The 137,885-nt window shown below is 38.9% G+C and overlaps 8 protein-coding genes and 1 non-coding gene across 13 annotated transcripts; 7 read left to right on the top strand and 2 right to left on the bottom strand.

The window, feature by feature from the left end:
- Positions 1 to 7,273: 7,273 nt before the first annotated feature.
- On the top strand, positions 7,274 to 12,396 carry LOC132839868 (interferon-induced GTP-binding protein Mx3-like). The gene is made up of 14 exons (XM_060861083.1): positions 7,274 to 7,362; positions 7,471 to 7,526; positions 7,608 to 7,804; positions 8,024 to 8,161; positions 8,341 to 8,495; positions 8,586 to 8,724; positions 8,833 to 9,031; positions 9,113 to 9,191; positions 9,709 to 9,831; positions 9,908 to 10,040; positions 10,454 to 10,612; positions 11,049 to 11,125; positions 11,245 to 11,463; positions 12,027 to 12,396. Exons 2-14 carry the CDS (start codon positions 7,471 to 7,473, stop codon positions 12,249 to 12,251), a joined length of 1,899 nt encoding a protein of 632 aa, XP_060717066.1. The 5' UTR covers positions 7,274 to 7,362; the 3' UTR covers positions 12,252 to 12,396.
- A 3,929-nt stretch (positions 12,397 to 16,325) lies between these two features.
- On the top strand, positions 16,326 to 22,520 carry LOC132839870 (interferon-induced GTP-binding protein Mx3-like). The gene is made up of 14 exons (XM_060861084.1): positions 16,326 to 16,395; positions 16,507 to 16,562; positions 16,642 to 16,838; positions 17,055 to 17,192; positions 17,499 to 17,653; positions 17,745 to 17,883; positions 17,993 to 18,191; positions 18,273 to 18,351; positions 19,219 to 19,341; positions 19,421 to 19,553; positions 19,988 to 20,146; positions 21,351 to 21,427; positions 21,547 to 21,765; positions 22,040 to 22,520. Exons 2-14 carry the CDS (start codon positions 16,510 to 16,512, stop codon positions 22,262 to 22,264), a joined length of 1,896 nt encoding a protein of 631 aa, XP_060717067.1. The 5' UTR covers positions 16,326 to 16,395; positions 16,507 to 16,509; the 3' UTR covers positions 22,265 to 22,520.
- Positions 22,521 to 23,552: 1,032 nt separating this feature from the next.
- rpl24 (ribosomal protein L24) lies at positions 23,553 to 28,759 on the bottom strand. The gene is made up of 6 exons (XM_060859970.1): positions 28,681 to 28,759; positions 28,479 to 28,554; positions 27,124 to 27,234; positions 26,727 to 26,863; positions 24,061 to 24,124; positions 23,553 to 23,677 (listed from the first exon to the last, which is right to left on the bottom strand). Exons 1-6 carry the CDS (start codon positions 28,683 to 28,685, stop codon positions 23,597 to 23,599), a joined length of 474 nt encoding a protein of 157 aa, XP_060715953.1. The 5' UTR covers positions 28,686 to 28,759; the 3' UTR covers positions 23,553 to 23,596.
- Positions 23,826 to 23,958, bottom strand: LOC132839896 (small nucleolar RNA SNORA17). Its single transcript, XR_009647774.1, has one exon. It is a non-coding gene; the product is annotated as a small nucleolar RNA SNORA17 (small nucleolar RNA).
- Positions 28,760 to 28,823: 64 nt separating the features above from the next.
- cep97 (centrosomal protein 97) lies at positions 28,824 to 45,866 on the top strand. Of its 2 annotated transcripts, XM_060859968.1 has the most exons (11): positions 28,824 to 28,971; positions 30,626 to 30,768; positions 31,924 to 32,082; positions 32,168 to 32,269; positions 32,364 to 32,477; positions 32,581 to 32,747; positions 33,645 to 33,809; positions 38,951 to 39,096; positions 39,809 to 40,391; positions 41,565 to 41,640; positions 44,369 to 45,866. In XM_060859968.1, exons 1-11 carry the CDS (start codon positions 28,911 to 28,913, stop codon positions 44,789 to 44,791), a joined length of 2,139 nt encoding a protein of 712 aa, XP_060715951.1. In that variant the 5' UTR covers positions 28,824 to 28,910; the 3' UTR covers positions 44,792 to 45,866. The 2 variants fall into 2 exon arrangements, with proteins under 2 accessions (XP_060715951.1, XP_060715952.1); XM_060859969.1 differs by lacking the exon at positions 33,645 to 33,809.
- Positions 45,867 to 47,704: 1,838 nt separating this feature from the next.
- nfkbiz (nuclear factor of kappa light polypeptide gene enhancer in B-cells inhibitor, zeta) lies at positions 47,705 to 53,541 on the top strand. The gene is made up of 12 exons (XM_060860150.1): positions 47,705 to 47,961; positions 48,384 to 48,490; positions 48,646 to 48,679; positions 48,763 to 48,857; positions 48,989 to 49,371; positions 49,618 to 49,723; positions 49,938 to 50,084; positions 51,488 to 51,551; positions 51,681 to 51,850; positions 51,954 to 52,064; positions 52,441 to 52,608; positions 52,731 to 53,541. The coding sequence occupies exons 1-12, from the start codon at positions 47,751 to 47,753 to the stop codon at positions 52,782 to 52,784; spliced, it is 1,650 nt and encodes a 549-aa protein (XP_060716133.1). The 5' UTR covers positions 47,705 to 47,750; the 3' UTR covers positions 52,785 to 53,541.
- Positions 53,542 to 67,915: 14,374 nt separating this feature from the next.
- eed (embryonic ectoderm development) lies at positions 67,916 to 77,995 on the top strand. Of its 2 annotated transcripts, none has more exons than XM_060860637.1 (12): positions 67,916 to 68,082; positions 69,715 to 69,867; positions 70,272 to 70,364; positions 71,116 to 71,181; positions 71,748 to 71,873; positions 72,241 to 72,322; positions 72,397 to 72,488; positions 75,242 to 75,375; positions 75,992 to 76,097; positions 76,263 to 76,512; positions 77,462 to 77,535; positions 77,658 to 77,797. In XM_060860637.1, the coding sequence occupies exons 1-11, from the start codon at positions 67,966 to 67,968 to the stop codon at positions 77,527 to 77,529; spliced, it is 1,287 nt and encodes a 428-aa protein (XP_060716620.1). In that variant the 5' UTR covers positions 67,916 to 67,965; the 3' UTR covers positions 77,530 to 77,535; positions 77,658 to 77,797. The 2 variants fall into 2 exon arrangements, with proteins under 2 accessions (XP_060716620.1, XP_060716619.1); XM_060860636.1 differs by having other exon boundaries at positions 67,918 to 68,082; positions 76,263 to 76,421; positions 77,658 to 77,995.
- A 1,211-nt stretch (positions 77,996 to 79,206) lies between these two features.
- On the top strand, positions 79,207 to 84,522 carry hikeshi (heat shock protein nuclear import factor hikeshi). The gene is made up of 5 exons (XM_060860692.1): positions 79,207 to 79,386; positions 81,319 to 81,556; positions 82,285 to 82,436; positions 82,541 to 82,659; positions 84,044 to 84,522. Exons 1-5 carry the CDS (start codon positions 79,357 to 79,359, stop codon positions 84,096 to 84,098), a joined length of 594 nt encoding a protein of 197 aa, XP_060716675.1. The 5' UTR covers positions 79,207 to 79,356; the 3' UTR covers positions 84,099 to 84,522.
- Positions 84,523 to 84,647: 125 nt separating this feature from the next.
- On the top strand, positions 84,648 to 107,435 carry LOC132839619 (coiled-coil domain-containing protein 81-like). 3 transcript variants are annotated; one of them, XM_060860690.1, is made up of 17 exons: positions 84,648 to 84,956; positions 85,038 to 85,080; positions 85,484 to 85,514; positions 85,923 to 86,003; positions 88,277 to 88,338; positions 88,992 to 89,145; positions 90,304 to 90,563; positions 96,598 to 96,775; positions 97,015 to 97,123; positions 98,741 to 98,849; positions 99,301 to 99,447; positions 99,573 to 99,680; positions 99,774 to 99,943; positions 101,996 to 102,074; positions 102,352 to 102,578; positions 105,984 to 106,109; positions 107,075 to 107,435. In XM_060860690.1, exons 4-17 carry the CDS (start codon positions 85,925 to 85,927, stop codon positions 107,211 to 107,213), a joined length of 1,947 nt encoding a protein of 648 aa, XP_060716673.1. In that variant the 5' UTR covers positions 84,648 to 84,956; positions 85,038 to 85,080; positions 85,484 to 85,514; positions 85,923 to 85,924; the 3' UTR covers positions 107,214 to 107,435. The 3 variants fall into 3 exon arrangements, with proteins under 3 accessions (XP_060716673.1, XP_060716674.1, XP_060716672.1); XM_060860691.1 differs by lacking the exons at positions 84,648 to 84,956; positions 85,038 to 85,080 and having other exon boundaries at positions 85,503 to 86,003; positions 90,307 to 90,563; XM_060860689.1 differs by lacking the exons at positions 84,648 to 84,956; positions 85,038 to 85,080 and having other exon boundaries at positions 85,503 to 86,003.
- Positions 107,436 to 137,885: the final 30,450 nt, after the last annotated feature.

Genomic DNA, 137,885 nt, shown 5'->3' with positions numbered 1-137,885 from the left:
CAGTTAGAGTAATCTGTGCATATCATAATACACTGAATGGAAGCTGCTTTTAAATGAACATTTATATATTAATTTCTTAATGAAACAAAAGGTTCTTCTAACACTGGCTTTACTCCCTTTCAGACTTTAGCTGGAATGTCACTTTTTCCGTCTTTCCTGAACAGGCAAACACACATGAACGCAAACTAATAAATTTGCTCAATCTGAGCAATGAATGGATATTGTCATGAACGCGGGACAGAGCAGACCAATTGCAGGATAACTAAAACAAAAGGGATTTATTAACAAGTACACAAAACAGGAACACGGACTCGAGACAGGACTAAACAAAACTAAGACCACAGTAGATTCCGCGCTGCACAAGGCAACGCGGCACAGTTAAATAGACAAAGGGTAATCACGATGGGAAACAGGTGTGTGGACAGGGAGGAGCAAGACGAAGGCAGGGCAGACACGTGACGTAAAACGTAAACACATGCAAGTGGCCAAAGTCCGGGCTAAGTCCTGACAGATATCAGCTATTAACCCCATCTTTTAAACAATTCAATTTTGAATATTGTACTGCAAATTTCCAAAAATACATAAAGTAACAATTAAGAACGTTTTTTTTCGCAATAGCATGTTGCTTATAAACTACAGAGCACACCATATATTTACAGCCCTATATAACAAAAATGGTTTCACTTAAAGGAATCCTTTAGCAGAGACAACATCTTCTTCTTCTACTACTTTTCCTGTTAGTGGCCACCACAGCAAATCATCAGTTTCCAAGAAGCTCTATCCTCTGCATCCTATACTGTCACACCAATTACCATCATGTCCTCTTTTAACATATCCATATATCTCCTCTTTGGCTTTCCTCTTGACCTCTTACCTGGCAGCTTCATCTCCAATATCCTTCTACCAATATAACTACTCTTCCTGCTCTGTACATGTCCAAACCATCTCTATCTATCCTCTCTGACCTTGTCCCCAAAACAGCCAACCAGAGCTGTCCCTCTGATGTGCTTGTTCCTAATCCTGTCCATCCTTGCCACTCCTAAAGAGAACCTCATCATCTATATCTCATCTATTCCACTCTTGATTCGCCTCAGAGCCTCTCTCACCTCATTCTTTCTAATCTTTAGCATTTCTTGCTTTACAATATTCACCTCTTTCCCCCTACGTTTTCCTCGTTCATTAGCTCCTCAAAATATTCCTTTCATCCTCTCTGCACACTCTCTATGTCTACATCTCTATCTTTAATCACCCTTATCTGTTGTACATCCTTCCCATCTCTGTCTCTCTGTCTCGCTAATCTGTACAAGTCCTTCTCACTTCCCTTGTGTATAACCTGGCATACAACTCATCGTAAGCTTTCAGTTTGGCCTTTGTCACATCCCTCTTCACTCTGTGCTGCGATTCCTTGTAGTCCTGACTACTTTATTCAGTCCTTTCTACATCCCACTTCTTTTAGCTAGCCTCTGTCTCTGAATTCTGTCCTGTAGTTCCTCGTTCCACCACCATGTTTCCTTATCTTCTTTTCTCCTTCCAGATGACATACCTAGCACCCTCTTACCAGTCTCCTTGATCAATTCTGCTGTAATTTTCCAGTCATCTGGAAGCGCTTCCTGACCACTCAAAGCCTGTCTCAGCTTCTGACTGAATTCCTAATGACATTTTTCCTTTTTCAACTTCCACCACTCTTCTTTTCTGTCTATCTTCTTCACTTCTTCCTGACCACCAGAGACATCCTACACATCACCATCCAATGCTGTCTGGCTACACTCTGTCCTACCACCACTTTGCACTCATTAATCTCTCTCAGATGGAATGCACACCTTTTACATAGAATGTAGTCTACCTGCTTACTCCTACCTCCACTATTATATGTAACTCTATGTTTCTCTCTAATCTGGAAATAATTGTTGACTTCAGCCATTTCCTTCCGCCACCATCTGTCAACCACTATCTGTCCTTATAAGATCCTTTCCTTAACACCAAACATGCCCATCACCTCCTCATCATGTGTGTGGTAGCGTAGTGGTTAAGGTGTTGGGCTACCAATTGGAAGGTTGTGTGTCCGGCCCTTAACCCTCAATTGCTCAGTTGTATAAAAATGAGATAATATAAGTCGCTCTAGATAAGGGAGTCTGCCATATGCTGGAAATGTAAATGTCATCACCCCCGTTCCACTCACCAACATGCAGTGTTGGGCAGTAACGCGTTACTAGTAACACGTTACTGTAACGCAGTTACTTTTGACAGTAACTAATACTGTAACGCATTACTTTTTAAATAAATTAACTCGGTTAGCATTACCATATGGTGCGGTTGTCCGTTACTTTTTTAAATTAATTCATTTTGGCTGAATTGTAGCCTACAGCCTAACCTGTTTACAGCAGCAATGCATTGTAGGATTGGTGGATGCCAACTACTGTAAACACGAAGACGCCGCACTGTGGGCGTGTTTCCGTTTATTAATTTATGTGCGGCAGTAATGGCGACTCAAAGCGAGAGCAAGACGAGTTTCTCAAAGTGGAAATATGCTCATTATTTCACTTTAGTTGAGCATAAAGACAAAAACCTTTTAGTCAAATGTAAGCTGTGTTCGAAGGTCCTATCTACTGTGATAAACAGCAACTCCAATCTGTCAAAGCACCTCCAGAAACTACATGCCTCGACGAAGCTAGAATCTAACCCGGTGTCGGTGGACACACTCAAAGTGAGTCAAGCCCCTCCAGCCAAACAACAGCGACTAGATTTTAACCGGGCAGATGAACAAAGCTATTGCATGGTGTGTTGTTGAAAACATGCAGCCTGTCTCTACTGTGGATTCACCGACTTTCAGGCAGCTCATTAGCATGATAACATGTTTAGGCGGCACACAGCAAATGGGACGAAAACTTTTTCCAACTACTTGGATAAAGAATATTAAAAAATTGAAAGTTAGCTGAAGACAAGGGGTTAGACTACATCGCAACTAGAGATGAGCTGGATACTCGGCTGAAACGAGTATCCGGTACGGATAAAGCACTTCTGGCGAGTACGAGTATTATACGAGTCAATATCTGTGCTCGGATTGAATGAAAATCATCATTGGGTAGCTGATTGTGTCAGCGTTCTGTGATAGGCTAGTCACAGCGCCCCTCCCCTACACACATACAGATGTATTGTGTTGCTGTGTCTCGCTCTGCTCACTCACAGTCACACACAGAACAGCTCTCTGTCTCTCCCTCAGTCACTCGGGTTCGCGGGTCTTTTCCGTTAACGTTTAGGGTTTCTTCAGCTTTTTACTTCGGGTTGTAACGTTAATAATACGTACTTACTAACCAGTAGAGTTCTGGTAAATGTGGGTTCATTCAGACGTGGTGCTTGCTTGGTCGAATGCGACTCGCATTGCGTCTCTGCCTGTCGGAGATTTTTTTTCTTTTTTAAACCTTCAGCTGTCTCTAACCAGTAACGAGACACTGAGTGTCTGACACGTTTTTGCTGTATTTCATAAAAACATAAAGGTAGTAAGCTAGTGTTATAAATATTACAAATTAATTATTACCGGTTAAACCCCCGCCCATTTCAAGACAAGCTCCACCCACTTCCAGGTTAGGCACCACCCACTCCGAGTACGGATACAGATACAGATAATTCATATGGTTAACAGATACGGATACAGATACAGATAATGGTGTACTCGCTCATCCCTAATCGCAACCACTGCAGACATTTGGTCTGTCCACAACAAAATATATTATTCAGCTTGTTTTGTTATTTATTTCAGAAATCCTTGTGATATATTCAGTTTGTCTGGTCTGACTTAAATAAAATAGTGTTTAAAAACTACTTTGTGTTTAAGTCAGTTTTGTGTTTGTATAGACCATAACGCATTAAAAGGGCATTAGTGGGAACATTAAAGAACGTTCTTTAAAAAAGTAACTAAAAAGTTACTTTTAACAGTAATGCGTTACCTTTTGGTTTAAGTAATCAACAATTGAGTTACTTTTTGAATGAAGTAACTAGTAACTGTAACTAGTTACTATTTCTTAGTAACTAGCACAACACTGCCAACATGCCAGTTGAAGTCCTCTCCAATCACTAGTCTCTCCCATCTGGGAATACTCTCTATCACCCCATCTAACTCACTGCAGAATCTCTCCATCTATTCTAACTCACAGCCTACTTGTTTAGCATAACCACTGACCACATTCAACATTACCCTTTCAGTTTCTAACTTTAAACTGATTACCCTGTCTGACTCTCTTTTCACATCTAAAACATTCCCAGCAATCTCATCCTTCTTGATGCAAACCTCTCTATTTATCTGTGCTTGGGACCAGCACAGAAATCACAGGCTTGCAACAGGAGTGCATATCTAGGCAGGTTCACACATGCATCCACTTGGATTTAACTTCTAGTGGTAATTTATTTTGCTGTCCCTACAGACATAATTAGAGGTGAAAAAAGGTGTTTGTCTGACTTGTCTCACCATTTGGTTTAGCACACACATGATGTACCATGTTTGAGGTACCAGTCTTGTGGATGTCACTTACATAGATCGCTTCACAGCCGTTGCAAATTACATACCCTGCACTTGATTCATCCTCGTTAAACACTTTGCTTCCCTCCCACACAAATACATTTATTTTTGTTTTGTTTTTTTAAGTATGCCTTTTTAATTTTCTTTCAAATTTAATCAATTAATTTTCTCTTGCTTTAAAAAAAGGACTCCCATCACAGAGTATATATTTATGTCAGCTCACATACAACAGACATTAAAACATCTACAATCTCCCTGTTAAAATGCAAGATGCCAAGTTTTTGTGATATAAAATAATGAAAGTAAGTTCATGTCTTTTTTTACACCCTCATTGTGAAATACCACCATATAGTTTTTTAAGGAAAAAAGGAAAAACAGCATAGTGCACATCCCTAAAATTATACTTTCTGATTCCACTGATTTAATTACACTACTCCCATTTCAGGTCACACCAGAGCACCCATTCTGAGACACCATGCTACCCTTTTAGGTCTAGGTAGATGCTTCCAGTAGTGGGATCCAGGGGCTATGTCATTGTTAAGTGTCAATGACCCAGGGAAGCTACTCACAAGCTTAACAATTCTCCAGGAGACCGACACCGGCTGAGTGCAACTATGATGTGGGAAACAGAGAACTCCTGTCCATCAAGGAGGCGCTGGAAGAATGGAGACACTGGTTGGCCCAGCACCCATTTTAATCACAGATCATCAAAACCTGGAATTAAGAATGTCAAAAGACTGAACCCATGGCAAGCCACATGGGCCTTGTTTTTCAAATACTTATACTTTGCACTGATCTATTGTCCAGAAACCAAAAACTGCAAGGCCTATGTCCTGTCTTACCACAATGACACGATTGGGAATGCCCAACCCTAAGCCCATCATCCCAGCATCCATCATTGTTGCCCCATCCGATGGGAACTAATAGAGTAAATATGGCAGGCACGAGATTGAACCCACCATGCTCAAATGCCCCCCTCCAAGCAGTACATCCCCAGGGTCATCCAGGGTTGAGACCCAGGGTCATCCAGTGGGTGCACACAGCTGAGAGTTCCTGCACCCGGGCATCCAACATATGACAGCACTTGTCCAAAATGCCTTCTCAAGGCCATCTCTACCCTTGGACATACAAGATTATGTTCAATCCTGCTTAGTTTGCACAAAAGAGTGTACATCAATCCAACTACTGGCAGGGCTGCTGGAACTGCTCCCATTGTCCCACATTGCAGTGTACTTTATCAACAACCTCCACAGTTCCCAATGTTTCACCACTATCATGGTGAGAGCAGACAAGCTCATGCTGAAAGGTTTTCCCTCCTCCATGGCTCTAGTGGACTAGGGTACAATTACGGTGTACCCAAAGACATTGTCTCTGATCTGGGTCCCGGTTCATATTGAGAGTGTGGTGAGCCTTCTTCGAATGCCTGGCGGTCAATTTGAGCTTAACTTCAAGGTATAATACCCAATCCAATGGCAAGCAAAACTCCTAAACCAGGAACTAAGATGTTACTTGAGATCATACTGTAGCAGAGAACAGCAGAACCCTAACCCTAACCCTAGAGTGAGTTCCTCATATGGGTGGAATACGCACAAAACTCCCTGACCCACACATCAACAAGCTTCAACCCATTCCACTGTATGCTGTGGTGTTGTGGTGTGTTATGGTGCTACCAGAGTCCGATTAAATAGTCAGGTTAAACCACAGACATACCCGTGGTAGATGAATGGTTTCAACGAAGCAGGGTAGTATAGGAAAGTGCACATGTGAAACTACGAAGAGCCGTTCACCACCAAAGGTTTCAAGCAGACTGCCAAAGATGCCCCATCCATAATACCAGCCGGCCAACTGGTATGACTCTCCATGCCCATCCTCCAACTTCCTTCTGACTGTCAAATAACACTGTATTAGGCCCTGCTTTAATCAAAGAATTCCACCGAACCCATCCCGATCACTCAGCACCCCACTCTCCAGCCCAAAGGAGATGAAAACCAGGAGGTGTTCCTAGAAGGGGGAGCTCTGTAACAGTACACATGGCGATTTCCACCCCTGGTCACCAGATGGAGCCTTCTCCAAAGTTTTGAGCACTTCACTTCTTGGTATTAGGATTTAAATTCTGCATGGAGGTTACCATGCATACAGATTATTGCTATATACTGAGCCATGCTACTGCCTTGTTCCTTGTTTTGCCTGTGTATGACCTTTGTATCTGTGTTTCACTGTATTTCGTGTTTTGACTTTCGTTTTGGATTGTTTGCCTCATGGACTGTTTCTTCTGACCACACTGTTGTTCCCTGTTTTGGATTTTGCTCTGTGTTCTCATTAAAATTCGCAAATGGATTTCAAACTTCTCCTGAATCTTCATTACAGTTGGAAAAATATCTGACAAACAGTCTGGCAAATCTGAATCATTTTCTTTCTTTGGTATAATTGAAGTCAATTATTAAGTACTATGTGATTAATACTTTGAGGGACTGGGGGAGAGCTGATAACATTTAGTGAAACTGCAGACTACCAGCTGTAGAGGTTCTGAAGACTGTTGGATTCATCAGTTCTTATACTAACACAAACAATGCCAGTTACAACCTCAAACCTTTGAGATTTACATGATACTGCGAGAAGCCTAATAAAAATATGTAAAATTCGAAACAATGGAACACAGGAAAACCCAGACAATCAGATGATTCATTGTTGGTTTCTTAAATTATTGCACAAATGTGGACATTTATTTCAGTTTTCCTTTCACTTCTATATTAGAGGTGTGGCATATACAGAGTGTATGTGTGTGCATCCATAAAGCACTATCAGTTTATTCACATCCCTTGTGAAATTAAGTTGCTGTTCCCAGCCAGGTAAGTAAGATACCTTCATTTCTATGTGAGAGTACTAAAAATAAATTTTATACCAAAAAGCATTAAAGGAACGCTACAATGACGTATCTTTTGAAATGTGTTTGTTAGATGATGGAGAGTGAACAAGGTAGTTATGAAGATATTGCTTATGATGGTCAGAACAGGTCAGTATAAATTGAATGATCAGAGAGTCATCAGTTGTGTGAGTGTCATATGTAAAATTCAATGCCTGTTTTTATTCACAGACAGCCAATGGAAGGGGTTTTCCACGGCCATTTAGAGGAGAGAGTTCGTCCTTATATTGATCTGATTGACTCTTTGAGGCTGATTGGTATTGAAGAAGATTTGGCTTTGCCAACTATTGCTGTAATTGGAGATCAGAGTTCTGGAAAAAGCTCTGTGTTGGAAGCACTATCTGGGGTGGCATTGCCCAGAGGGAGTGGTGAGTGTTTTCCTATTTCTATTACCAAGTAATAAATATATTACCACATTACATTTTTACATTTGAATTGTTAGAATTTTTGAGATTTTTATAGCTCAGAATTCAAGCCACAACATCTCACTTCTTCTTTTACACACACAGTCAGTACAATTTCCCTGTTTAAGATTTGGCGAAGTAGGGAAGCAAAAGCTGATGTATAATGTGCTTCTTTAACTTTAGGTATTGTGACAAGATGTCCACTGGAGCTAAAGCTGAGGAAGATAAAATGTGGTGTTCAATGGCATGCTGTAATGTCTTACAAAGAACAGTTCATTGAGTTTGATGACCCTTCACTAGTTGAGAACTATGTTAAGGAAGGTTGGTAAAATTTGTGAGTAAAAACAGCTATACAGATAAAGACAAACAGATAATATCCCTTTCTTATGATTCTAAAAAGGGGAACGTCTATCCAGTGGTAATGTGTTTTAACAAAAACTTGTAATGCTTAAAAGACATATGTTTAATTTTTTATAATACTTTCTCCATCACTGTAACAGCCCAGAATGAACTGGCTGGAGATGGAGTTGGAATTTGTGATGAACTCATCACTTTGGAGATCATGGCTCCTGATGTATGTGACCTCACACTGATCGATCTCCCTGGGATTGCCCGAGTTCCTGTAAAAGGTCAACCAGAAGACATTGGACATCAGGTGAGTGTAAACTGTAGCTTGATCCTTTTTGCTAACCAGACTACAGCCGTTTATTGAAATTGTAACACTGTTTGTCTTATTTTTGTCTAGATCAAAAATCTCATATGGAAATATATAGAGAAGGATCAAACAATAAATTTGGTCGTGGTCCCATGTAACGTTGACATAGCAACAACAGAAGCCCTGAAAATGGCACAGGAAGTGGATCCTGAAGGAAAAAGGACTCTGGGTAAAGAATCAAGTTCATTAACAAAAACAATAACGTTATTATTATTATTATTATTATTATTATTATTATTATTATTATTATTATTATTATACTGTTTTATTCTAACAGCGATTCTTACAAAGCCAGACCTTATAGACAAGGGAACAGAAAAGAACATCATGGATATAATCCGAAATCAGGTCATTCCCTTAAGCAAAGGCTATGTCATTGTTAAATGTCGTGGCCAAAAGCAAATTGATGATAAGATCTCTCTGACTGAGGCCACTCGAGTAGAGAGGGAATTCTTCAGACGTCATGAATACTTCAGGTATTATTTCTAACATATGAACCTCTATTTATGATCCATTAATGGTAACTGGGAACTTACTGTAATTGTCTTAATTGTCAGTTGCCTGTTGCGTGACGAGAAAGCAACTATTCAGTGTCTTGCCAACAAACTGACTCAAGACCTGGTTGATCACATCAAAGTATGTTTCCAGTCTTTTACTCTTTTTATATATTATTTATTTATATTTATATATTTATTATATTATTTATTTGAACCTACGTAAAAACAGTGTGGTATTATAATCAGAAAATGATAAAAAGGAGCCATGAAATTGATTCAGAAAGTTTGAGACTACAGAGTGTTGCAATTGACTCATGTGACACTTTTCTTAGTGTGGAATGAGGAGATGGAGCAGGCTTGGGAAAACAAACTGATCCTTTATTTTCCTTTTTCTTTACTATTTCAGCAACTTTCTTTTCTATACTTCAACACAAACATATCTATGCCTCTCTCTCTCTCTCTCTCTCTCTCTCTCTCTCTTTCTCATCACTGTAAAAGAAAGATTGTATTGTAAAATGCAGTCTTGGAAAAAATTAAATCTTCATTGTAATTGTAATTTACATATTTGTCAAAGGCTGTGAAATTAAATATCAGTTCATTAATTCTGTAGGTTTTATGATCTAATTTAGCTCCATTACTTTTTTTTATATATATAGAAATCATTACCCCTTATCTCAGAGGAGATCAAGAAGCAGCTGTGGAGCTTTAGAAAAGATCTGAGTCAGTGTGAAGCTGGACCACCACTGGATCCACAGAAGAGGAAGACCTTCTTTATTAATGTTTGTAACTTTCTTTTTATTATTTTAATCCAGCATAATAGCACCCTCCCTAAATCGTGTTAAATCTTTCTTTCAGACCTTGACGAAATTTAATGATAATATCAACCGCTTGGCATCTGGGGAAGTGATCAACAATGATAACTTGTTTGTGATGCTTCGGTCTGAATTCAGAAAGTGGAAAGAGCATCTTGACAACACAAAGGCATCATGTAAGTACACAGTCCATATGCAGATGCCATTTTCAATGGCCAAAATACATTTTGTCTCCATGCACATAGCACTGATACAGAGCAGGGCTGTCTAATGTTACTCCCAAAGGGCTGGTGTAGATGCAGATTTTCATACAAATCAAGCAAGAGCCACATATGATTTCACCTGTTTAATTAGTTGATCTTTACTTTCAATAGACTCTGGTGTGGCTTCTGCTTTGTTGGAATGAAAACCTGCATCCACACCGGCCAATTACGGGTAGGGTTGGACACCCTAGGTGTTCAGAAAGATCTTTTAATAAAATTTAGCTAGTATTAGTCCTGAGTAGCTAAGATTTGCCTTGTCGAAAATCCAGTTAAAGATGCCTGTTGGTGGAAATTTATGGGGAAACTGACTTTTACACCCAATATAGTTCACATAACTGTCGAGGAAGTGGTGAGAGAATATGACTTGAAGCACAGAGGACGAGAGTTGCCTGGATTCAGTGACTACAAGGTGTTTGAGATGGTGGTGCAGAAGCTTGTGATTCAGCTAACAGAACCAGCCATTAACACACTCAGGTTCATCCGAGGTAGGATTTCACCGTTTAACCAGCACTACCTCAATTTAACAACTTTCAGTAAGTTAGTAGAAAAATAATGTAAACAGCTCAATTTAAATGTGTTTATTACTGTATGGAGTAAAAGAAATTTGTTTTCACAATCTTTTAATTGATTTCGGATTACAACATGGATTCATTTGGTTTACTGGATTGCAACATTTATCAGTCCAGATATAGCCCACAGCCCATTATGTTTTTTCTGACTAATGTACAGTCATTCATTCATTATTCCACAGCATTATATCATAATGTATTTAAAACCATCATACCACAAGAAGAAAAAAATGCAAGCCACGAGAAACAAGAAAACAAGGCATTTGTGCCAACAGAAAACCTGTCATCCATGAATTTGTAATTTTGTGATTGTATATATTATATTATCAGGTTTATTATATTAATGTTTCAGACACCATTCAGCAACAGTTTTCAGATGTCTCCAAAACCTGCTTTCTCAGCTACCCTTACCTCCACTGTGTTGCAATGGTAAATACTGTTTTTAAGTTTTAAAGCATTCATATCCTTGGAATGTAAAATAATTCTGAAATTGTTCAATCACATCATTGTGATGCTCTGTAATCATACACTTCAAATCAACATCCCAGAACAAGATAGACAACATTCAGTCAAAGCAGGAAGCCAAGGTGGAGGAGAGGATCATGGAGCAGTTTGAGATGGAGCAACTGGTCTACACTCAAGATGGCATCTACTTCAAAACCTTGAATGAGATTCACTGTACTGATGGGCAGAAAGCTTCAGAAGATAATTTTGCTGGATTTGACAACAGAAGCAAATATCCTGAAATGCTACAGGCTTATTATGAGGTAGGGTTTAGTAATTATGTGGTCAATGAACTATACTGTATACTCCAATCCAACAGTACAATGTATTTTGGCTTTATTCATTCATTCATTCATTCTTCTTCTTCTTCTTCTTCTTCTTCTTCTTCTTCTTATTATTATTATTATTATTATTATTATCATATATATATATATATATATATATATATATATATATATATATATACATATATACATATGTATATATATATATATATATATATATATATATATATATATATATATATATATATATATATATATATATTTAAACAGTACAGTGTGGATTATATGCAAATCATATATGTTGTCTAAAGCATACTGGTATAAAGATAAATCTTAATTTAAGAAAAGTTCTTACAAACACTTATTGTATTAATATTACAATGCTTTCTATCTCCAAATGTAGACTTTTGCCTATCTAATTTGATGTTGTACATAATTTGAGAAAAATCGATGTACTAAATGTAAAATATAGAAAAATACACATTCATTCACCTTGAAACCTGGAAATTGTATGAGTTAGAGATTTCTCCGTCTCCTGACAGATTGTGGTGCAGCGCTTGGCTGATCAGGTGCCCATGTTGATCAGATACTTCATGCTGAAGGAATCTGCTCAGCTGCTGTGCAGCGAGATGTTGGGTTTAATGGACGGTGCCAACGTGGCTGATGTCTTGCGTGAAGAGTCGGATATCAGCAGACATCGCATTGACATGCAGAACCGCGTGGACCGTCTTACTGTTGCTCAAGAGAAACTCAGCAACTTTGTTTGAAGCTACAGGGCTGCTGTAGATCAGGATTTTACATCTTTTTTGAAGTTTAGAACATGATTAACTTATCAGGGAAAATTCTAAATTCCAAACCTTTTGGCCCTTTGAACTTTTTTGGACTGAAACCAGTGATCTACAGAAACAGCTTTTATCTGAAGATCCATAGTAGTTGTTTATTTAGATATTCCCTATTCTGTATTTACATATATCTAAACGTCTTAATACATTTTATTTGAAAGGTGTCATTTTGGCTAAATTATTATTCTGACATTTCAGACCAAATCTTAACGTTAGTTTATTAGTTTTTACAACAGACATTTGTACTAATAACAAATTATACTAATGCAATTATTGTATTAATGTAATAATTGTATTAATGAAATTTGTACTAATAACATTGTTTTTATATATTAAAAAGGCATATACTTTTGTCCTTATGCTTTTAAGGAATCCTAGTATTATGGCTGTTCTGCTAATAACCAGAAAGAATTAGAGAAAATAATTACATGTTCATAAATGTTTTGGCTTCTTCTCTTACCCTTTATGATGTATTAATATGTAATAAAAGATTACACTTAGACAACATCCGCAGTGTGGCAATTTGTTGAACTCTAACAGAAATCACTACAGCGGAGCTCTCACACAAAACATTATTTCTCAATGCATATTCAGCATATTCAGAGTGATGGCAAGCAGAGTGATGGCAAGCAGAGTGATGGCAAGCAGAGTGATGGCAATAACTCTGAATGAATATATGCAATTTTAAATTAACAGGTCAAAATGTTTTCAGTCTGTTCTTTGGGATAAGAATACATGTTTCATCGTGTCCATGTCAGGCCTATTAGAATGATGTACCTAGCATCAGACTTCAGTAAGTATGTAATGCATGACTTATTAAAAAAAAGGGTAGGTTAAGTAGTGGATACTTTCACATTTAGGCATATCTTTGCCAAATTCAACAGTCAAGAGAAAACTTCATCACAGTAAATACAAACACAATATTGCATGTAAATCCTTAAGATGCAAAAGATGTAAATCCTTAGCAAGCTTCATACACAGAAAGGGCCAAAAAACACCAACATCTATAAATCCCATACAGTTCTGGAACAAACTCTTATGAAGAGATTAGATTAGACGAAACCAAACGTGCACCAGAATAATAAAAACAGTATGGAGAAAGGAAGAACCCGCTCTTGGTTAGAAGTAGGGCTGAAACGATTAGTCGACATTGTCGACAACGTCGACAATAAAAAATTGTCGACAAATATCTTTGTTGTCGAGTAGTCGTTTGTTCTCACGTGTCCTAATGTAAGGGCCTGCAATATCGCGATTTGACCGCTACGGCGCTGTAGCGCTAGAGTGTAATGCAGCCCTAACAAATGCGGTAGAAGAGAACTTTTAAAAGAAGCGCAAATTATGACGGAGTGCAAGCGAATGCGAACAAGCAAGGTGTGGGAAAGTTTTACAAAACATCCAACCAAAAATGCAGTTGTTTGCAATACATGCAAGGCAGAACTTGCGTTTCATGGAAGCACAACGTGCATGCTCGAGCACTTGAAAAGGAAACATCCTGGCACAAGAGGAGGCTGGAATTTCTTCATTTTAATTCAGCACTTATTTGAAAATCCAAAAAAGGCCAGTGCAGAAAGGACACTGTTACATACTGCTTTTCATTAAACTGAACACTTGTTTTACATATGAAGCTCTTAATACTGCTGCCAAGAGATGTTTACATTCAAGCATATATATATATATTTTTGTCTGTAATGCAGCTGATTCATTTGTGTAAAAATTTTTTTTTTTAATTAAAAGATAACAGAATATTTAAACAGTGCTTAAAAAGAGAATGACCTGTTTAGTTGGCTCAAAGTTCATTAAAACAACCATTTCAAAAGCTGAAGTGATTTTCTTTTTTTATATTATAGTTAGAATATGAATAACTCAATGTTTTAACTAATTGAAAAAGCTGAATAATCGTTCAAAACTTACTGATTAGTCGTCAATGGCCTTGACAATAATCGATGATTAGTCGATTAATCGTTCTAATAATCGTTAGATTAATCGATTATCAAAATAATCGTTTGTTGCAGCCCTAGTTAGAAGCATACCTCAATCTGGTACCCTTGCATTTATTAACTAGATTTGTAAAGTTTGTCACGACAAACTTTGATGTTGCCTTTGACAAAGCAAGTATTCGCAAAGGCCGGTGTTTATTGCAGGCGAGTGGACATAAGGATCAGTGTTACGTTTGGAGGCAAGTAGACAGAAAGCTAGGGTGCCAAAACATTTGGAGGCAATTGGAGACGAACATGTGACGTCATCCGAATACTCTTCAGGAAGTTTCCCACACTGAGCTGAGTGTTTTGATATATTTTCATGCGACGTCATCAGAATACCCGCGAGGAAGTTCCCCTTAGTGTTCTGAGTGTTTTGATATGTCACATGTCCATGTTGTAAAAAGTTTTTTGATTTTGCATATATTGGGGGCGGGGCTGTGGGACAACCGAAAGGCCAGTCGGTACACCAATTTAAAACTTTGTTCAGAGTATCACCCTAAAGGAGCTGGCCGAGTTTGGTGTAGATAGTTCGAAAGCTTGCCGAGTTATAAACCTCCAAAGTTTATAATGGGAGTCTATGGGAAAAAAGGTACCGGATTGCTTGGAAAAGTAATAGCAGCAAACTTCAGACCAGGATCTACAACATATCCGAATTTGGTGCATGTGGCTTGAAAGCCCTAGGAGGAGTTACTATTTATAAATTTTTGTCTAAGCTTATATAGGAAAACAGAATGTTGGCTTCTACAAAGCCAACATAATTATGTATAACACAACATTTTCGTCACTCCCCTCTCAGACTTTGCTATGTTCGTATGGCCTCACTGTGTTCCCCACTCCACCCACGTTTTCATGCCATGTTAAGTTTGGACACTTCACACCTTAAGTGGGGAGCTATGTCAAGGCAACCCCAGACAAATCCTCCCCAGACCACCAGAGGACACCCTTGAACAGTGTTTGAACATCTTTTGTTGTTGGTTCTATAGTCACCTTATTTAAGTTCATGTTTTTGTTTTGTCTGGCGTCTGTTGGTATCACTTTGTGTTTGTTGGATCAGCAGCCATAGCCATTATGGATTGTTTGTTCCTTTTGTAGGTGATTACACTTAGTAAACAGCTGCATACTGCCAGGTGTAGACACATTACCAGGTGTAGACATATATACACATCATGAATGATCAGTTTTTCATAATATTTTGTAATTAAATTTTCATAATATAATGTTTGGTTTGCATCCAGACCAACAAATGTTTGGTGTAGGTTCGCTTTTGTAGTGTCCCCAGGCTCTAGATCCACTGCAACCCTCACCAGCTTAACACAGCTGGCAATAACATTGAAGGTTTAATCACTATAAAGTGACTGGAAATTCTTATAAAACATAGAAAATAAGATACAAGGCATTCTTATGATACATATTTCTGCTTTTAACACATTGTTATTTTCATCACAGCCAAATCAATGTTAAATGGTAAAGTAAGCATCTTGTTACATTGTCATACAAAACATTGTCTTCCAGAATTTTATTTTATTTTTTATTTTATTTCATTTTTTATGAGAAATTAAGCTAATCACACAACACAAGTTCCATTTTTAAAAAATATTTGACAAATATTTTGAGACATGTTGTGTCTTTGGCCTAAATGAAGCCAGAGATAAAGTACCAGCATGGTGGAACTACTGTGAGGGGCTCCTGGGTAGAGAGCTGACAACATTTAGTGATTATAAATAGCAGACCACCAGGCTCAGAAGGCTGTTTGGATGTAACAGTTCTTCTGTAAACACACACAATGCCTTCCAAAAATACTTTTCCCCATTTTGTACTGGAAAATAAGAACATGGAAATTCCAAATATGGAACATTGGAAAACCCAGACATTTAGTTGTTTCACTTTTGATTTTGAAGTTATTGTGTAAATGTGGACATTTGTGTGTGTGTGTGTGTGTGTGTGTGTGTGTGTGTGTGTGTGTGTGTGTGTGTGTGTGTGTGTGTGTGTGTGTGTGTGTGTGTGTGTGTGTGTGTGCATAAATAGAGCCACGTGAATCACTTTCAGTTCAATCACATCCCTTGTGAAATTCAGTTGCTGTTCCCAGCCAGGTAAGTAAAATGCCTTTATTTCTATGATGTTGGAGTAAATTAAATATTTCTTCTTGTAGAAAGCATTAAAGCAAAGGTAAAATACCTTGACTTTTGGAATTTGTTTCCTAGATCATGGAGAGTGAACAAGGTAGTTATGAAGATATTGCTTATGATGGTCAGAACAGGTCAGTATGAATTGAATGATCAAACAGTCCTCTGTTGTGTGAGTGTAATGTAAAACTCAATGCCTGTTTTTATTCACAGACAGCCAATGGAAGGGGTTTTCCACGGCCATTTAGAGGAGAGAGTTCGTCCTTATATTGATCTGATTGACTCTTTGAGGCTGATTGGCATTGAAGAAGATTTGGCTTTGCCAACTATTGCTGTAATTGGAGATCAGAGTTCTGGAAAAAGCTCTGTGTTGGAAGCACTATCTGGGGTGGCATTGCCCAGAGGGAGTGGTGAGTGTTTTCCTATTTCTATTACCAAGTAATAAATATATTACCACATTACATTTTTACATTTGTGGTGTTAGAATTTTTGAGGTTTTGACAGTTCAAACCACGACATCGCACTTCTTCTTTTACACACACGCACAATGGATACAATTTCCCTGTTTGAGATTAAGTGCTATAGGGAAGCAAAAACTGATGTATAATGTGCTTTTTCAACTTTAGGTATTGTGACAAGATGTCCACTGGAGCTAAAGCTGAGGAAGATAAAATGTGGTGTTCAATGGCGAGCCGTAATTTCTTACAAAGAACAGTTCATTGAGTTTAATGACCCTTCACTGGTTGGGGGCTACGTTGAGGAAGGTTTGTAACATTTGTGAGAAAAATTATACAGATAAAGACAAACAGTTCAATTTTCTTTCTTATGGTTATGAAAGGGGAACCTTGCTATCAGGTTCTTGCTTTCATGTTCTGCTTTAGAATTTCAGGTTTAACAAACAAATTTTTTTTTTAATTCAATCATCTAAAAAGATTTTACACTAAATTTACTATGTGAATAATTCTTTATAATCTTGTAGCAAAAAAATAAATAAACAGTCCTAATAATGACTTGTAACGCTTAAAGAAGATATTTTAATTTTAATAATACTTACTCCATCACTGTAACAGCCCAGAATGAACTGGCCGGAAAAGGAGTTGGAATTTGTGATGAACTCATCACTCTGCAGATCATGGCTCCTGATGTATGTGACCTCACACTGATCGATCTCCCTGGGATTGCGCGAGTTCCTGTAAAAGGTCAACCTGAAGACATTGGACATCAGGTGAGTGTAAACTATAACTTGATCCTTTTTTGCTAACCAGATTATGACCTTTTATTTGAATTGTAACATTGCTTGTCTTATTATTGTCTAGATCAAAAATCTCATTCTGAACTATATAGAGAAGGATCAAACTATAAATTTGGTCGTAGTCCCATGTAACGTTGACATAGCAACAACAGAAGCCCTGAAAATGGCACAGGAAGTGGATCCTGAAGGAAAAAGGACTCTGGGTAAAGAATCAACTAAGTTCATTAGCAAAAACATTATTATTATTATTATTATTATTATTATTATTATTATTATTATTATTATTATTATTATACTTTTCTATTCTAACAGCGATTCTTACAAAGCCAGACCTTATAGACAAGGGAACAGAAAAGAACATCATGGATATAATCCGAAATCAGGTCATTCCCTTAAGCAAAGGCTATGTCATTGTTAAATGTCGTGGCCAAAAGCAAATTGATGATAAGATCTCTCTGACTGAGGCCACTCGAGTAGAAAGGGAATTCTTCAGACGTCACGAATTCTTCAGGTATGAAGAACATATTTGTTATTAATGACAAAGAACCCACTAAGGACAACTGGTAACTTACTGTAATTGTCTTATCGCCAGTTGCCTGTTGTATGAAGAGAAAGCAACTATTCAGTGCCTTGCCACCAAACTGACTCAAGACCTGGTTGATCACATCAAAGTATGTTTCCAGTCTTTTTACTCTTTATACTATTATTTATTATTGTATTTCAATGTAAAAAAAAGGATCTTTTTTTTTACATTTTTACATTTTTACTTTCTTTTCTATGCACCAATACACATGGCTCTATGCTGCTCAGCTATCCCTGTCTCTGTCTCTCTCTCTCTCTCTTGTCTATCACTGGGGCCTGAAGACACACAGAAACACATATTAGAACACTCGGTCAACTAACTGTTCCCTCCACTTTACACATTTTTTGATTTTACTGCTGACTGGCACCAGAGTATATTCATCCCAATGTAAATACAGTACCATCACCAGTCGTGTACTTTCCTGAGGGAAACTCTGATACTGAAAGCGTCTAACTTCTAAACGTGTCTGGGTTATGCTCCAGTCCTGGTGAGTGCTGAAGGTTCTACCTCTGTAGAAAGAGAACATGGAGAATAGATGTTGAAAAGAAGGAGGGGGAGGGAATAGAATACACAGAAGTATTTGCCCCATATCAAAAGGCAGGGACAAGACAACAACAAGACAGTGAGGGATAAAAGATGGGAATGTCTGACCCTGGATATGCCAATTGGTCCTCTGCCAGCTGGATCGCCTTTTTTAGTGATGCCAGGTGGTGGCACTGAACCCACTTGGCAATTCCCATGGGTAACCACTTGATTAACAACATCATCTGCACCATGCTATTCTGCCAGCAGCCAATTGTTCTGGAGCTGTTAGGCAAAGCAAAAGGGCAGCTGGGCTCACTAGGCATCAAAGTGCAGATGTAAATGCTGTTCAGGGTTTATTGATCATTAATTGTTTCTCATCTAATTTGATCTAAAAATGTTTTTATTGTTTTCTGTTTGGGTTTATTTTTAGAAATCATTACCACTGATCTCAGAAGAGATCAAGAAGCAGTTGTGGAGCTTAAGAAAGGAGCTGAGTCAGTGTGAAGCTGGACCACCACTGGACCCACAGAAGAGGAAGACCTTCTTTATTGATGTTTGTAACATTATTTTTTTTTATTTTAATCCACAGCCCAATAGCAGCCTCCCTAAATCATGTTCAATTTTTCTTTCAGACCTTGACGAAATTTAATGATAAGATCAACCGCTTGACAACTGGGGAAGTGATCAACAATGATAACTTGTTTGTGATGCTTCGGTCTGAATTCAGAAAGTGGAAAGAGCATCTTGACAACACAAAGGCATCATGTGAGTACACAGTCCATATGTAGAAGCCATGTCAAATTATTGCAGCCATTTTCAATGGCCAAAATACATTTTCTTTAAAAGCACACTGTCTCCATGCACATAACATTGGTGTAGATCAGGGGTGGTTAATCTTACTGACAAAGGGCTGGTGTATGTGCAGATTTTCATACCAATCAAGCAGGAGCCACACATGATTCCACCTGTATAATCGGTTGATCTTGACTTTCAATAGACTCTGGTGTGGCTTCTGCTTTGTGGGAATAAAACCATGCATCCACAACGGCCATTTCTGGAGAATACTGGATACCTCAATATTCAGCTAGTATTAGTCCAGAGCAGCTCAAATTTGCCTTGTGGAAAATCCATTTAAAGATACGTATTTGTGGGAAATCATGGGGAAACTGATTTTTCGTCACATTTTACACCCAATACAGTCCACAAAACGGTCCAGGAAGTGGTGAGTGAATATGACCTGAAGCACAGAGGACGAGAGCTGCCCGGCTTCAGTGACTACAAGGTGTTTGAGATGGTGGTGCAAAAGCTTGTGATTCAGCTAACAGGACCGGCCATTGACACACTCAGGTTCATACGAGGTAGGATTTCACTATTTAACCTTCACAACATCCATTTGAGAGTGACGAGACATACAGCCAAGTATGGTGACCCATACTCAGAATTTGTTCTCTGCATTTGAACACACTCAGCAGTGAACACACACACACCGTGAACACACACCCGGAGCAGTGGGCAACCATTTATGCTGCGGCGCCCGGGGAGGAGTTGGGGAGGTTCGGTGCCTTGCTCAACGGCACCTCAGTTGTGGCCGGACCGAGACTCGAACCCACAACCTTAGGGTTAGGAGTCAGACTCTCTAACCATTAGGCAGAAATTTAACAACTTTCAGTAGGTTTAGTAGTAAAATAACATAAACAACTAAAGTTCAAGTTCAACTTTATTTCATTTCCCGAAGGCAATTTTGTTGCAGCATACAGGCATATCACAAAAAACAAAAACAAAAAACAAACAGAACATAAAGAAAACAACACATTCACACAATTCACAAAGAATTAAAAAAAACTTTTTAACAGCTGATGGAACAAATGAATGTTTGAACCTATTTGTTTTACTAATAATGATCCTGTACCTAATACCCGAGGGTAGAAGGTCAAACTCATTATACATAGGGTGGGAATCATCTGATAATATAACTGGGCCATAGACATTTGCTTCCTCCCTGTTATTTTACTTTTACTATTTTACCCAGATTTACAATTCTCTCTAAACCTCTCTAACTCTAGTTAACTCTGTTTATTAATCAGCATTTATCTGAAAGGTACATGGAACATATATCAATATTTACATGAGCCAGAAAATTAGCACTTGACTGATGTACAATATCCTGGAACAACAGCTGTCATGAACATGTTTGAGAATAGGGATATCTGATTTAGTCCAAAATAACAAATAATATCATCTGTACCATCCCACACTGGAACAAATAGATATCTATGGCATGTACACCGAGGTTCAATAATTACATATGCAATGTACTTCTGAAGAATGTATTTTGCTTAAGGGATAAAAGACTGGGAAGTGTAATTATAGGAAAATAGTCCACACTGGAATGGTGATATACAAAGATACAAGATGATATCAATGATAATACAAAGCAGAACTACTCAATCAACTATCAAACCACACGCAGCTCTTTTTTTTCTCTGTTAATGAATAAAAAAATGCATTCATAAATGTAGTAATTCTGTGATCGTATATAATGTATAATCTTGTGTGTTTCAGACACCATTCAGGAACAGTTTTCAGAAGTCTCCAAATCCTGCTTTCTCCTCTACCCTTACCTCCAATCTGTTGCAATGGTAAATATTTTGTAGTTATTTCTACATTTTTAAGAATTTATATCCTAAAAGTGTGAAAGGTTTCAGAAATAATTCAATCCAGTCGTGGTGTAATAACATACTTCAAATCAACATCCCAGAACAAGATAGACAACATTCAGTCAAAGCAGGAAGCCAAGGTGGAGGAGAGGATCATGGAGCAGTTTGAGATGGAGCAACTGGTCTACACTCAAGATGGCATCTACTTCAAAACCTTGAATGAGATTCACAGTACTGATGGGCAGAAAGCTTCAGAAGACAACTTTGCTGGTTTCGACAGCAGAAACAAATATCCTGAAATGTTGCGGGCTTATTACGAGGTAGGGTTTACTTGTTAACTGGTTAATGAACTAAATGTACATTTTATTTTGGCTTCATTCGAAATGATGATGATGATGTTTATTCTTCTTCTTCTTCTTATTATTATTATTATTATTATTACATTTAAATGGTGCAGTACCCATAACATGCAAGTTTTTAAAAATATTTATTGTATTAATAATGTGTTCATATAATTATTTAATTTGATGCTGGACATAATTGTGGGCCAACCTGGAAATTGTATGAGTTAGAGATTTTTCCATCTCCTGACAGATTGTGGTGCAGCGCTTGGCTGATCAGGTGCCCATGTTGATCAGATACTTCATGCTGAAGGAATCTGCTCAGCTGTTGTGCAGCGAGATGTTGGGTTTAATGGACGGTGCCAATGTGGCTGATGCATTGCGTGAAGAGTCGGATATCAGCAGACGGCGCATTGACATGCAGAACCGTGTGGACCGTCTTTCCCTCGCTCAAGAGAAACTCAGCAACTTTGTTTGAAGCTACAGGGCTGCTGTAGATCAGGATTTTACATCTTTAGGTTTAGCACTGGATTAACTGACCAAGGAAAATTCTCAATTCCAAACTTTGTGAAACTAGTGATCTACAGAAACAGTAGATTTGTTTCACAGAAAATCCGTTCATTGCAAAGTACATTTTGTTCTGTAGTTGTTTATTTAGAAACGCTGTCTCATTTAGATTCTATGCATGACTTCTTTAATTAAAAAATGCCATTTCAGCTAAACTTTTATTGATATTTTAGACCCAGCAACAAATCTTTATATAAAGTTTGTACTGAATAATTTTATAAAATAAGTGGATATAGTTTGTGGGTTTTGGGATTTTTATTTTTACATGTCTGTATTTATCCAAATAAAGTTTTATCTTACAAAGAATTCACTTTTTTTTTTAAGAATCCAAATATTATGGCTGTGCTGATTATCAGAAAGAAAAAATAGTCAAGTTCTCAAATGCTCTGGGTTCTTACCTTTTATCATGTATTTGTGTAATTATGTATTTTACTTGCTAAAGGCAAAACTCCCCATGAACAAGTAGAAAGGAAAATATTTAAATCACAATCTTTAGTCTCACCCTGATGAGGACCAGGACAGAATCTAGTCACTCAAGTATTCTCTCTAATATTTCAAGGAGTTTTTCCTTATCACCGTTACATAAATATCACTTTTAAAATCACTTTTTACTCAGAAAGTATACATTACTGTAAAGCTGCTTTGAGGCAATATCCATTTTTAAAGCTGTTCTATAAACATAAAATTGAATTTCAGAATCATCAGACTAGGGTGTTTTTCTAGATGTTCAGTTTTGGTGAGAATGTGTCCACTCTAGCCCATGGGTCACAAAGTTCAAGTTTAATTACTGCACCATTCTGAGTCAACTGCATTCATTGCGCATAAAAAACCCCATATCAGCACTTAGAAATATTTGAACCAGCACATCAGCATTGATTGCACTGCAGGCACAAAACTGTTCTAGATAATTGCATGAATAAACAATTTATTCAAATATTTAGACTCCTGGAAATAACTGGTTGCTATAACCAAAATAACTAAAATAAAAAACTAAAATCCATAAACCAGGAAATGCATGTAAAGATCAAAAAATGGCTTGATAATTTAGCATTTCCAAGTCACCATTTTATTGCCCATTACAGTGGGTTATTTTACCTACTTGGCCAGAAACATAATGAAGGAGCATTCAGTTTGTCCTTGTCTTTACAATTCATCAGAAACGAATAGTGTAGAAGGAGGAAGTCAACAGTCCAACAAGATGGTATTGTGATAATTTTATTGGTATACAAAACACCAGATAAATTTAACGTTTTCCACCAACACGAGGAGCGTTGACTTTCATGGGCTTGGCAATCTTCTGTTTGGGTGCAGCCTTGGTAGGGGCCTGTGGGGAACAGCAACATGACTTCCAGGATTACATTACAGCCTTCTCAAAAAAATTAAAACTAGTAAAGCAAGTGTATTCTATTATAGGAAACCTACATTATACAAACATTCTAAAACAGGAATTAATCAGCTACTTATAACTAAGGTTTGTAGGGCTATAAAGACACTGAGAACCCATTTAAAGAGTTGGGTACTAGGCGTAAACATAGCCCTTTGTTCTATGCCACCTTATGACACAGAAACGACACAGAGCCGTACTGCAACGCCTCAAGGGGCAACAAAAACCTCAGTGTTTGCATAAACATCACCTGACTAAGCTGAGAAGTGCAATCAACTTTCAAATTACTTCCCAGTAAAACCACAGTGCAAGTTTTCACTTACCTTGGTACTCTTGGTGGTCACTTTCTTGGCTGCCTGCTTTGCCTTCTTGGCCTCCTTGGCAGCCCTGAAGAATAAACAGAAAATGCACATAATGCCAGGTTTGACATTGAAGTCACAATATCAGTGATCGATAGCCAGTCAACACTAAGGTTTAGTGTTAGTGTTTAGAACACCAGGTTTTTCTACAGCCAGAATTAGAACCTGTGTCAAGGAATTAACCGAGAGAATACTCATATACCTCTACCCAAGTGGCACAAAACCAGACCCTCATCTGTGTTTAGGGCAGAAGGTTTTTAAGCAGGCCCATTGAGAAAATTCACTAAAATTTCAAACCAATTCCACCTCACAAACAAGGCTTGGGGAAACAATTCAAACATCTGAGGATCCTTTAGAATAGAATTCACATTATATTTCAGTGGAAAATAGGAGTAGTCTGAATTCTCTGTACAGCTGGGAAAGGGTTGTGATATTCTACAAGCACTTAGCCAAGGATTTTCTTCACCCCATGGCAGTAGTTTGATGCTTCCGCACCAGCAGTTTTATTCTGTATAAGAATTGTCACTTATGAAATCTGAGAGGAAAATGGGTTTGGCCTCAAACAAACAGTTTTGAAAGAAAAATGAAATAAAATGGTAACATGTATTACATGAACAGAAAGTGTAGTTAGAGAAGTTAAGAGTGTGCATATCGTACACAAAATACAGCAGTATCACATTAATGCTTAACCATGCTCATGTTAACTATCAAATACAGTAGGGAAAGCTGTAATAAAATCTTTGTGGAGAACTAGTGGCACTGAGATTAACACTAACATTTAAATTAACTTTTTGCTGAGCTGCAGGTTCTGTACTAAACATTTCATGGGTTTCAACTGGTTTTTACATTCAAATGGATGAACATTCACTGAAGTCACATACACGATATGAAAAGATGCCTGTAAATACAGCGTTAGAACAACTAATAATAGAAGGACAATTATAACTGAAGCACAGCGACATCCCTTATCTCCATATGAGCCACACAATCGCATTGTATCTTCGACTGATGGACCTTACGCAGTAAAATACCACCATTTTACAACTTCAGGTACATGGGGACAAGCAGCTTGAAACCAATGAAACACCTAGCTTGTAACATCAACGTGCACAGCATTTTAACAGTCTACCACACTATTTGCTGTATAGGGTTGCAAAGGGGAGGAAAGTTTGGAAGTTCGGAAACTTTACACGGGAACTTAATCTGGGGAATTGTGGAAATGTTCCAAATTGGAAGCTTTACGAGAATTTATGGAAATTTATTGATAATTTATGGGAATTTTGGAAAATTTATATAAACTATCGTATACAAACATTGTCATAAGCAGACATGTATGCAAGGTAATACAAATTTTAAAAATGACGTCTTGACTGATTTAATTGCAAGTAGAATTTTAATTGATTCTTTCATTGAGTAACAAAAGCATAAACATTATGCTTGTAAAAGATATTTCCCTATGATTGCTGTAAAATGAAAGCATCCCCCACCCTTGATCTTCTAAAAAAGTCCCAATCAAAATGTAAAATGAAGCATTTCAAGCTTATTAGGTCTCTGGTTTTGGCATTTTTCCTCTCAAGCCTGTTTTTTTTTTTTTTTTTTTAATTTCAGGGGGAGCGAGTGTGTGGGGGAGGGGCATCAAATTATCAGTGCATCTGTGCTTATTAAGAAGAGTTAGTAAGGTAGTTATTAAGTTTAGGTATTGGGTACAAGTAAGAACGTAAAATAAGGTAATGCAGAATAAGGCATTAATATGTGCTTAATAAGTACCAATAAATAGTCAATATTCTATTAATATTCATGCTAATAAGCAACTACTTAAATGACCCTAAAATAAAGTGTTACTGTGCATGTTATGGAAGAATGCAAGTACATGCAGTGGGTTTGGCCTCAATGGCCCTCCAGTAAGAAGTGCGCTGTGTGCAAGTGACCGAAGAATGTAGGGTACAAGTCAACTTAAACTGCATTAAATCTTGTTTTAAACAAACAATTATGCTGCAAGATTTTTAACTACATTTAATTCCTTGTTATGGGCAACTCTGCATTTTTAAAGATTCCAAGTTTATTTCAATACATTCCCGTTAATTCCCATGGAAAGTTTCCAGCCTTGAAAATTCCTGGAATTTTGCAACCCTAATTGGGTATAATTAAATGACAAATTAATATTCATTTGTTTTAATTATTAAAACCAAATTCCATCCGTGACAATAAGATAAAGCACAGGTTTACTGTGAGTAGAAAACTGTCTTTACAAAGAAATAGTAACCACATACAGGATGTTTTCTAAATAAATTTACATTGGGATTAAAAAATAAAAAAGTTGTTATTTCCAACTTGTAAGGACACTTAAGACGTTTGCATTAATGGATGGATAGACCACTGTAGACAGAGTTTCAATTATCAGTGGGAATCATTGTAGTTTAGAATTATACACAGCACGTTAAAAAAAATTACATACCCATGATCAAGTCCCTATTGTTTCTCAGGTGCAAAAATGAACCTTCTCAGTGAAAAGTATGCAATATTCTATTTAAAAAAAAAAAAAAAAGAAGAAAAATCCACACTGAGGAAAAATGAACCTTTTCAGTAGCAACCTGGACAAAGCCTAATTCATAAAATTATCAATCACTGACCTGATGGCCTGCTCTCTCTGCGCCTTGCGCACCTCAGGCTTCTGGTTCCTCTTGGCCAGGATCTCAGCAAGAGAGGCACCAGTGATGGCCCTCTGGAACTTCACTGCACGGCGTGTGCGTTTTTTTGTCACCTCTTCCTGTTAGAGCAAGGTGTCATCAAAAGACGTTAGCAATTGCTCAGAGAATCACCTTGCCATGTGTAATCTTAATGCTCGTGTACAGCTAAATAAACCGCACTTATAGCAGTTAAGAAAATAAAACACCATTGACTGTTTAGTAGCTCATGAAAGATATCATGGAGATCAACTCAAAAGAAATGTGTATAAGACAGTCCATCAATGCAAAGTCTCACATGCACCCTGCTAGAGGTGAAGATCAGAAGAGGATTCAGACTTACAGACTGGCCCTTCTTGTGCTTGCGCCTGTACAGAACGGTCCAGTTGATCTGCCTGGGGTTCCTCTTGGTCAGGAAAGCAGATTCGCACTTGGCATTCAAAAACTGGAACACCTGAATAAGGACAGGAAAATGAGAAGAGCAACACTTCCAACTGTCATGCATTCTGCTACACATTGGCACTTTCTTTTACATATAAATTTATTTATATACACCCACTACCATAACAGACCATCTCAAGTCCAGTGTAAACTGTTTAAACCTGGAAACAAACTCATGTGGACAAAAATCTCAGTCTGTAAGAAGAGTAATGTGCGAAAATAATTTTAAGTCAGTTTTACTTCCTTTTATTTCTGGCATATTTTTGTGAATCACACAGAAGCCAAATCAACTGACAATGCTAGTTCATTTCAAACTTTACGTTAGTCTTGTGGTTCCTGTCTCACATTATTATGAAAGGAAAGGGCAAGGTAACTCAGGATATCATCTGTCTCTTTGTGCCATATATACTGTATAATTACAACGCATTACAACTTTAAGTCAGACTTGAAGACTCGCCTTCATCGTGTCTCTGCAATAAACTCCAAGTATCCTGGTCTTCTCTGGAAAAGCTCACAACAGTAATATCTACACTCACTCAATCTTATTTTATTTATCACTAAATAAACTTGTTTATTTCGCACTTTATATTTCCCCTTTAAAGGTTTAATAAAAATAATCTAATAAAACACATGGACCAGATTCTCAAGCATAGCATTAACAGTGTAACTAATGCACTCAGCATGAATAAACAGCTAAAGTGATGACGGCTTGAATTGACAGCACTTTAACGCTAAGATACAGCGTATATCTCTGTACTGTACTGAAAAATAGCAGAATAATTCGGTTAAAAAAGTGTGCGTGATGTTAATAAAGCAAACGTTGCTTGAAGTCGAAGGCTTTTACTGGCCAAAAAGGTGTCGCTATGCTATGCTAACTATGCTAGTCTGTAAAAAGGTGTACTAATAATGTGTGTGATTGGTTTCTATGTACTGCTGATTATTATTATTATTATTAATCATCATTATTATTAATCATCATCATCATCATCATCATCATCACCACGTCTACTACAAGTCCAGCCTGAAGTTTTCCTATCTTAAAGCTAACGCCGCGCTAACTAGGCTAACGCCGCGCTAACTAGGCTAACTATGCTAACTGACGGGACAAACATATTAGTGCTCGAATAAAAATATCCCAATACGAACATTATAACAAATTAAAGGCTTAAATCGTCTACAAACCGACAAGAATGAAATAAAAGCACAAAAAATCAGTCCTCGACGCTGAGACTTTAAAAACAAGCTGCATTTATTTACCTTTCCGTCGATTCGGGCATATCGCCGGCCGTGACCGGGATAAATCTTATACCCACTGAAACTGCACAACTCGACCCTGTAAGTCAGAAATAACACGCGATTATTGACCCAACAAACCTGTAACGTGCGACACGAACCTAGATACGGAGCTATTTTACAGATTTTAGGTTAGATGGATACGGATAAAATAAGCAACACGTACTTCATGGCGGCGAGAGAGAGACGGGAAAGAGGAAGTGGAATTGTGGGTAAGCGGTTTATAAAGATTGTCGTTTGATGAAAACGCTATATTTTTGCTAATCGAAGACGTGGTTGAAATCGCAATTTAGAAACAAATCTTAAAAAATTGTCGAAAAATTAAAATGTTTGTTAAATCGATGTAGCCAATCAAATTAGTGATCGGTTGCCCTGGCGGTGGCTGAAGCGGGAAGTATGGCGGCGACGGAGGAAGCTAGTTTTTATCATCCTGTCACTCAAATGGCAAAACCCGAGGGTAGGTTTGTGGTATTACTTTCTTACTCTTTCTTCTACCTTAAAGCTTTGTTAAAATAATCCTTTGTGGTGTAATTTTGCGTCTGGAAGTTGTTATCAACGCGCGTTAGCTATTTATCCGACTGACTAGCTTGTTATTGTAAACACTTGTAACGGCTACTAACTATGGCTATGGCTGTGTTTGTTTTGTTGAATTATTGGTTCATATGCTAATGTAAAATTTTTAGTTTTTAGATGTAAAACACTTTAGATTAGGCTTTTTTAGCCAAAATGAGCTGGTTTGAGTCATCTGGCTTGAGAGATCATGCAGCATCAGGTCTTAGTCTTAGTTTTTACCTTTTTGAAAGACTGCTGTGTTTAAGATAAGATAAGATAAGATATTTTATTCATCCCACAACGGGGAAATTTACCTGTTACAGCAGCAAAGAGAAATAAAATGCAAATATATAAAAAGAATAGAGACATAATATAATATACAGTATATACAAAACACAATGTATATTGCACATAGGTAATACTGCACGTTTTTCAAATTTTCTGTTATTGCACATGTTTAAAATACTTTTTTATTGTTATTATTGCAGTTAAACAGTAATCCAGTGTGTAATTATGGTGAGTGGTTCATTTTCGAGCAGCTTTGATTGTAAAGTCTAATAGCAGCAGGAAGAAAAGACCGTCTGTATCACTCCTTTTTGCCCCTTTTCGCCCCTTTTCCACAATAAAGAACCGGGTACTGGTTCGGAGCTAGTGCTGGTTCAAAGTTGGTTCCACTGGCGAACCTTCTAAGAACCAGTTTGCCTTTCCATCGGCTAGAGAGCATCACAGAGCCGAGTCTGACGTCACTGTATACGTGTCACGTGTCCCAGCAACTTTAGCGCAGCAGCGGCAAACACAAACACATCAACAACGGCGGATGTTGCTTTACTGTTAATGCTCATGGCTTTGTGAACCTACATTAACATCCAAACGCGGCGAATAAAAGTGTACATGCAGCTCCATGTAATCTGTATAAACGGAGGTTGTTTTCGAGAAAGTACATAACGTTATTTTATCATTAACACAGTAAAAAGTTAGCCTTAGCATGTAGCTACTTACTATCATGTGTGCTGATAATTGATCATATTGCAGTAAAGTAAAAGTGTATTAAACATTAGTATACTTAAGGTACATTATCAAATGCACTAACAGTAGCTCCGCCCACAGCCCCTGACTCAAGCGGTTCTTAAGTCTAGACCAGCAACGTTTTGGTGCTACTTAAGAACCACTTTTCCTGGTTCAGAGCCGGTGCTTTGGCTGTCGAGAAAGAAAGAACTGGTTCTAAATTAGGCTCTGGCTCCGAAACAACACTCAAACTGCCTCGGTGGAAAAGGGGCACTTGATGATGGTTTTGCTATCATCCTCCTTTCTCCCACCTCATGTACAGTGTCCAGGGGAATCCCCAGGACTGAGCTGGCCTTCCTGATCAGCTTGTCCAGTCTCTTCCTTTCTGCAGTAGAGATGCTGCTACACCAGCATACCACACTATAGAATATGGCCACAGAGTCAAAAAAGGTCTTCAGTAGCTCTCCCTGCACTCAGACCTTGAAAGAGTCTGCTCTGCCCTTTCTTGTAGATTGCCTGTGTTGCCTCAGTGTTGTCTGTCTGTTTATGTTCAGGTCCTGGTTTGGTTGATCTTTCATGTCAAGGTATCCACAAGCTGGATCCGAACTTCTGTTCACCGGACACACGCACTCTCATCTTGGACCAGAACCATATCATCAAACTGGAACACCTGGAGAAGAATGTAGCTATTCAGCAGGTACCTCTACAGACACTTCATGTGTATTGGAAGGGAATCCTATCCTATTCGTTTAATTTGATTGCTTGCATCTGCTCTTGTAGACTGAAACCATGGAAATCTGTTGCTGCATTGTTCATTACGTGCAAATCATCTCATGTCGCTTTGACTTTCCTGTGATGTTCTTCTCGTGATGGTCTTAACTTCTGTGATGACAGAAGTTAAGTTCAGGCAGGGATGTGGACATGCGTAAAAAAAAAAAAAAAAAAATATATATAGATATATATATATATATATATATATATATATATATATATACATACGTGTATATATACACGTGTGTGTGTGTGTATGTATGTATGTATGTATGTGTATATATATATATATATATATATATATATATATATATATATATATATATATATATATTTTTTTTTTTACATATGTATATATATATATATATATATATATATATGTATATATATATATATATATATATTTATTTTTTTTATTTATTTTTTTTTTTAAACGAGATTTAAATGTGTTTGTATTTATCCCCAAGCAAGTCTGAGGTGACTGTGGTGAGGAAAAACTCCATTAGATGGTAAAGGAAGAAACCTTGAGAGGAACCAGACACAAAGTGGAACCTCATCCTCATATGGGTGACACCTGAGGGTGTGATTATAAATATACAGTCTGATAAATAGTATTTGAAGCTGTGGTGGTTCAGAATTTGCCATTTAATTATTTTATGATCTAGCATCAAGTGATCTGGCTATATGAATTGCATTAATATGAATAAGAAATAAAATACCCATATGGCAGGTCTAATGAAAATGATCAATTTTATTAATAAATAGGAAACAGCATCTGGCTTCATAACACCAGACTTGTTTTTTTTGTTTTTTTTTCATCCTGCACTTAATCAGATAATACAGAGGAATCATTTTTGTTGTTGCACTTTTATAAATATCATTATTGTGCCATTACTGCACCAAACATAATCCCTCTGTATGAGCCATGAATATGCATTTGGAACACTCATAAAATATTTTAGAGAGGTTTTAAATCAAAATCCCCCATGTACACTTCTGGGTGGTTTGATTTTTAAGGTTTTTTTTAAGGTGTACAGTTGTCTTTCCTTCTTTGTAAACACCGTTTTCTCCCCTTGAACAGCTCTCTGTGGCTTGTAATCGGCTAGTTCGTATGATGGGTGTGTCTAAACTTACAAACCTGCGGGTCTTGAACCTCCCAAACAATAGCATTGGCTACATCGAGGGAATGAAAGACCTGGTGCATCTTGAGTGGCTAAACCTAGCAGGAAACAACATCAAGGTACAGATAGTAACAGCAGTTTCAGTAGAAGACAGTCTGGTGTCTGTGTTTTGCCTCAGATCTTCAGGGCTCTGTATTCTTTCAGGTCATTGAGCAGTTAAACAGCTGTATAGCACTTCAACATCTGGACCTGTCTGACAACAACATTTCTCACACGGGTGACCTTTCAAAACTCTCTGCCTTAAAGGTGCGCATCAGAATATTTATAGCGTGGCTACATAGTATAGAATTCATGTCTCAAATTATATAGTGTTGATAACTCTGTGTCTTATTTGCCCCAGACACTTCTTCTCCATGGCAACATTATAACAAGTCTGCGTTCTTCCCCCGTCCATTTTCCTCTAAACCTCTGTGTTCTCTCATTGGCTGAAAATGAAATCCGGGACCTCGCTGAGGTAGTCATGAAGATGTCCAGTCTTAATAACTCCTAGATTCACATAGAATTGTTTTAAAATTGTTGCATTAACCCAATGGTCTCTTTGAAAATATCTCATTCAGGTGTCCTACTTAGCACCTCTCCACAACCTTGAACAGCTGTCTATCATGAACAACCCATGTGTGATGGCTACATCCTCATTGCCTGGATGTGATCATCGCCCGTATGTTGTGAGCTGGTGCCTCAATTTGAAGGTGCTTGATGGATATGTGGTGACACAAAAAGAAGGGTGAGTAATTCTTAGCTTAAAACTCTTTGCTTTGCATGTTGATTTATTTAAACTTTGATTAGTGGATTCCTTCATTATTATTACATTGGTGTTTCAGAGCCTGTTGTTAGTAGTGCCAGTGTAATTTACTGTTTGCTTCATCTCTTTCTATAGAGAGCGACACGATAGCCTTTTCAATTCAAATGAACAAATTTCAGTTTGTATAGCATTTTTAGCAATAGATACTGTCACAAATGAGCTTTACAGAAATTTTTATGTAATCTCTAATCACCAAGCAAGATAGTGATAATAAAATAACAAAAACTGAGACAACATGAAGCAGATCCCACAGACTTCTTTTGGAAGGAACCAGATAGTGTGATTATAAATAATCGCAGTGGACAGATTTAGAAGTGTAAATAGCACTGGGTTGAACGGATGTTCAATACAAGCATATTATGAATACGCCTTGGTATGTCCAGCTCTCTCACCTCCCCATCTGTACAATCTACTCAAATAATACCAACACCACCAGCATCATGCTTGTCATCCGGATGCTCGGTATAACTGCATGGATTTCTGGATCTCTGAGTCCAACATTTGCTCTCTCAATTACTTATGTATTGGATTTCTCCTTATTATGACATTCCACTTGGAAAATGATGACTAAGAAAAGAAGCTTTAACAGTGAAACATGTCTGCTATCCTTTGCGTGTGAGATTGTAACTACACCACTGCACCACCAATGCCCCAAGTGACCTCACCAACCAATAATCTGGGACTCAAATATAAAGGTTTTTTTAGTTCAATTGTACCATTACACCATACCAAATTTTAAAAGATTTACAACAATGCCCGTGGTGTTGTAAGCATTAGTCTTTGCTGTAAGTGAATTTTGTGACTTATTTATTACTCCAGGCTTAAAGCAGAGTGGTTGTACAGCCAAGGCAAAGGACGTACATTTCGTCCAGGACAACACATGCAGCTAGTCCAGTACCTGGTTTCCACATGTCCCTTGACCTCCTCAACCTCACTGCAGTCTGCTGAGGATGCCAAGCTGGAGAGGATCCTCAGCAAACAGAGGTACCCCATTGATTACAGACAGATTTATTTCAACTTCAATTCCCTAGATCTGAATTCCTGTGGGTCAAAGGTTTGGTACACCAAGATGACAGCCTGTCTGAACAGTCTGGAAGATTTTAGGAGTAGAGCTTGATACCGTAGGAAAATCCAAGCAACTCAGCCAAGACCTAAGAAAAAAAATATTGTGAACCTCCACAAGTTTGATTTCTCTTTAGAATCACTGTTCAGCCAGCTCAATGTACAGTGAACATCAGTAGCATCTGGAAAAAAAGGTTTTAAAAGAGTTTTAACCCCCGAGGATGAACAAACTTCGGTCTAAATGGTTCGTCTGAACCCCTACACAACTACAAAGGAACTGGTGAAGGAGCTGGAGGCACGAGGTATCACAGTACTTACAATTACCATTAAGAGAGACCTATATCGCTATAGCCTGAAAGTCTACATGCAAGACAGTACCCCAGCATAAAAAAGCCAGGTATACATTTGCAGGTGAACTGTGAAGCACGCAGGCATCAGCATCTAAGGGACGTGTGCTGAAACAACCCCTCAAAACATTTTGGTACTAACTGGGTCTTCCAGCAAGACAATAATCCTAAGCATTACATTTACATTTACAGCATTTGGCAGACGCCCTTATCCAGAGCGACGTACATAAGTGCTTAAATCTCTAGCATTGAATACATTAATGCTGGCTCACTAAGTTACATACTTAAGATACCATGAGTTTAAAACATTTGTTCAAAGTTACAATGAAAAAAGTGTCAAAGGTTTTTTTTTGTTTGTTTGTTTTTTAAATGCAAAAGATAAGGAAAGAAGTGCTAGTTGAAGTGTTTCCTGAATAAGTAGGTCTTCAACTGCCGCTTGAAAATAGCCAGTGACTCAGCTGTCCGGACCTCTAGGGGAAGTTCATTCCACCACCTTGGTGCCAGAACAGAGAAGAGTCTTGTAGTATGCTTGCCTCTTACCCTGAGAGATGGTGGAACCAGTCGAGCAGTGCTGGTAGATCGGAGGGTGCGGGGTGCAGTGTGTGGAGTGATGAGGGCTTTGAGGTAAGAGGGAGCTGGTCCATTTTTGGCTTTGTAGGCCAGCATCAGTGTTTTGAATCTGATGCGTGCAGCTACCGGAAGCCAGTGGAGGGATCGCAGCAGCGGGGTGGTATGCGAGAACTTTGGCAGGTTGAAAACAAGCCGGGCAGCTGCATTTTGGATCATTTGCAAAGGACGGATTGCGTTCATAGGTAGACCTGCCAGCAGTGTGTTGCAGTAATCCAGTCTAGAAATGACAAGAGACTGAACAAGTACCTGAGCAGCCTGTGTGGACAAAAATGGCCGAATTCTTCTAATGTTGTAGAGAAGAAACCGACATGAGCGAGTCACATTAGCAACATGAGAGGAAAAGGACAATTGATTGTCCATGGTTACCCCAAGGTTGCGAGCTGTGGCTGAAGGGGAGATCAGATCATTGTGCAAGGATATAGCAAGATCATGACCTGGGGATGAATCACCTGGCATGAACAGCAGTTCAGTTTTGTTAGGATTGAGCTTTAACTGATGAGCAGTCATCCATGATGAAATGTCTGCCAGACATGCTGAGATCCAGTCAGAAGCTGTGGCATCTGAGGGGTGGAAAGAGAAGATAAGTTGTGTATCATCAGCATAGCAGTGGTAAGAGAACCCATGTGAGGAAATAACTTCACCAAGAGAGTGAGTATACAGGGAGAAAAGAAAGGACCAAGTACTGAGCCCTGTGGGACGCCAGTGGAGAGTCTGTGTGGAGCAGATGTCACTCCCTTCCATGTTACCTGATATGAGCGTTCTTCCAGGTAGGAAGCAAACCATTCCCAAGCTGATCCGCAAATCCCAAGACTCCTGAGGGTGGATAAGAGAGTCTTGTGGTTGACCATATCAAACGCTGCTGAAAGGTCAAGGAGGATAAGGACGGATGACAGTTTGGCTGATCTAGCAGCATGTAGTTTCTCAGAGACATCCAAAAGGGCTGTCTCTGTGGAATGAGCTGCTTTAAAGCCAGACTGGTTGGGGTCTTGGAGGTTGTTCTGTGAGAGATAGAGAGACAGTTGATTATAGACAATGCGTTCAAGAATTTTTGAAAGAAATGAGAGAAGTGATACCGGTCTGTAGTTACTGATGTCTGATGGATCCAGAGCGGGTTTCTTTAGGATGGGAATAACCCTTGCTCTCTTGAAAGTAGTTGGTACCTGACCAGATGCTATGGATCTATTGATGATAGTGGTAATGAAGGGCAGAAGGTCTTGCGAGATGGTCTGGAGCATAGAGGAAGGGAGTGGATCCAATGGGCAGGTGGTAGGATTGCAAGACTGGATTAGCTGTAAAATCTCTTCTGCTGCTACAGTTGAGAAATGCGACAACAAAGGTGTAGGGGAATCCATACTCTGAGATATAAGTGCAGTTGGGGCTGAAGTGAAGGTCCGGCAGATTTCCTCAATCTTCTCCTGGTAGAAAGAAGCAAAGTCTTCTGCAGTCAGGGAGGATGAAGAAGGTGGAGCCGGGGGGTTGAGCAGAGAAGAGATGATGTTGTGGAATTTCCGAGGGTCATGTGAGGAAGCTTCAAGCTTTTCCTTGTAGAACGAAGTCTTGGCAGAAGTCACATCTGAGGAGAACTTGGCCATGAGTGTTCGGTAATAATCAAGATCTGCATCAAGTTGTGATTTCTTCCACTTTCTCTCTGATGATCTTAGCTCTCTTCGATTGTTGCACAGCACATCTGAAAGCCAAGGAGCAGAACTAGAAGTTTTCTTGGGTTTAGTGAACATAGGGCAGAGGAAATCCATAGTTCAGGAAAGAGAAGAGAGGAAAGTACCTGTGGCCGAGTCCAAGGGTAGTGAGGAAAAAGACACAGGATCCGGAAGGGAAGAAAGAGTTCCAGAAGCTACAGAAGAAGGGGAGACAGAGTGAAGGTTGCGGCGGGTAAGAGCGAGGGGGTGAGAGGTAGTTTTAGGTAGGATAGGTAGAGTGATGGTGAAGGATACCAGGTGATGATCGGAGACGTGTAGTGGGGTAGCAGTCACGTCTGTAGTTCAGGGTCTGTAATGCCCAGGTCCAGGGCATTGCCTCCTTTGTGTGTGGGGATGTAGCTGTTGAGTGTGAGGGTGAATGAGTCGAGAAGAGTCAGGAGGGAAGAAGAATGTAGCTTGTCATAGGGGAGGTTGAAGTCACCAAGCAGCGTCAGAGGGGAGCTATCGGAAGGGAAAACACTAAGCAGTGTGTCCATTTCTTCCAGGAAGTCACCTAGGGGACCAGGAGGGCGGTAAACAACAATGATAACAAGGTTGATTGGAGAGGTAACTGAAATGGCATGGAATTCAAAAGAGGAGATGGTTAAGTGTGACAAGAGGAGAGGTGTAAAGCACCATTTCTTTGACAGCAATAAACCTGTACCACCACCCCTGCCCGTTTCTCGTGGTGAGTGAGAGAAAGCATAGGCAGAGGATAAAGCAGCTGGTGTAGCAGTGTTCTGTGGGGATATCCAGGTCTCTGTTAGCACAAGAAAATCAAAGGAGTAATGGGAAGTTAAAGCAGAGATAAAATCAGAGCCCACCTACCACCACTGTTTGAGACTTACACAACAGAGGAGGGTAGATGAGGTTACTGGGATTGTGACCTCTGCTCTGTGGACAAGAGCGTCTGCGAGAGTAGGAATTGAGTACAGAGATGGGTTTGAGGCACATATTTGCAGTCAAAGTGAGAGTTAAGGTATGGTAGAATATATCAAAACAGTACTAGACACTAATGTTACAATGAGAGAGAGAGAGAGAGAGATACTTACAAACCGAAACTTAGAACCTTCAATTTAAATAGGTAAGCCCTGCCCACAATTCACACCTTAAGGTATACTGAAACTACTCCTGATTAATCAGCTGAGAGAACAACAAAGACCAACACTATAAAATCAACAATGGTATAGAATATAACACAATTCAAATCACACTACTCTAGAACAAAGTGAGTTAAGCAGATAGTATACAAAAGTCAGGAACCTACTTTACCAGAAGACAATATATTCAAATGAAGAGAGTTAAAGCACATTCTCTAAAGCATACCTCTAAAGTTGTAATCAAATGACGAAAAGATCATAAAGTGAAAGTATTAGAGTGGCCATCACAAGACCTGACCTGAGTCACACAGAAACTTGGTGGACTGAAGTGAAAGTGTGTCTGAGTAAGAATACCCACAAACTTGAACAACTTACACCAGTTCTGTCACGAGGACTGGACAAAAATGTCCTCGTACTAATCGTACTACCTGAAGCATTTGATACCTGAAGCAATTAATATGTAAACTTTTAACCCACTGAAAATTATTATTTTGAAGTGACTATAGAAATAAACTCGATATTTTTTAAAGTAGATAACTGGATTAAGTAGATATCACAGGAAATGTATGGTAACATGAATTGAGTAGAATTGTGAGCTATGTGTTTAGGTTTTGCTCTAACTATATAACTTCTGAAGTGGAAATTTTCACTTTAGAGATGTTTATACGAACCTGTCCTTCTATGCTTCTATATTTCCCATGGCTGGTAGTTATTGTGACTAGAGATTGCAGTTGTTTCTTCCTAAAACTGCTTCCATCAAACCTTTGCTGTGAGACCTTAGTTGTTCCCGTGGGATCTTGGTAGGTACAGATTAGCTTGGTCAGAAGATGAGCAGGCAATGCTTCTAAGCCAATGGTTGATGATGTTTTGCTTTTACATGTTCTGTTTCATTTTTTTTCCTGTCTATAAAATCCTGATGTTATCAATGATGGGACCCTTCCTCTCTGATGTTACATGTGGAGTGTTGGGTTCTTCTGCAAAGCTGAACACAATAAACCATGAAACCTCTTTTTACTCTTGCCTGTGCCTACCGGTGTGATATTTTATGCTTTAATTCTCTCAAACCTCAATACTTCCACCTCACTTCATAATAAAGAAAGACTTTAGCTGATTGGTTAGCTACAATGCCTTGCTCATTTCCATTCTTTAGCTACTTTATCATTTCTTCATCTTTTCTTTCTTGTCCTCTTTCAGGATTTTATTAACTCTTTAAAGCAGTAATCTATATAAAGCAGTCATTTTAAAATATTTTAAAGCTGTACTAGTCTCTCCCATATGTGTTCATTCAGGCAGCACCAGAAACAGCTTCTCCAGGAAGGTCAGGACGACTCCTCAAGTCCTCTGCCCCCGACTCAGCTGGATATGGATCAGATCTGGAGTGATCAGCACTGGAACGATCCAGCCCATAAAAATCTGAATGTCATCAGTCAACCAGGTTGGTACACAGTCTTAGGTTTAACATATATCAGGGGCGTTAAAGGCATAACACATAAATCAGCTGAGATTAACAAATGTTCTAAAGTTTTTGAATCTATTTACCGCATCGCATGTGTGTAGCAAATGTGTAATGACTGTAATGTTGATGTTTCTCCACAGCATAGCAAACACTTTTACTCAAAACTCATAATTGCTTGAATTGACGATTATAACAGTACTGAATTCTGTTAATAAACGTATACTTAATTCCGGTTGTATTGCTTACATACACCACCATATACAGTACAGCATTTTATTTTCACTGCCAGTGTCAGAATAAAAATGGATTAAATTACAATTAAATAGAAATTAACTGTACCGTAGGAAAGGGAAAAATATTGAAAATATAATATATGAATACAGGCTGGTGTCAGAAGAGTGTTGTTATGAATACGGTGCAGATGTGTGTAATGTTTGCTGTACAGAACACATAATGTGACACTCACCAGACCACAAAATCATGGCATGGTCAGATCTAGTGGTAGAAATAGTAATCAAGTGTCTTTCAACCTAAGCTCTGCTGTGTTTTATAATTATGTACCTTAAACTTTAATAAATTTCACTAACCCATTGTTGAAATGTCAGACACAACTATACCATGTGTGTTTGATTTACATCTATCTTCTCTACTCTAAACTAATTTTTTTTTTGTACATTGCTGATTATGACAGAAGCTTCTGAACCAGTTGTCCAGATGAATACTTGGATGTCCAATACATCCTCAGAACATGTCCTAGGTGCGGTTTACGCCCATTCTCGTGATGGGGACAGTCTGGTTCTAGAAGACATGCAGACAGATGAGGAGAAACTTCACGGGAGCCTGCTGTCCTCAGAGTCAGCCTTCCTACCCGTAAACTCTGTTGTCCGCTCACCGTCGCCCGTTGACAGTGAAGAGGAAGAGCTCGACGAACCCGATTCACTGGCTCCTCCAAATCCAGCCCGATCTCATCCTCACAAAGTGGAGACAGCAACAAGTTTTCACACCGTAGAGAAAGGAGAAAACCTAGAAACTGACAGAATGGTTCATTTGCAAGACAGCAAGGCCACAAATGCCCCAGAGGCAGGTACTGAGCTGAGAGGACCAAGTGCTATGGTGGCAGAGTGCCATCCACATTCAGCAGCTGTGAAGATTCAGGCCTGGTGGAGGGGACACTGGACTCGACAGCAGCACTCCCAGGCCAAAGAAGTGCGCTGTGAGATTCGCCTACGCCGACTACAGGATCACATCGTCTACCTGACGGCAGAGCTGGAGAGGTAGAAAGCGGCAGTTGTTTATAGATTTTATTTTGATTACACCACCACTAGCACTGCTGGATTCTCGAGTCTTATTATTCAGAAACAGCTATGATATAAGTTCCCACAACTCACAGGGTTATAATAATGCTCCCAGTCACCCATATGTGATCCTACCCCAAACTGTTTGTATGCTGTAGCAATACAGTTTCCCCTCACTGGAAATGAAAGTACTGAAACAGCATACAGTCTGCGCACCAGGCCGTCTCTCTTTACATCAGTTCCAGACCACATTAACACTTGTGACTATTGAGTTCCAAAAGTTAGTGGTAAACCTTCCCAGAAGAATGGAGGTGCTTAGAAGAGTGAAGGTTGACAAATTTCATGTTAATTCCCATAGTTTTGGGATGGACACACATGGGTGTGATGGTTGCGTCCACATACTTTTAGCCATATAGGGTTTATTTTTGCATTATATTATACAAAAGTACTTATACATTTATGGCATTTGGCAGGCACTCTTATCCAGAGCAAATAAGGGCTAAGGGCCTTATTCAGGGGCCCAGCAGTGGCAGCTTGGTGGACCTGAGAATCAAACTCACAACCTTGCGATCAATAGTATAACACAGCAGCCACTAAGCTACAGGCACTTGTATGGTAAAACCCTCCATGTAACCATATTTTCTAGGGTGTAAATGTTGAAGCTTTCTTTAAGGAAATGGATTTGGAATTTTTGGAATGAATCTAAACTGTTGGGGCTTTGTAAAATTCACAGGTTTATACAAACTGCTTTTTATAATGTAAGTACCTTGAAAATAGCCCTTTTTATACAGAAGGACTAGTGATGGCTGCTCAAAGGTGATAAGAAAAAAGAGATAGTAGGAACTAACTAGTTTTAAGTACATTCCATGCCATTAAACAAACCTGTAAATGCTAAAAAAAAAAAAAAAAAAAGTATGGGATTAAAAAGTATGAATTAAAAAAGTGAATGCCAACACATTGTTGCTGGGTTTTAGGAAGATCATATGATTAAAACTCTGGGAAGTGCTGTTATAGGAAAAACTACTCAAGGCCATATCAGATCGCCTGGTCTGTGATTATAATTTTTTATTCTTTTTTTTATGTCCCCACCATCCGTCACGTTTTATTCCTCACTGATTAAACATGTATCCTACATTTCTCTCGTATCTATAGGGTGCAGCAGCAGCAGCAGGAGGAGAAGTTGCAGAGGATGATCCAGGAAGAAGCTGTGAAGTTTCTCTGGAAGCAGGTAAGCATTTACCTCATGAACACTTAACATGTATTTTATACTTCTTTTGATAGAAATTTGTCTATTAAAAACATACTTGTTTATGGAATTATAATGACCAATATTAGTCCATAATGCAGTTTAGTCACTGAGAATATGTTTACTGTAAAGATACGTGTTATTGTGGTAACACACTGAAGCCACAGAGTGTGAAGTCTGGTGGTGTAAACCTCAGGCTACAATACAATACAATACAATACAATACAATACAATACAATACAATACAATACAATACAATACAATACAATACAATACAATACAATACAATACAATACAATACAATACAATACAATACAATACAATACAATACAATACAATACAATACAATACAATACAATACAATACAATACAATACAATACAATACAATACAATACAATACAATACAATACAATACAATACAATACAATACAATACAATACAATACAATACAATACAATACAATACAATACAATACAATACAATACAATACAATACAATACAATACAATACAATGTTGATTCTTGAGGCAACAATTCCATATTTGATGATATCAGCTGATATGAAATGACATCTTTAGAATTCTTTACCTTCTTTTGATATATTGTTAGTTAAGAATCCAGAGTAGGTCTGCACTAATAACGATGTAGAGAAGGACTATTTTAATTATCGTTTACAGGAAAACATCATGCTAGTTTATTTGTACTATGAGCTGTGTGATTCAGCTGTAGGCTTGAAGCTGTAATCACTTCTGTTCCCATGTTCAGTATAACTGCATGTTTGTTAGCGCAACAGAAATGAATATAAAGTGATATTTCAATACACACAACATGGCCAAATGTTCTGTTTATTATTCCAGAAGAAGCCACAATCATTTCATAGCACATAGAACTGTCTGACTGACTCATATCGATTTGCACTTCCAGTAAAATCGCCATCCCTTCTTCCTTTTCATCTTCAATTCTTTGTCAAAAAGCAGCTTTACAGAAATATTTAGATTCGGGATCTAGATCTCGGTACATATTTTAAACTTATCCCTAATGAACAAGGCAGAGGTGATTGTGGCAAGAAAAAATCCCTGAGATGATATGAGGAAGAAACATTCAGAGGAACCAGACTCAAAGGGGGGAACCCATCCTTATGTAGGTGACACCGGAGAGTGTGATTCTAAATTTATTTCCTCTTTATGACTGGGTACTTCTTTCTATACCTGTGGTCAAAATGTGCAATTATATAACAAGGACATTTCATTCTAGTTTTTAACATGAAGTCGATCTTGTTAAAATAATCAGCTGTTAAATTCTTCTGCCGAGCTTTTATAATTCTTAAATCTAAAGTTCTATTTTTAGAAAAGAGTCATTTGCCATGTCTGTTAACCCTTCTATAGAAAGTGTAATTTTACATGACGAACACAGACATGCTGATATGAGTGATACACACGCTGAAATGTCCCAGTGCGCCTTATACAGTACTAAATGTAGACAGTCTTGTATGAAATTGAAAAATCAAGTTAGTGTACCAGAAATATCCATTTGTATAATATGCTTTAATACAACAGTTCTGTAAACAAGAATTGAATATCGAGTAAATGCCATTTTAAATGCAGTATGAGCAAATATTCTTGCATCTTGCTATACAATATACAGAGAGTCTAACTGGCTGTAGGAAGTGTAGTAACAGTTTTAATATATTTAACTATTGCTCAAATTGTGTCTACATTTTACACAATGCACACATATCTAAAATAAAAATACTGGAAATAAATACTAAATGTATGAAACATCTCTTGGAAGGTTGCTTGTCCAATGACAGGATTAACTTGTTTAAAAAATTATAACCAACCTTTTGTGCACCACGGACGTTTCACGGGCGGTTAAAAGAGAATTATACAACAAGCATAATAACAAACACAAAGTGCATAAAAATACCGCTCACCGCTCACCGATAATGGACAATCAGTGGGAACCCTGAGCTTGTTTCTCTATGACGAGACTGTTTTAGCGCACTCACGTTGATGTGGTGGCCTTCAATTATTGCATCTGTCCTTCTAGTTCACTCTAAGGGCTTGTTTTTTAATGCAGGATGCTTTGTCTATATGTGCTGAAGTACCTTTGAAGGCTTCATATCCTTCACTTCACAGCCTATTGCTACATATTATGCAGCGAGGGCTCGGTGCATCAGAAGTACGACGCCTGATAGTTTCTATTAAATGTAGCTTTCTTTTGCTTGCCAGTCGTAGCCTCGTCTTCCGTCTCACCATTAGGCCTTTTCCCCTTTGCAAGCTCTCCAAAAGTTTTTGATTTTTACTCATTTTTAGCTAGTTTGTGGGCTTAGATTTTGGTATCATGTGACTGAAACAGGCACATGTCAAGCATGTCAAGAGGAACAGATGGATGTTGTTAAAGGAGAATCCATTTTTTCAAAATAGAACATCTTTCAGAGTGAGATTATCAATAAAACGGAAATGAAATAGTTTTTATTTCTTTCCGTGTGGCCTTGTACCAAAAGACCGGCGCTGGTTCATGGCTCGGTGGTTGGGGACCACTGTTTTAAATCAGTGCATCAATCCAAATTGTCAGTTTGTACCACCCCTAGTGATTAGTGATTAGGGTACCACCCCTAGTGATTTTCACTGAAACCGTTCAATTGAATTGTTGTCTTCAAGATAAGGAGATTATTCAGCACAAATGATCATTCTTTCTCTGATTATAGCTTCAGGCCATGATGGAGTGGCAGTGTTCAGTGAAGGAGCAGCTCAGCTGTTTATCCCCCATGCAAAACATCACTGCTGGTCCCATTCGTGCCAGCCCTAAAACCACAGCTCTTCCTATGCCAAGCGAGGTCTCAATCCCCGAATCAGGCTTTCACTCTCCTGGTGACCAGCAGGGGGTGTTGGAAGACAGTATGAGCAGCGCCGCTACAGGCGGCTCCCCTGAAACAGTGCGAACTTTGCAACCTACAAGCTCACCTGGCTCCGGAGCAGATGGAGACAGTCAGGACAGCAGCTTGCTGGATCAGTATCTCTCCTCCGTGCAGCGCCAGGAAGAGGAGGAGGAAGCCGGAGAAAGCTGCCCTTCACTGCTCTCTCCGGCTCATGGCTCAGAGGCATCTTCCTGTCCAGATGTAGTGGGTTAAAGAAAAGAGAACACGCTGCTGAAGACAGAGTTGTGAAAAAAAGTTAAGGAATAAAAAAGGCTTCTATTAGTTTTGTACTCGTTATTAGCATTAATGAGGAGGTGCTAAGTGTTATGTTCTGGCACTAACTCTCGATACATCAGAATCTATATTCACAAAAGGATATGAGGATATGAGCAGTTGAAAGCACTGAGTGAAAATAAATCACAATAAACCTTTCTAAAATATCCTGGATATCATCAATGTTTTCTGACTGAATGACACCAGTGTTACTGAGTAACAGCTGTTAGGTTTTGAATTGGATATTAAAATGTATTTTTGTACAAAATATTTAACTTTCCCGCTTTTTTGTTTTAAATTGTTTATTTTTGTAGATGTTAAATAAAAATATCAGTTAAACCATAGGTTTTTGTCAGTTTTTCTAAAATGAAAAACAAAAAAAATGGTTATTTGACTGACATTAAGCATGCTATATAATGTGGTATTTACCGTGTCTCATGAAAATTTTATTTTCATCAAAGACTTTTGAAGTATTTCTATACTAAGTATTTACGTCCGCTATATCGCATTTGCTGAACTACAACATAGGATCAGATTTACTCACTTGAGTTAACTAAAACAGGTCCTAGCTAATTTCCCCTGATTTAAAAGACCTTTAAAGCAGTGGTTTTCAAGTCTAGCCCTGAGGACAGCCTGCTCTGTTATGGCAAAATCAAAGCATGGTCAGACCAGAGAAATCACCTCAATTTGCTCTATAGGAATCAGATGTTCCGTTTTGGAATTCACCACCATTAGACATTTACTTTTAAATCTGTTTAAATGGCTAATTCCGCATTAATCCCTCTTTCTCTCCTATGTGTTACAAGCCTAACATTATTCAACATGTTTCCAGACACGTCTGAACACAATGGCAGTCGTGATGCCTTTTCCGCATATATATTTGTTTGTGTAAATAATTTCTATTACAGTATATCATCAGCCAGTTTGTGTGCCACTTGAAATCAGTTGCTGTTGATTTTTACACAATTTTTTTCTAACCGAACCTTTTGAAAATAAAATATGTTGAAAAGTCTTACTTTGTTGTTGTTTATCTAGTGTATCTAGATTCAGCAGTTTTACTGTCATGTTGAGAGCACAGAGAAAAATAGCTGATCACAAGAATAGCTAGCTATAGATTATACAAAGTGCATTACCCAAAGTGCAATTTTTTGGTCACTATTTGTGTTCTATAAATGATTAAGACAACATTTAGAACCGTCTTTAGAATCGTCTCTGATCATCGATTTCCTGAATCTTTAAAGAGCTCCTCTAGAGGAGTGAAGCAAAAATCTGAAAGACCTTTTACTTTTAGCAATAGGCACTGCCACAAAGCTGCTTAACTGAAATCAGAGGCGGCAGTTGCAAGGACAAGCTTTCTGGAATGACATACGGAAATCTTGACAGGAGCAAAACTCTCAGGGAAACCTGCCCTTTTCTGTGTGACACCAGATAGAGGGGTTAAAAAGTATTCCACAATACAGGTGTAAAGGAGTTAAAGAAAAAAGTAGTATATATATATATATATATATATATATATATATATATATATATATATATATATATATATATATATAACAGCATAATATATAATTTATAAATGACTTTTTTAAACAATTTAGCGTGCTCTCTCTCTCTCTTTCTTTCTCTATATATATAAAACCATTTAACAACCATTTAACACCCACATGTTTGCATGTTTAGCAAAGGGAATTTGTAGGGCAGGAAAGGGAGTATTAAAAACTGTTCTATGTAAACCAAAAGTAAATATTGTTTGTGTGAAGTTGATTTTTTAAAAACCAGAACACAGGGAAATCCCTTGTTGAAGAGTTAGATGTTCATCCGGGCGAGTATTGTGATGTCATTTCTGCTCAGTTCGGTTAAATATGTTTCAGTAAAAAAAAGGAACCTGCTCAGTCATGATACAGAGATGAAACCCGGACATATTGAGGTAGGACTCCACTTTTCTGTCTCATTTTCACATGGTTTAGTGAGAGAACATAACAGGTATGAAAATGCCTGATCAATTCTGTTAGTTCTGTAATGATTTAGTAACCCATATATTGGGTTATAACCCCAATCTCCTAATGCAATATTATATATTTAAATGTGTTAGAATTAGGGTTTATATATATATATATATATATATATATATATATATATATATATATATATATATATATATATATATATATATATATATATTAGAGACATATATTATGTCTCTATTCTTTTTATATATTTGCATTTTCTTACTCTTTGCTGCTGTAACAGTGAAATTTCCCCAATGTGGGACAAATAAATGTATATCTTATCTTATATTTTATACATACTAAGTGGAATGACTTAATATAGATTTTATTGAATTAATAGTTGATTAAGTAGCCCATAACTTTCCAGCAGGATAACTCCTTTTAAACACACACACACACACACGCGCATATATATATATATGCACGTGTGCACCTGTTGTATATATATATGCGCGTGTGTGTGTATATAGGCGTCATCTATATAGGCGTCATTAGGCGTCATTTATTAATTAAATAACATTAAATAAATGATCTATGATTATCTAATAATCTATTGCTCTATGTTCAAATGATTTCTTCACGAAAAATCAGTGTCTTTATGTAGTTTCTCTTTCTGTGGGATTAATAGAATGAATCCAAACTTTAAATCGAAAGTTATAAACAAGAATTTGTCTCAAATGCTCGCTTTTACACTTGAGCCCTCGATCACTGGCTCAGATTAAGTGCGGATTAAATGTGACAGAGCCGTTAATCCCAGTCCAGCCCTTTCTCTTTCGCTATTGGCTGTCAGATGAAAGGGGCGGAGCTTGTTAAATTAGCCCTTTCTATAAAAGCACGTGCTCCAGTAGCGCTGTCCCAGTACTGCTGCAGGATTGAGTCAGTTGAGCATCATGATTATTGACCGAGTTTGCGATGACTTTATGGGGCTTGTGGACAATGACGCGGATGTCATGATGAGCCCGGTGAACTTATGGTCGTTTTACCCGTGCTCTTCTCCTGGACCGGAACCGGGACACTTGTCTCCATGGAAACCAGGTGGAGAGTGTGAGGAAAGCGGAAGTACCGCTGGGAGCCCACAGCGTCCTGACAACAGTTTCTACGGTAACCAGAGAGAACATGGTCCTGATCCCAAACGGCTATCTGTATTTTATTAGTATTATATAGTAGTTATTATATTTTTTTTATATTATTTATTAGTGCACTATAAACTAGACCCTTCTGTAAAGGATTTTTGGTTGTAATAGTTTGAAACGTCTGAAGTGAATGATTATTGATCTGTGTTCAAGACAGTGCAGTTAATTGTTGTTGTTGTTGTTGTTGTTGTTGTTGTTGTTATTCTTGTTGGTGTACAATAATCATAAGAAACTATAACATTTTATCATCTTGGGATTAAATCGACAATATACATAGTATAAAGTGTGTGTTTTTAGGTATTATAGAACACATTATTACACATTTATTACATGTGAACCTGCTATTTTGGTTACTTATATGTTTGTTTGCTTTGTTTGTTTGTTTTAAAGTTGAAGCTCAGGATGGTTCACAGCTGCCTTGTCCACGGTACCAGGGTGTGCGCGTGAGAAACACTGTGAAAGAGCTCATTATGCAGAGACGCTACAGTGAAGTACAGGTATGAATTTAATAAAAGGGTATAAAATTCGCCCAGGCTGTTATTTCTTGTTTGACCGTTGTGTGTGTGTGTGTATATATTAAAAACAAAAACAAAAAAAAAGTTCATGAAGTTCATCTTGTCTCATGTAATGAGTTGGCTTTTTTTCTTTTCAGATGCATTCAAATAAGAATGAAACTGATTTCCCAGGTAATGATTATTGACAAATGAGAACTAATATAACCATGAGCTGTGGTGACTGGGGTTAATTGTATTTATTTGTGTATTTTTAGTCATAACTAATTTGCTTCAGAGTGGAAAAAGAGCAGCTGAGGATACGTCGCCTCACTGCGTCCCTAAAAGACCTGCAGCGGAACACAATGTCCTGGTAATCGCCTCTATCTGATCCCTTTAAGCATGACTTCTAACCGCTTTTACTTTTTACTTTTGTTTTTGTAAGATTCGAGAAGCATTCAGCTGTTTATTATCTGTAATGCAGTGTTTTGCTCTTTCTTCCAGTCTCCTTATCTTCCATCTGAAAATCTCTTAAACCAGCAGAGCGTCTGTGAGGGATTTGGTGACTTCTTTTGCAACACCGGGCTGTCTATCGATTCGGTGAAGGTGCAGGACAATCCGATATCAGTCTGCCATCAACATCAAGAGAAAAAAGAAGCACTACCTACCCATTACGCTAACACATCTAGCCCACTTTATAACAGTTGCCAGACTCCTCAGGTTACAGAGAGCCCTTACACATCTCCATTCCAGAGCCTGAGCCCACAGCCCAGTGGGAATACAGCTCCTGCGATTTCCTTTTTCCAGTGGCAGATCCAGCAAGAGGAGGAAAAGGTGGCCAATTTGAGCCCTCTCGATCTCATCGCTAAGGACGGAGATGGAGATACGTAAGTTGTGGAAATTTTCCTACAGTTTAGAGATGTGATGGATGTGAAATCACAAATTTAAATCTATCAATATATCCCATTCCATATAAACATGCATAAGCGTTTCAGACTACTAGACAACTAAAGAGAGTCAAACCTTGTTGTCTAAGAAGATTCTTTGTCCAAGAAGATTAGCAAAATAATTTTACATTGTTTAGTGAGTCAGAGAATATTTGCTGATGTTTGACAGTTTGGTCTGTTCACCAGGTTCCTCCACATCGCAGTGGCTCAGGGGCGACGAGCTCTGGCGTACGTGCTCGCCAGAAAAATGTGTGACATCGGTATGCTTGACGTCAAAGAGCGTAACAACCAGGTAGGAGTTTAGTCTCCCATAAATCATTCCTGGTATCTATAAACTGACATGTCCTGTTTAAGTTTCTGGTTTGGCAGTAAAGTCATTATCAAATTGCAGCAATCCTTCACACGCCCTATTATATCTGATGTAACTGCAGGTACAACTGGAATGTGGCTCAGTCAGATATGAAACTAAAGTTTGGTTGGTTGTTTGTCTGTTTTCTTCTCTCCAGAGTGCATTCCAAGTTAGCGTGGCAGCCAACCAGCATCTCATTGCACAAGACCTCCTTTCACTGGGAGCGTTAGTGAACACTACAGACTGCTGGGGCCGTTCTCCTCTTCACGTGTGTGCAGAAAAGGGACACACACTTATTCTACAGGTAAACATTTCTCCGTCCTACACATGAAGTAAGGCTAAAAGACACGTACTCTGCTCGAGTCATTTGAGTCAACTCTGAGTCATATTTTAACGGCTCTTCACCCTGTCATTTCTACTTCCCTCATTACAAATCTGAAACGCCCTTCACGTTATGTTACACAAGTAACCCGGGAAACCGTGAATACTCATCTTTAATCTCAAACACTGCTGTTAGCAAACAAGACAGAACAAATATACAAACTTGGTCAAGTGTAAACAGCATAATGTGCACCGATCTGTTGGAACACACAGACAGGTCTATAATCTGTAATGAGCATCTAAGTCTAATAATACATTCATTACATAAACCAGGCTGTTGTGTAAGAACATGTGTATGAAGTTTTCGTTACTTTAGTTTCTCCTTCATTAATCTCGTACTGTTAATCAGCGAAACACAAAGCACGTGAAGCATTGCAGAAGTACAGGAAGAAGCTCAGCTATAAGATTACAAAGACCATTTCCACAAAAAACCTACTTTTTATTATTTATTTTGTTTCTCTTACTCTAACCTGTAATATATCGACTTATTCTAAGTACCAGAATTCTTCAAATACAGCTTGTAATTTGAGATACTTGTATTTAATTTAGCATGGGTTGTTTTTGTTGGTTTGTTTTTTCCCTCAAGCAAGAGGCTAAAAAGTAGGCTTAGGGTTGAACAGGGCAAATAGTTTATAAGGCAAATAAAGTGCAGCTTGTCATGTTAAAGCATAGTCAAGTTAAGGGCCTTGCTCAAGGGCTCAGCAGTGTCGGCTTGGCAGTGGTGGGATTTGAACTCGGACCTTCTGATTAGTAAAGGACTTGAATTTTATATTGTGTCATAAACTAAACAAAGGTCAACACCAGAATATAAATCATTAGCTTTAAATGTAGCTTCAATCCTTCAAATCTTTAAACATTAAACTTGAGTTTTGATCATACTTGAGCTTTCTGGTTTTTGATTTATTTGAATTTTTCCTTTTTTGCTGCCTTTTTTTTTGTGTGGTTGCTGTGTGTTCGGCTTGGGGTTAGTGGGGGGGGTGACTGCTAAACAACTTCCGCCTAACTTGTATTCATTTCCTTAATCTTGCAGCAGATAAAGCAGTGTAAAATTCCCCTGATCCTGCAAAACCAGTTCCAAAGCACAACACAACCACTCTTTAAAAAGCTTACTGACTGACATCTCCACAGAGCAGTCAACCATTAACTGACGCTTGCACGCAAACATGGTTATAAAACTTGATGCTTCATTTCTCAAAAATAACACAACTGGGGCGTACATTGAGCAAAGTGCAGAGTAAATACTGAGCTTCTACAAAACACCTCATGTCCTGCATCATGGATAACAATTCTTTTAACATAATCCACCATAACTGTGTGTCCATGCAGGCCATCCAAAAAGCTGTGCAGAATAATGGCCTGGAGGTAAACATCGAGGCAGTCAATTATGATGGTGAGAACTACTTTGAACCCCTGTTGAAATAAACATGTCATAAATGAGGAATATAAAGATATCAAGGTTTTGTTTTTTTGTTTTTTTTAACATGCATCAATGGAGATAATAATTTTCCTCCTGTCTTAGGTCTTACTGCTCTTCATATGGCTGTCCTGACCCACAATGCAGTGGTGCAGGATCTGAGCTGTGGCACAGCACCTCAGTCTCCACAAACTGCAGCTCTGATGCAGAAGAGAAAGCTGCTTGGCGAATGCATCAACACTCTCCTGCTTATGGGTGCCTCTTATGGTACAAAGGTATATGCTGCATTTTCAGTGCTTCATAACAGATATATAAATTATGATTATTAATCAAAAACCCGTGTGTTGTACTGGATCTTCACGCTTTTGATTCTTTCAGGATCGCAAAAGTGGACGCACCGCCTTGCACATGGCAGCTGAGGAGGCCAACGTTGAGCTTTTGCGTCTTTTCCTGGACCAGCCGGACTCGCTTTCTGTGATCAATGCCAAGGTGATCAATGCCACCTATATTGTCATGTCAAATGGCATTAAGAATTAAACATGCTAGCAGCTTAGCACAGCACTCTGCACACACATTACATTACACTAGTTCACCATGTTTTTGGGAGGTTTCCAAAAAAACTGAAGGAAACGTGTAGAACATGCAAAACCCCACAAACAGTAATCCAACCAGAAACCCTGGAGCTCAGTCAAAAAAAAACACCATTTTGAGAACCTCGGTTTTACCCTAGATTATCTTGTACTCCTCTTATACACTGTGTTAATAAAAATGCAGCCATCAAATAAAATTCTTGGTCAGCCATTCTGGGTTTTTTAACCGAACATTTGGAAATGCTGTGTATTAAAATCAAATCTGTTCTCCTCAGGCATATAACAGCAACACCGCACTGCACATGGCTGCTGCGCAAAATGGCCGCCAAGCGCAAGCCCATGCCGTGCAGCTGCTGATGAGGAGAGGAGCTGATCCAAGCGCCAAGAACTTGGAGAACGAGCAGCCCATTCAGCTAGTCCCTGAGGGTCCTGTAGGAGATCAGGTGAGGATCAGATACAAGGCAGAATTGACAGAAACCAATGGAAACTTCACTTGCGCTGATCACGCATGGTCATTATTTACTGGAGTGTTTATTGCAATTATTTATTTTCTTATTTCTTTTAGGTGAGGAGGATACTGAAAGGCCGTGGCCCGCAGGTTCGCTCCTGCATGCTGTAGTAATACCGATCCCGCTCGATCTCCGTCCGTCAGAAACACTGTCAGTCAGGCAGTCCAATCTGTGTACAGTCTCATTTGCCGGTATAAGGCAGATGTCAGTTGTTTCTATGAAACAAAGTTAGCATTGTTCACTACTGTGTAGTAGAAGAAAAAGGGAAGTCGATCTCAGAGTACGTGGTACAAGATTGAATTAGGAATGAACAAAAAAAATCAAAATACAAATCTGTTGCATCTCTGGGCTCTGGTGTGGAAAAAGTTTGTAAATTTATAGTAATTTCTAATGTGTCATGATTATATATCATCACTGTGTGTACTGGTGTTTGGGTTTTTGGTTTTTGTTTTTTTGCATTTATTGAATCCATTTTCTAAGAATTGCTATACGTGGGGGAAAAACAGTTTCTGTTTATCAGAGTGATTAACGATTGCTGAGTCATTGCTTCAGCTCTGTGCCAGCTTCCTCATTTTTCGAGTGTTCTCGTGATCCTAAAAGAGCGCATAAGCCGGAATAGCTTTCAGCGTGTTTACCGTGAAATTGTGTGTAGCTTGAAATATATTCAGATTTGCAAATGAAATGCTTGTATAAACATTTATCTTGTGTGTTATAACTATTTTGATTTAACTGAATAAATCTTGATTACACTGGTGATGGGGGTTTGTAAAGTATGTCTAATAGACAAAGGGTTTTCCTTTACATTAATAGTTTACTTAATAGTTGTGTTTGTGAAAGTAATCTTCAATAAAGAACTAATTACAGAAACCTCATGTGTCATTAGTCATGTGTATTGGTTAATATTTGTTTAAACAATCGAAAATAAAGGAGAAAAGGCTTTTTACATAATTATGGGTTTAAAAAAAAAACTTTCTGCAATCAGGGATCCCTTTAATTGTGAAATTAATTCAGATTATTCATTCATTTATTTTCTACTGCTTTATCCGAGCTATTCTCGGGTCACAGGGAGCCTGTGCCTATCTCAGGGGCCATTGGGCATCAAGGCAAGATACACCCTGGACGGAGTGCCAACCCATCGCAGGGCGCGCACACACACACACACACACTCATTCACTCACACAATCACACAGTACGGCCAATTTTCCAGAGATGCCAATCAACCTACCATGCATATCTTTGGACCGGGGGAGGAAACCGGAGTACCTGGAGGAAACCCCTGAGGCACGGGGAGAACATGCAAACTCCACACACACAAGGCGGAGGCGGGAATCTAACCCCCAACCCTGGAGGTGTGAGGCGAACGTGCTAACCACTAAGCCACCGTGCCCCCCGAATTCAGATTAATTAAAAAAAATTTTTTTAGGAATGTAATGCAAACTCCAAAAATAAGGTTTATTACTTAAATGACTCAGGGTGTGTCTGTGTATTAGAGCCATTGAGTTGTTTATTTCTGAACATTCCACTGATGAAACTTGGGCACTGATTTACAATCTTGTGCTCAAATGTGACAAAGGATTTTATTTTATTTTATTTTTTTGGATGAAATCTAGTTAAAGACAAAAATCAAGAGATTTCCAGCACTGTAACAATATAAAACCCGTACTTCCTGGTCCCCTGGAAACAAGAACACTGACTTGAATCCAGGAGTATATTGTTCTCTATACTTATTTTGTGTGTACCCTCAGTTTGCATGTATATTAGTGTTTTAATTAATCTATTTTAGTAGATAAAATACATAAACAGAAAATAAACAGAACATTAAAACAAGTTACAAAACAAGTTCACGCTTATCAGCATGATCATGAATAACCTTTGTTCAGTACCTCAGCGCCAGTCACACTTCAGCTCTGTGCCAACTTCCTCCTGTTTTTATTAAAGTGATCTTAAAAAATACCACAAACACTCCTGGATACCACACATGCAACATGAGACTGTGAGGTAAACAATGTTGAAACTTCAGCTGAAGACGCTTGTTATATAATCAGTTTTGAATTACAGACTTGAATTACAGTGCTATAATTATGTGCACATCCTCATTTGTGTGGCACGGGACTGAAAATAATGTCATTTTATAGTAACAGTTTATAGTCGAGTGGAATTAAACAACCAAGAGCCATACTCCAGGAGATTTGTAAACAAATCTATTAACAAAACTTATTGTCCTGCTGATAAGAAAGAAAGACTGCAGAGAATCATCCTTTTTGTGATATGGTACCGATATGGTTAATTTATATTGGAACAAAAAATGGCCCTGAAAATGTTTTGTATTGTACTTGTTTCGGGAAAGTTTGACAATGAATAATGTTCCGCACATGTTACTAACCTTAGGGTTTGACAAATGACTTCTGTAGCACCTGGAAACATGATATATTTAGCTACACCCTACACACCCTTCACAAAACCTGTTGTGTGAGCTGTGTTAAATCCAGTGGAAATCATTGCAATGGTAAAGAGTTCATCAGTATTCTGAGAAATCTTTGGCACACTGTTTCCTGATAGGGATTCAACTTATTTTTCCTAACAGTCAAAGTGTAAATAATGTTTAATAATGTGCAAAACAGCACAATTTGCCCCTAGAATAAAGGGAGGAAGTAGTAAAAAAAAAAAAAAGGATCAAACCATTACATATAAATAAGTTTATGATCTGTTGTTGAAATCAACATCTACAAACGTGCCATGTAGGAATTTGAGCCTCATACAGAATAAAATGTATTACACAACATGTTTCAGCTTACTGTAAGGAAAACATTCTCCTTCTCATGAAAACAGCAGGGAGGGAAATGCATGTCAAATAATACCCATGAATAAAGACTGCCCATAATAGAGAGAGTGAAAAAATGGAGCGTGACAAAGTCTCAGACACGGAAGGTTATTTGCTTTCAAGTCCTTGGGGAAAATATGAGACTAGACCATTAAAAAATGTATTAAAAATTGGTTGTTTCTGTTGAAAGTCAGATGAAAGTGGTGTAGGTGTGTAAGCCATTACAAAAGTAGATGTCTTATGTACTGTAGGATCACACTTGCACAATCAAAAGTCAGTACGGTGTTGTCATTTCTGCGTGGGTGTAGTTTCATCCTGCGCAACCGACACAAAGAGACAATCTGCAAAGGACTGCATGGTCATTTTAATGCTATGAATATAAAATAAAAAGGAAAAAACATCTTTTTGTCCTAAGTGTAAAAATTTAGCTTCTGCTCCTCATCACAGCTTATATAAATCTAGAAAATCCTTCATGTGGTAAGATTTGTATGTTTTATACTATATACAGAAATGAAAACTATAGTACAAGCCTTCCTGAGTCAGAAGTAAAGAGGAGGGTAAAGAGTATTTATTAAACCCCAGGGGGAAATTTGGTGTTGCAAAGCAAGTGCAACAGGAAGAACTAAGATTTAGGGTTAGGGTTGTTTACAGAGTAAGACTGGGATTTATCTACTGATTAACTGTAGGGAAAATATTACAGGTTGACAGGTTAAATAATATTTAAATTAAGTCATAAATAAAGTATTAAGCTCTAGTGTTAAGCTATCTAGTATTAAGCTCTAGCATTAAGCTCTAGATAAATAGTTACTTGGATAAGACAGATTTAATGGTTAACTTATTATAAGGTAGTGAATGCTGTGTGAACTGTAAACAGACTCCACAGCTCGGGTGCTTGCTTCAAAGCTACAATGGAAACATATTGTTACGCCAAACACAGAGGTGAAAGCCGAAGTGAAGGCAAACTGTTTTAATTCTGCAAACACCTGGTGAGCAGAGATAAATATCCGGTGGTGCGCTAGAGAGCGCGGCCCACGAAGTCCGGAAGAGAGTGCTAACGGCGTGTTGGAAGCACGCCGAACCATTGGTAATAACGGACGCTGGTTAGCGTGAGAGAGGGGATCTTATAGGGTTGGTGATGAGGTAGAAACGAGAGTCAGGTGTGTGTATTTAGTACGCCGGCGAGCCGCTCCGTGCGGGCGGGGCACGCATGGGAGAAGAGTCAGGTAGCTCCCTGACACCACCCCCCCCTCCAGGGGCGGCACCGGACGCCCTGACCCTACGACGAGGACGACCCCTAGCCCTGGGCGCCGGACGGTGCGGGTGGGCAGTATGGAAATCTGCCAGCAGGCCCGGGTCCAGCACGTCCTGTCGTGCTACCCAAGACTGATCCTCCGCGCCGTACCCTTCCCAGTCCACCAGGTATTCGAGGCGACCCCCACGCCTCCTGGAGTCAAGGACGAGAAAATGGGCGAGGGCGAGAAATGGGCGAGACACACGGCTTCAGCAGGGACACGTGAAAGGTTGGGTGTATGCGGTACCCCGGTGGCAGCTCCAGCCGGTAGGACACGTCACTAATCCTCCTGGCGATCCTGAACGGCCCAATGAACCGGGGGCTGAGCTTGCGGCACGGCAGTTTCATCTTCAGGTCCTTCGTAGAGAGCCACACTCGATCCCCGGGGCGGTAACCTGGAGACTCCAGACGTCTCGCGTCGGCGTGCCGGCGGGTGGTGCGGAGGGCCCGACACAACTGGGTGTGCGCCGATTCCCAGACCCGGTTGCTCTCCCGGAACCAGGCGTCCACCGAAGGCACGTCGCTGGGCTGATCCGACCAGGGGAACAAGGGCGGCTGGAACCCCAGCACGCATTGGAAAGGGGTGAGGCCCGTGGAGTCCTGGCGAAGCGAGTTCTGAGCATACTCCGCCCAGGGTAAGAACCGTGCCCAATCTCCCTGATCTTGGCTGCAGTAAGTCCTCAAGTACCTGTTCAGCTCCTGTATCTTGCGTTCCGCCTGGCCGTTGGACTGAGGGTGGTAACCCGACGTCAGATTTACTGACACCCCCAGGAGCCGGAAGAAGGCACGCCAAACCCGAGAGGAGAATTGGGGCCCACGGTCCGAAACTATCTCCTCCGGGAGAACAAAGTTCCTGAATACGTGATGAAACAAGGCCTCGGCCGTCTCGAGGGCCGTGGGCAACCCCTTTAGAGGCACAAGTCGGCAGGCCTTAGAGAAGCGATCCACCGCTACCAGGATACACGTGTTTCCCCCCGACCGTGGCAAGTCGGTCACAAAGTCGATGCCTAGGTGTGACCAGGGGCGCTGAGGGACGGGGAGCGGCACCAACTTGCCGACGGGCAGGTGGCGAGGTACCTTGGCCATGGCGCAGGTGGAACACTCCTGGACGTAGCGGGTAACCTCTTCTGCCATCCTTGGCCACCAGTAGCGAGCCTGAAGGAGCTGGACCGTCCTCCTCTCTCCTGGGTGACCCGTGCCCGGTCCCTCATGGACCGACTGGATTAGCTCCCCGCGGCAGGATGTGGGAACAAAAACCCTTCCCTCAGGGCACCCTCTGGGGGCGGGCTCCCTGACGGAGGCCGCACGGATCTCGCTGTCCATGTCCCAGACAATAGGCCCCACGACGATCGAAGGAGGGAGAATGGGGTCCGGATGTCTGGGTTCCTCAGGCCCGAATATCCGGGACAGGGCGTCGGCCTTTCCGTTGAGCGCCCCAGCTCGGTAGGTGACTTGAAACTGGAACCGAGTGAAGAAGAGGGCCCAACGAGCCTGCCGGGCATTGAGTCTCCGGGCCTCCGGCAGGTACTGAAGATTCTTGTGGTCTGTGATCACAGTGAATGGGTGCTCTGCTCCCTCCAACCAGTGCCTCCACTCGTCCAGGGCGAGCTTGATAGCCAGAAGCTCCCGGTTGCCGATGTCGTAGTTCTGCTCTGCGGCCGAGAGCTTGTGGGAGAAGAAAGCGCACGGGTGGAGCTGTGGTGGGGTGCCTGATTGCTGAGAGAGAGCAGCCCCCACCCCCGTCGAGGAGGCGTCCACCTCCACTACAAAGGGCTTCCGGGGGTCTGGATGACGCAACACGGGAGCGGAGCAAAAGCGCTGGCGGAGCTCCTCAAACGCCCCCTGGGCCTCCTTGGTCCACCTCAGGGTCCGTTATTCTGTTACGCCAAACACAGAGGTGAAAGCCGAAGTGAAGGCAAACTGTTTTAATTCTACAAACACCTGGTGAGCAGAGATAAATATCCGGTGGTGCGCTAGAGAGCGCGGCCCACGAAGTCCGGAAGAGAGTGCTAACGGCGTGTTGGAAGCACGCCGAACCATTGGTAATAACGGACGCTGGTTAGCGTGAGAGAGGGGATCTTATAGGGTTGGTGATGAGGTAGAAACGAGAGTCAGGTGTGTGTATTTAGTACACCGGCGAGCCGCTCCGTGCGGGCGGGGCACGCATGGGAGAAGAGTCAGGTAGCTCCCTGACACATATATGCTTCATAAAAAGGTTTTAAAGAATCAGTATTTTTTCTTTCTTTCTTTCTTGTTACTCTTATGGAAGAAGATTGTAGCCATGATTCTTTAAACGTTACTCTTTAATGAAAAGCTGCATTGCTGAGAGGAGAATTTTATATAAACTCATAGTATGCCTCGAGAAATGAACTCAACTTTTTTTCTTTTTTTTTTTTACATTTTGTACAACTCTGATTATAAAAAGCCCTACAGAAAAATAAAAGCTTTGAGGTCAAAGTGCTTTTCCACCAACTTCTTGTTTAGCCAAACTGAGTGATTTAGTCATGGACATGACCAATAACCCAAAGTCACAGATGATTTGAGACCCATCTCTCCAGCTAAAAAAAGCCTCCAGCCTTGAAAAAAGCACATTACTGCTAGCTTCAAGTTAGTGTTAATTTCGTCACCTATTTTTAATTTAGTCTTAGTCTTAGTCTTGTGCCAAATGTACTTGTTAGTTTTAGTCATATTTAGTCATTCACATATCTTTTTTTGTTAGTCAAGTTTTAGTCGACTAAAAGTCTCGTCATTTTAGTCTAGTTTTAGTCAAAAGAAAACTCAAGGTATCTTAGTCAAGTTTTAGTCGATTAAAAGTCTTTTAATTTTAGTCTAGTTTTAGTCAAAAAATTGTAGTCTTTTTTAAAATAACACATTATTACTGAGATTATTACTGATAAACATTTCAGTAAAAAAGTGTTTCACATATCTCAAACATTGGTTAAATGTCGTAATTACCTGACAAAATACACTTGTTGAATGATTTTTGTTGAATGCAAATGTTAAACGTGTCTGGTTTTCAATTTCTGATTTAGGAGACACATTCACAAATGATTAACCTGTTCTGAAGAGTATTTTATTTTAACCAGCACAATTCAAAAGCTGGGGCCCAACAGACTCCGACTGACAACTTAAGTTACAAAGGTTTTTAAAACTGTTTTGGTTGCTTTGTGTCTCATATTTCTGTTCAAATCAGAAATAAAATAAATATACTCAGAAAAACTGAAAAGAATAGGCCTACTTTACTGTGGGCCTAAAATACAACCTATTTACAGTCCGCGAATCACAAAAGTATCAGTGAGAAGTTGAGAACACTCGTTTAAACAGTGCATACACTCGAACTTGACTGCACATCACATTTTTTACTTTATTGATACTGCTTTTAATCGTAATGCAAAGACCGGTCATCGGGACATAATTCTTTCTACGCACACACTAAACAGCGCGAAGCCGCGAACTCGTTCTGAATATTTTAAAGGCGTAACAGCTGATGAAAAAGCAGAGACAATTGTAGACGAAAATGAAGAGAGATTTTATCTTAGTTTTTATTTTATACAAAACATTTTCGCCTCGTCTTTTTTCGTCAAAATTAATGCATGTTAATTTAGTCTTAGTCAGCGTTTTTGGACAGTGGTGCAGTCTTGTCATCGTCTCGTCTTGTCTGACAAAAAAAAAGGTTGTTGACGAACATATTTCGTCTCGTCTCGTCTGACGAAATTAACACTATTTCAAGTTTACCAGAACACTTAAAGTACTATGACATTTACAGCATTTGGCAGAATCCCTGATACAGACTTATATTTTTATAAAACTGAGCAATTGAGGGTTATGGGCCTTGCTCAAGGGCCCAACACTTGAAGCTTGGTGGACCTGGGATTTAACCTTCCAATCAGTGTCCAGTGCCACTAAGCTACTGAATCCCTATGAAAGACATGATTCTTTACAAAAATATGCCTTTTGGCTAAAACTTACAGGCATGAGGCCAGTGCAAGAACAAGTCTGGGGATGATTATTTTCATGAACCTGAATGATCCCTAGAGAGAGACGATCCCCAGCAGGATTAAAATTTATGACCCAATGTGACCCAAGGTAGTTCGGATAAAGCGGTAGAAAATGAATGAATGAATAATATAATTATTTTAGCATAAGTCCATAACATACAAAATAAGCAATGGTTGGATCTGAGTTAAGTTTTAATGCGTTGTATTCTTACATTCCACATGCACAGATTTTTTTCTCACAAGGGACAAAATGCCACACTTATCCCTGCAGCACAGTTATATCATAAAAGGTTCGAAACTACAACATTAGAGTTAAACACAAGTAAAACATTGCCCTGACCTCAACAGGTTCAAAGTATTAAACCACTACATAAAATTAATAATGATGAGGTTTAATTTTTAACTTTTAATTCAAAGCTTCCTCCTTTATACGTGGCGATCTCGAGACAGTGAGCAGTAAGCATGACAGACTGGACGGCTTAAAGGGGGTTTAGTTTCGTTATGCTTAATATGTAGATTAGCATTGTACTGATGATTTCATTTCAGCAAATACAATGTTCACATTTAAAACCAAACAGAATAGAGCTACACATTAGCCTCCGTGATTTCAAGCGATATGAGCTGCTCAGCTGTAAAAAATCAATTAAACATAAGATAAGAATGTCTGCCAAATGCCGTAAATGTAAATTTAAACATAGATACGAGAGTTTTCTTTAGATCTTTCCTGGAAATGTTTTAATCTGATGTCTTTGTGTCTGAGAGATATGATGGCTAGCTTGTATTTGGAAAAATATGCATCAAGAAAGATTTAGTGTGATTATATATTTAGAGTCTAAGTAAAAACTCCTAGATATGACACTCAGGAAAGGACTCAGACTCGGTGTGGGTTTATAAATCATTACAGCACACAGCTTTAGAAGAATAAATGCAAGCAATCAGGGGGTTAAATAGAAGTTCAATATGAGCAGATAGTATAAGAGTCCTGGGATGATTATTATCTGGTCATTGGTTATCTGGTTATCTGGCATAACCTTTATTACCTAATTTTTGAATGGCAAAAATGCTAATGCTAATGCTAAAGCTACTATAAATATAAAGATATTATATAACTTCTGACACGGCAGCTCATCTATTAAACTTTGTATGAGTGCTGGTCGTGCAAACAATGCGTCTACATGTACTTAACGTTACTGATAAGCTTTACTTCGTCATCACTTCTAAGACCAGCCCTGTTGTGCCTTGTACCCGTGTCCTGTATAGCTTGCAATAGCTATTTGTAAGTGACCTACAGCTGGTGACTCAATGACAAGCTATTTGTGTGCTTAACTAAGCACTTTAAAGGGACTTTACTATCTGATGGTAGGTTTGTCATTGAGAAAAAGAAGTGATTGCAATAGCTGATTCCTGTTAAATGAGTGCCACTTGCAGACTTCCGCAAGGAGGTCAACATCTAACATCTTTACGAAAGTACACTGATTGAATGTTGCTTCGTTACACCCATGTGCTCTGTTTGTCAATAATGATTCTTCTCCTCAATAGAGTACAGTATCAAAAATTGTAAGTGATTCTCACCTTTAATAAAGTGCCTGCATGATTTATGTGTGTTGTTTGTTTCTGACTCAAACACAATATACAATAATGCTTTCAAAATCCTCATGATTTGTGATATGTGGTTCACAAGAAAGTAAGGAAGTAGAATAAAGGATTAGTTGTGTACTCACAGTGGCACTACTTATTTAAGTGGTGGACACTTTGTTGGCAAAGATGATTTACGGCGGATATTTTATCTACCATGTGGTATTTCTTGACTTTTATTATCTGGCATTGATACATGCACATGGAAACTCCAAATGACTAGTTCCTAATTAAAACTCTCTGGTCTTCTCTCTCTCTCTCTCTCTCTCTCTCTCTCTCTCTCTCTCTCTCTCTCTCTCTCTCACACACACACACACACACAGCATACACACAATGTACACTCTGTATAAACATGTACTGATTAAACTAGTATCTCACTGTAAATAAAGGGCCTATTTTTAACACTAATGCTACCATATTATTGTACCATATAACCTGATGTTAGTGATTGCATTGCTTGGAAATCCATGAAGCTTTTGCAATTTTATACAGCTTTCAGAAAACTTGTTTTTACTTCTATGAGCATTTTACAGTTACGCCTAAGCAGTTTTTTCAGGATAATGTGTTTATTATATCCTCCAGGGCAAAATATACAAATAACAGTGCAACCTTTATTTTATGGTTACACCGTAGTCAAATTTTCATTTTCAAAACAGTAAAGGTGTTCAGTGTTCGTTTATCCTTTAGCTATTTCACTGAATGGCTCTTTTTCTTTCTTGTTTCTTGTTTGAGAGCATACAAATTTTCACTCACACACACACACACACACACACACACAAACAAAAAACCTACTGCTTATACTGAACATACTGTATATACTGTATATAATTTGACTGCGCTGCATAGCGTGTTTCCCTTAAACTAAATATAAAAAAATTTGCATTAAAAAAAAAGACAGCACGGACCCGCGTGAATACACAAAAACTTTCCCTTTGATAAAGCAACAGCTTTTTTTTTCTTTCCAAAGTAAATCTTCTATATCACACCAGTGCATTATGAGGAATTTGTGATGGTTTAACTGAAACAGAAAGAACGACCAAGGGGATGATGTCTGCAGTGAAACTACTCTAGAACTATGTAAAAAGTTCTGATTTATCAAAATCGTGTGTACATGCGTGGAGTAATACTGCTGACTAATATTAAAAATAATATCGTTAACAGTTACAGATCTTTCTCTATGGTTGCAAGATTGAAAATCAGAATCATTCTCTCAAAGAAATAGAACATTTTGTATTAGACATAGAAGTCTGTATGCCTTTAGATATATAGTTACTTATTTGTTTACCATTTGCTACAACATTTATCTACACTATTTATTGAAGTAAATACAAAAAGAGAGAAAAGCAGAAATTGCGATGTGATGTGTGATCCACCATGTAGATAAGTGTGTATTTCCCCCTATTCTATGTGCTATGCATATCTGATCTAAGAACAGTTTCTATTAAGTATTGTTTAATTCTCCATCCTAAAATGAACCAGGACCGAAGACCAGCATTGAAACAGCAACGTGGTTTATGGCCGAAAGTGACCAGCGTGTAGTTTCTTTGGTTGACATGGGTCAATGTACCATTGTGTGGGAACTCCAACTTCTTCTTGCAAGAGCACTTCCTGTCCCTGTGGGGGTTCCTAGCAATGATGTAACATCCACTGAAAAAATAAATATTTTTTTTTAAGTTCTTCTACATAGAGATAAAACGATAACACTCAGAAGTTGCACTGAAACTGTACTGGTCTAACACGCACACACTCCATGCTTGAATGTGTTGAGTGATTTCTGCTTCATTAGTTTATCTGGTGTGTGAAAATATCCTCTTTTAAAACAGACTCATATCATCTTTTATTCTGATGCTTAGGAACTTTACCAGCTTCCTCATTGCTTTCTTCATCTTTTTATACATATCATTCATTCTTTTTTTTTATGTTTCTGGCTTTCCCATGCAAAGACCACAGGAGGAAGCTGAAAATAAGAAGTAGCCTGTGAACCTTTTTAGACTACATATTTAAAGAGGCACGCAATTCTGATGACATTGCAAATGATCATTTTAGGCACTAGTTCCATTTTTTAAAAAGAAAGAACACAAGATGCCAGATGGTGATTTTGTATAGAGGATGATTTTGGTCTTTGGGTCTACAATTTCCTGGTTTGAACTGTCACTGCACAAAGGTTCAGTACTGAACCCAATCTTAATGAAAGACCATAGATTTCAATTAAATTGATGTATGATTAATAACTTTGAACATTTTTTTTCCTTTTGTGGCCAAGCAGAAGGATCCTGCACTTTCGCTTCCTGGACAGGGAGCTAACCGAGCCCATAAAGATTCAACTCTCAGTGCCAGTCCCAAGCCCAGATAAAATGTGAGGGTTAAAACCTGAGCCAAATCAAGTGTGTGGACCAGATGATCTGTTGTGGTTACCCTGAACAGGGAGCAGCTGAAAGAATGACAACTGAACTTTCAGTATCTGGACACTGTGAGGCCTGGAAACTCCACTGGCAACATCAAAAGTTGTGAAAGTGTTAGGGGTTTACCTAATGTGAACAACTCCCTTCTCCTTGAAATGTCAGTATTTACAGGCGTTTGCTTTCATTTCTAAGATACAATGACCACAACTTTTATGTTAAAAAGCATGTTAAGGACATTAACGCTTAGCTTGTTTACTTGAGGAAAGATCATAAACATTAGCAAGCCTCTTGTTGCTAATGAATTCATTTCAATATAAAGGAACCAACTCAAGAGAAAAGGAAAAACTAAGAATAAATGAATGAATGTTTCTACATATTTCTTACTTTTTCTTTTTATCAAATATATCCGATTGAAAGAGAAATGGATTCGGTACATTATTGAATTCAATAGAGAGGATTTTGTTTTTTGCTCGAACGTAAATCCATCTAAGGAGTAAATCAGCAGGGAAAGTGGAACACATTAAGGGTGAGGTTTCAACAGCCCTTAGCACTTCCTTTTTTTGCAATCATTTCCTCTACAATACTCCTGTAAACTAGCTAGGATTATAATTCACACAAGCATTTGGCAATTTCGGTTTAACTTCATGCTTGGCCAAACATGATTAAATCTGCAGCCAGCCACCCACACACTTTATAAGCATTCCTGAATACTTTCCCAGAATTTTTTTTCTACCAACAGTTCAATACTGGGAGGCTCGGAGCTGCTGTGACATGTAGAAAAATATGTGCTTCACTGCAAATGATTGTGTAATATCCCACAGGCATGCACATGGTTTGACACTTTGACAGATTGAAATGCACTCACATTACCTTACTTCATTTCCCACATATGATATACACCTGTTATATAACACTTTCTGTGCAATATGACACACAGGTCAATATGCTTAGAAACAGTTCCAGTGTCCTAGGTTATTAGGTTTAATTAAAAAAACTTGCAATTATGTTAGTTTATGTTGTTCATAATCAAACTTTGTTTGCAACATAGACATTTTGTTTTCACTTTCAGCACTTTTTCCTTTCACTAATGCGCCAGTTTATTCAGGTCACTTCCTTATGCCCAGATATGGAAATATAGGAAGTACAAGGATAAGTAGAACTTCACAGTTCAAAACAGGATCCTGTTACACTAAATATCACACATACTCAGGTATAGTAAAAAAGGCATAGCTTCCTAAATTGGTTCAACAGAGAAACTTTTTATATAGTGCTCTATAAATCAAATAAAGAGTCATTTCAGAGCCTTGGGATCCACTTGGAACCTTTAAGGGTTCTCCAGAGGGTGAAGCTAAAGAAACCTTGGAAAGATCTTTTATGACTGGGGTCAAATTGCATAAGAATTGGGGTAAAACATTTCATACAAAACGATAAAAATAAGGAAGCATAACAAGTAACACAGCAACACTGGAATATCATTTTTGTGGTATGATGACATAGATTGATTACGCAGTTTAATACAATATAACTGTACATAACCTACCAATACCGCAGATATATATTTGTCAAAAATTGGTGTCTCTGATCTAATAGTTGACTATATAAACTTCACCTCAAATCTTAAACAAAAATGGAAAGTTTTCAAAGAATTTTTCACACCTGAGTTTCTGACTTATGTTTCATCAAGAGTTTGCCAAGAAATGTGTTTCTTTTTCTAATATATAGTACAAAAAATGTTTTATGTTATGTGTGGTTTTATTTGTGTGTGGTCTAATAACACCACAACCCAACAATGGAATGTCATACTTTTATCTTTTAATGGTTAAATAAATTGAATGTTGTGAAATGATCATGAGACAGGTTCATATCTGTTATCATTTACAACTTCCTTGTTGCTCACAAGACTCTTTTTATATTAAAACAAATGCAGCTTTGTGAAAAAAAAAAATGTTTTCTTACAGAAACCGTCATCATGGCAATAAATATTGTGTTTCTCTTAAACAAGCCCACTTGTAACCTCTTACTATAGCATTACCTGACAAAACAGGTGATGCTACCTGGATGTTGCTTAAACTGTACATTCTCTACTTCTATGTTTGGGTGTATGTGGAAATATAATAATAATAATAATAATAATAATAATAATAATAATAATAATAATAGTCGTCGTCTTCGTTGTCGTCATCATCATCATCATGGAGTTAAAGTACAACAAATTTATAGGATATTATTTTTCATTCATGTGGAAGTGATGCTGATAACGATGATGATGATGATGATGATGATGATGATGATGATGATGATGATAAGTTTGTTTTTATGGAAAATTCTATATCTTGAAATGTTAATAATAATAATAATAATAATAATAATAATAATAATAATAATAATAATAATAATCATGGAGTTAAAGTACAACAAAATTGAAAGGATGTTATTTTTCATTCATGTGGAAGTGATGCTGATAACGACGATGATGATGATGATAAGTTTGCTTTTTATGGAAAATACTATACCTATAAATAATATAACAGTGGGGAAAAAAACATTAAAAAAACAAGGATTGCAAGAATTTGTGATGGAAATCGATATTAATTTTAAAACACTATTGCACTAAGAAACGAGAAAGCTATTAAGACTTTAAACTAAGATATTTTATACATAGCCTTGTACATCACGTATAGATTACTTAATTGTTTTATTGTGCTTCTCTTATTTAATATGCTCCATTATTTTGTATTTATATTTTCTAAATGTATTCATTGTCATTAAAACAGAACTGGCCTTGATTAAAATTAATCAACACTTTCTGACCAATCAGAATCGAGAATTCACAAAGGGCTGTTTTATTTAAAAAAACAAACAAAAAAAACAAAAAAAAAACAAAAACAAATCTGAATTAGTTTTAAACTTTGCCGATTTGCTAAACACGTCGCTTCGGTATAAAGTAGTGCAAAGATCACCATCTAGTGTAGGAGGATAATCTAACCGAGCAGTGAGTACACTGTACACGCTTAGAGCACTTAAGCATTATTATGTGCACTACGTAGTGCGCTAACATGTGCAGTACGTAGGTGTTTAGGAGTTAGCCGGTGAGTCGTTTTTGCGGCAGTGCGCGACTGGTTTCCGGCGGTGAGGCCACTGAGGATGAGGGGGAAGATGTCTGAGGCTCATACCGAGGCGGGAAACGACATCATGCCGGCAAAAAAGCATAAACTGAGCAGCGATGAAAACAGCAACCCTGATCTCTCCGGGGACGAAAATGTAAGCGAAGTGTGTATTTTATAGACATTGTTATCGCTAGAGTTGTTATGTGAGATGATGGTGGCGTTAGCATAGTTAGCAGTTAGCATTGTGTGTAGATAGCATAGTGTGTAGTTAACATAGTTAGCAAATTTAGCATAGTGTTCAGTTAGCATAGTTAGCAAATTTATCATAGTGTGCAGTTAGTATAGTTAGCAAAGTGTGTAGTTAGTATAGTTAGCATAGTGTGTAGTTAAGTTCACTTAGCTGTTTCTGTAAGAACAGGACTTCCAGCATGTCCACATGTTCATTCTGATGTAAAATTGCTTTGTTTTCATTCCCGCTCCGTTTGTTTTTGCCTTTTGTTTTATTCACTCAGACTAGCTAATAGCTTGCTAGCTTGCTAAGCTACATGGTGGACAATTGTCTGAGTTTGTTTTGATGTTTCCTGTTATGTTGTTTTCGCGTGATTTCATCTTGTATGAACGTAAATAAGGTTAAAAAAACGTGTTAATTCGTTAATACTTCATGTTCCTTTGTGCTTGGACTACATGCAGGGCTGTTATTTTGTGGGTGGGTGGTTAATAGCAGAGATGCTAATCTTAGTGAAACACTATGAAGCGCTTGTGTTTAAAGACAACAAAAGGATTCACTATGAAAGCCTGACACTAGTGACACTAGTCACTAATCCTGTCCCAGTGAACTGCCTGGAATTAAATACATTATATAAATCCATGTACTGTACAGACAATCTGCTACAGAAGCCGAGGTGGTTCATTTTCTAAAAAGGAAAAAAAAAAAAGCTGTGAGAGTTTAGTGTTTATTTTACACCCCAGTAATCAGTAACGTGATCAGTAATCAAGGCACTGGTCAGGGTGTCAGTCATTTTTAAAGACATCTCTTTCTCTCTCAATTGTGAAATCTTTCCACTGCATTGGATCATTTGCTGTCTAAAGAAATCCCTGAATGCACTGCAAAAGTCAGGGTCTGTCAATGCTCACTATGTTCCTTACTGGAAAGTCTTTATTTTACTGAACATTCGCAGCTTGAAATAAAAGCGAACAAACTCTCAGGAGATTTCATCTACAAATGTATGTAGGTTGTTGTTGTTGTGGCTCATGGATGTTTATTATTATTTTAAAGTTGCTAATCCTATAAACGCATTGTTTGAGTCTAAAAACTTAAGTGTATAATGATTTGAAAAAATCCACTCGCTAGAAATGTTGTAATGACACGTAACAGAACAGTCGAAGTAAGCTATGGGTTCTGCCTGTTGTTGATAAATGTCAGTGGTGATGTTTTACAAGGTGAGAATGTGATCCTGAGTCTTTACCACTGCCTGAATTCATGCGTGATATACTGATCCATGACGTATGGAACTGACAGAGACACAGCTATGTTTTTTCCTCCAGTTTCTACTGTACTTCAGAGCTCTGAATATTGTAACATACCTGATCCAATACTGATGTGCTCTGTTTCGACTGTTTCTGTTACCAATTTGTGTGAAATATCAACAAAAATCACTACATACTTTTATGAAAATAATGTCCATGATTTAGTGTTTGAGGGCCGTATCGGATTGGCATATTAAGTCAGTACTTAACAGTGATTTTTAGATGTAGTGCTAACCAGTAATATGCCGTGGTTCTCTAGGACGATGCTGTCAGCATTGAGAGTGGAACAAACGCTGAGCGGCCCGACACCCCTACCAACACTGCAAGCGCCCCGGGCAGGAAGAGCTGGGGCAAGGGCAAGTGGAAGTCAAAGAAATGCAAATACTCCTTCAAGTGTGTTAACAGCCTGAGGGTAAGAAAGGAGCACTTCATGTCTTGATATAATCCTACACTCCATTTCTTACACACTTGATCAGCCACTGATGAATCCAGTCACTCTCACGTACTAATACTACACCAGAGGTGTCCAAACTTATCCTCAGACGGCCAGTGTGGTGTTACATTCCAGTAAAGCAGGAGTCACAACTGATTCCACCTGTTAAATCAGTTGCTCTTGGCCTACAGTAGACTTAGGTTGGTTTTAGTTGAATACTTGCACCTTAAAAGGGCACTTTCCGGATAAGATCGTACACCCTTGTACTAGATATTAATAACAAAACGTTCTCCATGAGAGCTTAGACATCTTTGTGTAATTGAAAGAGGTGTTTGTTGATGTTTACTTGTTGTTATGCTCATTCTGTTGAATGTTGTTTTTAGGAAGACCATGGCCAGCCTCTCTTTGGAGTCCAATTCAATTGGCACAGTAAGGAAGGCGACCCCCTTGTCTTCGCAACAGTCGGAAGCAACAGAGTGAGTGGCTCAAGCTGTCTGCTGGGTGTAAAACATTAGGAGTGTAAATGAGTGCGTGATGAACCACTAAACGTCATGTAAGGACACATAACAGAACAATAGAAGTAAGCTATCGGTCCTGCCTGTTGTTGATAACTGTCAGTGGTGATGTTTTACAACACGAGAATGTGTCCCAGTGTGTAGTGACATATGGAACTGACGGAGACACAGCTATGTTTTTTTTCTCCGGTTTCTACTGTACTACAGAGCTGTGAATATTGTAACATACCTGATCCAATACTGATGTGCTTTGTTTCGACTGTTTCTGTTACCAAGCTGTGTGAAATATCAGCGAAAATCACTAGATTCTTTGATGCCCATAATATCCATGATTCAGTGTTTGAGGGCTGTATCAGATTAGCGCTGCCCTGCTAGGAAAATGAATCAGCAGTAAACATCGCTGTTTAGCCACTTGCCATTTCTTTTCTGACATTTTTATGGCACCCAGAAGCAACAGGCCCATTTTTTGCCTTAAAAAATGTCAGATACGGATGGTTTAGCCTACTGTGTTGAAGCACGTTAAGCCTATTCATGTTGCGGTACATTGAGGGGGTTTATGGGTAAATGCAGTGTACAAATTAGCTGATGTGCAGACTGTAAGTAATGTACTATTGTTATCTCTGAAGAATGATCCTGAAATGATCAACGTTGCCATTAATTCTGCCTTTTTTTTTTTTTTTTTTTTTTTTTTTTTTTATATAAATCTTTACAGGTCACATTATACGAGTGTCATTCCCAAGGAGAGATCCGTCTCCTCCAGTCATACGTAGATGCAGATGTATCCTTGTCTCACACTCTTTGTTCATCTCCTTAACCTTAATCTCTTCAGGGCTGCACGATATATCAGCGCTTTACAAGGTCACAGTGTGAAGTCCACTTAGATGTTCTTAGATTTGTTTGGGATGTTGATCAGTTGCAGCAAATTTCCCTAAAAACAATGTGGAAAGTTGCCTAATTTATGTTTTTGCAAACATATTTAGACCTCTTTAGGCAGATTATGTTAAATTCGATTCAGTTTTACTTATATGGTGCTTTTAACATTGGACATTGCCGCAAAACAGCATTAGAAAAAAATTCCAAAGTTTAAAATTTGAATCGACATTTATTCAGAGTATTGTGAATGTAAATTATATATGAGCAGTGTATCTTTTAATCTGTAAGGATTTTCCCAGTACACAACACACTCTCGCGTTCTACATTAAAGTCATTTTTATCCTTTTTTTTAGCCTTATTTAAATATCCAAGTCCATCTTTGTGCTTGTGACCAAAACAAAATCCGTAGTCCAGTCCTTGGCTATTTGTAAAAGATACGAATAGTTCTATTTCTTCTTAACGAATGCACAGGCAGATGAGAACTTCTACACCTGTGCTTGGACATACGACACCAGCACCAGTCACCCTCTGTTAGCGGTGGCTGGTTCCCGCGGCATCATCCGCATCATCAACCACATTACTATGCAATGTGTCAAAGTAAGTGAACATGAATACATGTCATCATTTTCACTCTCTCTGTGTCCAGTAGGGAGTTATTATATGCCATGCTATAATAATAAAATGGCACGCCTCCAGGACAGGTGGAACACACTCCTGTAACTAAGGGATTTGTAATGAAGGATTTAGTGTAAAATGTGTGAGCAGTAAGAGACAAGGGCACCGTGCAAATATATATTAATCGCAAAATACCTGAAGTGTCATCAGGATTCAGGCTTATATAATGATGAGTGTAGATAACATGTATTTGACTCCCAGGGTCTTTTAGAAATTAAATATAACAGCACTCTGGTTACACAGTTACTAGGAAGATCTTGAGATATCATTGATCATTTGTCACTTGCAGCATTATGTGGGACACGGAAACGCGATCAACGAGCTTAAGTTTCATCCGAGAGAACCCAACCTACTGCTGTCTGTGAGCAAAGGTAAAGAGCACATTTAATGCTAAATAAGGCTATTGGTCAGATATGTGGCTAACTGTTGCACTGTCGCCGATCAGACCATGCGTTACGGCTGTGGAACATCCAGACGGACACGCTCGTGGCTATATTTGGAGGTGTGGAAGGCCATCGAGATGAGGTCTTGAGTGCAGTAAGTTTGGAAATTGTGTGCATTCGTGTGCGTGCTCGAGAAAGAGAGTGTGTGTGTGTGTGTGTGCTTGCGCGCGAGAGTGTGTGTGTGTGTGCTTGCGCGCGAGAGTGTGTGTGTGTGTGTGCTTGCGCGCAAGAGTGTGTGTGTGTGTGCTTGCGCGCAAGAGTGTGTGTGTGTGTGCTTGCGCGCAAGAGTGTGTGTGTGTGTGCTTGCGCGCAAGAGTGTGTGTGTGTGTGCTTGCGCGCGAGAGCGTGTGTGTGTGCTTGCGCGCGAGAGTGTGTGTGTGCGTGCTTGCGCGCGAGAGCGTGTGCGTGCTTGCGCGCGAGAGCGTGTGTGTGCTTGCGCTAGAGAGTGTGTGTGTGTGCTTGCGCGAGAGAGAGTGTGTGTGTGTGCTTGCGTGAGAGAGAGAGTGTGTGTGTGTGCTTGCGCGAGAGAGAGAGAGAGTGTGTGTGTGCTTGCGCGCGAGAGAGAGTGTGTGCTTGCGCGCGAGAGAGTGTGTGCTTGCGCGCGAGAGAGTGTGTGCTTGCGCGAGAGAGAGAGTGTGTGTGTGTGCTTGCGTGAGAGAGAGAGTGTGTGTCCTTGCGTGCGAGAGTGTGTGTGTGTGTGTGCTTGCGCGCGAGAGAGTGTGTGTGTGTGTGCTTGCGCGCGAGAGAGTGTGTGCTTGCGCGCGAGAGTGTGTGTGCTTGCGCGCGAGAGAGTGTGTGTGTGTGTGTGCTTGCGCGCGAGAGCAAGATAGTACGTGCTTGCGCGCGAGAGAGTGTGTGTGCTTGCGCGCGAGAGAGAGTGTGTGTGTGCTTGCGCGAGAGAGAGTGTGTGTGTGCTTGCGCGAGAGAGAGTGTGTGTGCTTGCGCGCGAGAGTGTGTGTGTGTGTGCTTGCGCGCGAGAGCAAGATAGTACGTGCTTGCGCGCGAGAGCAAGATAGTACGTGCTTGCGCGCGAGAGCAAGATAGTACGTGCTTGCGCGCGAGAGCAAGATAGTACGTGCTTGCGCGCGAGAGCAAGATAGTACGTGCTTGCGCGCGAGAGCAAGATAGTACGTGCTTGCGCGCGAGAGCAAGATAGTACGTGCTTGCGCGCGAGAGCAAGATAGTTCGTGCTTGCGCGCGAGAGAGTGAGTGCGTGCTTGCGCGCATAGATATATACACTAGATATCGCCTTGTATACGGCAGTACATTGGAACGAATGCGTCAACTGAGCCGCCATCTTGGTACAGGGGACCCACTCCTCTTAATGCATTAGCGTCAATGTAAGCAAAGAAGTAAAATCACCATAAATCGTCATGATATTAAGATAATCTCACTCATTTCTACCGCTTATCCGAACTACCTCGGGTCACGGGGAGCCTGTGCCTATCTCAGGCGTCATTGGGCATCAAGGCAGGATACACCCTGGATGGAGTGCCAACCCATCGCAGGGCACACACACACTCTCATTCACTCACGCAATCACACACTACGGACAATTTTCCAGAGATGCCAATCAACCTACCATGCATGTCTTTGGACCGGGGGAGGAAACCGGAGTACCCGGAGGAAACCCCCGAGGCACGGGGAGAACATGCAAACTCCACACACACAAGGCAGAGGCAGGAATCGAACCCACAACCCTGGAGGTGTGAGGCGAACGTGCTAACCACTAAGCCACCGTGCCCCCATTAAGATAATCTACTTTTTCAAAATATAATGCATAGTGCTAATAGGTCTAAGTTTATTACTTACATTCTTCCACTTGAGTAAACTTCAAATGGACAATCACTACTTACCTTATAGCCTACTGCATGCAACACTGCTCAATGGTGTGACTATACATGCATACTATTATTTTATTTAACGCCATGTCAGCGATCAAAAGCTATTTTCATGGCAAAAATTCAGTTGCAAAAACACATATCATATAAATATAATAAAAACAAAACAAATATAAACAGCAAGTCATATTATAATTATTTTTTTAACATAAGATAAAAAAATCCAAACCCTTTCCAGACATAATGTCATTAAATATGTCTTTAAGTGCAGTAACTTGATAAAAGAGCATTCTGCTTGTGTTAAGTCCAGGACAATCTAATAAAATATGTTTGACAGATAAGGGAATCTTACAAAACATACATAAAGTTGGGTCTTCACCTTTAAGCAAAAAAAGCATGGGTCAATTTTTAATGTCCTTATTAAGAGCTTCGGAATCTACAAACATTGTCTGTTTTCCTAACTGTCACAAACTAATGGGTAACTAGCATGGATTAGCTGCTGTCGTTAACCAAGGACTAAAACAAACCAACGGAACCAGAAATATAATTTCCTAACATTTAATACCATAAAACACATTCTCACTTGTGTAATGTAATCCCTTGCTGTCTGGTTTTTAGATTTCTTTCATTTAAACAACCAAATGCAGCACAGAAGTCCGGCATCGTCCATGCATTTGAGGTAAAGGAGCACCGTACAAAGATGGCGGCGGTTCTGACGCATTTTTAGGACCCCAAGGCGACATCTAGTGTATATATCTATGGCTTGTGCGCGAGAGTGAGCGCGTGCGTGCGTACTTGTGCGCGAGAGTGCGTGCGTGCTTGCGCGAGTGAGTGATTGATTGCTTGCGCGCACGAGAAATCAGTAGCATTGAACACTGTCATACTTCTAAGGATATTACAGAAAACTAGCTGAATGAATAAATAAAGGGTTTCTGAGCTTTCTGAGGGCTACAAATTTCAATCCCCTGTAAATGAAGCTCTTAAGTTGTGATCCTGTGGCGTATAGGACTTTGACCTACTCGGGGAAAAGATCATGTCCTGTGGAATGGACCACTCTCTGAAGCTGTGGAGAATAAACTCGGAGAGAATGCAGAAAGCAATACAAGGCTCTTATGAGTACAACCCCAGTAAGACCAACAGGTAAGAACAGGTAGACTGTGTGGCTGTAGTCCTTAAAATCCCAGTAAAAAACTAAAGTTTATATGATACAAGATGTCAATAATAAATATGAATTATACAGTTTAAAAGCAGGTGAAATACAAGACCGGTATCTTTAAGCAGTCACTTTCTTGCTGATTCACATCAGTCCAATTCCAAGGCTGCTACATAACAATTAAACAGAGCAGTAAATGCCATGTAATCAGTGAGGAAGTCATTCCTACATGTAAAGATATAGTATATATTGTGTGGCTATAAAACTAGCCTGAACCTAATTTAATGAAGCAACCACTGATTTATGGTTCTTAAGGCTTTAAGTGATCCATATCAGTATATGGACTGTCATTTATAACTGTTTCATGGGTCTCCTGGTGGTCCAGAGGCAGGATCCCAGGTTCGATTCCCATGCAGGAAGCTAATCCAGCTGCTGAAGAGTTAACTCTCAGTGCCGGTTCCAAGCCCAGATAAAATGGGAGGGTTGCGTCTGGCGTAAAACCTGTGCCAAATCAAATGTGCTGAGCAGATGATCCTCTGTGGCGACCCCCGAACAGGGAGCAGCCGAAAGGACAACAACATTTATAGCTGTTTCATATTTCAGGCCTTTTGTGTCTCAGAAGATTCACTTCCCAGATTTCTCCACACGGGACATCCACAGAAACTATGTAGATTGTGTGCGCTGGCTCGGAGATTTAATTCTCTCAAAGGTAAAGTTTTGATTATTTCCTTCAGAGGTCATATCACAGGACTTATTCAGGACTGAATGTGAGAAAATGAATCTCTGTAAGGTCTGTTCTATATTGACCCTCAGTTTTAGTTTTAGCTTTGTTGTTGGATTTACAGTCTGTATTGGATCTCTTTCTGTGTTCTAGTCCTGCGAAAATGCCATCGTGTGCTGGAAACCCGGGAAGATGGAGGATGATATTGACCACATCAAGCCCAGCGAGTCCAACGTGACCATTCTGGGTCGCTTCGACTACAGTCAGTGTGACATCTGGTACATGCGCTTCTCCATGGACTTCTGGCAGAAGGTGCCTACAAAACACACAGAAGTACCTGTTCTGCACCTGAAATCACCCTCAGCGTCTCACCATCTCATTATCTCTCGTTTACTGATGTCTGGTGCGTACGGTTTATAGAGCAGCAGTAACCGAGACACCAAAATCACCATGGTGACTCACGGTTAAATAAAAAACTTACAAATAACCTAGCAACATATTAACCACAAATGTTTCTGTATTAAACAGTGAATTTACAGCACATTCGGAGTGATATAGTGAAGTATACAAGGAATTTAAATTGACCCCTGAGAATTCAGACAGGGTTACAAAATAGCTGCATGCAAAACAGAGCAGTATACAGTAAAAGTGAGACTGGCAGAGTTTTAATCTATATTTATTAAAATATGTAACAGAAAATATACTAATAATATTTTTACCATAGAACTTATTTATTTATTTATTTTAAATGGTGGTTTTCACAGTAGGCACTTGGCGTGATTGAACTGGTTACAGACTCACTTCATTCTATTGAATGAATCCCTGTGCATTTGGGTCCATCTTAACGTCGTTACAGTACGTGCACAGAGAACATCCGGTGCTGTTATATACAGCAGTAAGGCATCTCGGCTCTTCTGTGTGCGCTTCCTGGTTCACATGACAGCTTTTAAGTTACCAATTTATCATGTGAACTGTGTTCTGATTAAGACTAAACCCACCAGTGTGAACGCTCCCTAAGTCTGAGGGGTGATACATTTCACCAGTTTATATTCATTCTAAAATTACTTTTTTAATAGAAATATTTCCCAGGCTTGTGATCTACATAATCTATGTCTAATACACATTTTTAAAAAATATTTTATTTATCAAAGATGTCCGATTATTTATGTTTTTTTTGACTCCAGTGTCTGCGCTTTAACATTCAGTAAGTTTGCTGTTACAGGCAAATGAGTCTTAAGGACTGAGGACTTTCTGGATCAAGGTTTTTTTTTGTTTGTTTTTGTTTACTTAAAAAGTAGGTTTGTGAGGAAACATAAGTTTAGAATAATTTACTGTGATGTTCATTGGTACAGATGCTGGCTCTGGGAAATCAAGTCGGAAAACTGTATGTGTGGGACCTAGAGGTCGAAGATCCTCATAAAGCAAAGTAAGATCAATCCTTCAATCCTTGCCTACTTTACACACAACAGAACCGTTCAGTTTCACACATGCCCTTAATTTTAATATCACCAGACTATAACATTGATGGCCATTTTGCTCATTCTGCAGGTGCACCACACTCACGCTACCTAAATGCACCTCAGCCATCAGGCAGACCAGCTTCAGCAGAGACAGCAGTATTCTTATAGCAGTGTGTGATGACGCGTCTATCTGGCGCTGGGACCGGCTACGGTGATGACTTTTCTTACCCTGATGCTTTCACCCCCACCCCGGACCGCTAGAAACGAGCGTTCGTCACAGGACACGTTCTTTACGGCAGCACAACCTGGACTATGGATGCTTATTAGCTTAAGCTTTGAAATGCTTACCTCAGATGTGTCTGCTTTTTCTGTTCTTCTTTTATGACCTTTTTCTGTCTTTAATAAAAACCTATTTTTACTTGTTTACCATGCTTTTTAAGTACAAGGACATCTGTCCGAATGATAAAACTGCTTCTAATGGGTGAGGTTTTGAACATGACTCGTGTTGAGTATGTAGTTTCTTTGCATCACACTGTTGAAGAACTCTTATCTACTGTGTGGTGGTTATCTTACACAGTGGTGATTAAGTATTAGAATCACCTCAAGAGTCAGAAAAATAACAAGTTATAGTTAGATTAAATAAACAAAGGAACAATTTAGGAGTTTAAATAAAGAGTTTAAAGGACATTACACTCACACTTAAAACCTACCTTTAAAGTGGAAAAAAGGGAAAATTGTAATAAAATCAAGCCAAGAACTCTGAATATCAGTAAAGCCATGCTGACTTTTCTTGAACAATAAGATTATGTCTGATGTGATGCAAGGGCCAGATCCTGTCATGGCTTTTTTTTTCTACTGTGGTGACTTCTCCAACCTCTGGACCTGCCTGATTCATCCTGATGCTCTGCTTTTACTTGGAGCTTCAGCACACGTCATTCACCTTCGTCCGCTGCTGGAATGGGTTGTTTGATGGGTTGAAAACATTTAGTTGATTTAAATGACTAAACTACCTGAACAGGAACCTTTCTGTAGCTTGTGAATTACTATCAGAGAGGATAGACTTTTTTTTTTACCTTACTGCAAAGACAGTACAGTGATATGCTGCAATAAACTATACAGCAGATTATTCTTCTGTGGTAAAGAATAATGTTATAGCCTGAAATATGTCTGTAAAAAGTCTACTTATATATTTTCGTAAGAAATTTAAATCACAAATAAAATGAAATCCCAACAGTTTAAAGCTTTTTTGTTGTTCATACATGAATTTATTTTTTATTAGTAATTAAATAATATAATTTAATAAAAGCAAAATACATTATAACGTTATTATTATTATAAGTATAATTTATAATAATGTATAATAAATTATTTATAATTAATATATGAACAGATATTGAGATATTATAATTATACTAATAATAATGTGATATTAATTAATATACATATAGGCGTAAATATAAATGATATTATTTTCATTTTTATTATTTATTTTTTTATTTTAATAAAGGACAATTAAATCCAAGCTCCTCTCTGATTAATATTCTCAGCTGGCTCGTGTATGTATTCGTCTAAAACTACACGTGATCCTGGTCCACGCCTTTTCTGTGTTTTATTTCCGGGGTCAGAGGGCGGCTCAGTACTGCCTACTTTTCGAAGTTTCTAGCAGCAGAATAATATCCTGCGGTCATAAAACCATGGTTAGGATTTCTGCAGATTTTTTGTCTTAGCTGAAAACAGTCATTTATTAGACTAGAGAGCTACAGAGGAGATCAGACTGACAGCTGATCATGTTTGGGTGTATAGTTGCAGGCAGATTGGTGAGTATTAATGACGTCAGAATATTACGACTTTTTATTAATTTGCATAAAATTATTTAGCTCCATGATACAGTCCAGTGTGGTGTAGTGTATAGTAGTGTAGTGTATAGTAGTGTAGTGTATAGTAGTGTAGTGTATAGTAGTGTATAGTAGTGTAGTGTATAGTAGTGTAGTGTATAGTAGTGTAGTGTATAGTAGTGTATAGTAGTGTAGTGTATAGTAGTGTAGTGTATAGTAGTGTATAGTAGTGTATAGTAGTGTAGTGTATAGTAGTGTAGTGTATAGTAGTGTATAGTAGTGTAGTGTATAGTAGTGTATAGTAGTGTAGTGTATAGTAGTGTAGTGTATAGTAGTGTAGTGTAGTGTATAGTAGTGTAGTGTATAGTAGTGTATAGGAGTGTATAGTAGTGTATAGGAGTGTATAGTAGTGTAGTGTAGTGTATAGTAGTGTAGTGTATAGTAGTGTAGTGTATAGTAGTGTATAGTAGTGTAGTGTATAGTAGTGTATAGTAGTGTAGTGTATAGTAGTGTAGTGTATAGTAGTGTAGTGTATAGTAGTGTATAGTAGTGTATAGTAGTGTAGTGTATAGTAGTGTAGTGTATAGTAGTGTATAGTAGTGTAGTGTATAGTAGTGTAGTGTATAGTAGTGTAGTGTAGTGTATAGTAGTGTAGTGTATAGTAGTGTATAGGAGTGTATAGTAGTGTATAGGAGTGTAGTGTATAGTAGTGTATAGTAGTGTAGTGTATAGTAGTGTAGTGTATAGTAGTGTATAGGAGTGTATAGTAGTGTATAGGAGTGTATAGTAGTGTAGTGTAGTGTATAGTAGTGTAGTGTATAGTAGTGTAGTGTATAGTAGTGTATAGTAGTGTAGTGTATAGTAGTGTAGTGTAGTGTAGTGTAGTGTATAGTAGTGTAGTGTATAGTGTATTGAGTGTATAGTGTATTGTATTGAGTGTATTGTAGTGTGGTGTAGTGTGTTGTAGTGTAGTGTAGTGTATTGTATTGAGTGTATAGTGGAGTGTATTGTATTGAGTGTATAGTGGAGTGCATTGTATTGAGTGTATTGTATTGAGTGTATAGTGTAGTGTATTGTATTGAGTGTATAGTGTGGTGTATTGTATTGAGTGTATTGTATTGAGTGTACTGTGTAGTGTGTGGTGTAGTGTATTGTAGTGTGGTGTAGTATGTTGTAGTATAGTGTATTGAGTGTATAGTGTAGTGTATTGTATTGAGTGTATAGTGTATTGTATTGTAGTGTGTGTTGTATTGAGTGTATTGTATTGAGTGTATAGTGTATTGTATTGTAGTGTGTAGTGTATTGTAGTGTATTGTATTGGATTATAGTATAGTGTAGTGTATTGGATTGTAGTGTAGTGTATAGTGTAGTGTAGTGAATAGTGCATTGTAGTGTATTGGATTGTAATGTAGTGTATAGTGTAGTGTAGTGAATAGTGCATTGTAGTGTATTGCATTGAGTGTAGTGTGTAGTGTATTGTAGTCTAGTGTATTGTAGTGTAGTGTATTGTAGTCTAGTGTATTGTAGTCTAGTGTATTCTAGTGTAGTGTATTGTAGTCTAGTGTATTCTAGTGTAGTGTATTGTAGTCTAGTGTATTCTAGTGTAGTGTATTGTAGTCTAGTGTATTGTAGTGTATAATGTATTGTAGTTTATAGTGTATTGTAGTGTAGTTTATAGTGTATAGTAGTGTAGTTTATTGTAGTGTATTGTATTGTAGTGTAGTGTATTGTAGTGTGTAGTGCAGTTTAGTGTAGTGTATTGTAGTGTGTAGTGCAGTTTAGTGTAGTGTAGTGTAGTGTATTGTATTGTAGTGTAGTGTATTGTATTGTAGTGTAGTGTAGTGGATTGTATTGTAGTGTAGTGTAGTGGATTGTAGTCACTGTAATCTCACTTCATTAAAATGTCCACTGAAGGTCCAGACCGACGCCCAGCAGGTCGCTGGTGATAAATTTGTGTTCAACCTGCCGGACTATGAGAATGTGAACCACGTGGTGGTGTTCATGCTGGGTACAGTGCCTTTTCCTGCTGGAATGGGAGGTGCTGTTTATTTCTCCTTCCCTGATCCCAGTGTAGGTCAAGTGTGGCAGCTCCTGGGCTTTATCACCAACGAAAAGCCAAGTGCCATTTTTAAAATCTCTGGCCTGAAAGCTGGTAAGTTTACTGTAGTATCTATCATTCAGTATACATTTACAGCATTTGGCAGAAGCCTTTATCCAGAGCGACTTACATTATCTGATTTTTTTTATATAACTGAGCAATTGAGGGTTAACGGCCTTGCTCAGGTGCCCAACAGTGGCAGCTTGGTGGACCTGGGATTTGAACTCACTACCTTCCGATTGGTAGTCCAACACCTTAACTAGGCTACCACATGCCCCCAGTATGATACTTTTTTGACCTAAGAAACACAACGCATTATTCAGGTGTCAAGAGTATATAATTAACATATTATTAAAACTCTACAGACTAAAAGGTTACAGATGAGTAATCATCAAAGCAGAATGCAAGACATTTTTAGGTAAGGGATGGCAAAAAATGGCTCAAACCATTTGAAATGTTCAGACCAAACAAGGCTGATTTAATACTTCTGCATCTTTGAAAACACCTTGAATGAATGTGCTTTCAAAATAGACCTTTATATCCAGTGAATGCATATCAAGGCATTCTAGAGAAAACTCATGGCTGTGATGGTCATGTGTCAATACATTAGGCGTTTATTTACCTAGTTAGCTAGTTATTTAGAGAGCATGTGAGGGTGCGAGCGAGAGTGCGAGCGAGGTTGCAAGAGCGAGCAAAATTTCTTAAACTGTGAAAGCCAAAAAATGATGAGATCAAGATTAAAAATATAACTGATGTTGTATAATCTATCCTGCCTTTTAAAGGTGAGGGTGGAACTCACCCATTCGGAATGATGGCTGCCCCGCAGGCCGCCTCGGTGGCTCAGGTTGGAGTTTCAGTCGAACCTCTCGACCAGCTCGCTCAACAGACCCCAGTTTCCAATGCGACCGTCTCCACCATGGATTCCTTCACACAGGTGACCAACTGAAACTCACTTCTAATAACCATTACGTATTCTGTGTGTTAATCTCTGGCAGACCGTCTTGACATGATGTTAACCTTGTGTTCTTCTCTGGAAAGTTCACCCAGAAGATGTTAGAGAGCCTGTACAACTTCACCTCCTCCTTTGCTCTGACACAAGCTCAGATGATGCCAAACCCCACGGAAACGTATGTTCCAGCCAGCTCCATTTTTAAATGGTGAGTGACCATTAAACTGCACATCATACCAAAAACGATATTTATGTTTTTCTAACTGAAAAGAATTAAAACTCAGGCGTCACTACTCAAACTTAACCTCAGTTCTAGCTACAATTCACAGTTTCCGGCTGGCCAGAGATAATCTGATGACAGAATTTACTTCAAGATTCAAAGTGGAAGTATATTATTTATTTTACAGTGCAATATTTATGCATCCTGTGTATCTGCATTTTAACTCTGGAGTACTGTTGAGGTCATACTTTACATCCACCTTTGCTGAATCTGCAAAATAATGAATAGAAATAGGGATCATATATAAATTGTAGTTTTTTTTTTTATTTAGTTCTGCCCTGAATAAACTCTTTCACCTAAGAGATGTTTACATAGAGAACACAAGACATAATAATATCTAAATTTACACAAAGGAACCAGTTCAGATGTTTTCCGTCCCCTCGATTCTTAACCCAGTGTGTTGTTACCTGGATGATCAGTTTCTGTGTTTATGTTTAGTAAGAGTTCTTCATGAGTCTCTCGTTTGTCCTGAACTGTTAAGCTGCACAAAGTTCTTCAGAAAAGTCCTCCACTCCTGCACAGTCTTTACTTTTCCAGCATCTTCTGCATATTTGACCCCTTTCCGTCAGCGGCTATGTGATTAGTCAGATCCATCGTTTCATACTGAGGACACTGAGAGACTCGTACACTATTACAGCTATTACAAAAGCTGCAAAAATTCACTGAGGCTTAGGAAGAAAACACGAGACATTAAGAGTTGGGGCATGTAAACTTTTGAACAGGATGTAAATATTGATTTTTTTTTATTTAGTTCTGCTTTTCAGATGCTACATAACATCTTTCAATGAAATTATAATATACTCTAGTCATGTTGCAAATTCAGCAAGGAGTGTGTGAGTGTGTGCGCGCGAGCGTGAAAGTGAGTGTGTGCGCGCGAGCGTGAATGTGAGTGTGTGTGCGCGAGCGTGAATGTGAGTGTGTGCGCGCACGACTTTATTTTTATTGTCGTTCTTTTCTTAGTCTTTTTCATTTTTATGACTGTCAGAAAAGCATTTCTTCATGTTGTACTGTTTATAATTGTGTATATCACCAATAAGATATGGTATTTGAATTTAAACTTTTACACATACGCCAAACAATGCCAGACTGAGTTTTTTGCAGAATTTTTAAACCGGTTTTGTGAAAGCTTTATGTATTTTGTGCTGTTGCTGTGTCCCAGTAGCACACAGGGGTTTGTGAGAGTTGGGTTTATTCAGTTACTAGTCACTAGATCAGTGCTCAGTGTGTCTTCCCCACTTGTTAATGTGTGTAGATTGTTAAATGTCAGTAACCTCAATTCACTTTTTCTCTTCTTGTCCTCTTTCTTCTCCAGGTATGAAAACTTCCAGAGACGAATGGTGCAGAATCCAAACTTCTGGAAGACATGACATGCTTCAATTAAACAATGCTCTTTAATCAAGAGACGAGAAGGAAATTGTGAATTCATATTACCATGTGACAGGAAACAGTTTACTTAATCAGTATAGTTTATGGATTTTATGGAACAGAAAAGTTTTAATGCAGTCGACACTGACTGGCTGTTTCCGGTTCACCAGCCGAGGATGACTTACAGACTTTTCATAATGCATGACTGATATTTATAACGTAGTTATAAAAATGCATCCCTTTATGTGTCTGTCGTCTTTGTTAGTTTTTTTATTGCTTCAGTGTCTATGATAAAGTTTAGAAAAGAATCAAGTGTTTTTTTTGGAGCGGTAGGTGAAAAAATTGATCGGCTTTTGTTTATCTGATTAATGACTGTTAATTGTGAAGTAGCTAAAGTGAATGAACAATTTTCTTTTCTTAAACAAATTTCAGTCTATTTGTTTATTTATACGACCAACAATACATACATAAAGTTATATAAACAGAATGTTAGATAAAAAGGAAAAAATAAGCCAACAATTTTATAACAATCATTTGATAATTGAATATATTATTATATTATCTATATTTATTATTAATATAGATAATGAAAAGAAAAACCTGTATATTCTTATTGGTGACTTTATTAGTAACACCTGTAGGTCTCATAAATATGATGCATGATTCAGGTAGCAGCAGTACTAGCTTCTTTAACAATTGACATTGTCTTTAAGCAGCTCTACAAAAGCATAGAATAAAAGATTAAGTTACTGTTTATCTCTAAAGTCTATCTCTAATGATCAAGCCTGAGGTGACGGTGATGAGGAAAAACCTCCTGAGATGTTATAAGGAAGAAACCTTGAGAGGAACCAGACTCAAAGGTGAATCCATTAGCATTTGGGTGGCACTGGATAGTAAATAACGTCAATGTAAATAATGTCTTTTTCCTCAACGGTTTGTAGTCGAATGGAATTAAACAACCAAGAGCTCCTGAGGAACTAAAAGGTCAGAGCAATTTCATTATAGTTCATTAGAGCCTAACTATAGTGCAGGTCAAGAGCTTCAAACAAACTAGATAGTTGAAGATTAGAAAATCTTCACCTGCTCTTCATTCTATGTCATGTTGTTATGGTTGTTCCTATCTTATGAAGCTCTTATGCATTTCGTGATAATTCAGAAATTCTCTGGCCCCAGCATACATCCCATGATCTAATAAACTCAGATCAGGTTTCCCTATTCTGATGATTCATGTGTATATCATTGGGGTTGTTTTATTATGGTTTGTCTTTTGTTTCTGAATTGCTCAATATGTGCAATATATCTCATTTTTAATAATGCTAGAAGTTTCTCAAATGAAAGGTTTGAGGTTTTTCTGCTATCCCCTGTTGATTGTGTATCTTTTCCACAGGCTATAATGATGGAGAAAATCAAGTGCTGAGGTATGAAGTAAAGAGCACAGAGTGCAATTTGTCAACTCATGCCATAACAATAACTTGACAATAACAGTAACAAATAAGGCACGTGCACAACAATTTTGTGTTTTATGTAAGTTTTGAAATCCTCAGCTTTTCGAATGGGGGTAAAATCTCAACCTTTAGAAAAGGCTAAATACACAATAACTAATACTGTAATCTTAAGAGAAACGTTAGATTCATATTTGCTGGTAATTTGACTCATATGTGCCAACTTATCCTCTAGCTATTGTCTACAATAACAATGCGGGAGTATTGCGTCATATCACCATGGCAACGTGTTTGGGGAATCCTGCGCTCGCGCGGACCAAACACGGATTGTAGACGGATTTTTTTTTTTTATGTAATAAATTGTTCAGATTTGTTCATTTTCAGCCATGACAGACGGCTTGCTTGCTGTGGTGTCGGAGGCAGAACGCAACAGCTTTCCAACTCTGTCTCAGCTGAGCGAGAACGGTAATGTTTCTGAGCCCTAAAAGTGAAAAGTAGTGATAGTTTGCTCTTGAATTGTTGCTTCAGCTGAAAATCTCATGCATGGGGGAAAAATGCATAGCAAAGTAAAATTTTTTATATGTCTAATCTATCTATAGGAGTGCTATAAACATACATATAACATATATTTACATTTCAGTTAGTACAAGTAATTAATATAAACAAGTAATCTAAATATCTAAAAACTCCTAATAATCTCAAAAGATTCAGTAAGTAAATAGGTGAATTGTTGCCTTGCCCTGTCTTAAATATCCTAAAATCACAATTAATCAAATCACCAACGTAAATAAGGTGTTAGAGGTTTTAAGTATTTGGAGGATAATTTATGTATAAAATCCACTTTGAGGAAAAAATGCAGCTTGGTCTGATCAGCTACCACAAACTGAGCTGGTAAACAGCAGGTAAGTTGTTTCCCTGCTTCTTTATTACTTGGGTAAATTCATGAATAAATGAATTTGTGAGATTCTCTTGTCTTAATCTTGTATTTATTTTCTTTAAATAAGTCCACAGTGTGGCTTAAAAAGGGCTATTAGGTGTATTAGGCAGCTGATCAATGGTCAGACCAAGCTGGTGTTTATCTTTTCCAAAACAAATGCAGTAAAAGATAATAGAAAGGAATACTTAATTAAGGTGGGTGCAAAAACTTTGAAAAGGGTCTCATGAGAATTTTATGTACATGGTGAAGTGTTTCAATTCCTTTCCACCAGCAGTGTTTTTAAAATGTGATTAAATGACAATTTATTAAGAATGTTTCAAATTCAGGCAAGAATATAAAGTGGATTTGGTGTGTAAAAAAAAGAAAAAGAAGAAAATCCTGTCAGGTCATTTTCCATCTTTAATACAACAAAATTCAAGTAAATACAAAAATCAGAGCAAATAATAATGATTTAGAGCAAAAAAGAAAAATCAATAAACTGCTTGCATAAATCTACACATCTTTTTATAATAGAAGAAGTGACTGTTCTCAGAATAAATCGATCAAATTCAGACTCATGTTCAAAAGTAATTATCATCAGCTGTTAACAGTGAATTCATTCAGATTAACCGGATTCTGGTTAGTTTTCTGTAGGATTTTCTTGCCATTAACTTGGTTTCTGGTTGAAGCTTCTGTCCTCAAAGAGTTTATAAATATGTACAGGATCTCACAGTCAAAATGAGAGGGGGACAAGAGAGTTTCTAAAACAAGTGGAGAAATTATTTGGACTACAGATAGGACAGGGTTCCCATGTGTCCTGGAAAACCTGGAAATCCTGGAAAATTAATGACCAATGTTCCAGTCCTGGAAAACACATGGAAAATGAGAGAAAACATAAATTGTCCTGGAAAAAATTTTGTTGTCCTGGAAAATTATTATTTTTAAATGTTCTTGATCATTTAAAGAACAGTTTACAACTGGTCAAAACAATTAACGTTAGTAACAGAAAGCGCTCTGGGATGATGAGTTTTGACGGGTTTTTTGTTATGCTGTTTAATCTCGCTGTGACGGATGACGCTGTCTTGTGTTGGCGGTTTCAGCTGCTAGGAATGGTTTAAGTGCTTGAATGTTTTCAGCAAATGGTGACGGGTAAGCAGGTTATATTAACCTTGTTAATCTGAATATCATGTGCAAGGGGAATGCACAGCAAACTAAAGCATGCATGACTGCATTGGCCTGAGAAAGGAAAGGGTATTAATATGTGCGGTCTTTTTATTTTATAATTGTTGAAATTTCATTCACATGACAAATTGTCTTTAAAAGTATAGTTAAGTAATAGCCATAAAGTGTACGCTGTTTTTAAGACTTCTGGAGAGAAGAACATATTACTTTAGGCCGTGAATCTGTGATGTTGTCTTTTTTTTTGCTAAATTTGAAATGTCCTGGAAAATGATCTCTGAAAAAGAGTGGGAACCCTGTAGGAAGGAGTTGGAATCCCCTGTCTAGCAAGCTGCCACTGCTGGGCCCCTGAGCGAGGCCCATAACACTCAGTTGTATTGAACGTACATTTTATACAACTGAGCAGTTGAGGGTAAAGGGCCTTGCCCAGGGGCCTAGCAGTGGTAATCAGATAGACAGGTGATTCAAACTCACAACCTTCTTATCAGTGTCCATCACCTGGACTACTACTACTAAGCTACTACGTCCCTCAACTTATAATCAATTTTAGATAAATTTTGAATGGCAAATGTAAGAAAATTATCATGAAGGACGAAGGAAAATGATTCCAATCAAATGTACTGTGTGTTTTATTCCTGCATAGATGTGGATAATATTTGGGCAAATGTGTCTGCTTTCATCGAACGGCACATGTCTATGCAAAAGGTAAGTTAAGTCTATGCAAGGTGAAGTAGAAAGAGACTGCCAATATAAGCAAAATTGATTACAAAAAATGATATTCTGTTAAAAAAAAGGAAAAGCACTGCTGTCAGAAATTTTACTGAATTTCAAGAAAATAGTCAAGTCAAAGAATGTTTATATTGATTCCATCCACATAAATCAAGTTTTATTTATCAGATATATAACCATACATAGTAAGACATGTAGTAAGTTGCTTTATGTAAGCGAAACGGAAAAAAAAAAGTGTCCTTGGAAAAGCAGCCAAGTTCACTGGGGCCATTTTGTGTGTGTGTGTGTGTGTGTGTGTGTGTGTGTGTGTGTGTGTGTGTGTGTGTGTGTGTGTGTGTGTGTGTGTGTGTGTGTGTGTGTGTGTGTGTGTGTGTGAGAGAAAGAGGTTCCCAACCATGCATCTGAATTACCCAGTCCTCAACATTTCAACTAAACATCTAATAAATGTGTGAGCAAGAAAAACAAAAACACTATACTCTGGCATGGGGATCATCAAGACCAGTAATGGAAACTGTGGTCTAGCCAACAGTGTACTTAATATGTCAGTTGTGAATATCATTTCTGTGATGTTCTTCAGAGCACAGTGCAAAAATTGTCAGGATGTAAGTGGTCAAATGGATATTCTTTAGGGAGTGTGCATTGCTGGCCTTGGAGTCTTCACCTTCTCCCAGCAGAAGTTGGATCTAGGCAGCAAGTATGTCCTTTATCAGAGGCCAGTCTTCATCTTAACTGAGAAACTTTGCCAGTCTCATGGCCTTAAACAGAGCAAACCTCTCGCTGCAGGTGAGTACACACATCATCACACTGCTACCTCAGTAATTTACTTAAATCTTAGTCAGACCATTTCTTTTCCTTTCTTTTCTTTTATTTTCTTTTCATTTTTTTTGTTTGTTTTTAACATCTGTACGCATAAATAATTAATAGAAAGTTAATAGAACGTTATACATAAATATTACCTATATATCATCACAGCTAAGACACTACCACAAGGCTATTGTACAAATATTTACTGAAATATTTACTGCTTTAGTTAACATTCATGAACCTTTTACATTTATCTTCTAAACAATGCAAGTAAGCTAATACATGCTTAGTGATGCGTATTTAATGTTAACTAAATATACTTGTACTAACATTTTTGATGTTGATAACTTTCAGATCTCTGGTATCCAGGTGTAAACACTGGAAATCACTTCAGTTCTGAATTTTGCCAGTTAACAACCACAAACATGTTTATTAAAGTGTTGTACATGTTGTTTATTGGGGTTTCACCTGCTCATCAGTTGTATAAACATATGTTAATGCAGTTACTAGTAATTAGTAGTAACTTTGCTAATTGGATTTGTTATTTAAATCTAATAAAACTATATTATAACTTATGATACTATACTATAACTATATAATGCTATTAGTGTAAAATAATCTGTGGTGTATAGTATATAGAATGTTTTAATGCTGTTGTTTCCTGGTTTGTTTTTCCTGGTTTAAACTTTTATGCTAAATAATTTTAGAGTATGGAACCTTAATTCAGAGTAACTAAATGTATAAAAGTTGAAATCAATCAAAAATTAAACAGAAAGAGTTAAGGTGCCATGTTCTACGTTGTTTAACACGTCTAGATCATGTAGATCATATTCATGGTCCTCGTATTGTTGTTTAATTGCAACATTTCTCATCATTTAATCTCATTATTTAATCACACTCAAGACAAGCGCTAACAGAAACAAACCTCTGTTCCAATACTTTTGGATGGTACTGGAACGAAGACCGAATTGATCTCCAAGCCTTTCTTGATGTTGTGCACTAGCTAATATATGTGAATATGGTTGTGTATGGTTAAAAGTTACACAAATACAAATGCCACAACATCCACTCATGTTTAAGAGTATTGGGGAAGCCGGTAGTGCTTTCATTGAGCTTTCTAACATTAATGGCACACAGCAGGGGACATACCGGTGGTGCAGCTCAATTTCACCGCCCTGAGCGTGGACAGCCCGTTCGAGCGCGACGTGGTAGAAAGCTGTGTGAGGGAGATGCTCCTCTTATTGCTGCGTGCTGTGGCTGCACAGCGCAGTGTCTTCCTTATCTTCAGGGGTATTGGCGTACTCTCATTCCAGCACAGCAACGTCAAGATGAAGTTCTACCGTGACTTCATCTCAAGCATGGATGGCTCAGGCACACTCCTCTGGGCTCTGTCCAACGTGAGTCTGAATTCACATATATCAGTTTGCTGTTTTAATGGGATTTGACTGAGGGGACTAGACTAAATCTCTAATATATACAAGCTATTTCTTGTGGAGATTATAAATGTTATAATGAGGAATCTAGTTCAGTACAAAGCTATTTCACTAAAATCGACTTTGTTAAATTAGTTAGTGGGTAGTTACGATACTTGTGATGCAGTCTGATAACAGCCAGTCTGCCGAGGTGGTTTTAACCCAGGCCTCATGTGTTAAACAGCAAAATGTATTTAAACAGAAAGCCAACAGCCAATAAATCATCTAAATAAAATCAGACAATGCCTTAAGGTTTTTATGTTGACTTTCTGCAACAAATGCAGACAAAATAAAATAATTTTCTTTTTTTATATATAAAGTGGACAGCAGTCCAGCTTCTTCTTCTTCTTCTTCTTCTTCTTCTTCTTCTTCTTCTTCTTTTTATTATTATTATTATTATTATTATTATTATTATTATTATTATTATTATTATTATTATTATTATTATTATTATTATTATTATTATTATTATCAGTAGTAGAAGTAGTATTTTTTAAGTAGGACTATTTTTAAGATAAATCTGCAGTAAAGATGTATACAGACATTTTGTAGTGAAGTGTCTCATTTGAAAATAAAATCAACACAGCGATTCATTCAGAACAGTGTTTTCCACTGCACAATTTTTATCTTAAATCAAATGTTTATCTCAGTGTTCTCTTAAGGAAACCTGTCTTTTCTTTTCTTTTTCATTTTTATAAGTTGCTTTTTTAAGCACTTTTTTTTTTAACAGAACTTAACGGTAGCTCACTTTACAGCTGCCACAGTCGTCATGTTTTCTCTGTGCATTGTAGCGTTGATGCCTGGTTACTTTTGTCCTGAAGGTTAAAGGGTCATCTTCACATAACAGGGAGCTCTCTTCTCGTTTTCTGTCGTGGAAACTAAATTATTTATACATGCTGATTATTCAGAATACCCTCATGAAATTTGATTCTTTAACACATTCCCATCCTATGAATCTCTGAAATCTTCCCACTATCATTTTTCCTACTTGGATATTCACTTTGTCAAGAACCATGATTGGATAAATAAAGCGCATGACAGATGGATGTCTCATGCTTTTATATCAGTGTGAAAAACTGTTGCCACATAAATTCTGGAATTTTTGATTGAGTATCTGAGAAGAGAAGCGTCTCCAGAGTATTAGTCGCTTCCGGACTGCAGTTCCCATAATCCCCGTTCCGAGACTAATTATGCCGCCAGCTGTCGCCTATTTCCCACCCTATATAAGGCGAACTTGAACTTGACCCTAGTGCGAAGTCTCGATCAGCTATTGCTATCCGTCTGAGCGTTTTCCTGTTTGTCTCTAGTCACGGTTTGTTACTTTGTTTCTGACTTTTGGTTTATTGATAGTTTGCCGCCTGCCCTGACCTTCTGCCTGTATTACCAACTACGATTTCTACCTTTGCTACGTTGTTGTGTTTGCCGACTCTGACCTTGCCTGTTGTTTTTGAGTTCTGTTAATAAAGCTGCAAATGGATCATCAGCCTTACGATGCGTCATTACAGGAGACTTTGCAAACAAACGTGGAGCTCTCTGCCCAAGCCCAGCAGTTCGCTGGCCACCACCCGCAGCTGACACGGCTCACCTTGCTCACCGGAGAGCTCGCTGTGGCGATACAGAATTTGCGAGGGGTCGCCGGGGCGCCAAACCCTCCGCCACTGGCGGTGCCTCCTCCAGCCACCTCATACACCTCATCCCTGCTGCGGATTACGCGCTGGCCTTCCGCACCCTCGCCGGAAGGCTTGAACCCAGACCTGCAAGCCAAGCTCGTCTGTCAGGACGAGGGGAAGAGCCTGTCCGAGTTCATGGAACTTTCCATTCAGATTGACAACCTGATGAGAACCCGTCGAAACCCCCTACGCACCTCCCGACCTGAGAGCACCAAACCCATGCAGCTCGACTACACGCACCTCATGCCCGAAGAGAGAGCGCGGCACATCCGTCGCCGGCTCTGCCTGTACTGCGGAGAACCCGGACACATGCTGTCTACCTGCCCCACCAGACCACCCAACAAACGGAACACTCCGGTGAATCTGAACGTCTTCACTCCCCGATCGCTGAACTACGCCCAGATTAAAGTACAACTGGAGGTGCGGGGGGAAAAGATTAAGCTAGTGGCTCTCATCGGCTCAGGCGCAGCGGGCAACTTTATGTTGAGGGAATTCGCCAGAGCCAATGACATGCCAGTAACCCAATGTGGTTCCCCTTTGGCAGTGGAGGTGATAGACGGTCAGCCGCTCGGAGAAGGACGCATCAAGCTCGTCACTCGGGACCTCAGGCTACAGGTGTGGGCCCGTCACCACAAAATCATCCGTTTTCACATCATCCACTCTCCTCATCACGCATCCGTCCTGGGACTGCCATGGCTCAAGCTACACAACCCGGTCATCTCCTGGTCTGAACTGCGAATTTTGAGCTGGAGAAGGACGTGCGCCCAACACCTCCGGCCCACAAAGGGGTCACTCCAACTTAACACCACGACCATCGCACCTCCCACCACCGATGTGCCCGGCCTCCCAGCGGAGTATCAGGACCTCGCAGAGGCTTTCAGCAAGGCCAAAGCCACCGAACTGCCACCACACCGACCGTACGACTGCGCTATCGAACTCCTGCCCAACACCACTGGGTGATCGTGTACATCGATGACATCTTGATCTACTCCGAGACCCTGGTGGAGCACGTCCAGCATGTACGGGCAGTCCTGAAATGCCTGATCCAGCACCGACTCTATGCCAAGGCGGAGAAATGCGAGTTCCATAAGACCTCGACAGCCTTCCTAGGCTACGTCATTTCAGCCGACGGGCCGCAAACCATTAAAGAGCTGCAGCGCTTCCTGGGGTTTGCCAACTTCTACTGCAGTTTTATCCGTGGATTCAGCACGATTGCAGCACCTCTCACGCCCATGACAAAGAAAGTGCCAGCCCGTCTCTCATGGTCTCCTGAAGCTCTCGCAGCCAGAGAGTTTCACCTCGGCGCCCATCCTTCACCACCCTGATCCGACTCGACCGTTCATAGTCGAGGTAGACATCTCCAGCATGGGAATCGGGGCCATTCTATCACAACGCCAGGGCCCGGCTAATAAAATGTTTCCGTGCGCGTACTTCTCTCGAAAACTGTCACCCATAGAGCGCAACTACGACGTTGGGGACCGCGAGTTACTAGCGATGAAGGTGGCTTTCGAAGAGTGGCGGCACTGGCTGGAGGGCACGCAGCATCCTTTCACCGTCCTAACTGATCACAGGAACCTCGAATATTTATGCTCTGCCAAACACATGAATACACGCCAGGCCCGATGGGAAATGTTTTTTACACGTTTCCAGTTCACCGTGACCTACAGACCGGGAACCAAAAACGCAAAAGCCGATGCTCTGTCGCGTGTATACCGGGAGCCCGACCAAGACGCGCCTGCAGAGCCCATCATCCCCAAAGTCCGCATTCTTGCTCCGGTTCAATGGGACATCATGATGGAGATCTCCCAGGCCAATGCACGGTCACCTCCTCCTGTTGACTGTCCTCCTACGAAAACATACGTGCCCGGGGACCTGCGCACAGCCCTCCTGGAGCTCCTGCATGCCACTTCCAGCTCCGGCAATCCTGGCATCTCGGGGACCATCCACCTTGCACAAAACCGGTTCTGGTGGCCATTGCTGTCCACGGACGCACAGGATTTTGTCAAGGGCTGCGCAGTTGCTGCCTCTGCCAATCCCACAGCGGCCCTGGTCCTACATAGCCATTGACTTCATCACGGATCTGCCTAAGTCTAACAACTGCACAGTAATCCTCACCGTCATCGACCGATTTTCAAAAGCCTGTCGCCTGATCCCTCTACCGAGACTCCCCACGGCATTCGAAACGGCCGAAACCCTTTGCAACTTCATGTTTCGTTTCTTCGGCTTAACAGAGGCCCCCAATTCATGTCACGAGTCTGGTCAGCCTTCCTCAAACAGCTGAATGTCAACATCAGTCTCACCTCGGGATATCACCCACGGGCCAACGGGCAGACGGAGCGCCTGAACCAGGAAATTACCCGCTTTCTCTGCTCATACTGCCAGGACAATAAGTCCGACTGGAGCAATTACATCATGTGGACAGAATACGCGCAAAACTCCCTCGTCAAACCCGCTACGGGCCTCACTCCTTTCCAGTGTGTTCTAGGCTATCAACCTCCCTTGTTCCCATGGTCCGGCGAGCCATACCTCCCGGCCGTGAACGAGTGGTTTTGCCGGAGTGAGGAGACATGGGACGCGGCGCATCGCCAGCTGCAGAGAGCCATCCGGAGGCAAAAGATCCAGGCCGACAGACACCGCTGGGTAAAGGTGGGGGACATCCTGGACCCCTCACTCACCGACGACTTCCACCAACCGCACCCAGATAGACCGGCCCTTCGGTCTCGGGGAAGGCCCCGGCGTCGCACGCATCCTCGCGTCGGGAGCCGCTCGCAGAAGGGGCTCTGTCACGGTTGGAGCACCCGCCTCGCCTCACGAGCATCAGCGCAGAGAATCGTCTTCGGAGTATTAGTCGCTTCCGGACTGCAGTTCCCATAATCCCCGCTCCGAGACTAATTACGCCACCAGCTGTCGCCTATTTCCCACGCGATATCTAAGGCAAACTTGAACTTTGGCTAGTTTCATACTGTACATGTTTGGCCATTTTTACACAGTACATGATTGGCTAATTTTACACAGTACATGTTTGGCTAGTTTCACACAGTAAATGTTTAGCTAGTTTCACACAGAACATTTTTGGCTAGTTTCATACTGTACATGTTTGGCTAATTTTACACAGTAAATGTTTGGCTAGTTTCAAACTGTACATGTTTGGCTAGTTTCATACTGTACACAGGGCTCTTAAGTTTTGAAGACAGGCAAGCGTGACATCTCCAACCCCCCCTCCAAATTATTTGTTTAATTTCCATTTATTTATTTATTTGTGTGTGTGTGTGTGTGTGTGTGTGTGTGTGTGTGTGTGTGTGTGTGAGAGAGAGAGAGAGAGAGAGAGAGAGGACTCCTTTATCATATCATCCTTTAACATTTATAATGTTGTTCCCATTCAAAACAGTTCGGCTCAAGCCCAGCCATTTTTAGTGTTATGATTGAGGACAATGTCCCATCCAGAGGCAAGCTGTTTCGTCTTGAGGTTTTGTTCAAACTGACCATCAAAAATACCCTCTAATGAATGTTTTTTTTCGTTGGTTGTTGCGTTTAATCTTATTCATATACAATATTGCTATTTTCTGATTGGCTATTGTGTAGCCTCTTTTTTGATTGGCTGATAAGTGTCAGGCTTGACTTAGAACTCCAGGGGAGATGCGCTTGATTCCTGCCCGGTTTCATAGAGACAGCGGTGTGGACAGATACATTTTGGGCGCTGGGGCATATTAGATATGTGATAAATAGTCAAAAAGTTTTTCTGTGTGAGAAATACGATGTGTGGCGGGAGAGCGTGACAAAAGACCGAAATGCATGACTGTCACGCTCAATGCGTGACACTTGACAGCCCTGCTATACATGTTTGGCTAGTTTGAGACAGTACATGTTTGGCTAGTTTCACACAATACACATTTGGTTAGTTTCACCCAGTACATGTTTACCACCACAATAATGGGTTTTACAACACTAAAAAAATGGTGCTAACCCTGCTTTTATATTACTAAAGTGAAACTCTGAAAAGCAGGGTTTATAGTGACTCTGTTTTAAGCACAGTGTGAAACCCTTCTCTATTCCCATGAGGTGCTTTAACTGTTCATAGATAAACATTATGGCATATCATCATATTTTAAGATACAACATACCACTAAACAATAATTAAAATTATTCTCTGTTACCTTTTTAGCTTAAGTGCTACCATGCTTTATTTCATTGTATACGGTTTTATGTCCATTCATTTAAGTAACAAGTCTAAACTGGTGCATTATAATAAATACAAGGTTCTGAAGTAAAGCCTCAAGTTTATTTTTTAGAGACCTGGAACGAGCATCTCCATAATCTCTGGGAAGCACTCAAGCCTCCAGCGCCTTGGGAGCTGCAATGCCATGACATTCCCCAAGATCTCTTCAGGAAATGTACTGAGAGAGGAGCAAGTGGAACATGAAGGTTCTGCCCCTGAGCTGTATGATAGACAAGAGGAGAATAGGAAAGGTGAGTTACTATCTTGGACTTCAGTTAGATAAACACAAAAACAAGTGTTGAACACTTTTGTAAATCATCTGTGTGTGAAAGTAACAGTGTATTTTTATATTCTTAAGGTTTAATTGACCATCATCATCATCAGTCTGTAGGAATTATTCATTTATACATTTGAGAGACATAAGCAAGAACAACATTGTTTGTGTGTGTGTGTGTGTGTGTGTGTGTGTGTGTGTGTGTGTGTGTTATAGAGTCTAGACCTTCGGCACAGCATGTATTCAGGCCATCCGAATGCAAAGCACATGGAAACATCTTAAGTGATAACCAAAAGACTGAGATTCAATTAGAAACTACAGAAAGGTATGTTAGAATGAACGTGTTAGTGTTAGATTCAGTATAAAGCTTGTATTTATAACCATATACTTCTATTTCTAAGTCCACAAAATAAACCAGCTGAATCTCCAAACAGTTACAGATTTTTATTATAAACATTGTCATCTAGCTTTAAATCCTCCTCATAAGATATCCATTATGTTCTACTCAGGTCAAAATGATTCACTGCTAAAAACTGGATCAGATTTATTTAGCAGTAATGTTGAGATGAGAGTGAATGACTCGTCCCAGTGCTCTTGTGTTACCCAACATCCCCTGGCCCTGCACTGTTGTGTCCATTATTGTTGTGAACCTGCTACAGATGCTACACATCTGTTAAACTGTACTGTACACTATTTTTCCAAACACTGTAGGTGTCCAGTGTGGTTGAGATCCAGTGAATATGAACCCAAAGGCATCTGATTTTCAGAATTTTCAAACTAATTAAATCATGTAATGAGCCATTCAGAGCCTGTGGATGCAGACAGAGTTACTCTGAAAGAGACATATCCCAGGATACAAATATTTCACCATAGGATAAAGGTGATGAGTCAAGACCCTGAGCACTAATGCAAAAAAATGACCCCTATATATAGAACAAAATTTGCACATTGATATTGAGCTCATCAAATGAGATGTCAATGGAAAACCCATTGCTAAGTTCACTAAATAAGGTTATGATGGCTAACATAGGCATGACCTTTGCAAACCTGATGTAATCAAATCCTTCTGTATAAGCCATTCTTATTCTGACCTAGCACCAGCCTACCTACTGCCAGACTCAATATAAGATAAACTGCAGCTCCGAACCAAGAGCAGTGTAAAAAGCACAACCTCTACAGGCCCTGAAACCAAAGACCTTGCGGAGAATGCTGCTATCTGTCAGCACTGTTCCATATCACAGTAGGAAGCAGAACAGTCTACATGCTGGCCTTTAGTGACCAGTTCTCACAGACTGTGCTGATTGAATGGATTTAGATTACTGTACCACTCAGAGGGGGTCATACTGACAGACTGAGTTTTAATTCACTACTTCATGGAACTCATGAAATATTCATTCATTGAAACAGTTCAAGAGCTGTTTTTAAATGTCATATTTATATATAAAAAAAAAACACACATAAGCTGATACTTATTATTAATTCTTTATAAATAATTTGAAATTATCATTAACACAGTGCTGCTGAAATCTCAAATCTAATTAGTTAAAAGGTGTTAATTAATTTTCTGTAAGCTCTAACTAAACTCCAATAAGCTATTGTTTAAACAGATTTTGTAAAAAAAAAAAAAGTGCTGTTATTTAACAAAGAAATATATTGATATGTTTAATGTTGATATGTTTTCTGGAGACATTTGAAGGCACACTGAAGGAGTCTCCAGTGCCAGCCTTTTATAACTTAGTTAGTCTTGACATTTTCCAACATGGGAAAGTCGGAGCACATTATTTATCTTCTATCTTTTGAACAGACACAATTAGATTCAAATTAATGTTTCTTTAGTGGTGACGTAAATCTGAACATTGTTCCTACATCTTTGACTTTCTTTTGACCTTTTTCTCCTTGTCTTAATTAATTTTGCACAATCTGAAACCCTGCTCAATTTTAGACAGCCTAAAGCCCCACAGCCACCAGATGGCACTGCTGAAAAAGCAGAATTAAAGCGAGAAGCTGCTTATCCAGGTCTGGCTTGCCAAGACCACACCCGGGCTGGACAGGTGAGACAGGTTCTTACTTTCTTTTCTTGAGCTATGAAACTCTTCAAACTTTCCCCATATGAGGGATCTTAAATGCTCAGAAAAGAGCAGAGGATCTCAAATGTTTTGAAAACAAAATGTTGAAACAAAATTCAATGGGTCCCCTCAGTACAGACATATTTCAAGAACATAATACTATAATACTATAAATAAGACTGTTTGTCTTCCAATATGTTGCCCCTTCAGGCTCAGGCTCCCTGCCACCCTGTGCTGGCTAAGCGGCACAGAAGATGGATGAAAGCCAGTGAATAAATATTATAAATTTTAAAGATTCCAGTAAATATTAAAGGTCCCTGCACCCCATTTTCTATGGATTTAGATCCCATAAGTCCAACTAGACTAGCAGTTTTAATTTATCCATATTCTAGGGCAGTGATTGCATGTGATCACAGACATCTGTGTTTGTGTGTAGGAGCTATGCTACCTGTGTATGCAGCGAGCCCAGCGCAATGTACCACTGTATCTAGAAGAGGAGAGATCCCGAAAGGACAAAGAGGAGGAGAAACTGCTTCTGCTTGCTCAGAAACACAGAGATGAGCAGTTCTTTGAGAGAGAACAAGTAAGAATATTACTAATTTCCCTGTAAATACTACTAATTCTATATAATTGCAGAAAGATAAAAAAAAAGCACATACTTATAATCCACACAAAAGAAACTATAAGCTTGTTTTGTGATGCTTTAAGGCCAAGCAAGAGCAGAAACTGCAGAACAATAAGAAGATGGCAGCAATTAATCTCGGGGTTGCTGAAATACTGAGGGCAAAAAAGTCAACAAGGTCGTCCCAGTTTGAGGTGTGTTTTAGCAATGTAAACACAGAGCAACCTGTTTGTGTCATTTTGGCCATAACGTGTTCAGTACTTTTTGTTACACAACACACTGTCCAGGGCTCATACATCTTTGGTAGACGTCCAGTCACTCCTCCTAGGCTCCTGAAACAGAGGTGCTACATGCAGGACTTGACAGAGCAGCTGACCCAGAGAAAGCTGAACCAAACGGAGAGATGCCAAAACCAGGAGTTTACTGAACGGCTGCATCAAATCCAGCTAGCTGATGAGTAAGAAATTAAATGTCTTGCTATGTCTGAGATTACTCACTCTCTACATCGAAAAACACAGACACCAGACCAAAACACTGTACCAGAAATCCAAATACTGTAAGTGGGTTTTAAGTCAGTTTTATTTAAAATAGTGACACTGTCATAAGATATGTAAGGTTCTAAAAATTATCGCACAACCTAGTCATTGTTTATTCTTCTTTTATACCTTCAAAATCATTAGGTACTAATTAAATTATTAGGTACTACTACGATAGTAGCCAACCAACCCCGGAAACTGGCTCACACCCTCTTCTGATCTTTAATTGCTGCTGTCTTTGCAATTTGGGGGACGCATCTGCCCTCATATCAGAGAGCTTCTTTGGGTTTGCTGTGTGTCCCATCCATCTCAAGATCTTCAGGAATGCCCTCATATGTGGCTTAGGCAGCATGTGGTGGAAGATTGTGTACATGAGTTATTAAAACATGGCTGCAGCCCAGAGATTATGAAAAATTTGTGTAAATCAAGCATTGTTTTTCTTCAGATATCGGAGTCAGTGTCTAAAGTCCACACAGAACTAGACCAAATCAGTCACCTTAGGAACCAGGATGATGGGACTAGACCCCTTGCTGTGGAACTCCTCAATTCCATCCATATCAAGCATAGCTTGCACTTCCTCTCAAAACGCCTATTTTTTGTGGGAGGTTTTCTGTGCACAATCTCCCTGAAGCATTAGATAATTCAATCAGGTAGATGCAAAGACATGTCAGAAAACTGCTAAACACTCAGGTCAAGAATCCACTTGATTCCATTCATCTTGATTTTATTTCATTGCTCTGTGACAGTCTGTCCTCGCATTTTCCCTGAAGGATATCCAAAAGGCCACATGGGCTTCAGCCAAAGAGAAATGAGGAGAAACTGCTAGAGGCCGGCCGGACCACTTTTACGAGCAACATGTCCTAATTTCAAATGTCATCATGAACATATTTTAAGAGATTTATAAAATCATTTGACATCTGTTTGTGGATATTAAACACTGGTACAAAGAGATTTAATCTGTAATCATTCAGGCAGATTGTGACATAAAAGTACACTATAAAGTACATTGTAAAGTAATTTACTGTTAACTCGGGTTGGAAGCAGATTTAGGGAACTGATTTTAGAGTAGTCCATGTTTCTGAGGTGCAGGTATACAGGAGAACAGTGGAGAGTGAAAGATGTCCGGACAGCTGAGTCACTGGCTATTTTCAAGCGGCGGTTGAAGACCTACTTATTCAGGAAACACTTCAACTAGCACTTCTTTTGCATTTAAAAAAAAAAAAAAAAAAAACACCTTTGACACTTTTTTCATTGTAACTCTGAACAAATGTTTTAAACTCATGGTATCTTAAGTATGTAACCTAGTGATCCAGCATTAATGTATTCAATGTTAGAGGTTTAAGCACTTATGTATGTCGCTCTGGATAAGGGCGTCTGCCAAATGCTGTAAATGTAAATGTGAAAGAAGATGAAGGGAGAAAGTGAGAGATAGAGACGAGGAAGTGATTCCCGCCAAGAGACAGGTGGAAAACTGGTCCACCATTTGAACCACCTGCTTTGTGCACAGTTTGACCGAATGTTGCCTTTGGTGGATGCTAGTAAGGGTCTTCATACTGTTAGCAGAGAGCCAGGGCTCTTCTTGCATCTTCATACCCTGAGTTTCATCACCATTGTAACACTTTTATTGGTTTGGAAGGGTATGAGGAAGGAGGACGTCTTGCTGTTTAGCTTTCATGCCACTCAGCAGACATCTGCACTCTCTTGCCTCTCTCTCACGCCTTTATCATCACTGTTTTCTGATTAGTGTTTACTGTCAGTATCGTATTATTGTATCGTATTATAGCATTGTAGTTTGGGAAATAATCTCACCACACACTTCCAGAGAACTCATACTTTCAAAGCTTCCATTATGGGGAAAGACAGAGGTATTTGACCAAGGATTGGTAAATTACTATTCTGTGCCACACTGTTGGCAAGCTCTAAGATGGTGTAGGAGGATGTGTGGTTATTAACTGTGGTGTTGTGTTTCTCAGGTTTGCTAAAATGAAATCCCAGGAATTTCTCCAAAAAAAGGAGAACATGAAGAGGCTCCAAAAGGCCCTGGATATCCAAGTAAGCGAGTAAACATCATAATAGAAACATGTAGTTCTGGCATCCTGTTTTATAAAGTTTTAAATACAGGTCAATTTTAAAGCTTTGAATATGTTTGATTAGCAAAAGTTGTAGGTAAGTAGTAGGTAAGAAAAGTTTAAATGAAATGTTTTTTTTTACTTTTATTTCATATACAGCAAGGTGAAATATTAAGCATCCAGGATCACAACCAAAACACTTAAGGTGCTCTTTACAAGGGAATAGTAACATGGCTGTGATTGTGTCTTTCCACATTCAGCTGGAACACCAGAATCCAGGCCTCCCTGCACGCCAGCCTGACTCGGTCGGCCCTGTGTTTGGGGTGAGGGACGGTGCTCCGGATTTGCTGGCCGAACAGAAGCAGAGAGCACAAAGAGTTGGTGAAGAGCAGCGAAACGCAGCACGGTGCAAGAGGAAGGAGGCGCTTTGTAGCTGGCTGAGTGAGCAGAGAAAGGAAAGAGACATGCTGCAGCGCAACCACAAGGAGTAAGTGAACAGCACAACCCGAACAGCATGACACAAATACTCGTTACATCCACACGTTCTGCTTAGTCCTAGTATCCCGATGCAGTACAATTATAATATTTTGAAATGAATGTGGGGGGCCAGGTGGCTTAGTGGTTAGCACGTTCGCCTCACACCTCCAGGGTTGGGGGTTCGATTCCTGCCTCGGCCTTGTGTGTGTGGAGTTTGCATGTTCTCCCCGTGCCTAGGGGGTTTCCTCCGGTACTCCGGTTTCCTCCCCCGGTCCAAAGACATGCATGGTAGGTTGCCGTAGTGTGTGATTGCGTGAGTGAATTGTCCGTAGTGTGTGATTGCGTGAGTGAATGATGCGATGGGTTGGCACTCCGTCCAGAGTGTATCCTGCCTTGATGCCCAATGATGCCTGAGATCCCCGTGACCCGAGGTAGTTCGGATAAGCGGTAGAAAATGAGTGAGTGAGAGTGAGTGAGTGAAATGAATGTACTTAACTACTTTTCTCAGTTATAAGTAATATAGGAACAGACATGCTGCAGGGATCCAGTGGGTGTGATGTAGAAGGATTGGAAGGAATTCAACAGGGAATCACTGTGTTTCTTTTATTAATATCAGTTGTTTGTTTTGAATGGGCCTTTCTAATGCAAACTGAATGTAGGTATTATTATTATGCCCACATTCTCCAGATTATTGTCATATTCACATCCTTCAGTACACGCATTATAGTAAACTTGACATCCAGACATGTAAAAGGGCTTCAGAGACAACAAATGGCCAAGATATTGTAGCTATTTTGGCTCGCGAAGCAAGGTAAATATTTATAAGTAATTATAACGTGTTATAGTGACTCCTAAATATTTTAACCTAAGTTGAAATTGACGGTAATGGAATTAACGTTACACTTATTTGGTCTGTTCGTCCGCCGAACAGACAGTGTAATCTTTATTAATTCTATGAAGGAGGTATCTTCCCGGCCAAGAAAGACTCACTTCCCTTTTACTTTATACCATAATTTAAATTAAATTAACTTAATAGAGCATGTAGTTCAGACCAGATGTTGCAGGTACCTTAAGTTTGTGAGCGATACTCAGAGACAATCACTTGTGGAACAAAAATATGGCGTTTAATGAATGAGACAAACACAACATAAAGCTAACTACACAAACAAAAAAAAGAAATAGAGAAAACAAAGATGAAAATAAAACACACAAAAGGAATTGAAATTGGGGAAGGGAGGAAGAGACTGGAAAAGAAGAAATTTGAGAAAGGAAGGAAAGGAATGGCAAGCTTAGACTTCAAAATTAATCACACCCTAACTGGGAAATCGTCACCGGAAACTTAAATTCACCTTAAGATTCAATACAAGGTTCATACTTAAAATACGCATCTAAATTGGTTGGTAAAGGAAACGGTTACTTGCATTGGCTTGCTGCACAAGAGTCCGGATGCAACAGAGAAATCTCTGAAGAGTCAGTTAGGGTCGGGTCAGATGTTCTTCCAAGTTCTCCTGAAGATCAGAGCAGTTGTCGTTATTGGAAGTGAAGCTTTCTGGAAGTTCCTTGAAGGAAGATGGAGTCGTCTCCAAGCTGTTCCGAAAGTCTGACCACAGATTGGTGGTGTTTGTGACATTTTAAAGGTCCCGAACTCCAGCCATCGTTGGGGAGATGGCCAATACTACGGCCCGGATTTCGGAGGGAAAAACTCCCTTTGTTTCAGGTGTCTGTGGGCGTGGTTTAGCTATAAAACTTTTAGATGACTTTAAAGTTTTATCCAAGGTGTATTAAGACGATATGACACCTTTCATGCTCAAATAAAATGCACCATTGTTTAGAAAATAAGTAACAGATAATTTTGTGGTCATTTGGATACTAAACATGAAGGGGAATGACGGTATAAAGGCAGCGGTACATTATATACACAGATCAGTAATCAAAGTGTAACTGATGTTACTACGATATTGTGTTCTGATAAAGGCAAAGACACAAAAATGAAACACAAAAACAAAAATGCATTTTCATTAAGGAAGTGAAAAATAGCTAATTTTGTATACATTCTGACATCAGACCTTAAAAGGACATACAGCATTAGAACAGGTATACATTAACATGCCAGGATCAGTAATTAAAGTATAACTGATGTTAATACAGTGTTGTTTCTGATACCTAAATAAAATACACCCTTGTCAGGAAAGTAAGGAGCAAATAATTTTAAGTCAGGCAAGCCTTAACAGAAGAAACACATTACAACAGGGTTACAAGAATAAGAATCTTAGAGTATCATTATAATTGGGGAGGAGATACATACGAGTATGGGTTAATGCCGTGGGATGTGGGGCATCTTATTCACTCGTTTTATTAGTAAAAGGAATGTCCCATTGTGTTGTGTGTGTGTGTGTGTGTGTGTATTCACCCAGGCAGGCCAGGGGGTTATCTGCTTCTCAGGGTGGTAGGATCCAGACATTCTGGAGCCAGTTGTGTGTGTGTGTGTCACCGTGGAATGCAGTCCCTCAATAAAACTGTAAACTGGAAATCTAAATGACCTGTACCAGACGCTACAATATTATTGTATACATTCACATTGTGTTTTATTTTAAATGGTTTGTCAAAAAAAAAATTTATATCCTCTGCATTCGTACCTCTGAACTTTCAGTCATATCAATCAGGATGTTATGATTTCCACAATGTTCGGATTTTCCCTGCTTTACCTCTTGGAAATGAGCCGATGGGTTGAAACAGGTGTGTTCAATTAAGGGGAAGGAGCAAAAGGTTGTAGGGAATGAGGTTACCAGGAAAGGAGTGGAGAGCCAGTGCACTAAAAGATCAGGTCATTCCTTCTAAACGTTATACATGGTTGCATAAGGCACATAAAGGCTCCTTAGAGTATGGCTAAGCTTCCTTTATAGCTAGAGTGATTAAGATATGATCTTAGTGAAATAACATTCCTTCACACTGACTTCAGTGAATTCTCAGGGAATATATTAAATGATCGTGTTGATATATTCTTGGAAAGCGATCTTTCCTATAAACATAAGAAATCGTTCAACAGTATAATGTCAGAGATCAATACATCATGCAGTGTACTGTTTGTGAGTTTAATAGATGATATGCATGTAAAGTTACAGATGTTAGAGGAAACACAGTGTTTTTGAATATTTTTAAACCAGATGTCAAAACTATTCCTCACTGAGATATTTATCTACAGTCTTTTATATATATATATATGATGTATTATATAGCAGGAAGTTTTTAAAGTAATTTTTTGCAAGGAAAATAAGTGCAAGTGATTTTGAAAGTTCACAGTTTTAAATCCCACCCAAACCCATAACCAATTGTACTTTTTCATAAGATCTGGTGCCCTGATTTCTAAAAATTTTCAATGAGAATCTGTCTATCTCACTTTTCACTGCTTCTGCAGATTGATCGCAGATCGGATCAACCATTACGAGAGGCTGAGGAAAGTGAGGACTGCGCTAGAAGACACATGGACTCGCAGCGCTGACCTGAAACACTGCCGAGACATGGAGGAGAGAGCCTTCATTAGGTGAGACAAAAAGAACACAAAGAACACAAAGAAATTTGAACGATGTATTATAAAACACTGAGTATTTTATACTTCTTTTTACAGCAAAATATTTTTTTTATTGTCATTTCGACTCTATATAGCTGATTCAGTTCACAGTGAAATAAAACATCACACTTGTAGAACCGGTGTATTAGATAAAGACACAGAACTACATAAACCCCACAGAGCTCAAAGTTAAAAAGTAAAAATAAAACCAAACTTACACTTAAATAAGAAATCTGTAATCCCCAAAGGGAAATTTGGTGTCACAATAAAACAACATAAAAGAAAGTACAATAAATACACAAAATACTCACAAATGAGTAAGAATGAATATACATATACAAAGCTGAGTAATTTACAAACTGAATTGGAGGTCTCTGTCCAAATGAATGAAAAATACTTTATGAAAAATGTTTAAAACTGTATGTGCATGATGAGCAGTTGCGTGTAGTTTGTGTATAAATAAACGTACAGTGGTCATAATTAGGGGGGCACGGTGGCTTAGTGGTTAGCACGTTTGCCTCACACCTCCAGGGTTGGGGGTTCGATTCCCGCCTCCGCCTTGTGTGTGTGGAGTTTGCATGTTCTCTCCGTGCCTCGGGGGTTTCCTCCGGGTACTCCGGTTTCCTCCCCCGGTCCAAAGACATGCATGGTAGGTTGATTGGTATCTCTGGAAAATTGTCCGTAGTGTGTGATTGCGTGAGTGAATGAGTGTGTGTGTGCCCTGCGATGGGTTGGCACTCCGTCCAGGGTGTATCCTGCCTTGATGCCCAATGATGCCTGAGATAGACACAGACCCGAGGTAGTTCGGATAAGCGGTAGAAAATGAGTGAGTGAGTGAGTGGTCATAATTAAGACGTAAGTAAAGTGCAGAGTCAGCATCACTTGATCTGTATTATTATTGCACGTTATGGTTTTATTGGATATGTTTGTATACGCAGGTCAGGTGGCAGGCTGCTGATAGATCAGTGTGAACAGTACCGCCGCTGTTTCCAGTGCAAGAGAAAAACCACCAACTGTGGTGAGAGCAACATCTGGAAGGAGTCACACTACACCTCTGGCTCTCGTCTGATGGTGTAGACTCTTCAACTTTATTCTACTCAACTTTATTTTACTTTAGAATTAACTACTATAATACTTGAAGTTCTAGTACAATAGAATTCTTAGAATTGGTGAAACTGCAATCACGGGATCCTTCTCCTCCTGTGATTCTCCTACCAGTTAAGACACATGCAATTAATTCAATTCAAGTTTATTTGTATAGGCCTTTTGTACAATTGACATTGTCCTGAGGAACTAATAGGTCTTATTACTTTTTTTATGCAAAATCCTGGAAAGACTGGTATCTGGTACAGATGCTGAAACCTCTGCTTGGTGATTTCTTCACAATAAAAGTGCAGATGTCCATCTTGCTACATGTGTCATTCTTTTGATGGTCAAACATAAACAGTCACAAAGAAAAAAACTGTAAAATATGAATAAAATATGATATTATAATATGAATATAAGTTATCTTTCAAAATTTAGTCACACTTTGCTATTATAACATGCTCCACACTTTTGGGAAGGCTTTCCACTAGATGTAGTGTGGCTGTGTGGATGATTGTGTGCATTCAGACACAAGTGCATTAGTGAGATTAGGCACTGAGGTCGGGGTGATCAGTCAGGCACTGATTGTTCTGGGGTGCAGTTGGTGTTCCAGTTTATCACAAAGACACTGAGTCGGGTTGAGGTCAGGGTTCTGTACAAGACACTCCAGTTGTTCCACTATATCTTTGGCATATTGTCATGCTCAAAAATGGATTCTATATGGATCTCTTAGTTCCAGTGAAGGGAAAGACATGCAAAGACATATAGAGTGTAAGAAAGAGAACAGCCTGGGAGATGTGAGATGGCAGACATAAAGCAGGAACCGGCACGGACATGCACACAAGCAGTGTTTATTTGATGCTTAGATGGCTCAGGCATAAATTGCTCTAGAATGCAACCTTTATCACGTGTGTGTGTGTGTGTGTGTGTGTGTGTGTGTGTGTGTGTGTGTGTGTGTGTTAGTACAAATTCTTGTTTTATCTGCATTCCTGGAAGAGAAGAGACGATACACACTGGATGGTTTCTCTCCTCTTATCAGTGATTAACAGTAACAACATTACTGGATGTTTATTATAACATTAAGATCCACAGTTTGTAGGTTTGCCTGCATTGTGTGTGTGTGTGTGTGTGTGTGTGTGTGTGTGGATGTGTGTGTGTGCGTGTTTGTGTGTGCGTGTTTGTGTGTGCGTGTGCGCGCGTGTGTGTGTGTGTGTGTGTGTGTGTGACAGATACAGTGACATGATTATGACAGTCCATCATCAGGATTAGTTTGACATCATTGCAGGGAGAACAATAAATATTATCACTCAGAGACAAAGCTTCTGCTGAAGTAAACCAGATTGTTAGCTTATGTGCTGTTATGCACTATGATTGTGCTTTTATAATGTTTCGTTCCAAAGTGATATTTGAACATTTTACATCACTGCTGAGATGTTGGACGTACTAGAACAGTAAGCAGTCACAGTTTTGCTGGGCCCTGTTCTGACAGAAATTACACTTAATGTGATTGGTTCTGATCTAAAATTTGGTGTTCAATAAATGTACAACAACCATTCAAAAAACCCAATGTGGGCTGCATATAATGTTTCATTTGGTGCTAGAAGGTGCTAGAAGGTCCAGCACCTTCTCAAGGATCTGTTGCTGAAGAATCCAAAATAATTAGTTACATTTAAAGATTTGGGTCCAAAGTAAACTCTTTATGAAAAGTGCCTTCTGATTCATGGACAGTGAATAGTGCCTCTGGGAAAATGAGGAACAGATGGTGTTACACCCCATACATGTCACCATTTTCTCATTTTTCATAACTCCCTTCAGTCCTCATAATCTTCATGCCCTTAAAACCCCCAAAACCCCAACCTACCTTAACCGCCAAAACAGTTTAAATGCGTCCATATTTCTAAACTCTTAGGAAGAAATGGTTTCTTCAGCAGTTCTTGACGGTTAGAGGCAGCAGCAGTCTGTATAGAACTGAGGCAGTATAAAGAACCTTTTAAACATTTTATTCTTTGGCAATCAGAAAATGGTTCTTTATTTGTACCATTAAATTATGCCGTTGTTGCCTCCACAGGTTTAGTTATTATATCCCCTCTTGCACCTACACTGTAAAAAAGTTATTAAATGTGTAATTATGTCCCTTTGTAGAAGCCAACATTCTGTTTTCCTATTTAACCTTAGACAAAAATTTATAAATAGTAACTCCTCCTAGGGCTTTTGAGCCACATGCACCAAATTCGGATATGTTGTAGACCCTGGTCTGAAGTTTGTTGCTATTACTTTTCTAAGCGATCCGAGTACTGGTACTTCCGGTACCGGGTCTCAAAGTGGCCTTTTTTCCCATAGACTCCCATTATAAATTTTAGAGGTTTATAATTCGGCAAGCTTTCGAACGATCTACACCAAACTCGGCCAGCTCCTTTAGGGTGATACTCTGAACAAACTTTTAAATTGGTGTACCGATTGGCCTTTCGGTTGTCCCACAGCCCCGCCCCCAAATATGCAAAATCAAAAAACTTTTTACAACATTGACATGTGACATATCAAAACACTCAGAACAATGAGGGGAACCTCCTCACGGGAATTCTGATGATGTCACATGTTCATCTCCACTTGCCTCCAAATGTTTTGGCACCCTAGCTTTCTGTCTACTTGCCTCCAAACGTAACACTGATCCTTATGTCCACTCGCCTGCAATAAACACCGGCCTTTGCGAATACTTGCTTTGTCAAAGCCAACATCAAAGTTTGTCGTGACAAACTTTACAAATCTAGTTCAAATTTGATTTCCTGTAATATATAACTATTGACACTATTTATAGAAATGTTATAGATGTATAAAATAAGCATAACACACAATCAACATTATCACAAGTCAATAGATTTGTATTAGACAGTCAATAGAAGAATCTTTTTTCTAAATTAAAAAAAAAACACATCACATTTTACAGGTAGTTCTCCACCACGCCACCAGAGGGAAACCTCCTACAAGATCTAAAAACTCCATCATTTGTTCATTCTAGTTCCTGCTTCCAGAGTATTTAACCATGGACAAACATCCCATTCCAAGCCTAGTCTCTTGATTTCTCTTTAGACTGAGCAGGGCCGTGCTGAATTACAAAAGGTGTGCACATATATTCATTGAGATTACTGTGCCTTTTATTTATTTTATTAGATTCTTTTTTGTTCTCATCACTAAAATCTGCACTTTAACAGAGGTGTGTAAACTTCTTAGTATTGGGAATTTCAAGGAAGCCATGAAGCATCTTTCCATTCATCCATCCATACAGTGGCAATTACTGTGTCCTTTCTGCCATATACAGTGGTGTGAAAAAGTGTTGTCCCTCTTCCTGATTATTTTTTGCACGTTTGTCATGCTTTAATGTTTCAGATCATCAGACAAATTTAAATATTAGTCAAAGATAACACAAGTAAACACAACATGCAGTTTTTAAAAGAAAGTTTTTATTATTAAGGGAAAACTAAATCCAAACCCACATGGCCCTGTGTGAAAAGGTTTTGCCCCCCTGTTAAAACATAACTTAGCTGTGGTTTATCACACCTGAGTTCAATTTCTCTCCCCACGCCTAGGCCTGATTACTGCCACACCTGTTCACAATCAAGAAATCACTTAAATAAGACCTGACTGACAAAGTGAGGAAGACCAAAAGATCATCAAAAGCTACACATCATGCCAAGATCCAAAGAAATTCAGGAACAAATGAGAAAGAAAGTATGAGCTCTATCAATCTGGAAAAGGTTATAAAGCCTTTTCTAAAGCTTTGGGACTCCAAAAGTGCCAAGAACCAAAGTGAGAGCCATTATCCACAAATGGCAAAAATTGGAGCACTGGTGAACCATCCCAGGATTGGCCAGCTGACCAAAATTAAAGCAAAATGAAGACTTTTTGGAGAGGCTTAGTCAAAGTCCTGACATGAATCCAACTGAGATGCTGTGCATGACTTTAAAATAGGCGGTTCATGCTTGAAAACCCACCAATGTGGCTGAATTACAACAATTTTGCAAAGATGAGTGGACCAAACTTCCTCCACAGTGCTGTAACAGACTTTTGTTGCAAGTTATCGCAAACACTTTATTGCAGTTCTTGCTGCTAAGGTTGGTCCAACCAGTTATTAGGTTTAGGGGGCAAGCACTTTTTCACACAGGGCCATGTAGGTTTGGATTTTGTTTTCCGTTAATATTAATGCATGTTGTGTTTACTTGTTATCTTTTGACTAATTAAAATTTGTTTGATGATCTGAAACATTAAAGTGTTACAAACATGCAAAAAAAAGGGTTAGGGTTAGATCAATGAATTTCTATTGTTACTTTGTCAAAAGGTTAAAGCTCACTTGCTGAAATCCCTTCTGAAAGGGAAACCCAGAATCGTGATGTGGTTCAGTGAAGCCACCTGATCTGGAACAATTGGTCAACTCCCTATTCTTTGTTACCCAGACTGTCTTTGTCTCGCTACCAATCACAGTCACAGCTGATGCATCTAAAACTAGAATGATGGTGGTTTTCTCATTACGTAAGTGTAATCCAGCTCAGTTGTGCCTTTTATTCACAAAATCTAACCCCTGCCGAAAGAAACTGTAGTATAGGAGTCCATGAGCTGCTATAAAGGATATTTCGGAGAAACGGTGGCATTGGCACTGAATACCCATTTCTCTTCCTGATTAACTTTTGAACAGAGGAGATTTGGTACTTTTTAAGGGGTTGAGATACAATATGTGTATAATTTGCCAAACCGACCACAGATTAAGCCCAAATTAACATTTACTAGTACAATAGACAATAATATTAACAGCACAGAGTATAACCTTGACTCAGCAAACGTGGTTATTAGAGTGTGTAAGAGTCGTGTAGTCAGGCTGATATACGAGGTAGGTACACAGCTGATATTAATAAAGGAGTACTGAAGATCACAGAACAGGACCACTGAATCATGATCTTTGTTTTATTGCTTTGTAAAACTTTGAAAGTATATGTAAGGATGAAGTTCCCTTATGAGTCTGGTTCCCTTTCAAGGTTTCTTCCTCATATCATCTCAGGGAGTTTTTCCTTGCCACCGTGTCCCCTGGCTTGCTCATCAAGGATAGATGTTAGTAATTTTTAGTGATGTTTTATTCTGTTTCTTTACTTATGTAAAGCTACTTTGAAACCATGTGAATTGTTAAACGTTCTATACAAATAAATGGAATTTAATTGAATGTTAACTTTAAAATATTTACTGGATTAAAAAATATAAGACCAGATTTTCTGTATTCTTTGTACATGACATTAACTTACAGCTATTGGATCACATCATAAAGTGCATTCTTACATGGTCATGTGACGTTTTCAATGAAATTCGTGTCTTCAGAATAAATTCACTTGTGTTCTCTGTCTGGGAAATATCCTGAGGTAACTCCTACTCACAGGCACAGAGAGGATAAGAGTGGGGGAAAGACTCAAGCTCAATAACATTGCAAGAACATAGAGATATGACACATGTGGACACACACTTTTGAAGATTGATCAGTCGTTAGATATTGCAAAGGAGTTAAATGGGGTTCTACTTTCCCAGGGCACCAAATCAAATTGAAATTCCACATTTACTGGCCAGTAACTCTTGGCCGCATTCGGTTCCTGTGTCCAGATGTTCTGGCACTGAGCCTCGGACCGATGGACCATTCTCCCTGTAACCAAGCACCCAGAACTGTATCCAAAAAACTCCACAGTAATCACATTTAGTCTTACACCACCTTGACAACTGAGATTTGTATTTACATTTCTATTTTAGAGACAAACCAACAAAACTCGGGGAGAGACCAGTCAAAAGACACAGAGAGAGATATGACCATTAACATAAGGGCTGGAGGAAGTGCTGGTCAGAAATAAATCAGAATGACAATTGAAAATAACTGCTAAAAATAAAAGGTTTTCTTGCATTATTTATAATTCAATATTTTATGTCAGTTTGCATCATTCAGTCATATTCTGACTGGATACTAAATCTGATTCATGTCTCTGCTTAACAGTTGTTTCCTTCCGATATGGAGTAGGTCACTGATAACAGCTTAGGGAACTCTGTGCCAAATACAGTTGGAGAAATTAAATGAGAAATAGGATCACTGTAGCAAAACCTGATCTAGGAGCATCACATGAAGTTGGTTATTTTGATGTTCACAGTACCATGCTGATTCCATTCAGAATATTCATTCATTCATTCATTCATTCATCTTCTACCGCTTATCCGAACTACCTCGGGTCACGGGGAGCCTGTGCCTATCTCAGGCGTCATCGGGCATCAAGGCAGGATACACCCTGGACGGAGTGCCAACCCATCACAGAGCACACACACACTCTCATTCACTCACGCAATCACACACTAGGGACAATTTTCCAGAGATGCCAATCAACCTACTATGCATGTCTTTGGACCGGGGGAGGAAACCGGAGTACCCGGAGGAAACCCCCGAGGCACGGGGAGAACATGCAAACTCCACACACACACAAGGTGGTGGTGGGAATCAAAACCCAACCCTGGAGGTGTGAGGGTACACTTTCCCCCACTCTTATCCTCTCTGTGCCTGTGAGTAGGAGTTACCTCAGGATATTTCCCAGACAGAGAACGCAAGTGAATTTATTCTGAAGACACGAATTTCATTGAAAACGTCACATGACCATGTAAGAATGCACTTTATGATGTGATCCAATAGCTGTAAGTTAATGTCATGTACAAAGAATACAGAAAATCTGGTCTTATATTTTTTAATCCAGTAAATATTTTAAAGTTAACATTCAATTAAATTCCATTTATTTGTATAGAACGTTTAACAATTCACATGGTTTCAAAGTAGCTTTACATAAGTAAAGAAACAGAATAAAACATTACTAAAAAATTACCAACATCTATCCTTGATGAGCAAGCCAGGGGACACGGTGGCAAGGAAAAACTCCCTGAGATGATATGAGGAAGAAACCTTGAAAGGGAACCAGACTCCTAAGGGGACTTCATCCTTACATATACTTTCAAAGTTTTACAAAGCAATAAAACAAAGATCATGATTCAGTGGTCCTGTTCTGTGATCTTCAGTACTCCTTTATTAATATCAGCCGTGTACCTACCTCGTATATCAGCCTGACTACACGACTCTTACACACTCTAATAACCACGTTTGCTGAGTCAAGGTTATACTCTGTGCTGTTAATATTATTGTCTATTGTACTAGTAAATGTTAATTTGGGCTTAATCTGTGGTCGGTTTGGCAAATTATACACATATTGTATCTCAACCCCTTAAAAAGTACCAAATCTCCTCTGTTCAAAGTTAATCAGGAAGAGAAATGGGTATTCAGTGCCAATGCCACCGTTTCTCCGAAATAGTCTTTATAGCAGCTCATGGACTCCTATACTACAGTTTCTTTCGGCAGGGGTTAGATTTTGTGAATAAAAGGCACAACTGAGCTGGATTACACTTACGTAATGAGAAAACCGCCATCATTCTAGTTTTAGATGCATCAGCTGTGACTGTGATTGGTAGCGAGACAAAGACAGTCTGGGTAAGAAAGAATAGGGAGTTGACCGATTGTTCCAGTTCAGGTGGCTTCACTGAACCACATCACGATTGCGTGAGTGAATGAGTGTGTGTGTGCCCTGTGATGGGTTGGCACTCCGTCCAGGGTGTATCCTGCCTTGATGCCCGATGACGCCTGAGATAGGCACAGGCTCCCCGTGACCCGAGATAGTTCGGATAAGCGGTAGAAAATGAATGAATGAATGAATGAATATTAAGTAAAACTTGATTGGAGAAACTTGAGAGAACGTCTTGAGTCTTGGGTAAATTTTATAATGTTTGGCCACAAGGTTACTTCAGCGTTAAGATACTTTTGGTACTCTTTTGACCACTGCTATTGTAAACCATCTGTCTTGACCTTGAATACAGCATATAAACAGAATGTACAGTATGTCATAATAACAGAATTATGTTGCCGTTTAGTTATTTAAGACTGACTTAAGACTAAGCATTCAGTCCTGAAACTGTAGCAGTAATAACTGGAAAATGACAAATCCCTGAGGCATTATGTGAGCTGCCCTTAAACACAAAAGCCATAAAGAATCTTGTGACCTGCTGACTCATTGTGGGTCCATGAATATGAAAACCGCAAATACTCTCATCGCTACTGAGATTTAAAGTTTTCAAACCATGGGTATGTTTCCTAAAACCTGCAGTTCATTAGCTAATCCACCCATTCATTTATTCACTTCAGTAACTGCATTATTGTTGGCAGGGTCACAGTGCATCTAAAGTGTAGCCTGATTGTAAGTGCCTAAGGTTTTGATGTCTTTTATGTTGAAATTGCCATTTTTCATTTGTTACGTCACTTGGTGTCCACAGATGCATATAATCTGTGAGTTTGGTGTGGATGCAGGTTGGAAGGGGGTGAGTAGCTGGGACGCTCACTTTCTGTTGATCGTTTCTTTTGAACGTTTCTTTCGTACGTTTCTTTGGATATACATTTCCTTTGAACGTTTCCTTTTGATCTACAGTTACTTCCTTTTCCATTTATTGGAGATCATCTTATCTTGCTCTCATTCTGCTAAACATTATAATCTGACTTCTGAGTAAACCACCTGTATGCAACTGAAACGCGTCATCTTTAACTCCCTCTACTCAGCCTCTTAGCGGCTACTGGTTGCTGCTACACTGATTTTACTGGGAATGAGGCAGAAATACAGAAATACTCTAAGTAATACTGTAATAATACTAAATCTAAGAGTCTGTTCCTTCTGTCTGTCCAAATGATGGCCAAAAGAATTAGCTATTAGCCAAAACACCAAATTATCAAACTTGTGAACAAATTGGTGAAGAGATAAAGAATATAAAGACTTATAAACTATTCATATTTTTGTGTTTTATTTTTCCGAAATTTAATCAATGTTTAACTTTTGTTTTTCCCGCTACAACATTTTTCTATACCATCAGGTCACATGACCCAAAAATCCAGAGCTAACTTTTATCTGTTCCTTAAATTCCTACCAACGGATCTGGCAGCAGGAACTGACTGACATTATGGGATTTCAAATGCTTTGCTTCTTTACACTGTTGCTGCATATATTAAGTAAGTGTCCACTATTACAGCTCTTGCCAGTGTTTTTTTTTTTTTTTTTTTTTTTTTTTTATTCTTTCACTAGCATCAGAATTGACATGGTTTTATAAAGAGCCTCACAAAAACATCAGGACCCTTTCCAGGCCCCTTCCTAAAAAGCTTAACAAAAGATTTTAGTTCTGTCTTATATTTCCTTAATGTGCCTTCAGGGCCATATGTCAGTAGTGATTCTCATTTATTTTCTTGACACACAGACCCCATCCCCACGTCCCTGTACCAAATTAGAAATATGTTTTGTACCAAGATATTCAAACCATTAGTTTTTGATTTGCATTTAATTTAAAAAAAATGAAATAAATAAAGTGATCCAAAAGGTTGTATGCTCCACTTGGCAATAGAAAAGGTCTCTGAGGCATTAGTATTAGTATCAGTTTGTAATCCACAGTGTTATAAGGATCTATGCAGCTTCCTATGGAACATCTGATTTGTGAAATTTTCCAAATATTTCGTCGGGGTGAATGTGTTCACGTGGTACATTTTTCCGAGCTTATGTAAAGGATAGCTAATGGAAAAAAATATGCTACTCATAAGAATAACTGGATTCATCTGTTAATGCAAGAATAATAAGATGTTTTTAGGATTTTCCATCTATTTTCTATTTTCTGTCACAGGGAACTCCAGGCACAAAGTGGGGGACACCCTGGAGACACACACACACACACACACACACACACACTACAGACAATTCAGAGATGCCGTTTAGCCTACAGACTACAGAAGCCAGAGTACCTGGAGGAAACCCTCAGAGCACATAAAGAACATGAAAACTACACACACACACACACACACACACACACACACACACACACACACTGGGTAGAGGCAGAAATTGAAACCCAAACCCCAGAGGTATGAGGCAAACTTGCTAACCACTGAGCCACCATGAAGATGTTAGAATGATTTATATGTCAAGGTAAAGTGTGGGAATTATTTAATTAAAGGTTTTTTCTCTGATTCATGCGCACACATAATGTCGTTTGCTAAATAGGACACCAGTAGGGGGAAAAATGACAAATGACAGCTCAGCTATACAATCACTCAAATATTTATATAGATGTGATAGAAAGAACATTATAGGAATTATTATAAATCCTGTATTGTAATCTATATTTATGGCTCTACGGGATCGTTAAGGTTGCTACAGATTTACACAAAGTTTTTAAAGGGTTAATCAGTTATAATTAAGATATTTAAAGATTATTAGGACACAGGTCAAATTTACTGTTCTGTGAACAGTTAGTTTTATTAGGTTTTATCTGACTGTTTCTCAGTAGGATTTACTTGTTAAAATGAAAAAAAAAGAGGAAAAAAAAGTTCCTGTGCCATACTGAAAATAAGTGATACAGACAATCCAGTAAGATCAGTCTGGGTCTTGGGTGTGATAGATTTGCATGCATAAGCCACTTCAGACACATTGAACCTTTTCAGGTGCCATTTTAAGGTGTGAAAAAAGTACAACACGACAAAAACATACAAATAAAAGAACTAAAAAATAAAAATAATTAATCTAGAAAACTAAATTTAATTGTGGTGGAGTTTTGGTTTTGAGTATTAAGCTGTTAGTTACTTCGTTAATGTTACTCATCTCAGTTAAGCAAACCTTAATATAAATTTGTGCTGATGTTCCATGTTCTTTTATTTTATTAGAAACCTCAAATCCTGCTTCACATCCTGTGTTCTCTGTCTCTTTTTCTGAAACTTCATTAAATAAGCTACGATGGAGCCACGCGTCCCGTTATTAAAGCAGCCACAGGCTTTGTCTGGATTAAAAACACACACTGTTTTGGGGTTGAAGAGCATAAAGAGCAGTTGCTTTTCGAGTGAAAACATGGATATAATATTAGTTATTTGGGCTGTTCTTTTGTATAAATATATACTTAGTAATTCAGTTATCTTGTAGCTAGACCACTGAAACCATGTGTTGCTTTAACGGCATTACAGTTTCACAAAGCCTGTGAATATTTATAAAGCTGCACTGGATTTGTCTCACTCTTTAAGACAAACAATTTTTTTTAGCATTATACTGAAAGCGGAGAAAATAATAGCTTGTCGATTGTTAATGATTTGTGGCAGCTGGTATAGCAGTATGTTTTCCATGTCAGCAGATCATTCCCACAAGTTGGAGCCCACTCACATTTTAAAGGATGTAAGTCAACCAGTCTAACAAGGCATGAGTGTTTACTTTGACTAAACTGACTGAGCTCAGCTTAATGACTTCAGTCATGTTAATTAGTTTCAGCCTCAACACATTGTGCAGTTTGGATATTATCTTGAATTCTAAATCACATTGAACAGAGACATTATATGAAATATTGCATGGTTTGTCCTTGACAATGTCAGCCAGTGCTGGGCACCAAGCTGATGTGCTGTTTCTGTTCAACACACGCATTTCCTGGTTTTAAGGCTCCTTTGTGATCATTATCATGACGTACGAAACAAAGCTTAGCTGGAGGTGTGCGTGTGTGTGTGTGGGTGTGTGTGCGTGTGTTTCTGTTTATGCATGTTTGTGTGTGTTTCTGTTTGTGTGCTTGTTTGTGTATGTGTTTGTGTGTGTTTGTTTGTGCATGTGTGTGTGTTTCTGTGTTTGTTTGTGCATGTGTTTGTGATCGAGTGTTTGTGCGTTTGTGAGTGTAAGTGTATGTGGGTGTGTTTGTGTACATGAGTGTGTATGTTTTTGCGTGTGTGTGTGTATATTTGTGTGTGGGGGGGTTGTTTGTGTACATGAGTGTGTTTGTGTTTTTGTCTTTGCATGTGTGTGTGGGGGGGGTGTTTGTGTACATGAGTGTGTTTGTGTTTGGGTCTTTGCGTGTCTGTGTATGTGTGTGGCCATTTTTCACAAGTTAGAAACCCACTATGTGAATAAAATCTTGATAGATTGATGCCCAAGCAAAGAGTTGTTTATGCTGTAAAGCTACAGGACTTTAGGAATCCTTTATCTCTTACGGAAATAATCTCTTACAGAATGACAAACCATTAAAGACATTATGGAATCCTGAGCAGTTGTTTCAGATGTTTGATATATAACAATTAAAACAGCAACTAAATAAAATCTAGTCTATCACGGACCTAAAAAGGTGTTTATTTTATCACTTAATAGTGATGTACTAATATGTACAGTTGTGTTAAATGTAGTAACAGTATCAGCATTACAATGAGGTGCAGTGTGTGGAGTGTCAGTGCAGTGCAGTGTGACACAGAGACTTAATGGAGTCTTGATGGACCTGTATAGTGGAGTTGTCTATGTTGAGGTGTCCGATGGCCTGAGAACAGTTGTTCCTCCTGAGACTCTCGGGTTCAGTTATCAGACTACATAAACGCTCGCTGATCAGACTGAAGTGCATGATGATCACCTGGTGTACATGTCGATGTGCTCATCTACTGTAGGTGCTGCTCTCTCCATGGCGCTCTATCCATGAGAATCTTGTAATGCTTCTTCTGGCTGCCAGCAGTCTAGGGTTTAGTAAAGTTAAAGACAGGAGCATGGACAAAGAGACGTAAAGCAAAGCTGGTAGCATAAAAAAGTTCTTGAATCAGCGATCATTTGGAGACTTCAGCAGGAAGGAATTAGTGCTGGGTTTGTGGTGAACTCAGAATTTGCTCTGACCTGTTAGTCCCTCAGGATTCCACCGGAATATAAACTGTTGTAGAAAGTACATTATTTACACTGATATTATTTCCTGTCCAGTGTCACCCAAATGAGGATGAGGTTCCCTTCTGAGTCTGGTTCCTCTGAAGGTTTCTTCCTCATATCATCTCAGGAAGATTTTTCCTCACCACCCTCACCCCAGGCTTGATCATTAAACTTTAACATTTTTATTCTGTTTCTATACTTCTTTAAAGCTACTTTGAGACAGTTTGAATTGTTAAAAGCACTATACAAATAAACTGAATTGAATTTTTATACATTTTGGACACAATATGACAACGTCGGTTGCTATTTCCATACTCACTTTCATCACGTCACATTACATCTGTACAATTCCGTTCAAGGTGCATAAGGTGAGCTCATGAGATTTCTTATTTTAACTCAAATGTTATATTCATGAAAAATAGATTGTTTGCTATGTCTCCCGATAATGTCACTAATCATGCTGTTGTAACTGATTCAGTGGGACTGTTGCTAGAAGTGGAACTTTACATGACAAACACAGGTAGGTGGAGTGATACAAAGAGCCAAACATTCTTGAAACACAACTCATCCATTCAAATTAGTGGACTGGAACTAGCCATATTCAGATTTAGATATTATTTAGATGCAAAACCTGACAGAGAGCAAAGAGAAAACTTATAGTCTGACTACCCATTTAGTTAGTTACATTAGGCCTTCAGGACAGAATCAAATATTTAAAACTTATTTTTATCATATAATATAATTACACACTCAGTAATTAAACAGTGCTCATTGTTGTTGCACATGAAAGAACACCTACAAAATTTTAACCATCATCTCAAAAATAAATTATAATTTCTTTAGCCAAATAACCGGTGCTGCAGTGTTATATGCCTTAAAATGTCATCCTCTCAGGAAATACAAAAGTCCCAAGATAGACCAAAACCATAAATTAAATAGGGGGGCACGGTGGCTTAGTGGTTAGCACGTTCGCCTCACACCTCCAGGGTTGGGGGTTCGATTCCCGCCTCCGCCTTGTGTGTGTTGAGTTTGCATGTTCTCCCCGTGCCTCGGGGGTTTCCTCCGGGTACTCCGGTTTCCTCCCCCGGTCCAAAGACATGCATGGTAGGTTGATTGGCATCTCTGGAAAATTGTCCGTAGTGTGTGATTGTGTGAGTGAATGAGAGTGTGTGTGTGTGCCCTGAGATGGGTTGGCACTCCGTCCAGGGTGTATCCTGCCTTGATGCCCGATGACACCTGAGATAGGCACAGGCTCCCTGTGACCCAAGGTAGTTCGGATAAGTGGTAGAAAATGAATGAATAATGTTTCCTTATGTACCAGTTTTAATTTTGGCAAGAGCATTAACATTAACTAGCATTAACATTAGCATTTACAGCTGGAAATCCTGTGACAACTTCATGTTTGTGGACCTTCAACTCCACGCTAATGGAGTAATGGAAATAGAAGCTGAACTGCAGGCCAACTAAGAATGACCTGGATTACATACAGAGAACTTAGTCATTGGTGAGGTTTAACAAAGTATTTTCTAGAGAGACAATACAGATGCGAACAGGGAGACCTATTTTTCCTGTGTCCATTAGTAATTTGTCCCAGTAGCCCGTCCTAAACACTGCCTCACTGAGCTATAAAATAAACCCACCAATAAATAAGATTGCAGACTCAGGAAATGGTTTCGGCTCCATGTCCTAGGGGAAAAACAATCCAAATATACCATGTTTAAAAAATTAACAATGTAAGGAAAATCCAAAGACTAGTTAAACTACAAGAACAGAGATACAGTGATCTCACTCAGGAAGCAATGGAAAGAACTTGCAAAATGAATAAGTAAGAATTCACAACCTGACTGTGAACTTTATGGCCCATACATAGGCCACAAAGAGTACTGTATATGACATCAGAACACGATCAGATGAGAAAATGCTCATGGAGCATGACATAACAGTTAGAACTCGGGGTCAGGGGCCCTCTGCTGTTGTGGAGGAGCAATGAGACAATCTGATGTCACACCGATATTTCCATACAAACTGGCTTGAGTTTAAAATATGAAATGAAATATTCACAAATGAAATAGGTTCCATATATCTCGTGTAGATTCGTGAGATGTTGTTTCATCCTTCTTCATCACTATTAAATTAAACTCTTCCTGTAAAATGAGACGGGCATTATAAAGACGTGCCACTTCAAGGACCCTATTCAGACCACCGCTTTGTAGCAGCTTTGACTTTGTACATGTCCAGTGAACTTTTCTGAATTGTATTGAATGGAACACACCCCGAAAGTAAAGAGGAAATCTGTTTAAATATTATTATGTAACTAAACAATAGAGCCCTGATGTTGGGAAAAACATTTGCATTTTATTGAAAAATGACTTCTTTTTCCAGCTGTTCTTTTTCCCCGAAGCACAGTGGACAGATTCATGTTTATTAAAAACCTCCTGCTCCACTTCTAGTTCAAATGCGAACACAGATATCTGCAGCACTAAACCGATATATACAGGTATATAGTGCTGTTTCAGCAATAGCATCACCTCTCCTAAAGATGTCTTTTATAATCCTCACTAACAATGTGTTTCTGGATAAGGACTATGTCCAACTGCCTTAATATAAAGACGTACAAAAGCACATTTATTATTGGAAGCATTTTTCTCCAGTTCAAAGATGAGACATTATCTTCTTAGAAATGAAGATGAATAGATTTGGACACGATACAGCATGCTCTAATGGATGTACGAAAGAACAAAGGTAAAAATCAGACAGTTTTTTTTCCTAATGTGTGTATGTAGCAGTAGGGTGTGTACACATGCATATGAATAGGTTGGAAACAGATGTCAACATCATCGCACTTCTACGCCAGAAGTCCTGAGCACACAATCGGAGGAAAGAGCTGTCTGCTGATGTGGAAAAAGAACACAAATATTACACTGTTCACGAATGGAAATAACATGTGAAAACATTATTTGAAATGTACAAGTAGCTGGAAAACCCCGTCAGTTCAGGAGGAACACCGTGACATGGACGTGCCTTTCCCACTAGGGGCCTCATTAACCTCCAACCCACACACACTTCCCTTGGAACGAGGTCTCCAAAACTGCACAGAATACAATCTGATTAAAGCCTTTATATCATATTACGTATTTCATCCCTTTGATCTCTTTTAGATTCAATCGATTTATTTGTGTAGCGCTTTTAACAATGGACATTGTCTCAAAGCAGCTTTTAGAACATGAGAAATATTGCAAAAAGTACAAAAAGGTTAACATTATACATAGATTTATACAAAGATTCTAAGTTAATATTAGACAGATTTATCCCTAATGAACAAGCCTGAGGTGACTGAGGTGACAGTGATGAGGTAAAACTCCCTTAGATGGAAGAGGAAGAAACCTTGAAAGGAACCAGACTCAAAAGGGAACCTCATCCTCATTTAGGTGACACTGGAGGGTGTGATTATAAACTGTTATAAACACCGGACAGTGTTATTATAAATAATGTCCTTTCTACAGTCATATACACTTCGACAATTGTGTATTGATTAGGAGGTTGTTGTCCTCAAAGACCACTTAGAGTTGTTATTTATAACAAATTATACAAATATATAATTATTATATTTATATATTTATTTTTTTTTACTTTTTCTGATTTTTTTATAAAAGTGCTATACAAATAAAAGTGAATTGAATGAATGTCTTAACTTAACATAACCTTATTATAGACAACTAGAATAAAAAATTATTGAGGTGACCAGATTATGAAGCCCATCCAGGAATTTTTAACCATCATCTGAAAACCAGTGTGGTTTCAGACAAGCTACTTTACTTGGATTGATTATTTAAATTAATAAAGTCATTTTACAAATAGGAAACATGCCGATGCTCAAACTCAAAAACCCAAGCAAGCAATTCCAGATTAAAATTGTATTGGTTACACACACAGCTGTACAATATACAGTGCAATCCATGTCGGTATCAAAAAAATAGAATAAGAATAGAATTAGAATATAGAAAATATTTATATGCTATACACAGCTAGGCAATAGGAAAAATATATAAAAAAAAATAAACAACAATAAGATATGAATACAAACTGCTGGCAGAACAGTAGGACTGTTATGAATAAAGTGTAGCTGTGTGCGATTATGTGCCATTTTCATTTATGCCTGTAGCATAATACTTTGTGCCTCAGATTTTTTTCCCATTTGTAATATCCATAACGAATTATTCATTAACAATGAACAAACTGAAATATTGTACAGATGACATACAAGAGACAAGCTAGCAGTCAAAACGTGGCTTATAAATCAAACTGACGTGCATTCTGTGCTATGTTTGGGTGTGTGGTAATAAACAGAGATAATCCCTGTTATAAAATGTTCTGTGGAAGCTGATTTATGACCTGAAGCAGCTCTCTGTCAAATTCTCTGTGGTTTAAATCTTTCTCCCTGCTGATGCATGCCATATTATTTACTGCATAAGAAATAAAAGCCTGGGTTCTCAACAGGGTGTGTTTGTGTGAGACAGGGTGTGATTTGGACTCATCACAGAGCATCGGTACTTACATGATTCAGAGAATGAACTAGACAGCACAGCATCAAGTGAGTACATGTACACTTAGCAGACAAAGATCACTCACATGTACTGTTTGTTAGTTTGCCCACAGCTGCGTTTATGGGTCACGTAGCGATTAATCATCTTCCGCAGACTCATTTCCTGATTTTATGAGACCAAAACCAGGATCCAAAACCAACTGTAAAAGGTCTTCAAGCACATGACCTCAAACTTAGCTTCCAGTGCTCTGCATGGTATTTATTTTTGTCCAATGTGTTTCTACACAGACATTAAATCCTCTCAGGAGGTTCAGAGAATAAATTTCTCATCACCCCAGCGCTGACTCATAAAGACCTAATCTCCTCTCCCACACCTCTGTCCACAATGGAGATTTTTGCGTAGTAAGGCCAAGAGAAAGCTCAAGAGAAAGGTCCAAAACAAACCGAATAAAACCGGTGAAAGAGCATAACGGCTTTACCGTTTGTGTGTGTTTGTGTGTGTATGAGAGAGTGTGTGAACAGGACGTGCTGTAACACGCTACTGATGTTTGTTTTAATGTCAGATTTGGATTGTTATATACATCAATTTTGCAGTGATTGATTATGGATTGTTACATTTCTAAAGTTGTCCACTATGTGTAATATTCTGAAAAAAAACGTTTTAGTATTTCCTGTAGGTGTTAAGCAATGCTTATCTGAATCTGTGTCTGTTTATTACTCCGAATATCCGTATCACAATGAAACCCAATGTGGGCTTGGTTTAACCCAGAGATTTTATTTTACTCCAACTCAGCTACATCTTTCTAGCTAATAACTTTGTTTGTTTACCTGGCTTTGAGATGTTCAAAAGAATTTATATAGATCGTATTTCTTCAAATATAAGCAAACTATTTAAACCAGTGATCCTTACGTTACCAAGGACGCTGTAAACACATCACTTTCTACGTTCTGTGAAATCGTTTGTTTCATATAGAGAGATATTAGACGTCATGAGATGTCAATATCTCCACCTCCACTTTCAACCAGCTGTCTTATGAACCTTTCTACACTTTAAAGAAACCGAACATGCGCCTCCTACAGTATCTGTATTGGCTGTGTTATTTGTTCTTTACGGTTCAGGTATTCATGCAATTCATGAAATGACACAAAATGTGACATCACAGTTCTATTCTTTTCAACCACACATTAATGGAAAAGTATCTATCCTCTATAAAAATAAGGAATTAGACCAGCTTAAATAACACTGTTCGTGACTGTAAAGCATACACAAAAATAAATAAATAAACAAACAAACAAACAAATAAATAAATAAGTAAACTTTTTAACTTATTGCTACAACAGTTAAGCGTCCTTCTGTACTGCTCTAGATCTGAAAGCCATTTAAGAATTACTTTTAATGATCATTAGCCTTTAGAAATGAAATGACTGAAAGATTTTAGAACTATATACTAAAAATACTTCCAAATTTGGCCCTTGTGAATTATTCTGAGCCTTATTTCACGGTGTTAAAATTGAATTCAATTCAACTTTATTTCTATAGCACTTTTAACAATGTATAGTCTCAAAGCAGATTTACAGACATAGATACAGGATATAAATTATACATTTTAAATTTAGCCCTAATGACCAAGCCAGTGGTGATGGTTGTGAGGTCACATGAGGAAGAAACCTTGAGATCTTCATCCAAAGTGTGATTATAAATCATTTCCCTTCTATAACTGTCTACTATTTGGACAAAAAGTGAAATTATGTAACCAAGAGATTCTTTCTAGTTTTAAAGAAGTCGTCTATTTGTTGAATTTATCAACAGTATCGCTGATGGATCGTTTTTTTTATATTTTTATTATGTTGTCCTCGGATAACGAGTTCACCTTCAAACACACAAACGATGTTACTGTAATAAATTAAGTTCCAGGTGACAGGTGAAGATTTTTGTGCCTCTATTTTAAACCTGCATGCACTGTGATAGGCCACTTTCAGTAAGCACAGCCTTCATGATCCCTGTTAACAGTGTGAGTGTGAACTAAAATAATTTAAGACAAGAGGAGTGAATTCTGGGTAATAAAGCTAGAGTCTAAAAATTAAGTTGAAACGTACTAATTTCAGTGATTTTGCAAGAAAAGACACATGGAAATCTCCATAGCCTATGATGACCTAAGTGTCCTGGTGTGAACTGTTTATTTGTGTGACACACGTCCTGAGAATTTACACTGGCTGCTTTCCAAACTCGCACACAATCTCCATTTCCTCAGCTTGTACTCACAGTGTATGAGCAAACCGTATGGAAGCTTCAGACACTGCTGTGTCATGATGACTTTTTTCACAGTGCTATATTTAAACAGTCGAGCTGAACTACCGATTGAGGTATATTATTATTGCACACTATTAATATAGAATCAGCTGATGAGTTGGATCAGATGTGATGGGAACAGGGAAAAGATTAAATGGTACACAGCAGGAGAAGTTGGTAAGGCTGGTTTAAGTAATGTGACAGTCTTAAAATAAAGATATTAGATATACTATTTACTTTATTTTAATGACGACACAAAGATAAGATATATAATATAAGATATATAGATTATTTACTGTCCAGTGTCACCCAAATGAGGATGAGGTTCACTTCTGAGCCTGGTTTCTTCCTCATATCATCTCAAGGAGTTTTTCCTTGCTACTGTCGCCTCAGGTTTGCTCATTAGAGACAGATGTTATAGATAAACGTTCATTTAATTTGAAACTCTTTCAATTTTTTCTCTTTCTATGCGTCTGTAAAGCTGATTTGAGACACTTTCAATTGTTAAAATCGCTATACAAATAAATTGAATTGCATAATACTTTATTCATCCCACAGCAGGAAAATATGCACAGTTACTGTACAAAGGCAAAGGGATAGCAGCTAAAGAAAAAGATATTTTAAGAGATATTATAGAGAGATGGGATGAAGAAGTATGATAGCTGCATTGTAATTTGAACAGACATGTAACCTGAACATAGCTATATACTGTATGTACAGTATATAGGCTAGTAAAAGGTAGTAGATAGAAAATTAAGTATTTATGTTATAGTTGCTACTCCGTCCAGGGTGTATCCTGCCTTGATGCCCGATGACGCCTGAGATAGGCACAGGCTCCCTGTGACCCGAGGTAGTTTGGATAAGCGGTAGAAAATGAATGAATAAATGAATGTTATAGTTGCTAGCAACAGAATTGGGGAAAAAAAGAAATAAATGGTGTAGGTTTTACACCAAATGTCTTTCCTTATGCAACCCTCCACAATGTATTCATTGGCACTGGGAGTGCACTGTGTTATAGTTCCCTGGATAAGAACTGAACCCCAGGTGCAGTGGTGAGAGCATTGAAGCTACCAGTAAACCTCCATGGATCCTCTCACTGAAATATGTAATTAATTTGATCTGTTATCTTATTAGTGTGAGCTTGTGCTGCTGCAGTAAATACAGAAACATCATAATAATCGGCTAATCTGAACAAATAATACAAATAAATAACCTAATAAGAAGTTAAGTTTGATAGCACGCCCTTTCTCGCTCCACACCCTCTCCTCCATCTCATGGGATGACATGAATATGGGTGAGGTAACTGGTCACAAATGTTGTATTTTTCAGATTTAAACTCAACCCACTGATGTGAGGCCTCTGAGTTACTACATGTAACATACCTGCGTATTTAATATACCAGTTTCCACGCTGTAGTGCTTATATACTCTTTACTGTTACTACGTATAACATTGTTTCACACAATATTCAATGTTAATATTTAAATATTCATTCTCTCACTCACTCACTCATCTTCTACCGCTTATCCGAACTACCTCGGGTCACGGGGAGCCTGTGATTATCTCACTCGTCATCGGGCATCAAGGCAGGATACACCCTGGATGGAGTGCCAACCCATCGCAGAGCACACACACACTCTCATTCACTCACACAATCACACACTACGGACAATTTTCCAGAGATGCCAATCAACCTACCATGCATGTCTTTGGACCGGGGGAGGAAACCGGAGTACCCGGAGGAAACCCCCGAGGCACGGGGAGAACATGCAAACTCCACACACACAAGGTGGAGGCGGGAATCGAACCCCCAACCCTGGAGGTGTGAGGCGAACTAACCACTAAGCCACCGTGCCCCCGAATATTCATTCTTATTTTTTATTTAGATTCAGTTTTAAGGAGGGCTAGGCTGCATTTTCATTTCACTGCAAGTTGTACACTGTGTATAACTGTGTACATGACAGATATAAATCTTGAATCTTTTTGAATTTTTCAGCAGGTAAACCTCCATCCATCCCAATTTTTATGTTACTCGTATTATGGTCTGTTGGTCTGTTCTCTGTGGCATATTTTTAGGAATAAACCCTAAAACCACTTGTAAATCTGGATCTCATACAGGTACTGATATAGTCCAATCTCTAACATGTCACAGAGAAAAACTCTGCTGTAATATATAAGATCATTTTACTGCAGTTCTGAAATGGCTGCTGTCTTGAACTTAACTTTTCTGGCAGGTGCTAAGATCACTCAACACTACTAAATCCCAAAAGCATCTTAATTGGTGCTAATCTTTTAACACTTTACCTTAATGAGTTGGTGTTAACAGACAAGTAACTGTAGTGTGTGGTGCATTATACCGAAAACACATATGGACAGAACACACTGTACTGTATGAATCATTTCCTTTTCTATTATTTTATTTATTATTTCGGTAAAAGCTTTATATAAAGAGAGAGAGAGAGAGAGAGAGAGAGGGAGAGGGAGAGAGAGAGAGAGAGAGAGAGAGAGAGAGAGAGAGAGAGAGAGAGAGAGAGAGAGAGAGAGAGAGAGAGAGAGAGAGAGAGAGAGAGAAGATGAGAACTCCTATCCCAATAGAGGTGTTTTGTGTGATGTGCCAATTTGAAACAAACAATGAATACTATACAGATATTAATAATTTACACAAATGTGTTTTTGCTTGATTCTTTAAATCTCCTCATCTTCTATATTCTATCTCTTATCCACTTGTATATACAATCACATCTGACCTTTCTGATTGACTAAATACCATTCCAACTCCTCCATCGGTCAAACTTTCCCAGGGTAAACATTTAAATGTATTTTTAGCACCGAGAGAGGATGAAAAACCTTAATGTCCAAACATTGAAACCCTGTGTACATCCTGTTTTTTTTATATCTTTGGAAAATCCACACTGTGTCAGGTGTTTCCAAGGATGTTAGTCATAACTATAGACAGAACAAGTCAGGTATGGTAGCTTCTCTGGGCAAATACATTAAAAAGAATTTAAGAATTTGGGAATATTTAAGAATTATTTACATATGGATGCAAAATCCATGATATCCGTAAATTCTGGAATATTAAAGGGGAACTACAAAAAGGTTTCCTAAAAGTTTTGAGGCATCTAATCAGTTTATACTTCTGAAAAACTAACAGTAGCTACTTGTAGTACAAAGCAATATGTTCCCAATAAACTAGATTATTATTAGCATCTACAGGAATTAAATTTTTCTTAATTTGGTAAGCAAATGATTTTAGAGAAACACTGCATTCATTTGATAAGAGGAACTCTGGAGCATCTGGAAATTCCTAAATAGTTTATTACCAGTGCACAGATCCTAACCTGCCTTCTCCATAGCACACTTTCAGAAGTAAACCACAAAAAAACAGCAATTACATAGCAGTGCATGCTCTGCCGATTATCCAAACACACAACCCTTCCACTCCTTGGTTTCCAGGCCAGAGCTTAAATGAGTCACCACCACACCCAAATAAGCCTAAATCCCAAAAGCCCAAGTGGAGCCTGAGCACAGCTGTGCATATGAAGTAACATGTAAATGTATAAGTGCCACTTTTATCTAAATGAACACAATAGCATCTGTACTCATGAAATGACCATAAACACAGCTGCAGAGTTTCAATTTTCCTTGAAATGCATCATGACCAACAAAAGAAATCATGTCTGAGCTCATGTTCTTGCTAATCAGTCCAGATCTGTTATCTTGTTAGCGATCTTTAAGACAAATAAAAAAACCATACAAGGGTGATGAAGATATAAAAAGGTAGGACTCAGACGGACCAAATCCATGTGCGCTGTGAGATAAATGTAGTGGAACTTGTTTTGTTTTCTTTTCTTTTCCACTAAAATGCACATTGTTTAAATTCCCTGGTGGAAAGTCCCAGCTGCATTAGTTAGCTTGCGTTCAGATGTTGTGACATTGATCTGCAGATCTTGATGACTTTCATAAACAATGTGCTATTTGGATCAAATAACATATCATGTAATTTCAAGCCTGGCCATGAGCTTTTATGTTATTCACTAATTCCAAAATGTACAGCTCACAGCTGCAGCTCATTTACACTGGCCATACTTGAAAACAATTTACATGTAAAAGATAAACATAGACAAAAAGGAACCAAAACTATGAAGTGCATGGACATACGTGATCAGCTATTACATTAAAACCATCTGCCTAATATTGTGTAGGTTCCCCTTGTGTAGTCAAAACAGCTCTGACCTGTTAAGGTATTGACTTCTTAAGACCTCTGAAGGTGTGCTGTGGTATCTGGGGTGCTGTGGGGCCACCTTGTCCAGCGTATCCCACACATGTTGGCTCAGACTGAGATCTGAGAATTAGTAACAGGAAGTAAAGTAAAATTCTTAACCATTCCTTTTGCAGTGTGGATGAGTGCAATGTCCTGCTGAAACAATAGTGAATAAAGTTTTTAAGAAGGTGTGTACTTGGTCTGAAACTATACGTAACATCCACATACAGTAAATGCAGGACCCAGCAGAAGGTTGCGCAGAGCATCACACTGCTTCAGCCGGTTTGTCTTCTTCCCATAGTGCATCCTGATGCCAACTCTTCACTAGGTCACTGACATGCATGAAACCGGCCATCCACATATTTCAAAAGAAAGCATGTTTCATCAAACCAGGCCATCTTCTTCTATTGCTCCATGGTCTAGTTTTGATGCGTACAAGAGTTGGCACTCTGACCAGTCTGCAGCTATGCGGTCCGATATCATCCATATCATGCATCTTGAGAACTGGTTGAGGTTCACTGGTTGTCCTAACTTTTTGGTAGGTACGAACCACTGCATACATGGAACACCTTAAAAGACCTACTGTTCTGGAGGTGCTCTGACCCAGTTGTGTAGTCATTACAATTTGGCCCTTATCAAAGTTACTCAAATCCTTACACGACCATTTTTCCTGCTTCCTGCACCTCAGCTTTGAGAACTGACTGTTCACTTGGTGCCCAATATTTCCTACCTCTTGCCAGGTGCCACTGTAATGAGATAATTCATTTTTATTTCAGCTGTCAGTGGTTTTAATGTTATAGGTGGTAGGTGTATATGGGTGTGTATTGATCAGCCAGTCATTATGTTAAAATGAGTTAAAATAGGCTTGTCCAAATATACTGTATATAAAAAGATATACTGGTCCATATACTGAGTTCCTTTTGCCCTGGCATTCCTGTACTGGGAAATATAAAACCCTATACAGTGGTTTTCTAATCCATCCCAAATGTTTTTAAGAGTTTTCATTGCAATAGAATTTTGGCCCAGACACAGTTTCCCTCTTTGTCCTGCATTCTTCTGCATTTCATCATGCTTCCCTATCTATAGTTCTATAGGTTCATATAGTTTCACAGAGACAGCTAGTAATATCACTAGGAACCCAAGATGAATGATCCTGAGGACAGACACAGATAAACTCGATTAGGGATGGGAATACTGAATGTAAAATTCTGAAGAAGAATGCATGCAAAATATCCTCGAATTATCTAAGGCAACACTCTGAGGAATGTCTGGTTCCTTGGCAACAACCACTGTTCCTCCCAAACAAGTGGCTTCTTTCATAACAGTCCCGACACAGGGTGCATCTGTGATGTGATACGAATACATTTAAAAGTTTTTTTTTGTTACATTAACTTTCTCTGAGGATCTCACACACACACAGAATTATACAGACAATGTGTTTGGCTGAGGAAGTAATTGCACATAAACCTTTGGTCAATCAAAGTCTAAACAAATGTCATTTTAGCATTTTCATTGGCATAGGTTATGTTTTAAGTTAACTATTAGCCAACCAGGCCTGATCAAGAGCTAGAGGACAGGAAAGTACAGGGTGGCAAGTCCAAAATATCACTTGGATATCCCTTAGTTATAAGGATTTGAACCCTCACTTTCCTCAATTTATGTGTATGCTTCACTTATTTTCAAAAAACCATGGCCTTTCCCTCTATTAAGTAACCACTTCCCTACAGATTTTGATGCCCAGATGAGGAAACAGTGTTAGCATTTGTTGGCAGAATGGGTTTATCCCTTTTCCCTGTCTGAAGCACCCTTGAGAAAGCAACACCCTGTACTTTTTGAAAAGAATGGATCTGTCTGGGTCCAAAATCATAAACCCTAACCACTTCCATGGTTGCACGCAATCACATCTTAACCCCTTCAATCACCTCCCCCAACCCTCCCCCAAAGCCTTCCATTGCAAAGCCACTTTGTGGAGCCGCCAGAGTTTTCTCATTCTCTCCCGGGTGGCACTGACTCATGCATGAGTCATGTAGAGAAGTGTTAGGGAATTTTTCTAGTACCTTAATGAGTTCTGGAGACCCGCTAGCCATTCACACCTTCATCCAGCATGACAATCAAGCAGATGCATCTGGAGAGACAGAAGTGACACTGTCCATATGGACGAAAGCACTTCCCTTTATGTAGATGCCAGAGGTTATACAGTGTTACATTACAGGGGGAGGAAAGGACAGATGTTCATTTTTTTTTCCCCCTAAAAAAATCCCCCTGTAAAATTAACAACTTTGGGAGTGCACTTTTACTGGAGTTTTGAAGAATTTCTCTTATGCATAGGAGTTAATCATTTCAGCAAAGGTCTTTTGGCAAATGGTTTTATGGGTTATTTTACAGAGAGCTGGCTGCTGTTCAGTTCTGTGAGATACTAGAAGTGTTTCCAAATACAAGGTCAAAACCCTTGTATTTTTCCTTCTAACATAAAAAAAAATGTTGCAGCCTAACAGTTTCCTGGGGACCAGTGTCCTGTTATTGCTCCTGAGCTAGGATTACTGCTTGTGTGGAGTTTATGTGCATTTTTTAATCCTGTGTCCAAGGGGATTTCCTATGGGTTCCCTGGTTTCTTTCCCCCTACCAAGAACATGCCAGAAGGTGGCCTGGCTGCACTCCATTTAATAAATGAATCAACCTTAATTTAGGTAAATGAAAACAAGTTTATGAGGATAGAGCAATAACTGAAGATACATTATTGGATGCATGAAAAGAACATATCTAAAATGGATCTAAAACCCTTACGCATCCTATGGATTTACCTGTCAGGGAACCCCTTAAAAAATTTTGGTCCTCCAAAAAGTGTCTGCTCTGTTGTTAGGAAATTATGAGTTTGAATGTAGGTGATTCCATAAGACATCACTAGTTAGGAGTCCAGATCAGATCTAGACCTGCTGTTTGGGTGGGAAAGATGCCATCATGCTCCTACTTGATTAGAGTGACACTAACTAGGTGTTGCTATCAGTGAACTCCTGTAGGTATATAAAAAACAGCAGTTAGCATGTTGCCCCATGCATGATAGCCTGTCCTGTGATGCAGTGGAATGATGGCACATGACTCCGAGGAAGCCATGGGGGAAAATCAACACAGAATGCTACAACAGAGTGATTCTTTGCAAACAAGGGTTCCAACTACTGTAGAACATTTGGAAAATATTCCAAATAAAAAAAAGAATTCCCTAGTCAACAAATATTTCTAGTCTAGTTTAGTCTGGGGATGTGGTAGCCTAGTGGTTAAGGTTTTGGGCTACCAATCGGAAGGTTGTGAGTTCAGTTCCCATGTCCACCAGGCTGCCACTGATCAAATGATCAGTCACATAAAATGAGATAAAAATGTAAGTCGCTCTGGATGAGGGTGTCTGCTAAACGCTGTAAATGTAGTCTCTTAAACAATTTAGCAGATTTGCAAGAATTATCAGAATTTCATTGAAGTTGATTTCTGTAATAAATCAAAAATGATCTGACTATTTGAGCTACTCCTTTACATTAACTTCTAAACCAATCTTAAATGTATACAAATGTATGAAATACACATGTATATTATAATATAAAATACATGTAATTAAATTTTTAAAAAAACAATGTTTTCTATTTCATCAGTAACTTCAAAATGCTTTCTGTGCACTGAACCAGGAATTGCTAGAGTCCAGGGCACTACAGTGAAATAGGGAGGAAAAGACCAGAAATTTTTTGGCCCATCTTCTGTCAAATTCTTAGACCATGGGAACGTACTCATTCAAATTAATCTAGGATCTAATTTCCATTCAAGTCATCTTGGTCAGGCCTATTAAACCAATAACCTAGAGGTCAGATTCAGTATGTATCAGTTTCTAAATGGAATGCCTAATGCTTTCCATTCATTAGTACTAATAATATCTTTTGTTTTACAGAGGAACAAGTCTATCTAGGCAAACACTGAGTCTAAATCATTACCATGTTTAATATCAGAGGTCAAGGCACAATGAGACTTAGTCAACATGGGAAAATCCAAAATTTGTTCATTCATATTAAGTTATCCACATCAAGGTTGTATGGATCTGATATCTATTCCTTTAAGTCTTGAGGCAGATGCACACACAATTTAACACTATCCAACCATAACCAGCATGTATAAAGTTAAGGAGGATAGTAACATAAGCTCAAAGGTTCAAAGCAGGGACCCTGAAGCTGTAAGACGGCAGCACTACCCACTGTACCTGAATCTATGTAAGTCTAAACGAAAAACACTCATGATAATGAAAGCTGGCTTCCAACAAGAGAGGAAAACACATTAGCACCAGTCTGAGACAGATGGCAAAATACACAGTTTCACAGTTTTCATAGCAAAGAAAATTCATTCACAGAAATGTTTTTTTATGTAACAACATGACTAGTAATGGTATATTAATATCCATCCATTCTTTAACACCATTTATCCTACAGGGTCACCTACCCCAGCAGACTCAGGGCAAAAGGCAGGGTACACCCTGGACAGGATATGCCAGTATATCGCAGGGCACAATCACACACATACTTCAGATAGTTTAGAGAAGCCAATTAGCCTACAGTGCATGTCTTTGGTCTGGGAGAGGAAACCAGAGTGCCCAGAGGAAACCCCGTGAGGTATAGGGGTAAAGTACAAAGTACACACCCACACATACACACATACACATATGTATGTATATACACACTGATCAGGCATAACATTATGACCACTGACAGGTGATTATCTCTTCATTATGGCATCTGTTAGAGGGTGGGATATATTAGGCAGCAAGTAAACATTTTGTCTTCAAAGTTGATGTCTTTAGAAGCAGAAACAATGGCCAAATGTAAGGATTTGAGTGAGTTTGACAAGGGCCAGATTTTGATGGATGGATGACTGGGCATCTCCAAAACTGCTGCTCTTGTAGGGTGTTCCCAGTCTGCAGTAGACAGTATCTATCAAAAGTAGCTCTCACCTTGGGAACACATGGCACCAGGTTGCACTAAGGCAAGCCGGCAGAGGCAGTTCTGCTGTGAAACCTTGGGTCCTGCCATCCATGTGGATTTTACTTTGACATGTACCACCTTCATGGAAATGGTATACACTGATGGCTGTGGCCTCTTTCAGCAGGATCATGCACCATGCCACAAAGTAAAAATGGTTTAGGAATGGTTTGAGGAGCACAACAACGAGTGGCCTCAAAATTCCCCAAATCTCAAACCAATCAAGCATCTTTGGGATGTGCTGAACAAACAACAGTCTGATCCATGAAGGACCCACCTCGCATCTTACAGACCTTAAAGAATCTGCTGCTAACATCTTGGGTGCCAGATACCACAGCACACCTTCAGGGGTATAGTGGAGTCCATGCCTTGACTGGTCAGGACTGTTTTGGGAGTAAAAATGGGACCAACACAATGTTAGAAAGGTGGATATAATGTTATGCCTGATTGGGATACTGTTTGTGCGCAAGGGACCGTGTACATATAAATACACCATTCAGCATGTATTCCTAGGATAGGCATGGAATTGCCAGGTTACTAAAGAATGAAAGAATGAATGATATATCTAACTCATCCATTTGCTTCAATCTCTATGATCCTGGTTTACACTGAATAACGTGCTGAATAAAACTGGATATATGCCATAAATAACCTCAAAAGCAGACTGCATTTAGTGTTAGGTTTGAGAGATGATACAGAATTTCACAAACATTAGGACATTCAAGCCAGGAGAACATGCCAAGAAGCCGAGGCCGTACGGAGTAGGAGGGTGACAATGCTAATGTGCAGGCTTTAGTGCTGCCATGGTGACTAAGTCAGTAGCCCAAAACAGACCAAGCTTTCATGGGCTCACAGTTTCGCCCACCACTGTGCTGGCCTTAAGGTCACAGTCAGGGATCAGAAATCCCTCTCATTCTCTTCATCCTCTTCCTTGTTTCTATCTCTTTCCTGTGCAACACCCTCCTTAACTGTACAAATCAAACTTGTTTCCCTGAGTTGTGCTTTACCTTTGATTTTATAAAGGGGGAAATATCCGTTTGTCTATTCTTATTCACTAGATGGCTGGATCACGAACATTTTCCAATGCAAAACATATAGTGAGCTGTCCTCTCCCCTAAATTCTTGTGTTATTACATTTACCCCTAATTACTGTATGTCAGAAATCACTACAAATTTGGGCACATATTTACAATTCCCCTAAGACCCAAAGCAAAGTCTCTAAGGACATATTACATGTCATTGACCATGAAATAAAAAACAGACCTAAATAAGGAGAATTGTGGCTGTGGGAAAGCCATATTCTCTTACATCACCTTTGACATTGCCCAAATCAAAGTAAATTCAGACTTGTGGAATGTTTAAAACTTGTAATGAGTTTACATTTTTTCTCCATATCCTTTCTGGTTTGTTTAAGAGTCTAAATTCAGCAAATAGTTCATGAGAACATATAATGATTTGATTATTTACAAGACAGCAAGCAAATTTGGCCTGTATGTAAAGTCTGTTTTTCCAAGGTCTTGCATACTGCATACAGTCTTACTTTTGCAATAATCAAGTGCAGTAATTGTTTGGCATAGTGAATGCAATATATTAATTAACATAATGCATTATTGCCATACTATTGCAATTTTGGACCTTTGTATACATCTCAGATTTAAATGCATAACATATCCATGTGCACCATTCTGTGAGAGTTACAATGGGTCTGATGGTGGGAATGAAAGCAAATCCTGATTATACAGAAATGTTGGCATTCATTCATTCATTCATTCATTCATTCAT

Source organism: Tachysurus vachellii, chromosome 24, assembly GCF_030014155.1.
Source record: "Tachysurus vachellii isolate PV-2020 chromosome 24, HZAU_Pvac_v1, whole genome shotgun sequence".
NCBI classification, from domain to species: domain Eukaryota; kingdom Metazoa; phylum Chordata; class Actinopteri; order Siluriformes; family Bagridae; genus Tachysurus; species Tachysurus vachellii.
The sequence above is the reverse complement of the archived record's forward strand: the minus strand, read 5'-3'. Positions and strand labels throughout refer to the sequence as shown.

Excerpts from the sequence above, each read along its gene's own strand:
- eed (XM_060860636.1), top strand. The coding sequence starts at position 67,966 with ATGAGGGGGAAGATGTCTGAGGCTCATACCGAGGCGGGAAACGACATC. Across the intron at positions 76,422-77,461 it reads CCATGGACTTCTGGCAGAAG|ATGCTGGCTCTGGGAAATCA; the intron begins GTGCCTACAAAA and ends TCATTGGTACAG. Across the intron at positions 77,536-77,657 it reads GAAGATCCTCATAAAGCAAA|GTGCACCACACTCACGCTAC; the intron begins GTAAGATCAATC and ends CTCATTCTGCAG.
- rpl24 (XM_060859970.1), bottom strand. Across the intron at positions 27,235-28,478 it reads ATGCCCGAATCGACGGAAAG|GTGTTCCAGTTTTTGAATGC; the intron begins GTAAATAAATGC and ends GTCCTTATTCAG. Across the intron at positions 24,125-26,726 it reads CAGAGAGAGCAGGCCATCAG|GGCTGCCAAGGAGGCCAAGA; the intron begins GTCAGTGATTGA and ends TTTATTCTTCAG.
- hikeshi (XM_060860692.1), top strand. The coding sequence starts at position 79,357 with ATGTTTGGGTGTATAGTTGCAGGCAGATTG. Across the intron at positions 82,437-82,540 it reads CCATGGATTCCTTCACACAG|TTCACCCAGAAGATGTTAGA; the intron begins GTGACCAACTGA and ends TTCTCTGGAAAG. Across the intron at positions 82,660-84,043 it reads GCCAGCTCCATTTTTAAATG|GTATGAAAACTTCCAGAGAC; the intron begins GTGAGTGACCAT and ends TTTCTTCTCCAG.
- nfkbiz (XM_060860150.1), top strand. The coding sequence starts at position 47,751 with ATGATTATTGACCGAGTTTGCGATGACTTTATGGGGCTTGTGGACAAT. Across the intron at positions 48,491-48,645 it reads GACGCTACAGTGAAGTACAG|ATGCATTCAAATAAGAATGA; the intron begins GTATGAATTTAA and ends TTTTCTTTTCAG. Across the intron at positions 48,680-48,762 it reads GAATGAAACTGATTTCCCAG|TCATAACTAATTTGCTTCAG; the intron begins GTAATGATTATT and ends GTGTATTTTTAG.
- LOC132839619 (XM_060860690.1), top strand. The coding sequence starts at position 85,925 with ATGACAGACGGCTTGCTTGCTGTGGTGTCGGAGGCAGAACGCAACAGC. Across the intron at positions 90,564-96,597 it reads TCCTCTGGGCTCTGTCCAAC|AGACCTGGAACGAGCATCTC; the intron begins GTGAGTCTGAAT and ends TTTATTTTTTAG. Across the intron at positions 97,124-98,740 it reads CAATTAGAAACTACAGAAAG|ACAGCCTAAAGCCCCACAGC; the intron begins GTATGTTAGAAT and ends GCTCAATTTTAG.
- LOC132839868 (XM_060861083.1), top strand. The coding sequence starts at position 7,471 with ATGATGGAGAGTGAACAAGGTAGTTATGAAGATATTGCTTATGATGGT. Across the intron at positions 11,126-11,244 it reads ACCTCCACTGTGTTGCAATG|AACAAGATAGACAACATTCA; the intron begins GTAAATACTGTT and ends TCAACATCCCAG. Across the intron at positions 11,464-12,026 it reads TGCTACAGGCTTATTATGAG|ATTGTGGTGCAGCGCTTGGC; the intron begins GTAGGGTTTAGT and ends GTCTCCTGACAG.
- LOC132839870 (XM_060861084.1), top strand. The coding sequence starts at position 16,510 with ATGGAGAGTGAACAAGGTAGTTATGAAGATATTGCTTATGATGGTCAG. Across the intron at positions 16,563-16,641 it reads GCTTATGATGGTCAGAACAG|ACAGCCAATGGAAGGGGTTT; the intron begins GTCAGTATGAAT and ends TTTTATTCACAG. Across the intron at positions 17,654-17,744 it reads CTGAAGACATTGGACATCAG|ATCAAAAATCTCATTCTGAA; the intron begins GTGAGTGTAAAC and ends ATTATTGTCTAG.
- cep97 (XM_060859968.1), top strand. The coding sequence starts at position 28,911 with ATGGCGGCGACGGAGGAAGCTAGTTTTTATCATCCTGTCACTCAAATG. Across the intron at positions 28,972-30,625 it reads TCAAATGGCAAAACCCGAGG|GTCCTGGTTTGGTTGATCTT; the intron begins GTAGGTTTGTGG and ends GTTTATGTTCAG. Across the intron at positions 32,748-33,644 it reads GTGGTGACACAAAAAGAAGG|GCTTAAAGCAGAGTGGTTGT; the intron begins GTGAGTAATTCT and ends TTATTACTCCAG.